General features: G+C 45.3%; 1 protein-coding gene across 1 annotated transcript; it reads left to right on the forward strand.

Moving 5' to 3' along the window:
* The first annotated feature begins 73,178 nt into the window (after positions 1-73,178).
* On the forward strand, positions 73,179-74,108 carry LOC144769911 (olfactory receptor 8G1-like). Its single transcript, XM_078654107.1, has one exon. The coding sequence runs from the start codon at positions 73,179-73,181 to the stop codon at positions 74,106-74,108; it is 930 nt and encodes a 309-aa protein (XP_078510233.1).
* Positions 74,109-144,179: the final 70,071 nt, after the last annotated feature.

The raw sequence follows: 144,179 nt of genomic DNA on the forward strand, positions 1-144,179 counted from the left end.
GACAACCACAGGTGCAACTAGTACAAGCGCAAGTACATGCGCAAGGAGAGGCGCAAGTAGAGGCGCAAAGAGAGGCGCATGGAGAGGCGCGAGGAGAGGCAAATGGAGAGGCGCAACTAGAGGCGCATGGAGCGGCACAACTGCCCACAATGCTTGTTCCTCCAGAAGTAGGGGCACATCAGGAAATCGAAATTCAAGCGGAGGTATCATCCGAGGAAGCCACTCCTCCTGATGATGATCGATTGTCTTCCAGATCCCCAGCAAGAAAAAGGTCAAGGAAGGCTACTACAAGTTCTTCTTCAAGCCCCCTTCCTTCTGATGATCTTGATGTTGATTGGAACCCACCAATGCAGTCTGAGAGTGAGGCACGCCATGAGCCGACAAAGGTAGCTAAGCCTAAAAGGAAGGTTCCCACAAGGCTTTCACTTATGGGTGATACTGATGACCACGAACAAGAAGTGTATTCTGCTGCTGATGAACAGTCTGACGACGACCCAGTCATCACAGTTGTCACTCCAACCCCAGCGGGCATGCAGCAGACAGACATTTTGACCCTATCCCGAATTGCTGCTGAGCGGGATGTGGGCGGCGTGGCACTGGTACCACCACCAACACAGGTAACCACTACACCAACACGACCTATAGCTGCCATATTTTCTCTTCAGAAGGGCCGGCAGGGACCGCAATCCAGCTCGACCTCCGTTACCTCAAGTAGTGGTGCTGTAATTGTAAGTGCACAACAGTTTCAAATTTGGCCACGCCCATCCTCTACTTCATCTGGCATTGAAAGTAACACCTCCACCACCACCACCAGAAATCTCAACTCCTCAGTTTGGGCCTACTTTAGTGTTAGCAAAATGGCAGAAAACCTACCGCCTGATTCATCAAGCTAAATTGCACTCGCAAAGGGCAAGATTCTCAGAATCCTGCCTTTTGCGAGTGCAATTTTTGCATTTGGGATTCATCATCCCAAATGCAAAATTCGCTATTTAAGAATTCGCACATTTGCGAAGAATTGAATTTAAGGAATCTCTATTTGAGATTCCTTAAATGTAATTCATGGAGCATTTTAAAATTGCGAAAATGAAATTTTGGGCCGCTATTTACCGAGAGGTCAGACCTCTCGGTAAATAGCAAAACTTAGAAAAATGCTTTTAAAAGCATTTTTCTAAGTTGCATGTTGCACACACACATGTCCTTTGGACATGTGTGTGCGCAACACCTGTTTCAATTTGCATTTAAGGGGTGCTACAGGGTGTCCTTTGGACACCCCTGGCACCCTTTAAATCGCTATCTTATTTGCGATTAGCTAATTGCTAATCGCAAATAAGGAATGCGTAGGAATCGCTATTTATTTAGCAATTCCTACATGAATACCGTTTTGCGAGTCCTTAATAGCGATTCGCTATGAATCGCTATTAGGGGCTCGCAAAACGGCCCGTTGATGAATAAGGCTGAAAGTCATTAGTTTGATTTGTAAAGCTGTAGTTAGTCGGGGTAAGCTTGGTACCAACTATGGTACCGGAGGCCAGAGAGGTCATCTCCAAAAACACCACACTATCCCTTGGGAGGCGCACCTAAGTAAGATCCGGGAAACCAAAAGTACAAGAAATCCAAATGTATTCATTGATATTGCATCTGATGATGACGAGGGGCTGATCATGCAGGGGGGAGGTGAAGAAGCGACAGACATTTTTTCTGGTACACACAGTACCCCTGGCAGCAGCACTGCAGTGGTAGCGCCCACACCCTCTACCCCAGCAACATCTATGAGGCACACTAAGAGTCTGGGAGAGACACCAATGTGAAAAAGTACATCAATGAGCCTAACTGGCTTGAAGAAGCCTGGATCATCATCATCACGTAAACCGGTCCAGACCACCATTAAAAGCATGTTTTGGTCGGAGGCGCCATTTGAACGCAACCACCCAATGGCACATCTTTATAATGCAATGCTGGCTAAAATGTTAGCGCTGGATCTTCTCCCTTTTTCTTTCGTGGAAGGGGTGGGTTTTCTACAATTTGTGGCAACAGTCTGCCCTAAATGGAAGGTTCCTAGCCAGAGTTGAGGTTCCAGCACTACATCAAGATGTGCTGGAGGTGATTGGGGCAGCTTTGCAGAAGAGTGCTGTTCACACTATCCACCTGACAACAGACATGTGGACCAGTTGCCAAGCCCTTGATTAAATGTGCATCACTGCACACTGGGTCTCTTTTGCAGGGGTTAGAGAGAAGATAGCTGCAGGTGTTGGCAGTGTCACAATTTTTCAAGCTACTCGCAAGCATGCAACAGTAGCCATGTTTGCCATGGAGAAATCTCATACTGCATTAAACATTTTGGAGGAGTTTAACAGTAAAGTCTTTCAATTGCTGCATCCAAGAAACCGCATGATTGATATGATATGATATAAAGGGTTTTGTAGCGCGCTCTATTACTAAAATAGTATCCTGGCGCGGAAGGTGAGACAGATTCAGAGGACAAAAAGAAATTAGGAGAGTTAAAGAATGATGTTAAACAGATGAGTTTTCAGCCCCTTCTTATTTTATTTTATTTAAAATTTTATATAGCGCACAGTTACCCTCGGGCATCCCGGCGCTTGTCCAAACGCCAACAGTTATTCGGACAGACCATCACGGCCTTTTTAAAGGCCGTGATTGTCGAAGCAGCTCTGAGATGGAACAAGAGAGCATTCCAAACCCTAGAGGCCTTGACCGAAATATACTGGCCGCCTAGTCGGGAGAGCTTAAATCTGGGAACCCTCAATTGGTGCTGATTGGCCGAGCGAAGGCATCGATTGGGAATGTACAGGGCAAACGTTTTCCTCAGGTAAACAGGGCCGATCAAATGGACCGCACGAAAGGCAAGGACAAGAATGTTAAACATAATTCGATGGGCAACCGGAAGCCAATGAAGGGTGCGGAGACAGGAACGGACACTAGATCTCATAGGGTGATTAAACAGCAACCTTGCGGCCGCGTTTTGGATGGCCTGGAGACGTTGGATCAAGAAAGCTGGAAGACCACAGAACAGTCCGTTCGCATAGTCGAGCCTGGAAAGTATTAAGGCTCGCAAAACCGTCTCTTTAGCCTCCCTCGGAAGGAGGGGAAAGAACCTACTGAGGGCTTTGAGAGTGGCAAAACAGACCCCCGTAAGTTTTTTAATGTGGTCTTCAAAACTTAAGGTCGTTTCCAAACCAAACTCCAAGGTTTTTTGCTGGGCGCCCGATGGATTTTGGGCAAGGCAGGTCGCGAGGCCATAAAAGATCATTAAATTTATCTGGAAAGGAGCCATAGAAGATCACCTTAGACTTGTCTTCATTACACTTGAGCTGAGCAAGAGCTAGCCAGCGGAAGGCAGATAAGAGGCAAAGTTGGACCGCCGACGCGTCCAAATTGTCCTTGGGCCATGTAAACAAAAGTTGGGTGCCGTCGGCGATGCCATAATTTTGGCCCCCAATTGTTCTGCCAAATAAATCAGAGGGGTCAGATAAACATTAAAAAGCAGGGGGCTCAGCGTAGACCCCTGGGGGACTCCTGTAGTGAGTTTCTTGGGGAGGGAAGCAAAAGGAGGCATCCAGACCTGTTGTGTCCTATTATCCAAAAAGGACATCAGCCAGTCTAGTGCAGAGCCTGTGATACCAACGGCCGCTAGTCTAGTGAGGAGTAATGTATGGGGTACCGTGTCGAAGGCGGCAGAGAGATCCAATAAAATCAGAGCTGCTCTGCCACCTCCGTCCAGGCACTCCCGAATAGCGTCCAACACTTCAACTAGCGCCGTTTCGGTACTGTAGGCGGCCCGGAATCCTGATTGAGCGGGATGCAATGCTTGAGAGGATTCAATAAAATTATTCAGTTGCTTAAAAGCGATCTTCTCGCAAACTTTTGCTACGGCAGGCAATAACGAAATGAGACGATAATTAGAAGGTACAGCTGGATCAAGCCCAGTCTTTTTTGGAAGCAGCAGCAATTTGGCTTGCTTTCAACCGGATGGGACAGTGGCAGAAGAAAAAGAAAGATTAATAATCTGGGTAATCTCCTTGCTTACTGTTTCAGCTACCTCCCGAGGACCTTGGCATGGTAGGGATCGGAGGGAGACCCTGACTTCAAGGCCACGAGGACTGCAGTAATCCCGGACACGGTCGGGGGGGAGAAGAAAGCAAACTGCTCAGTTGACTTCGGCATAGCAGTGGGGAGGGGAACAGGAGAAGACTGAAAGCCGTCGCAGACGGTGCGTAGGTCTTCTTGGATTTTAGCAATTTTGTCGATAAAAAAAGAAGAAAGCTCTTCATACCACTGCTCAGATAAGGGCAGTGTAGGTTGCTCGGCACATGGTGATAGGAAGCTTTTTACAATCGAAAAAATGTCCTTACTATTGTTGTTAGCATTTGCGATTCTCCCTGCGTAGTAGCTGCTCTTAGCAGATCTAATGGCAGCATAGTAGTTTCTTTGCGCCGCACGCAGGTCGCTCTTAGCTGTAGGTTGGTAGGATTGTCTCCACACCCGTTCGAGCTTCTTACATCCCAGTATCTGTTCCCGTAGGGTGTGGGTGAACCATGGTTTGGAGGGAATAGACCGCATCCTACGGATACAACCTTTATTGATGGATGCAGCAGACCCAAGCTCCACCCAGGTATTGAAGGTGCTAACCACTGCTTCAATCTCAATCTGCGGGGGCAGTTTTGGGCGGGTTAGGGACAGAGATTCGGCCAAAGTGACTAAATTAATTTTCTGTGAATGGGTGAGTGAGGGGCCGCTCTCCTTTGCAGCATCCAAGGACCAGGAGAACCTAACCAGCTTATGATCAGACCAAATCACACTCTCAGGACTTGCCATATCAATATCAAAGTTAGAGCAGACTAAGTCGAGAAGATGGCCACCATCATGGGTTGAGGAAGCAACCCATTGTTTAAGGTGGGCCATAGAGAGGGCTTCTCCGAAATGGATGGCCTCAGTGGAGTCTAAGACATCAATGTGTATATTAAAATCTCCAAGAAGGAGATACCTTGAATATCTCAGGGCACAGGGAGTAATGACCTCCTCAAGAGCCCCAACAAAGTTCCAAACATGACCCGGAGGTCGGTAAATCAGTGTGCCTCCTACTGAAAAATGTGGATTAAACATAAACGAGAAATGGAGCACTTCCGCATCCCCAAGATTATCCTGGGGCTCGCAGGCGAAGACCCATTCATCCCAGTAGATCGCGGCAATGCCGCCCCCTCTGCCGAGCGGGCGGTCTGCCCTCGTGATTTGAAAGCCACGGGGAATGGCTAACTCCACCACCGGGGCACATGAGGCATTTAACCAGGTTTCTGTAATAAATAAAAGATGGAGCTGCTTCTCTGCCAAAAGCTCGAAGATATCGGCAGCATGCTTGACCATAGACCTGGCGTTAATTAAGCCCGCTCTGATCAGCATGGGGTCGATACTGGGTCGAACCTGGCAACTTAATGTGGGATGGAAGCAGAAGTTACAAGCAGTGCACTCCTGGGATGAGCTATCAGCCACCTCCCAGGGGTTATCTCTCCCACAGGGCATGACATTCAGAGCAGTAAGGTCATCGCGCGAGTACTTACGACAGGTAAGGTGAAGTTTCCTGTTAGTACTGACAGGGGGACTGGCACTGAGCATGGCTGATGGTGGCTATATCAGAGTGCCGTGTTTGGCGCACTGTATTAACCTAGTTGTTAAAGATTTCCTGAAAAAAGAAAACAAAATCAGCACGTTACTGACCACCCTCCGAAGAATCTGCACACATTATAGCCATTCTTTTAAGGCCCCGAAGCATCTGAGGAACTTGCAACGTGAACTTAGACTGCCAGTCAGAGGACTCATCCAGGAGGTGGTAACACGTTGGAACTCAACCTTCTACATGCTTGAGCGTCTGTCTGAGCTGTGCTTCGTAATCAATGACTATGCATTTGCACTGGGTTCTACTATGAAAGACATGAGGCTAGAGTTGGAGGAGTGGAAGCTAGTTAAAAGCCTGACAGACATGCTTTGTCCTTTTGAGGTCTTCACGCGTGAAGTCAGCAGGGAGGACTGTACTTTGGGCAAAGCTATCCCATTGTTGCGCATGCTAGAGCACCAACTGAAGGCAGTGTCTTCAACGTTCAAAGATGATACTGACAAGCAAGACGCATATCAGTTGGCGGAGAGCATATTAACCCGCCTAGTTGGCAATGAAAGGCTTAAAAAAATACATACAGAACAACATTACATTTGTGCCACTATTCTGGATCCACGGTACAAAAAGGCAATGGCCAGCAAAAGCATTCATTCCTTTTAATGAAGCAGATGTTTCAAAGTACAAACATTGGCTAGCTCTATCAGCCACTCGGTTAAAAAAAGACCGGCAGAAAATTGAAGGAAGCGGCAGAAGTACTGCTGAATCAGCAGGCCATCCGGCGTCAAGGTTTACTTCTCTGACCGAAGGCAGTCACTTTCCTTCACAGCCGTTACCGACACCAGCAACCGTATCATCATCCTCACCTGCACCAGGCCCAGCCATAATATTGTCGGAAGGGGATTGGCTAACTCATCAAGGGTTTGCTCGTTCCAGCATTGATGCAAAGGCCACAGATTGAAGCAAAGTGGAGCACCCCTGGAGAACCTTGAGTGGATGGTGCAAGCCTATCTGGATGACCCAACAAAGGTCTTCTTAAATCAGAACCCTTTGCTGTATTGGTTTGGGAAAAAGGGTCAATGGCCACTGATCACAAACCTGGCTCTAAATTATTTGTCTTGCCCACTCACAAGCGTGCCTTCTGAATGTGTTTTCAGTGCTGCTGGTGCTATTGTAACTTCAAAAAGGACCCGCCTCTTGCCCAAAAATGTGTAGAGGTTAACAATGATCACGATGAATCAGCAATTCATACCACCAGATTACAAAATACGTGAATTCACGCAGGAAGAAGAGGACACCGACTTAGGTGACGGATGTTCTTCTCTGTTAGCTGACCTACTTCCGTCTCAATTCACAGAGTTTGAGAACAAGCTCTACTTCTCTGACACCGAGGCCTGAAAATGACTTCCTTTTTTTTCATCCTTATTCACTTTTATTCCTGTGTGTCTTTTTTTGTTTTGCAACTTTTACCACAACAAAACTCTAATCACCGAATCACAACAAATCCATCAGCAGCACTGTGTTCATACTATTATTTCCTTATTGATTTGAAAGTGTCACTGTCTGCATTCCTGAGGTTCACAAGTTCACAACTCAGTCATGCTCCTCTATCCTCCTCCTCCAGACTCCCCCTATTCATTTCCCTCAAGGCAGATGGCTGAATTATGCAGAATCAAGATACTTTGGCTTCGTAGACGAGTCCCCTCAAGTGGGACTGGAATTACTGACTACATGCTGATTGCTGACAGTTATTTCTGAAATTGACAGGAGAGGGTGCCCTGTGGCCCTTTAAAAACAAGATGCGGACAAAAAGTGGAACAGGTAATGAAATTGAGAAGATGGCATGGCATGCAGTGGACAGCAATGGCTGTCTGGCTCTGATGAAAGCAATTGTTGTTTGTTTGTAGTGCATGAAATGAATCATATGTCTTCTATTATTATTTAATCTTTTACACACTAAATGTAACTCAAGTCTACTCTGCTTTTTTTTTACCTTGTTTAATTCAAATTGTACTTCAACTGCAGAGGCCACTACGTTGCATTTTCCAATATGCAAAAATATCCTTGGACTCACTTTTTGCCAATATACCATGATGATGATGAGTGTTGATGATCAAAGTTAAATATTATATCTTTTTTCTTTACAGTCACTCACTGGGATGGATGGAAGGATCATCATCGTCGGTTTACGGAAGAACTATGGCCAATTTGTGAGTGGCAAACAGGTAAACCAGTCAACAACAACTACTACAGCAGAACTACATGTCTGTCTAGTCGTGGTATGGAGTGGTCGAGCCAGTGTAGTGTTGTTATGCAAGAGTCCAGACAGAAAGAAAAATACTGTTAACACTACTCTTTAACATTAACACAAAATAATTCAACAGAAAGTTGTCTCACAGTAACACTAGCAACTTGCAAGCACAGTATAACATTTTGGCATGTATCTTTCCGCCGTCTTTGTAGGCATGTAACATTAGTGGGAGTTTCAGGAATTCTACTAGCAGCACTATGGACTCACCACATTGTCAAAGAGTCAGAGAGTACACCAGTCTTCTTCTTTTTTTTCTCTTCTTTTGCGAAAGAAATTACTTGTACGTGAACTTGTGGTAGGCGGCATAATGCCAGCTCAGTCAGCTTGCACCCAAGAAAAACTGACACAAGCCATGATGATGCAGACTTGCATTACTTTAAGCAGTACATGCAGTTGGGGGTAGGGAAGCTCTTACTTTTCTATAGGGGTGGCACTGGCCATACTCGGTTACATCAAGGACTACTGCTCAATGTAATTTATATTTCGCACTGCCCCCCGGGACTTCACTACTACAAAAGAAAAATGAAGATTATTCATTTCTGATCATATATCCAGCTGATCACATGATCTTTGCTTATATGATGGATGACTTTAGGTGCTTTGTTTTGATAGATTGAGTGAACAACAGCGATAGTCCACCCATGATTGACACAGCAGAAAGAAAATTATTAACATAGGGAGTGAGTGTGATGCCCATAATTGCCGGAGGAGGGGACTTGACTTCATATAATGTGAACTATACAATACATACACAATATATGCTGTGCTTGCAAATTAAACTACTGTATTGTTAGTCAAGGGAGTATTTCTGAACAATCACAACTTCTAGTATTTGGATTTCCTCTGCTTTGCTACTCTGGCACGGACATGCTGTTCAAAGTAACACTCTTCATCCACTGAGCGTCTGCTCTACATACACCTCTGCTATCTATGAGGAAGAAGATACCATCCAGGCTTCCAAAGTAAACGTCTATCATTCTTCTTAATTTCTCAACTGTGCCAACTTTACTTTTTATCAGGAACCAACTAAAACCCTTTTTATTTTATTTGGTAAACCACCGTCTTAACTTGCATTTGAGTTTCACCCAAATGATATATTGCAATGCACACATGTGCAATGTTCAATGTGCAATGTGCAACATGCATGTACAAGATGGCCGCAGGGAAGGAGCTGCTGAGAGGAACTCCGGTCCGGGATCACAGAAAGTGAAAATCCCTCACGGATCGTCTACAGCAGCCCCCCCCCCCTGTTGAAAGCCACACAGATCCTTCCCTGTCTTACCTGCTACACATTAAGGGGAAACCAGCGGCGGAGCGGAATCGTCCTGAGAAGCTTCATCGGAAGAAACGGGAGCAGTGACCGGAGCGCACTCGAGAAAGGAAGCGCACTGAGCCAGCCCGAGATGAGGTCAGCAGTCCTGCAAAAGACACCGTCAGATGATCTGGGTTCCTGACACCTCGCTGTCGCGGATGAGCTACGGTTCGAGCGGTGACGACAAAGGAGCTCTGCATCGAGGTGAGAGCCCATAGTTGCCTGCATCTGCAATGGCCGCCTAAGCCCCTTTAAATATAGACTGGCAGCTCGCGCCATAGTCATGGTCAGCCTCCGCTCTAAGCCAGCTGACAGCGCCCAGCAGCCTGGGGCAATTGAATGCAGATCTCCGCTCAGATTGACTGCCTCGACGAACGACGGTCTATTCTGAGCACCACAAAATTAATTCAAAACGCATGTCCCCAAAATGGCCACCATACAGGACAATAAGGAAATACAATCCACTCGCAAAGTCCAAATATAGGTCGAAAATCCATCATTAAGAAAGGGGGGCGTGGCTTGGATGGCAAGGAGGCAGGAGACCTAAGTCCGGAGCTCCCGACCCCCAAGTTTAACGAGCGGCGCGCATCATAGTCCAACGTGAGAGAAACGGAGCCAAAAGCAAAGGAGGTGTGAGGGAACCAAACCGGCACCCCATGAGAAGCTCTGCGACTAAAAAGAACCAAGAACGAGGTGACGGCGGGGAGAAGACGAACGGCCAGGGGGAGAGAGGAACGATCCCAAGATGGCGGCGTGAGTCAGAAGACCGGGAAGACAGCAAGCCGCGCAAGCGACAGGCAGATCCACCCAGAACGCAATACCCGGTCCGCCCCGGCACCCCCCCCCGTCTCAGGAAGGAGGGAGAGAGAGGCAGCCACGGCGAGCTACCGGAGCGGGCGGCACAACCACGGGACGCAGCGACCAAGCAAGTGAGTACCGGTTCAGCGAACAGCGCAAGCAGGTCAGCGCAACGAACGAGCGGGCCGTTTCTCTCACAGACTCACAATTTCTGACGAAGGCCAAAGAGGGCAGTCATTACACGCAGCCCGGGAAGCGGCAGCTGCAACGGCAGCAGGGAAGACAACAACAAGGCAGCCATCTTTGTAGAGGGGGAGTAAGCACGGGGCGGCCATCTTGCTAAAGCTAAAGCACCTCACAGCGGAACACCCCTGGCGATAGACAGCCCGACAAACAGTGCGAGCAGGTCAGAGCGGCAAACTCGCTATTTCCGATGGCAGCGGAGAACTAAGGGGTAACCAGTTACGCACACCACAGGTGGCGGCAGCAGTGAAGACATCGACAAAGCGGCCATCTTTGTAGAGGAGGAGAAGCACGGAGCGGCCATCTTGCTGTAGCATCCCGCAGCGGAACAGCGGCCAAAGCAGGCAGACGGAGGCAGCAGCAAGGAGCAGGGCGCAAGCTCGCGGGGCAGCACAGGCAAACCGTGAGTTTCAGACAATATCGTCGTGGAGCGGCTGTTAAGAGGGCGACCATCCATGCACAGAGGGGGGGATACATGTAGGCCAACAACGACGAGAGGCCGTCTCTGCGAAAGGGTAAGAGACACAGAGAGGCTAGCTTGCTGCAGCAGCTGGTCGAAGCAGTAAGAGGCAGACGGAGGACCAGCGCAGTGACAAGGCAAGAGCGGCGACCCCTCTAGCGGAAAAAAAAGGCGCAACAAGGCGCAAAACACGGAAACTAGAAAGTGGCAGACACAGGCTGTGGGCTCCACAACAACAACAACAGCGGCCATCTTAAGACATCTTAAGACAGAAGAGAAGCTCCAGGTGGCCATCCTGAGGAGCAGCAAGCGGCGTAGTGAGAAACAAGCACAGGCAGACAACGGCGAGTTGCGGAGCGGAAACAGTGAGGGGTACCACCAGAGCAAAGCACAGCGCAGGAGGCTGGCGGAGCATAGGACTAAAACCAGAGTGGTCAAGTGGCCACCTAGGTTCAGAGACGACCCCATAACGTCGATAAGCACCCAGAGGGACAAAGAGGGAAAAAGAGGAGACAAAGCTGCAAAAAGACAGCAGCCAACAGAAGGGAGGCCCAAGTTCAATCAGGCCAAAAGAGGGACCGAAGCCATGGCAGGCAGGGACGGGAAACAAGGGGCTAACGACTTGAAGAAAAGCAAGAATGAGACACCGCCCTCTCCGGGCAAAGAGCGCAACAACCATGGGGATGGCACAATAACGCTGGACATGCTCCTGAAGAAAATAACAGAAGGGAACGAGCTGGCAAAAGCCACGAAAAAAACAGTAGACAGCATTCAGATGGAGCTAATAGCAATCAGAGCCGAGCAAAGCAGAGCCAATGGCAGAATTGACGAGGCAGAGAAGCGAATAGGCATGCTGGAAGACAACGCAAACATAACACATAAGGACATGGGGCTTGTGATAAAGAGAACAACGGCACTACAAAAGGCCATGGCGGAGCAAGAGGACAGGAGCCGCAAGGGGAACATAAGACTCCTGGGAGTGCCCGAAGAGGAAGAAGATACACCGGGAGCATGCGCCCTGATGCTGGAGGCCTTAATACCTAAAATAACGGGACTCACCTTCGACAAACCGCTGGAGATCACCAAAGCGTACCGCATACCGGCCAGGAAGCAAATGAACAGCAACGCCCCCAGACCCATAATATGCAAACCACTAAGAGAAAATCAAACAGAGGCGATATTTGCGGTAGCCAGGAAAGGCCGTCCGATGATGATAAACGGAAGCAAAGTAACCATCACCCAAGACTTCTCCAAACTAACAGTCAAGGTGAGGAAAGGCTTCCTAGCCCAAAGGGAACATCTGCGAAAAAAGAACATTGCATTCACATTTGCAGGTCCATCCAAGATGAAAGTGACAGATAAGCACGGAAGCAGAATCTTCGATGACCCCAACGACCTACACCGATACCTACAAGGTCCGGAACCAGAAGAGATGGAACTACCGAGCCCTGGGGCAAAGAGAAGGGCATCCTCTGACGAAACACACGAAGGAGGCGAATAAGAAGGAATGTTTGAAGTAGCACGCATGTGCAACCAAGCTCCGACACTCGGAACCTAACAATCTGCCTCAGACAACCATATACAAGAACAACCGCAGCCACCGAGACTCTGATCACAACGAACATTAGGCTTGGAGTAACAAGCATGCGCAACGATGCATGGACACTCTGACATTGACAACAACAACCTACCTCAACAACAACAACATCCTACCTCAGACAGTCACAAAACGAGATAGACCACAGCCACCGAGACACGAACAATATGCCGCGAGCATTCGCACAGCAAGAACAACCATACCTACCTCAGCAAAGCCACCGCGTCCACGGGAAGAACAGGCAAGACACCGACGACCATATCCTTTTTCTTTTAAGCAACCGCGAGGGCGGAGGGTCGGCTAACACTAAAGACTCAGGAAGAACTTGGGGGGGGAGGGAGTGTGAGGACCCTTGCTGTCGCACACCCGGTTTACTACTGATGGGGGGGAGGGGGGAGGGGGGAGGGGGTCGGGCTAGGGGGGGGAGTGAAGACGGCGGACAAGACAGTACATGGCAGAGCCGCCGTTTGTGTTATGAACAAAGGACCTAGAATGTTGCCTTTCTCCACAGGCACCCTATACTTTTTCTATCTCTCTATTCCCATCCAACGCCCCGGGGGGGGCCGCAGAACGCAAAGCACAAGCGATGCAACCAAACCACCATGACAGACCCAACAAGAACGGGCCTGTCCACTGACCTGAAGATAGTGTCCATGAACGTTAAAGGACTGAACCACCCGGTCAAACGAAGGAAAATCCTGGACTACTTGTCCAAACTAAAGGGAGATGTATACATGCTCCAAGAGACCAAGCTCTCAAAAGATGAGGCGAAACTACTCAAAGCTAGATGGATAGGGGAGGTACTCTGCTCGCCGGCAAAAGGGAAGAAAAGAGGAGTCATAACCATCCTGAGCAAGAAGGCCAACCTAACAACACTAGCAGTGGACACTGACGAAGATGGCCGCATGCTCATAGCAAGCGTCCAGAGAGGAAGCGACACAATCCACATGGTCAATATCTATGGTCCTAACTCGGAAGACAAGCAATTCTGGCAGGGAGTGGACAGCAAACTATCAGACCTCCCCCAGGACGACCTCCTGATCACAGCTGGGGACATGAACAAGACAATGGACCAGGCAACAGACAGACACCCAAACAGACCAAGCCATAACTCCAACAATAACAACAACACCCTGAAAGACCTATGCGCTAAACAACAACTGGCAGACCCGTGGAGGCTCCAACACCCGACAGCGCGAGAGTACACTTTCTACTCACACCCACATAACTCCTACAGCAGGATTGACTACATACTGATGTCCAACACACACACGCACCTCATAGAGGAAACGGAGATAGCCCCAATCACCGTCTCGGACCACGCCCACATAACACTCACTCTAAGTGGGAAACACAACGAAACCCCAACGAGGAGGTGGAGGCTGAACGATGACATCCTCCAGAACGGAGAGAACGTCAAAGAAATTGAAGCCACAATCAAAGAATACCTCGGACACAACGACAATGGCGAAGTAGGGAAAGACACCGTATGGGACGCCCTCAAAGCGACACTAAGGGGGAAACTGATAAACATCAAAGCCAGGATGAACAGAGGAAGAAACAAGAAAATCCTTGAGCTCGAGGAGGAAATAACAGCACTGGAGAGAGGTCACTGCGCAAACATAACGGACAAAAACACGCTCACCCTGCTCACAAAAAGGAAATACGAGCTGAACAAGATCCTAAGCGAAAGAGCGGGTTCCTGGCTGACGAAGTTCAAGTCAGTCAACCTATGCGCAGCAAACAAAGCAGGGAAGCAGCTGGCGTCCTACTTAAAGGCAAAACAAAGGCAACACACGATAGCAGCAATAACTGATCGCACGAACACATCCCAAACAACGAACAAAGGAATACTAGAGGTCTTCAGACAATTCTACCAAGAACTGTACACTGAAGATCAAACCCTAAGCAAAGATGCAGGACGAGATCTACTCAGTAAAACCAATCTGCCGAAACTAAAGGAGACGGAGAGGGAGTCGCTCGAAGCCGACATATCGGAAGAAGAGATTGAGGCAGCCATATGCCAACTGAAACGGAACAAAGCGCCAGGACCGGATGGCTACTCTGCAACATTCTACAAAACCTTCAGCGAACACATTAAGACACTGATGGCACAAACATATTCCACATGCATCCAGAACGGGAAGATGACGGAGTCCATGTGCGAAGCCAACATCACCATAATTCCCAAGGAGGGGAAAGACCCACAATATCCCCAGAACTACAGACCAATATCGCTAATAAACGTCGACTGCAAGATCTACGCAAAGGTCTTAGCCAACAGACTAAACAGGATCCTGCCAAACATCATCCATACCTCACAAGTGGGATACATAAAAAACAGATTGTCGCAGGACAACACAAGGCTACTGTGCCACCTGATCAACCACACAGCAAGTAGCAACGAACAGGCGGTCATGATAGCGCTGGATGCGGAGAAAGCCTTCGACAGAGTTTCGTGGCCCTTCCTGGGTAATTGCATGGGAGCCTTTGGCCTAGGCGGGAAGTACACGGCAATGGTCATGGCCCTCTACAACAAACCGAAAGCAAAAATAGTGGTAAACGGGAGCGCATCCGAAACGCTCACGCTGGGCAGAGGCACCAGACAAGGATGCCCCCTCTCCCCCGGACTCTTCCTGCTCGCTCTAGAACCCCTGCTAGCCAGAATCAGGGACAACACAGAGATAACGGGCGTAAAGCTCAAGAAGAAGACCGTCAAACTAGCGGCATACGCCGACGACATCCTAATCACAACAGCAAACCCCTCCACGTCAATAAAAGCTCTGATGGCCACAATAGGTGAATACGCAGAAGCCTCAGGCTACAAACTCAATAAGGAGAAATCGGAGTGTAAGCCAATGAATGTCCACACCACAAGAGAAGTCCTAGGCGAATCCGGCCTGGCATGGCAGACGAAACCACTGAAATATCTAGGGCTCCACTTTGGGAGAGACCTCACGTCAACGCTGCAACACAACAAAGACCTCACGCTGAAGAAGATAAAAGAGAGGCTGGAGTTATGGTCACCAAAGTACATCAGCTGGTGGGGACGCATTGAAACGATCAAAATGATGATAACACCGGTAATAAACTACACGCTAACAATGCTACCACTCCCAATGACAGAGATATTCCACAAAAAACTGGACCAACTCATAAATATCTTTCTATGGAAAAACAAGAAACCAAGGATAAGCCTACAAAAACTAAGACTGTCAAGAGACCTCGGAGGCCTTAACCTGGCGAACTTCAAGACATACCAGACGGCATGTCTGGCGAGACAGGGTATCACTTGGGTAGATGCCACACAAACGTACATGCCAGTATGGCTAGAGGTCGAGCAGGACATCCTGGGAGGGCTCAAGCCAATAGCACTCCTAACCGCGAACCGGCACCCACTGAAAGCCAGCGCCATACTAAAACACACGAGAGACGCCCTGCTGAAAGTGGACAGGCACATGGCGCAGAAACTGAAAGGCACAGCATGGGAATCCATCTGGTTCAACACTAAAGTGACCTACCAGGGAGCGACATTGCATAACGACACGTGGATTGGGAAAGGCATCAGCACACCCAGCCAAACGGAGACCAGGCAAAGACCGCTGACGTTCCAGAACCTACAGCAGCTACATGACCTCCCGAACCAAGAGTTCTATAACTTCCTAAAAATTAAGACAGCAATAACAAAGGCCAACCTAGGCGGAGGAGAGCCGGGAATCATCAAGTACCTGCAGCTCCTCAACCCAACAGGTCACCAAACGGCAAAGATCTATAAGCTCCTGAGCCCATCCAAGCTGGCGCAGAACAAAAAAGCTACTAACACATGGGAGACGCTCCTGGGCAGGCAACTGAATGAAACGGAGCGAGCAAAAATGTGGAGCTCAGCGACAACAAACAAAATTACCCCACAGCTAGCGCAAACAAAATATTGGCTACTCCACAGCGCCTACTGGACGCCATCCAAACTCCACAAGGTCGGCATCGCAGACTCAGACAAATGCTGGAACTGCCAGAAAGAGGAAGGCACCCTCGAACACCTCATCTTCACCTGCGTGAAAGTCAAGAAGTTCTGGGCACAAATCAACACTTTCTTGAACGATATGCTCAAAACAGATCTGGAAATCAGCTTCGTCAGCCTGGCGACTGAGCACCTAACAGCGAACCTAAAAAGTAGAGAAGAGAGAGAACTCCTAGACCTACTCCTCACAGCAGCCCTTAAAATAATCCTAACGAACTGGAAAAACACAGCCAAAGCAAACTTCAAAACATGGATCAACTGGGTCACCTTCCTGAGAGGAGCCGACAACATTACAGGCACTTTCTCAAAAGAACATAAAGCCAAGCTGCACATGTGGGACCCGCTCGACGAGCTCCTGAGGAAGACCCAATAAAGGACAATAAAGGACAATAACGTGCGCACCCCCCCCCCCTCTCCTCTCCTCTTCTTCTTTCTTTTCTCCTCCAGTGGAGGGAGAACAATCGCGCTGCCACGAACGGACTGTCATAGTTGTACCATTGTACTCAGACCTGTATGTATATATTTTTGTACGACCTTCTTTTGTATGCCAATAAAAAAAATTAAAAAAAATTCTAAATAAAAAAAAAAAAAAAAAAAAAAAAAGAAAATCCATCATTAAAATTCCTCATTAAATCTACTGCCGCCACTCCGCAGCTTGGGGCAACAGACTGTCGACTGACCTGTTCTAACATAGACTGATACTCTCAATGCTGCCAAACTTTACTACACACCTGTCCCCACCCCAAAATGGCCACCTACTAGATCAGTGAGGTCAATCTGATCGAGTCCAGAGTCGTGAAAAGCCAACCCTCGCCATTTCAGCTGCCAGCAGTCTGGGGCAAACAAGCGCAGCTCACCTGCCAGACTGACTCGCCTGTACAAAGGCTGTCAATTTCGAGCAATGCTAAGTTCAAGCAATATGCCTGTCCCGAAAATGGCCGCCAAAGAGGACACCGGGGAGAAGCTACCTACAACACTTCGATCTAAGGCTGAATGCCAACCCTCAGCAGGACTCATGGGACTATGATATTTAATTTCCCAACAGCTATTAACTAATAGAGTCCCAAACCAAGAATAGCCAGCAACAATCAGAGGCTGGTGCAACAACTGAATGTGACGTGTGCTCGTTCTGCATAGACAGCAAAAGGGTCTTATGCAGCGAACAATTAGCAAGCAACAGAGTTGCGTGCATCAAATTAATCTGTTACGCTTCCCTTCAGCATAGACAGCAACAAAGGACCAAACAAGCGATCACACAGTACTGCCCAATACCAAGTCTAAATCAGCTCTTTACAAACACACACCCCCGTATTACTCTCCCCTCTCCTACGAGAGAATCCCCTCTTTAGAGACAACCCCTCTCCCACCTCAAGTAGCAATCCCCCTCCTCATCTCTCTTCCCCCCAGCCGAACCAGAACGTATTCCCCTCTCGTCAACAGCACTCCTTCCCATCTCCCTCCAGTTTAAACTCGACCCCCAAAATGCCACCGAACACGCATCCTGCTGCCACCCTGCTAACTACAAACCTTCTAACTCCCCATGGTCCAAACTCTTTTGCAATCACCTTCCCCCCAAATCTCACTAGTAAAGCAAAGAAAATGTTCAAACACAGACTTCTCAGACAACATCCCGAGACTCTATTCGCTGACACCTACCACTGCATCTCTAGAGGGCAGATCAAAATGGACCTTATTTTCACACAGACTGGCCGGACTTCTGGCACTCCACTCTAAACACACATCTTAATATCTGCAAAACTACCACCACTCCCTTGAGTTGCAAATTGACGACTTCCCTCCCGAATCTCCAGTCAAAAAGCGGATATATCGCCATCTCTATTTTCACGAATGTCACAGTCCTAATCCAGGCCAAAAACGCTCACCTAGAGAGCTTCGATTCAATCATTCTTCCACTAAAAGAAGCCTCCTTGTCCTCACCAGGTCTCGGATTCACCCCAGCCTTTCTCTCAGATAAGCAACCACGACAGGAGTCGATTCAGATCCCCTCTGCAGCTGCCCAGACATCCACCTCGGCTTCATCACAAGGCTCCCTGCGCAACTCCATTCTTCCTTTCTCCGCTCAGTACCAGGTCATTAGACAGCATCCAACCAGAGTCCCCCACTGTAACTCTTCCCCTCTTCCTTCCACTTACCCTCCGTCATCCAGACTACCTGGACACCCAGGCTCCTCCTCACCTACTCTGCTGTCTCCTATGATGGAATTCCATCCTCCAGCTCAGCCCACCCTCATCCCCCCGCCCCTGATTATCTCGGGATCTGGCTCCATTCTCGAGACAGCATTCCCATTGAGTAGACTGCTTGCCCATCCATGCCCCTCCTCCCCTCCTCTACCAACCCCCAATGGGGATCATCACCTTCCAGCTCAGCCCACCAACCCCCCTCCGTCCTCTCGTCACCTGGGTCTCATCACATGCCTTGAGGCAGCATTCTCCTCCCCATTTACTCCTACTACAGATTATCTAGGCAGCCCTCTTAATAATAATCTTCCTGAACAGGACTCTCGTCCCTCTTTAAACCACCCTGACCCACCCTCAGTCAGCAAGGACATTATGGCCTCTGACACCCTTCTTCACCCCTTGATCCCTCCTCCCTTAGTCCCTTCCCCCCCCACCCAATACCACTCCGGATTCAGACACCCAGCGACTCTTCATAGACAGCAGGCCGCAGCACCTCTCCTTACTTGAAACTCAGCTGGAAATACTGGTTCGAGGCCTGAGTGAAATTCTATCCTCCCTAACCCTTACCCGAAAGCCCTCACATTCACCCTCAGAGCAAGCCGATCTCACCCATCCAAGCATAGATAAGACAACACTCCACTCCGAGCCACAAGCCCCACCCAGACCCAAAGTCAGTTCCCCTAGAGTAAAGAGAAGATCAGCTCCTTGGACACACTCTCTAGAACACCCTCCTCACTCTCCTCACAGATAATGATTCTCCCTGAGGCACCGCTAGACCTTCTGCTGAACTCGTCCCCAAAATCGACGGTCCAAGTATTCACGGGCTTCAGAAGCAAACACCCTTCCCCGAGAGCACCCAGACCCCCGTCCCACCTTGCCCTCCTTCCTAAAGCCCAACCGAACGAACACAGAGAAGAATCCCCCATCAACTGCATGCTCATAAACTGCAGATCAGCCTCTAAACATACATCCGAACTTTCAGAAGCCATTCTCTCCCATGACATACAGATAGCATTCATAACAGAAACCTGGCTCAACAACCTCTCCTACCCTATCATGCACATGTTAGTTCCCCCTGGTTTCACGATGACAACAAGGATAGGCTAGGGAACAGAGGAGGGGGCATAGCAATCATCCACAAGAACAACATCACCATCACGGAAATCTCCTCTTGCGCTTACAGCTCTTTTAAATGCCTCTCAGTCAACATCAAAACTCAGGATTCCAGACCCACACTCTGCCACCTTTTCTATCATCCCCCGGCAATTCTTCAGAATTCACGGTTCACCTTTCATACTTGATTGCCCACTGCGCACTAGGCAACTCTAACAACATAATCCTGGGCGACCTCAACCTAAGGTGGAATGAAACCAAGAACCCACTCATTCAAACCTTAAACAACCTACTCCTAGCGAACAATCTGACTCAACATTGCTTAGATGAAACTCACCACAAAGGAGCCATCCTTGACGCCATTATTGATGAAAGCAAGACTATCACCATCGATCACATCCTCCCAGTCGACTGGACCGACCATCACTTAGTCCTCTTTCACATCAACCTTTCAATCCTGGACAAAACAATTCTAAAACGAGACACTCCCAAACGGGTTAGGAACACAGCTCAAATTCCACGAGCGGCCCTAGAAGAAAGAATCAGTCTGCTGCTCCCCTCTGCCACTGACCACCTCTCAACCAACGATATCACCTCTCTCTACAACACTAATTTGACACTTACCCTTGACCAAATTGTTCCCATTAATCTAAAGAAAGCTAGGAATATTCCCTCTAGAACATGGTTCACCTCTGACATCAACGATGAAAGAAGACTTTTAAGAGCCGCAGAAAGAACATGGAGGAATGATCCCTCAACACTCCACCGTGATCAACTCCAAGCAGTCCACAGGATGTACAAAAATCATATCAAGAATAAAAAGTCAGCTTTCTTCTGCTCTGCATTAGATAACGCAAAATACAGGCCTAAAGATCTTTTCAACATCATCAAGAATCAGACCTCCAAACCAATACCCCCCTTAACTCAAGCATCCAAAGCTCGGTGCGACAGCTTCGCAACCTGCTTTAACGACAAAATCGTCAAGATAGACCTAGCATTGGCATTAACCCCCTCCTCCCTCAATGAGATAAATACGCCCAAAACCCATGTCAACGCTTCCATGAAATCTCCACAACAGTGGTCATCATTCACTCCCATCCAGGCAGCAGAGATAGTCAATCTAACCTCCAAAGCCAAGCCCTCAGCACACGCCCTGGACCAGCTACCGCCTCTTCTGACCAAAGAACTAAAGCGAGTCCTAGCTCCAATATGGTGCAAGATCATCAATAGCTCTTTGAGCTCTGGATCTGTTCCAGACTGCCTCAATGTAGGGCAAGTCACACCACTATTAAAGAAGCCAGGTCCAGACACAAAAGATCTAAACAATTACAGACCGGTGTCGAACCTTCCTTTTTTGGCTAAAATCATGGAAAGATGTGTTCTCCCTCAGCTAACCCTTCACCTTGAAAACATCAAACTTCTAGATCCCCACCAATCGGGATTCAGAAAGGGATGCAGCACTGAATCTGCAATCCTCAACGTCATAGACGCCCTACGCAAATCACTCGACTCAGATCAATGCTGCCTTCTCATCCTCCTAGACCTATCGGCTGCATTCGATACAGTCAACCATAATCTACTGCTAAGGGTCCTTCAAGAAAGAGCTGGTCTACAAGAGATAGTCCTTCAATGGTTCTCCTCCTTTCTTCACAACCGATCACAGAGAATAAAAATCAAAAGCTTCGAATCCGACCTCCACCCGCTCATCAGAGGTGTTCCTCAAGGGTCTGTACTCTCCCAACAACTCTTCAACATCTATATCGAACACCTCACCTCTCTACTTAGACAATCCAACATCCCCTTTCACCTATATGCGGACAACACGCAGCTGTATCTGGAAACAACCTCAATTGAGGACATCCAGAGACTAAACAACACGCTCAAGGAGGTTCAAGCCTGGCTCCCATCCAATCACTTGAAACTGAACCAAGATAAAACAGAAATACTACTTATTTCCAACAAAGATGATAACCCTCAAATCATAGAATGGCTCAAAGCCATCGATGCCCTCAATGGTAACCTCTCCCTAGCAGACTCTGTGAAATTTCAAGGGATCCCCTAGACCCAAAACTCGACATGAAGAAACACATCTCAAGATCTGCTAAAAGTGCATTTCTCAACCTTAAGCTACTATACAAAATAAAACACTTCCTCTGACCCAAGGACCTTCAACAAGCCACCCAGGCTCTAGTCCTCTCCAGAATAGACTATGGAATTGCGACCTTGACAGGGACAGCAAAATCCCACCTTGCCCCCTTTAAGACGAAACTCAAAGCAGCATCTAGAATGGTCACCAGAATTAAGAAATTTGAGCACATCTCTCCAGCCCTCAAAGAACTCAGATGGCTCCCAGTGGAGCTACGAGCCAGTTTCAGAACAACCTGCATCACGCACAAAGCCCCGCATACAGGTAAACCAGAATACCTGTCCGCCAAACTCAACAGGGCAGGCCAGTCCAGAAACCTCAGGAGCTCTAGCTCTCTACTGCTCATCCTGGACAAATCTCGCAAGCACAGTACTACAGCCAAATCTTTTGCTGGAAACGCTCCCAAAATCTGGAACTCCATTCCTCCCCACATCAGAATAATCTCCTCATTTTCAAAATTCAAGAGGCTCCTCAAAGACTTCTTCCTCGACCGCACTTGAGGGATCTGAGAGACCCTGGACTGCCCCATATTCTGTCACTCCAGCTTTACCAAAATTCCGAGTCTGACAACAAGGTCGCAGACCAAGATATATTCTGGATACAAACATTTTATCAACAGACTCTGTATGTTTGATTTTCAGTCTGCTCACTATTTTATTTGCTGTATATGTTGTGAAGCGCTCTGATACCCTTTGGTCCAGCTAGCGCTATATAAAACAACTAAAATAAAAATAAATAAATAAACACCACACATGCATTTTCTGATTCACCCACACAGGCAGTCATCTTTTCTTTCTCCTCCAACCATCTTTGCTTCAAGCAGCCATGCATCTGATTCCTTCCTATCAGCCACCTGTGCCTGCATTCAAAAACACGTATCATTCTTTACAGTCATAAATGTTATGCCTCGCTCGTCCTTCCTTTCACCCTTCTTTCCCTGTTCGTTCATCACATCCCTCAATTTCATCTGATATGACTTGGCTTCACGATAAAAGTTTCCCAGCTGAGTTGAAGTCAAATAGAGGGGTCCATTGCTTACTCGAGAACTATCGCCGCTAATGCTATTGCTAAGTCAAAGGTGACTGTCTTCTCCGTGATTGGCAAAAATGTAGTTCTAAATTAGTAACTGTTCTTAACAGTACAGTGTACTTGTACTAGTGTACTGTCTACTGTACAGTACATCATACACTCCTTTGTGAGCCTACTCTAAAATGTCAATCAGTAAGGAGTATAATAACTTACCACCGTCCGCCACTGCTGAGCCATCCCCCACAGCTCCTCCTGGTGGCACTTGTGGCGCCGCCGCATCAGCCTCTGGAGTAGTGGATGCCTCTGCGCTGCTGGGTCCAACACTGGTGGTAGGAGGTGCCGCATCAGATGTTGTGATGACGCCTAGAAAAAACATGTAATATTTTTAGATGCCATACACCACCCCCTATTTCGTCTCGTAATGGAAGAAAAAAATGTTAATAAATAACCAATTTTTCATTATGGGGAATGAAAAAAAGTGACGATTTTGGGGAGGGTGTTAACCATTAGCCATTGCATGCTACACTTTTTGGCACAACAGATGAATGCTTGCTTTTTAACGTGCACCATTTTTCTAATTACAGACAGAAGATTCCATTGCCCTTCTGCCAACAAGAGCTTTTCAATTCGCCACCTACTCCTCTTCACCACCAGTACTTGAAAGTCAAACATGGTGAGGGCTCCCGCACAGTTATTCTAAGATTTAGATGTGTTAAGTTGAAGTATATTGATTCTAGGGAAGGGTGTTTAAACTTTAACAACATCTATCACCACTGCTCGCTCGGAATACTGCGCTACTAAAAATAAAGAATTTTTTTTTTATTTCTTATTTGAAAATAAAACCTTAAAACTAAAAAACACTGTGTGGTTTTTGTTCACGAGTGAGTGAGTGGGAGGGTTTGCACTACTGCACTTTGCAGGCATGCTTCCGTGACTCTGATAGATCGGGACTCGGCGATAGTCTTCTTCTGTTCTTCTGGGTCGTATAATCATTGGTCAGACACACTGGATAGTCGGTCAGGGGATTGGGGGTTCAACTTCTATTCGGACTGAGGTATGTGGAAAGTCAAACTGCACCTATCATCAACAATGTCCTATTTCTTTTGTCCATACTTCTGTATGTGCAGAATAGTCCCTGAAACACTAGCGGTATGGTATGTGCTCCTATCATATCAAAAAAGCCAACTACTAGCTTATTCTTGGTGGACACATTGACATTTTGTTGTTGGAAATTGTCAAACCACTTACATTGAGAAAACTGGAATGGACAGCAAGGCCAACCCTGAGGACTGCACTCAGTGCCTAGAGCTATTGCTGGATCAGAGTTTTGTTTAACACCGTTTGACGACTGGGCAAGCTTAGCTACCTACACAGACCGAATCATAATTAGGGCTCCCGGTTTTCCGTTTAAACGGATTTTTACATATAAATACAGACAGAAAACAAGTTTTCTTTTATCTGTATTTATATGTAAAAACGGGAAAATACTAGTACTTTGTGTCATTGGCCTCAAAGGATTCACACCTCCAACCATCTGCTGTCTCCCCCTCCTTCGAGGCGTCAGCCCAGGCTGAGACAGCTCCAGGGCACACACACAGCCTCACCCGAGTACTTCATAGGTCTTTGAAAGACCGTTTACTTGTTAATGAGGCTTTATTGTTCTTTCACACCTCAGTCCCTGCCTCTTCACTCTGATGATTGCACTGAAGGCCGCTCGGCTAGCTGCGGGCACCCCAGCTGGGCCTGCTTCGAGGCCGCATTTACTCCTCTACATGAGCACACAAGGATTGTTTCTCTCGGCTGCACCTTCGTTTGTTCTTGCATTGTGCCATGTGGATTGTGCGTGTTTGCACTCTGCATAGCGCTCAATGCAGCAGTGTTCTTCTAACCACTGTAAATAATAGGTTATTTTTACTCAGTCCAGGATCTATTCACGTCTGTGGGGGGGGGGGCAGCCACACTGACCTGCAGGTCACACCAGAGGTCAGCAGAGGGTGCTGCGCCTTGAAGACTTGAAGATAACATTTGAAGCGCCAGCATCTTTGTGAATCCAGCAAAATGTTTGTACTGGATCCCTCTGGAAAATGTCAGCATTATTTCTGGGTCTGGGGGTGTCTCCCCAGCAGGTTTATGTTTTAAACTAGCATGTCCACCACTGAATACCCGTTTTTTCGGTCTGACTAGAGATCCCACTAGCAGTAAGCCATGTCTCGTGATGGCAAAGAAATATACACAGAGGGGCTCTTCCTGTTGACTTCAGCCCTTAACGTCTTGTGTATTTTTGAATTGGTGAGGCAGATTCAAAAAGTAGATTTTGTACACGATTGCTCCACAGAGCTGCCTTCACGCAAACGCAGCCCCTGGTGTTGGTTCATATTTACAGCAGTAACAACTATGGCAGTGACAAAATCTCTTTTCCTTGCTCCAACCGATATGGATAACCAAAGCAGCTGCTGTGTGGCAGCTGTTGCGCCTCTGGTCACTGCCGTTGTCCCTACAGTGGTCGCAGCTCTGGCATCTTCTGTATTTCCTGCTCTTGTAATAGAAACATCTTATTTGCAAAGTTCTTCTTCTTATTTACCACAAGGTGTTAGGTGTCCCTGTCTTCTGGTTTTTGGGGCGGGTGGCTATGGTCCGCGACGTGGCCTGTCATTGGCAGGTCAGGTGAAGGGTCATGAAGGCCACAAGATATTTCCTCACCAGATTCCCACCAGGAATGCGGGGGATTAAGAGAAGTTTTCGAGATAGGATTTTAAAAAAATGAGAAACAAACAAAGAGCTTTATTGTGCGTGGGCTGAGAAAGGAGACAAGAGGCAAGTCGGTTTAAACACCACAATGAAATGGATCCAAAAAAAGAAGAAACACTTTTGCTGCAAATGTCTTTGTCTGACATTTTTCTACTCGACAACGCAGCCTCAGGAGGAAAAAAAAAAGGTTTTAAAATACAAAGAATAAATACATAAATAAATAAAGCAAGACAGAGTAGTCGCAAAGTGGCCAGATTGGTTTCATTTACACTGAAACACATTACAGGCACCTTACAGATTTTGCCAGTGAAGCGCTCCTTTTTTTTCCTTGTTGTTAGCTTTTCAAGCAAAAACACGCATTGATTTCTGAAAATGATGATGGTAAAAGCTTTAAGTTGTATTCCCTATAAGTGTTTGCTTTTTTCCAGTATGTTGTTACTTTTTTTCAGGCAGCATATTACTGTAGTCTAGTGCATAATTTTAATTGAATTACTTCCTGGTGTTTAAAGCGGGGCACAATTGGGTTGCAGCTGAAGGCAGTGTGAGTTTCTCTCAGTGGGGCAGTATGGTGTTCAGTGGGGGAGTGGATGTGTCACTCTGCCAAAGACAGAAACTGCAAGGCTCTGATACAAATGGCTTGTGATAGCTCTTTTAAGCATATTTGGGACATTCAGCAAATGGAAAAGTTTTCAGATGAATGTATAGTGTTGACCAATAACAACCAAGCGCATCTGTGCATTGTCAATTTAAATAAATGTGGAAACATACTAGCTGTATCGTTGTCTTTTGCTTGTGGCAAAAATAAATGTGGATAAATACAGAAAAAATGCCCAAAAAATAAATATGGATAAATACAGACGGAAATGGAAAAAAATAAATACCATAAAACCGGGAGCCCTAATCATAATACTAGTAGATAGTAATAGCACAGAGAGTGATAGTAGAGGCAGGATAAGAATGTAGAAACAGTCTACAAGAAGATCAAAGACTATTTAAAAAAAAAAATTAGGAAACAGTTGGAATGAATAGGTGCTGTAACAGTTAGGGAAGTATAATTATTAATATTAATATTAACATTACAACAGAACAACTTACTGGGGCCATCAGAAGAGACCTCGGAGGACTGATCCTGCCCACCTTGTTCCACCGGCGTCGCTGTCGTCCTCTTGCCCCTGAGAGTTGCTGCTGATCATGAAATAAACAGAAACATGGATGATTGTGTTTTTGAAATATTTGATTTCTTTGAACAAAGTCTAAAATTATCTTGGGGAAACAAATTACCAACAATTGCACTACATGTATTGACCTATCTGATCTGGTCAACTAGGAGGATAGTACAGTATTGCTGGATTTACAGACCGTCTACTTGGAAAGTTATGGAAATCGCTAACTAAACCAACAACAAAAAGGTTCTACTATGACTGCCAGCACTCAGCAGCACACGTGACAGACACAGTCCGTCATCATGATTGCAGCCCACTGAAAAATGTCCTACTACTAATAACAAGTCATAATATACTCAACCTATCAATCCACCACTATCTCTTCTTCTTAGTGGCAGCAGGAGTACAAAGGAAGGACTAGACTTGAGTCTGTAGTCTCTCTAGCATTACGCAGTTCTGTAAAGTACTAATATCATACATAATCAGACCAAATGAGCACAAAGTTGCAAACAAGTAAGCATAGTAGCAATGCCACTGAGCAGGCGAGCACCAGGCTGCAATCACAGAAGCTATAAACATTAATTTACCTGCAATGTAATCGAATCGGCAGAATTCTTGCTCTTCGCGGAAAAACATATATTAGCAATATAATAACACAGAGCAGAAGAAAACAAAGTAGTTATTAAATAGCTACTCACCAAGCCCAGGGATCTCCACGCCTAGCAGGTCGAGCAGGTCCTGCTCCCGGTCAAGGAGGTCCGCCCACCGGTGCGTAGCCTGATGGTAGGTGCGCCGGACCCCGACTCCCTAAACATGGCCTGGCACACCTTATCCCAGAGCTGGGGAAGCTCCAGGAGGCCATACCCTGCACCGCGCCTGCCACCTGCTGCGATTGTATTGGGGATGCGGCGCTGAACATAAAAGATAAGTGCGGCCATCTCCACGGTGCTGAAAATCTCCCGGGCCAATACATCCTACCCCTTTATTCGGCCGCAAGGGAGCAGGGTACCGGGTGCGGGACCCTTCCCCCTGTTCTTCCCTGCTCTCTTTGCCATGGTCCTGGACAGGAATGGAAATAATAAAAAGAGAATAGGGAAAAAGTAAATATAAGAAAAGAGTTAAAGAAGTAGTTTTAAAGTAACCAATAGAAGAAAAAAACACAAAATATAGATGTAGAAAAAGAGAGGGATAGATAATGAGTAAAAAAGATTAAAAAAAGTTCAAAGAAACAAAGGATTGCAAAGATTAGGGGAGGATTGAAAAAGCATGCCCAGAACCATAGCAATGAATGAAAAACAAGATGGCCACGCCCATTGAGGACCGCGTGGGTAAGTTTGCGTGATATTTCCCCCGCGAGCACGAAAAAACGCATGTGACCATGTAATCGCGCCCCGCACACAATGCAAGCATGCAACTAGCGCCCGGAAACGGAAATACGCAACGCGAACAAGATGGCCACGTGGGTAACTTCGCGGTCGGCCCTCGAACACGCAAAGCGCCCCGCGAACACGCAAAAAAAAAAATCACAAATTTGCGGATTATGTGGAATGCAAATTCGCTTTCGCATGAATTTGCATACCGCAAATTCGCAAATTTTGCCCATACTTAGTTACACCGCACATAAAGCTGGGTCAGAAGCCAGAGACCCAACATACATGGAGCCTTTACCATACACCCCGCCAACTGGCGCGTTCACTGACATAGTGCGCTTCAACCGGCGGTATCGCTTCTGGTGGGGACCGAGAACACCGATTTATTAAGAAGCACTGATTGGATGTCCTACGGCCTTCTATCTACCCCTCAGTGAACTGCTACTCCGACTATTACAAGACAGTGCTGGGGCTTGCCTGGTCCTTGGGGGCCCCGGTTCTCGTGCAGTCGATCTCCTGACTGGGCTGTGGATGGAGAGCTAGACATTGACAACCCGGCCCGCCAGACATAGACCTCACTTTCTCCCGGCCACTAGGAGCCACCTGGAAAACTGACAGGCCGGCGGTGGACAACCCTATTCTCCGTGCAGGCGGTGGCCTTTACAGGTGTGCTCCCCTCAACAGCGGCGCCAATAGCCTCAGATATACTGCTAATGGCTAACAACAGAGGCTCAAAGACTCAAGTTAAGAAACAACTGACTAAGTTTGCCTTGACTAAGCAAGGGGCAGAAAACAACATGGTGTCTGGCGATGATCACAGGGCTTCACAACCACGCCCCCCAGCTAAAACCCCTACTCTGGAGGACGTGATGGAGGCCATAGCAGGAGTGCGGTCGTCCTTGGTAACACGCATTGACTCAGTGAACATCGAAGTCACCCTCATCAGAGCTGACTTTAAGAAAATGGACTCTTGAGTTAAAGAAATTGAGACTACTATGGCGGCCCTAGTGTCCGACACCTCCAGCCTTCAGGACCAAGTTGCGCAACTACAGAGCCAACAAAAACAAATGGAAGAGGTCCTGGATGACTACGAAGGAAGGGCTTGAAGGAACAATGTTCGTATCCTCGGCGTGCCAGAGCGCATGGAGGGGCCTGCGATGGACCTCGTTGTGGAAGACCTAATCCTCAACAAACTTCAACCTAAACGGCTATTGACCTATTTCTCCATCGAGCAGGCTCACTGGGTCCCCGGGGGATGCCCCAAACCTGGAGCTCCTCCACGCCTCATAATCGCTCGAGTGTTTAATTTTCGGGACAGGGATGTCATCTTACAGACAGCTAGAGCCGGACCTCCGGTGGAACTCTATAACGCAAATGTCACATTCTTCCCAGATTTCACAGTTAAAGTCCAAGCACAATGACAGAACTTCACAGCAGTCAGAAAAGCCCTTTGTGACAAAAACATCAAGTACTCCATGCTGTTCCCGGGCAAACTGTGGGTAGAATACGACGGCGAAACCTGTTTTTTCCTTTCCCCGGAGGAGGCCTGGGACTGGGTGGAGGGATGACGCAGAGTTGGGAAACAGTCGGATGGAGGACACAGTAGCGGTCGGTGGGGGGCATCCAGAGGGGGACCAGGATGATGTGAGTTGACTCTGATCAGGTGATCACATTGCCTTTGCCTGATTTTGGTGGGTGGATCTACACTTATTGGATGGACCACCAACATTCCCAAGGTAACGATTCTCTGAGCTCGTACAGACTTTTTTTTTATAATTGAAGTAGACCGCCATAATTTAACACGCGCCTCAAGGTCTTGAAGCCAGCGTATAATGTAATGACGGATTGCACTGTATTGAATAATGTTTAATTAGTCTTTACAACATTATGTTGAAGGGCGGAAGAGGGAGGTGGCTAGCCGAACACCTCACATCTGGGAGGAAGGGCGAAAGGCACTCTGACTTGATGGGGAGTTGATAGTTTAGATTCCACTGGCAGGGGGGCGGGGAGGGTGGTTCAGGAGGGGGGGTAGTTGGGAGTTGGGTTGTTATGTTTTCTTTGCCCAGAACACACATGTAGGAAGATCTTTACTGGTCCACATGGCCATACAGCAATGCAGGATGATAGATGGGTGGATTGCTATAGTGCAGTTCCCGCCATCACTCTGGCCATGTGCCATTTCACACCATTAACTTCACTGTCTATGCCATTGTCAACACAGCAGGGCTCCGCGGTTGTTTCCTCTAATCACTAGCCATGGCAAATTCTAAAGGTGTTAAATTGTCCATCCTAACCTAGAATGTGAATGGACTGGGCAGCAGAATTAAGAGGGCATTGTCTTACAATTTCTCAAGCGTCATTCGCCAGACCTGGCCTTGCTACAAGATACCCACCTGGTGGGCAATAGCTGCAAAGTTCTCCACCGGTGGGGATACAAACTGATGGCCCATGCGGGGTTCACTTCTGGTTCTAGAGGTGCTGGTATCCTTGTCAGTAAAAACCTGGCTCTGACGCCTACCTGTGTCTGGGCTGGCCCCCAGGGACGATTCACATTCCTGGAGGCGACCTGGGAGGGCAAGCAACTGAACTTCGTTTCAGCCTATCTCCCGCCGACATTAGGTAAAATAGCACTACAAGACCTAGGCAAAATAATTATTGACCTCCCCCCAGGCACTCTTAAACTGGGGGGAGACTTCAATATGATAATGGACGACACACTAGACAGGTGCTCCCCAAAACCGCTCTCCAGGTGTAATACCTCCTTAGCAGATTTCACAAAGGCCTTGGGATTCATAGATATAGGGAGATCACTAAATCCCAATAAATCCTACTTCACTCACTATTCCAACGCTCAAAATAGCATGCCCCTCATCTCTTTAAGTTCTCCGCAGACACTGGGCATTTCCGACATCCTCAAGGACTCTCACGGGGCATCTCTGATCATTCTCCCCTAGGGATTGAACTCACTTTCTACCAGCTCTTAGCCGAGGCCCTATAATTATAAACCTATGGCTTCTCACAATTCCCGATATCAAGGAAGACCTTCTAGAACAAACAGAATACTACTTTACGGAAAATATTGGATCCGTAGAATCGGCAAACACCATTTGGGAGGCCAATAAGGCAACAATTAAGGGTCACACCCTAGCTTTGAAAATGGGGTATCTTCGAAAACAGAGCGAAAAGCTGACCCAGATGGAAAGCGACCTCCTCCAGCTTGAGACGGCGCATAACGCCTCTCCCACTGATGCCACGGCCCCGAACCCCCGAAACAAGCAGTCGGAGTATAACGCCCTCACGTGAGAAAAAGCCCAAGCCCGGCTGCTACAGACACGCCGCAAAGTATACGAACTTGGAGAAAGGGCAGGTAAGATGCTAGCATGGATAGAAAGACGAGTTCAGGAGGCAAGATGGGTTCCTGAAATACTACTAGACTTTGGAAGGCAGTTGACAGATCCTCAAGATGTAGCGGGGGCATTTGCTGATCAACTGGAGATTGTACATACCTCTAAGACTACCTACTCCTCCAGGGACTCTCGTCAGCTCTTGGAGGAAATGAATTTACCTACACTATCCGATACTGACAGAGATGCCCCAGATGCAGATATAACTGCAGAAGAAGTCTGCAAGACTGTCTTTGCTATCCACTCAGGGAAAGCAATGAACCCCATTGAATTCCCTAATGACGAAAGTAGAGAGAAGGGCATTCTTCCCTTAGACCAATGATTTGCCTCCATAGTCATTCACAAACCAGGCAAACCAGGGGCGTATCGTGGTTCGTACAGACCTATCTCTTTGATAAGTTCAGAGGCCAAAGTGTTCGTCAAACTTCTGGCCCATAACGGTACTCCCATCTCTGGTTCATGCTGACCAATCGCGGTTTATACCGGGGCGGAACACTGCCCTCAAAATATTCAACGGGTCCACAATGTCCTAGGTAGGCAGCCCTATCTGCAAGAAGATGTGGTATTCCTGTCCTTAGACGCCACTATTGCGTTCGACTCGATAGAGTGGCCCTTTCTTTTTGAGGTCTCAGCGAGGTTTGGCTTTGGCCCACGCTTTCGAGAATGGGTGGCTATGCTCTCTACAGACTTGTTGGCCCACCTTAGGGTGAATAATCGCACTTCCCGTACATTTGCCCTGCAGAGAGGAACAAGGCAAGGTTGTCCCCTGTCCCCCTTATTATTTGTGTTGACCCTTGAACCACTAGCTCATTGGATACGGCGAGATAAATCTATCAGAGGATTGAAATGGAGCGTAGAAGTAGAAGACAAAATATTGCTCTACGCAGATGATATGCTTATATATCTGGCATCCCCCCGGGCCTCCATTAACAGTTTACTTAATGTTTTCACTAACTGGCAAATATGCAGGATACACGTCAACTGGTCCAAATCGGTACTGAATGTACTACACGCTCCCCACCTCGTTTGCCCCGAGGGCACACAATAGAACTAGCCACAACAGGTTTTCAATATCTGGGCGTTTTTATTACCCCCGATCCCAAAGTGTTCTATGAACGTAATCTTCTGAGCCCCCTTAAACAGCTACAGGAAGATGTGAGACATTGGAAGTCGCTGCCCCTGTCCCTCTTGGGTATTTCAGCTCTTTTGAAAATGCTAGCATTGCCCCGATTTTTATACGCGCTCCAAAACTGCTCATTTGCTGTAGATGATAACTATTTCACCACCATAGAGGGGGAACTCCGCATCTTGCTATGGGATGGGAGGGCACCCCGAATTGCTCTACAGAAGCTTACTAAGGGGTGGTATGACGGCGGTATTGCCCTTCTAGACCTACGCCTCTATTAATATGCCTCGCAATTGGTAGCAGTCAACTACTGGATCTATGGGTCCCCGACAAACCCGGCATTCCACCTAGAAAAGTACCAAACCAGATGAGAGGGATATTTGGGGGCCCTCTACAGTAAGGCGTGTAAGGGCCGATACCTGGGACCTATGTCACAAATAGTAGATATATGGCATAAGGCGAACAAACGCCTGGGTTGGCTGAACACACTCGCAAAAGCTACACCACTGTGGTCATCGCAAACATTGGGGTCCCTCTGTTTCCAAGCAGGATTTGATAGATGAGACACCATCGGGATCTCTACTATAGGAGACTTGGTCAACAAAGGGAAGATCCTCACCTTCAAGGAGTTACAAACTAAATACGCTCTTGCACAAGGAGAGGTTTTCTGATACTTACAGGTCCGACACACCATCCTCACAAATATCCCGATTTCCCCTCCCTGCCAGACACTTCCCCCATAGAAGATCGATTACTCACCGAACCACTCTTGACTAAAGCAATCTCGTGCACTTATCGTAAACTCTGCAATAACTTACCAGACTCCTTTCAGGCACTTCGGGACTGATGGTACACAGACCTGGGGTTAATAGAAGATGAGGACTGGCAAACAGCACTAATGTCCCCCAGGGAGATGGCTATAAACCACCGCTTTCGCCTTATACAACTAAAAATACCCCATCAGTCCTACATCTCTGGAGTACTCCTGGCCAGGATAGGCAGTCGAAGTGATCCTCTATGGCTCAGGGGATGCGGCTATAATAGCACCTTCCACCAAATCCTTTGGGAATTTCCCTGCATACGCCCTTTATTGGATAAGACTACAAAGAAAATGATCAACACATTGGGTAAACACATTCAGTTAACACGGCCAAGGGGGATTTTGAACATATGGGACCCTACTGACTTGACAGAGGTGGAACAACAATGAGTAGCACTAGGATACCCATTGGTGAAAAGAATCATAGTGAGACATTGGGGATCCAATCGATTGCCGCTAATAATAGGGTGGGTAGCTGAGATGGACAGTTGCGGAGAAGGAGGTTTACAAACACAGAGGCTGCCCTAAAAAGTGGGATAAAAAATGGGGAGGTTGGAATGGCTACAGAGGGAAAATCTGTACCTCTACAACAGCAGATATGGCAATGCGGCGGACTGATCATGGTGACCCCTTACATCCTTAGTAACTGTAATAACAACTGACATAACAATGTACTGTATAACATTTGATTCAGAAAGTGATAATGTAATGTTGATTCTGTGCTTTATGTTTAATACAATTTTACCCCAAAAAAGTTTGCTAGAAAAACTATCACAGGATTCAGATGATCTCTCAAATGCAGAAACCCATGATCCTTTGAACAATATTAGAAGCCCATTATCTACTACAATTACTGGCCTGTGATTTCATCCAGAAGTTACTTAGTAAGATTTCATTGGATACACTTTGCCTTTAAATATGCTTACCTAAAAACCTAACCCATTCTGCCACTTTAAAAAGAGTGGCTGACAAGGCTGCACATGAAATTATGGCACTTTCTTCTGTGTAATACAATTGCAGTTAGGAACTTGACTGCGCAATATCCACATGTTGGACAGCATGCACTGACAGGGTATTTGGAGCTGATACTTTTGGTTATGTTACACCTGACGTGCAAAGACAATACTTACGGTGGAAATAAACCACCACCAAGGTGTGGCTTCACATCCTGTTGATCACACAGGAACATGCAAGGCAGTTACAGCAAAGGTGAAGAACATACAGACAGAAGAAGAAAGGACAAACATTTAAAGTAATAGAAAGAGAAATGATAAGTATTGTTTTGCCCCAAATAAGCAAACGTCACGTTATATTCCTGGAAGCTAAGGCAACAAAGATAAAAAGGCATTGCATAGGCAATGCATGTGGAGAAGTGTGGCTCACTGGTTAGAGGAGGCAGACCTGGAAGCAGAGGTCAGCCCGGGACCAGGGTTCAATTCCCGGCTTGGCGGGGTCTTGAGTCCTAAAATGTCGATGGACTCGACAATTCTCGCTCTGGTGCCTACTCGATTCACGGGTTCACACTCTGCGACTCTGGGCAATAGCTTGCTTAATCTCCACAACGGCCCCTCGCGGCGGGATGCCTGGCTTTCACCTTGCGGTTACCCTGCCGGGGTTATCTCACAGGGGAATACCAGGACGGGTTCCCTAAGCAAGCGCTTAGAAACCGCTTGGTGATTTGCGCTATATAAATTCCTGTACATTTACATTTACATTTCCTGTACATTGGGAACTCTGGACTAAGGAACAGCGAAAAGTAGCAAGGACTGACCCAGGTGTAGCTACAGAATGCTGTCAGAGTTCAAGGAATCAGATTGCACTGAATAGTTAGCTCACGCAGCAGGTAACACTGCAAAACAGTGTAGGCTTGGTAAACAAGACTAAAGTACAAAATACTGCAAATTCAAAAAAACTAGGATGTGCTGCAAGACAGTGATGGTTCAGGAAAGAACACTACTCTGAGCAATCAGGAAACAAAACTACACTGCTAGGCAGTGCAGGTTCAGGAAACAGTTTTTTAATAGTCTAAGAATTGGAAACATTGGAAGATCTTAATAAGCAATTGGAAACCTACACTAAAGAAATAAGTGTAAGGAAAATCAGGAAATTTAAAAGAGACACTATTGATTACAAACTCAGAGAGGTTTACAATTGGGTGGATGTCTACGCCCAGAGGAGACAACAGAGAACGAATATTGGACAATTTTCAGATACAGATGCTTCCTCTTCAGATGACACGCAGCAAAGAGATCAACCATCCACAGGACAGGGTAAACAGAGACCTGAAAAAGAAGACCTCTACACATCAGGAAACACCAATGGTAACCGGCCTTTTTTAGAGAGAGGCCAAAAACCACTGGACGAAGCAGGAGGAGAATCTCAATAAACAAAACAGCAACCAGTTGTGAAAGGTACACAAAGTCAGAGACTTTAGTTATCATCATTTCAAAACATCAGTTAACTGACTTTCAAATTACAACTTTACAAAAAAGGATTGTCTTACGTACCGACTTACCATTCTAACATTTTGGAATCGGAAAACAGTTTATACAGATTCATGCGAACATTAAGACTGCAATATTTTTTCACAAACATGGCAGAGGAGAATACACGTCCACAAACCAATACCGTACTAGGATTACGTAACAAAAGTACATTCATCGCTCCAATCAGCAAAAGGTGTTAGGTGCCTTTGAGACAGTGGTACAAAAGGATTTGCGTCACATCTTCAGAGAAACCGAATCTAAATCTTATAACTCTACACAAAAAGAAAGATAAACCTTATCACAAATTGCTTCTAACCCAGAGGATACCAACAACTACATGATATTGATGTTTGATCCCACCAAAGAGTTTCTCCAAATTCTTTCAAAGATTATAGAAGACACAATGGATAAAGGTTCAATAACTAGATAAGACAAGACCTACCTCATTAAAGATAATCCTCCAATACCATATAGATACATGATCCAATAAATTCATAAACATGCCAATAAATCTCCATTCAGAACCACTGTATGTACTGTCAACTCCATACACGAACCCATTGGCAAATATTTGGACAAACATCTCCAGCCTCTGGTACATAGCATGACCACTTACATAAAAGATACCACTGATTTTTTAATAATTTGGAATCAAATAAGACTGAGGTTACCACGGATGCCATTATGTGCACCACTGATGTCAAATCATTATATACCTCCATTCCTCACAACTTGGGTACCTCAGCGGATGAATCATTCCTTATAAACTTCGAAAAAGATGAGCATCTGAAAATCTTCTTGATGGAACAACTTCACTTTACATTATTCCACAGCTACTTCAGATGGATGGATAACTTTTATATTCAATCTTCCGGAACATCTATGGGCAAATGTGCTGCGCCGACGTATGCCGACTTCTTTATGCACAGATTCGAATTGGATCACATATTGAATCAAGAAACATGGACGGAACATCTCATTATATATAAAAGATATATCATTGAGATATTTGTATTATGGAAAGGGTCACAAACAGAGTTATTGAACGTTATTGAAACCCTTAACAAGGTAGATGAAAGAATCAAATTTACTTCATCGATAAGTACAGAACAGATCACTTTTCTGAATACATGTATCATTAACAAAAACAGAAAATTGATTACCAGCATTTACACCAAACCAACTGATCTGAATATTTTTTTACATTTTCACAGTTTCTATCAACCATCTTTAAAAAACATCTTCCAAACTCTCAGCTACCTCAATTAAAAAGGATTTCATCCAATGATGACTTTTATACTGAAAGCATGGTTACTTGCATAAAACAATTCAAAGAAAGAAGTTACCCAGATCCCATACTTCAAGACGTGATTGCTAATGCCAAAGAAAATACAAGGGAAAGTTTAGTAAAAAGTACTAACCGAAAAGAAAACTGTAACAGAATGGTAGTTGTGTCCAGATGTTCAACTCTCAGCCATCAAATAAAAAAAACTGTATTAAAATATTGGCCCATGTTGAGTACGGAACCTGACTTCAAAGGCATTTTTGAGTTGCAACCAAGATTCGGTTACTTGAGGACAAAAAACCTGAAACAGATCCTTAATAAACGGATTGACACATGAGAAAAAAATTCAAAGGTACACTATATTGTCTTAACTGTGGGAATTGCAATCCCATCATTAAAGGTGACACAGTACGACATCCTAATGGAGGAACCTTAATGAAATTAAGGGTGACAGCCACATGCAACAGTCACAATGTGATTTACATGTTAAAATTACCATGTGGCTTAGCTTATGTGAGTAAAACCGAGCACAAAATCAGAGTGCTCCTCAATGAACATAAGAGCAACACACGTTGTAAAAATCTTACATCCACGGTTGCTGCGCAGTTACATTCAATGAATCACAATGTCAGTCAACTTACATTCTTAACCCCATCGCTGCTACCGACGTTCAGCGGACGTCGCGTGCACAACCCCGGTAGTGCTGCGCACATCCGTTGAACGTTGCGGCCCTGCCCGTGAATTAGAACGTTCAGCACTAGCGCGGAACGTTCAGGGCAGGCAAGGGGTTAATTCTTGAACAGGTCCTGATTCAGCAGGGATGTGACAACACCCAATTTCTACCTCAAAGAGAGAAGCACTGGATAATTTTTTTTGACACTCTTACTCCAAAAGGATTAAATAAATGTGTGGAATTTAGTTGCTTTTTGTGAATTAGCATCTGCTTATATTTTCAGATTGAACATACTTGGATATTTATATGTGTCCAGACACTTTCGTTAAGATATATGGTCATGTCATATTAGATTAAGATTTTATTTTTCTTCCGAAATCGGTGCTCCATTATTTGATATATGCTCAATGATTTAGACCGCATTCGTTTCTGGGAGCTTCGCTCCATGGTTTATACATGTATGATTGTTTTGAGATATTGTGTTTTGCATAATCATTAAGGTTTCATTTACTTCCCATGATCATTTTCATCCTTTAAGGGAATTATCTTGTTCAATTTACTATTTGACAATTTTTTATCAGTGCTTCACGCCTTCACTGACAATATGTGAGTTTGTATATCGATGTTTGACTTGATGTAACTTCACTGGTTCGCATCAACGATATCTTTCTTTCATTTCTATTGCTGTAGAAGGTTGTGACTTTGTATGCTAATGTATGATAATGGTGAAAGTTATCTTCTTTCAGTAACATGTTTTTGTTTTTATACACGTTCGTATTTAGGAAAAATGTGGTAATGGGTTGCACATGTATTGTACATACACTCCGTATATTTATTGATTGTTTATTTCTATCGCACTCGTAGTGTGTGATTACTTGTTGCACTTCCGGGTCTTTGGTTCTTTAAATCATACACTTGTTTTCCGCTAATCACATTCACGCACAGGGATTGGCTGCCCACCCCAAACTTAGGGGCAGATTTGCAAGCCCCTTGCGCCACTTTTGCATCACTTTTAACATGGGAAAAGTGACACAAAAGTGGCGTAAGGGGCTTGTAAATCTGCTCCTTAATGTTTAAATGGGTAAGCGTTGCTTGCTCGACTTTTTTCCCTATTTATTTGACCACATGTTAAAAGAGGTCTAATGTTTTCTTTATGAGTTCACTAATTTCCAGTTTTATCACATTTAGGATTAGCCATTTGATGCAGTATCAAGTAAGTGTGGTTTATACACCGACTCTATGCAGTTGGGGCACTGGTATTGTACCACGTTTACACTCTTTCAAATTAGTCACTTTATTTTCTTGTGCACCTTCTTGAGTATCCTATTTTTTTTAAACTCTGGTTCTGATTGTGTATATGTCTCATTTAGGATGAGTCATTTCATTTTCTTTGGCACTGTCTTGTGCACCTTCTTGAGCACCCTATTTTTTGAAAACTCTGGGTCCAATCGCATATATGGCTTGTACGTAAATTTTCAGCTCACAATATGGTTTCGGATACTCACAGTCTTCACGATTGAGGCACCTTGTCACTACTGTTTGCATCTCGCACTTTCACCATTGTTAACCGTCAGACTATTTCAATGCTCACCATCTTTTTGCTGAAGGCGCTATCATTCATCACTCGTTCTAAAATCAGGCAAATGTTCTGTTTTCTCTTCATGTCCCCACACAGATTTCAGGATGGATTATCATTTTCTTGTATTCGAAGATATGACAATTTATTTTATTGTTTGGTACTCATGCCATCATATGTACTGAACCCAGACTTTTCTATATTGCAGAATTTAGCCCCTGATTAAGGGCAACTGCCCGAAATGCATTGGGCATATGTAAAATTCAGCCTATGTTTCAAAAAAAGACAAAACATTGTTATGGGTGAATAGCGAATGAAATTACCAAGAACATTTAATGGATCTCAATAAATTTCACTGAATACAATATCAAAAAGTGGTTAATTCAAGTACTATTTTATTTTGAGTGCAAGTTGGAGACACACTGTGAGGTCAGTGCTTTTAATCAGTTCTTCTACTGTCAGTCGAACACCATCAACGATTTCTACTGTGATTTCACTGCCCTGGTGAAGCTACCTTGCACCAGCATCCACGGTATTGAGACACAGACCTATGCATTTGGATCTACTTTTGGGCTGGCGTCATTAATTTTTGTCATCACATCTTACATAAAGATCATCTCAGGAATCCTGAAGATGAAGTTTACAGAGGGAAGGAGCAGGCATGCCCCACATGGGTCTTCCTCCTCTCTGTGGTTCCTTAATTCTTTGGCTCTGTTTGTCCTACATACATGAGAAATTTTTCAAATATAAGAGAACAAGATCTGGTCTTTGCTGTACACCGCTCTTCCTACGTTGTGCAACCCTATCATATACAGTCTTAAAAACACAGGGCCTTGTTTATCAAGGGTTATGTCACTTTTACACCATTTTGCGTTGAAAAGCAATTTACCAAGCCACACAAGGCGCCGCCTTTGCATGGAACCGAGTGGCTCTATAAATCTGGTGTAATGCAATGCAGATAGTTTATTTGCATTACTCTACCCTGGGAAGGCATTCCATGGAAATTGCCTGGTTTGTCCAACGCAAGACCCATGTATTTCGATGCATTCCCAGATTTACCATTCCTGGTAGACCTGGAAATGCACAAAAATGCTACGCCTTCCAATGGGAGGCTTGAAGAGGAGAAATAAATGTATTTCTCCTTTTACTTCCTCTTTCTATGTCTGCTGCACATAGAAAGAGGAATGTACCTCAGGGGATTGTTTTTGTGCAGGAAGATGCCCCTTCCTGAAAATAAAACATCCTGCTTGCAATGCAGAGACCTTTGCATGATGGTGCTAAGGTGCCCGAGTTGGCGCAAGGCAGTACATTGTGCACCAGGTTTGGTCAAAGGCAGGAATGTGCCATATTGTGATAAATGCAGCACATTATTGCCCTTTCCCCGTTACACAGCACAGCAAGGTGACTTGCTGCGCTGCATTACATGTTACTAAACATGGCCGATATGGATTAAAAATGCTCTGAGGAAGAATACTGAAAGAGTATAGACAACAGAACCGTAAAAACTATTTTCCTGATGACAATATTTTGGTCATGATTGGTCTAGCTGGAATAGCCAGAGGTACATTTTACAATAAGCCTCAATATATTTGGGGGGGCATGGGTTAACAATTTATTATTTATTTTATTTTTTGCATTTGTATGGCGCTCAGCTACCCAACAAGGGTTTCCCGGCGCCGTGATGCTGCAATGTTCCTAGTCAAAGTTAGTTTAATAATTTTATGGCTAGGGCCTTAAAGGAGCATATGTGAGAGTGTGGTACCTCCAACAGTACCCCAGATACCATAGATGATGAATATTTAGAACTTCAAAACTAGCTTGAAGAGCAGCTCTTAAGGCCAAGATGTTAGTCATAGAAAAAGAAAGGATTGAGATAAGCCTAGGACCCATCTCTGGTGAAAGCAAAAACTTAAGTAGGGAGAAGAATGAAACTTTTGACCCTAAATCCCCAAAGAGATTGTCCTAAAATATGTAGAAGATGATCAAAACACCAAGTGGTTCACAGCCTTTGAGAGGGCTTGAAGAATGGGGATGCGTAGCCAAAACATTGAGGTTCTCTACTTTGGGAGCTGTTCTCAGGCAAGTGCAGGGAGAGAGTCCTTACACTTAGTGAGACAGATGCTGATCCAATGAGCACATGAAGGAGACCTTGATTGAGGGCATTCAACTCAACATTGAAGAATATAGTATTACGTTCAGGGAGACTCAGAAAACCTTGAGTCAGACCTAGGATGATTTGGGGGATTTTTCATTCAAGACGCTAAATGGCTGGTTAAGGGGTAACAAGGTGCAAGACTATGAAGAGACCTTCAATTTGATTACAAAGGAGAACATATTAGCAAACTGTACATCAGAATGCTACATCAGCATTATGGAGAAGTGTGGCTCACTGGTTAGAGGTGGCAGACCCTGAAGCAGAGGTCAGGCCCGGGACCAGGATTCAAGACCCGACGCGGCAGGATCTTGGGCAGAGTGTCCGTGGACTCGATAATTCTCGCTTAGGTGCCTACTCTAATCATGGGTCCCACTCTGCAACTCTGGGCAATAGCTTGCTTAATCTCCACAACGGCCCCAACAACGCTGGGATGCTTGGCCTCACCTTGGGGGTGCCCAGGAGTGGGCACTTCACAGGGAAAGCCAGGATGGGTTCCACAGCGGTATGCGTACCAGCGCTTTGAGACCCCCTGGGGGTGATATGCGCGCTATACAAATACAAATAATAATATTAATGTAGACACATTCATTTTTAGTCACAACGAGCTGGATATAAAAGCTAATGAATGGGCCAGGACTAGGATTTCCAAGAAGCATCAGCTGGGAGAGTCCAAGAAAGGGGGGCTAGACCCACAGAAGGAAAATTAAGGAGATTGTAAAGCCTCCAAAGAAACTATTTCTGATAGACAGGCCACTAACAAAAGTGGATGGTGCATCCCACATCTAGTGCTAACCAGAGCAGTGGGAACCCTAAGCTAAGAGAGTTCATAGACAGTAGACCCTGCTTTGATTGTGAGCAGGTTGAGCACTACAGAGGGGACTTAGCTTGTCCCAATAAAAAAGTGAACCCTTGGGGTGCCAGTATAGCCTTTGAGGAGGACTTCTCAGATGAGGACATCCTTTTAGCATTTGACGGGGAAGGAGGTCCAAAAGGTGAGTTGGCGATGCAAGAGGGAAGCAGGCACTTCTATCACCTCAAACTGAATGGAATCCCAATTACTGCCCAGAGGGATACTTCTGCCTGTCATGCCATTATGCATGACATGTTGGTATCCCCAGATCATACGAGTAAGGGATGTCCCAGGTGATGTTACTGTTTGGGCTGTGGCTTTAGAATCCCTAGAGGTAACTGGGTTCCGTAGTTGGTAAAGAGTGCTAGTCAGTCGTAGCCTATTCTTGGAAGTGACCTCCCAGTGGCTGGTTGGAGCCCAAAAGGGGTACTGGTCCAGTGCCAGTCATCTCCCAAGGACTCTGATATGCTGAACATACAGTTAGTAAAAGTAGGCCCCAGAAAAAAGGCAAAAGGAAGAAGTGTAGGAATAATGGGCAACTTTCCAGAGAAGATCCAGTGTACCAAGGAGATTCTGCTCCAGTAAGAAGGAACTCCAAAGTTGGCACTAGTGAAGCCTTAACTGCCCCCAGAAAAAGTCCTAGCTAGTCAGACAACTGTTCAACAGAAGATTGTGGCTCCTCAGCTAACAGAAGACAAAGTGGAAGGCAGGGGTTTGCTCCAAGGTGTAGTATCCCTTCACTCCAAAACAGCAGAATGTCTCTCTGAACCCAAAGAAACCTATTTGCCCATCCACCTGTCAGTGGTGAGCTAAAGGTATGGTTCTGGATGTAGACAGCTGTCAGTAGCCTTTGTTGGGTGTAGGCCTTTATGGATGCACTGTCTTTGGCACAGTGGGTTGACCCAAGTCAAGTAGTAGGTTTGGCACTACTGACCCTGCTGGTCATGTTGGGGTTACTCCTGCTCTGGGCAACCACTTCGGTTAAGCTGGGGGTTGCCTTGGCTACCTCAAACCCTAAGTAAAGAGAAATGATTAAACCAGTCAACTCCAGTTTAACATGGGTTCATTACTGTTGGGATGGTCAGCTGCCCAGAAGCAGTGACCTGGACAGGAGAATGTGAAGCAGAGTAGGCCCTACAACTATGCAGTCTGTTTCCTTACTCCTTTCCTTGCCTGACAGATTAGGAAGACTCTTCCAGGTTGTTGCTGAGTCTCCTGGGCCGTCTCTGGGTGGAGGGATAGGGGGGAATAAAAAACTGGGTTTTTGTTGTTTTGTCCCTCCATTTTTCTGCTCCTTTTTAGTAACTGGATGCTTGTTTTTGACTGACAATGCACCCAGGCCTGCTAAACAGACCTCAGTGCCAGTGCTCCTTCCTTAAAACAAGGTGATGTTTAATTGTAACCCGATTGGCATGGGCTTTAGTGACCCTGTCAGTCCCTTTTAATTGGTACACCAGGAACCTAGGGAATGGGTACTAAAGAGGGTCCCAAAGAGCTGCACCATATCTATATGCTACCCTTAGATATCCACACACAAAATTCACACGAACTAACATTTAAGGCTGCGAGACATGGTGCAAACCCTGAGTGAAAAAATTAGTGCAAACATGCTGGGTGCCACGCCAAAGTCACTGCATTTATTATACATAAGTCACCACTATAGTAGGGCTTTGAGCCCTGAGGCAGGATGCATTATATGGTATGTAAATACATATCTTCATGATCCGATATGCCCCTTTAATATCTAGTTCTATTGCTGGATATTACACGTGAGCAGGGAAGCCACCTTAAGGTATGTACTGGGCACTTGTCAAAATGAGTTTCCCAGCTACATGATACTTTTACTGAAACATATGGTGTTTGGTATTAAATACCTTGTATTACTAAACCCAAACTGATCCAGTAATGGATTTATTAATACATGTACCCAGAGGGCACCTTAGAAGTGCCCCCTTAACCCTACTAGTCCTCTACTGTGCTGGCTGAAAGGTCCTGTCCAGACTGCCTCTGACCCCCTAGGAGGCAACAACCCCACTCTTAGAGGTCAGAATCAATGTCTTCTCTGTCAGGAGGTGTTTACAACTCCTCCAGCAGGAAGGCTAGTAAATCATCATATCAAGACAGCGAGCTTCAAAAAGCCCTCTGCCTTTGAAATGCGAGCCTGGCTTCCCCCATACCTGGAGAATACCACGCCCTGCTAGTAGGCACATTTGGCACCAGGACAGGTGGGAAATGTGCAGGAGGCGTGATGCACCCCCTGGCTAGTCACACTCCTTATGTGGGCTACTTGAGGAGAACAAGAAATTGTGGCATTCACCACCTTGGTTGTGGTGAAATTAGGAACTCTGTGAAAGGGTGATGCCCACTCCCAACATAAAGAAGTTATCTAGGGGGTGTAGTAAATTGAATTGAGTATTTAGGTGATTCTCTGACACCAAAAATGTTGATTTGTCTGCCTAAAGAAGAAAGAAGGACAAAGAAGAGACCACAACATATGAGCAGCGACTGACTTAGTGCCATCCCTGCCAGCCTGTTGTCCCTGACAATTGCAAGGACTTGGCTCATCCTGAAAGTTGTGAAAGTTGTGTCACCTACCAAAAACTGTGGAAGAGTGACCCGCAACTTTACCTGGCTAGCAAAATGTGCCTTAGATCAGAGGAGCTGCTTACCTGCAGTTTGCAGGCACCAAAGGACTGAAATGAGAGCCTCTGCCAGAGCAACACCCCGGATGAAACAGCACTGCACAGGAGCCCCCGGGCCCGAATTGCTGTGAACAGACAGGGCCACTGAGGCATAAAGACCCTCAAGAGCTGAGCTCCTTTTTGGATTCCACCACACTGGCACCACATTACTCACCTGCAGACTGTCTTGATGGACAGCAGGAACCACAAGAGTCTTGGACTGTGAAAACCCGATTGTTGAGCCCAACAGCCTGAGGAAAAGTGGACCAACAGTGCCAATGGGTTTCTGAGACCTGCAAGAGAGTTTGGCCTGAACGGTCCTCCAATCCTCACCCACAGCCTCTTTTGCAGGGCCTACCTACAACTGCGAGTGCCTCCTACAGTGCCGCCCTGCTGGAGAAACCCCCACTGCAACTCAGCCTACCGGCCTGAGTTCCAGTGGTCTCTCTACGTGCCCGAGCATCTCAAGACTTAGCCCCTTGGGTTCAACCAGACTAGTTTCCCAGGCCCTGCTTATAGCCTCTTTGTGACCAGACCATTTTCCATTGACTTAGATTGGGCACCCAATGCTGAATTACACCTCTGCACCCGGATGTCCCTGAGATGCCTGCAGTGACCTATTGGTGCTGCCTTGGACCTTGCACCATACTTACCTTAAGTCCTGAAGAACATTCCTGTAAAGTACCCGTATGCAGTTTATGTTTCTTTCCCATACGCTAACATTACTCCTTCAAAAGATACAAGTGCCAGTGCACTTCTGTACACTAAAAAACTGTGATCTCACCCAATGCAAGTGTATTTCTTTATGCTTCCAAAACAGGGATATCTCGAGGCAAAGTAATTTCCCCATTATGAAGTTGTTGTTGTTGTTAAAAATATATATAAAATGTGTTATTTCTCAAAATTGGTGTGGATCTCCTTTTTGAATGTGTCCCTCAGTTATTGACTATGTGTACAACAAGTGTCTAACACTCCTTGAAAAGCCTAAGGCTGCTCGACCACACTACCACTAAAAGCAGCACCTTGGGATTTTTAAAACAAGCCTTGTCCACTCATAAGGAATACCTGAACTCTCTACAGAACATACCTCTTCTTGGTATATTGTATAAAGAACCAGCTTCCCACATTACCACAATCTTTCCCTAAATTATTTTCTCAACAACTTTTTCCATCATTTCAGTTGTGTTGTGTTGTGCAAGTCACTCTTTTAGTTAATGACCTAAAACATTTAGAAATACTGTCTTTTCCTTTGGGTTTTGTGACTTTTTTTTGAGAATCTTGTTACCTTCCAAACACTTTTCATGTTTCACTGATTCCCCTTTTTTTCCTGTGGTTTGTCAGCTTTGACAATTAGCCAGCTGCTTTTTATTTGTTTATCATTAAGATAGTAGTTTCAGAGAACCAACTTTCTGAAGTCTCCCACAAATAACCCATTGCTTTTGCTGGTACTCCAGTCACCGAGCCACACTGTGATTGGTCACCTCTCTGTTCTTTAAAGCCTGAAGCTTTTTGTCATTAAAGTTTGAGACTTAGTGGCCATTTAGACCTTCCTTGTCTATCTACGCCCTACCACAGTTGTGCCCCTGATCATGTGCCTAATGTTGATTAATTGATTCTGCATCATCTATTGAAGAACTATACTTGGTGGCGGCTGCACACTGCACCACAGATCCTCACAGCCACCTACCTTTCTTTACACCTACTCCCAGAAGCAGTTGACACATACTTACCCCCTCCTTATGAGTGGCACGGAGTTTGGTGCAATTTTTATCACACCTGATAAATAACAATACCTTGGAGGTGCAATAATGTCTCCATTTGCAAGTTTCTTCCAAATAATGGGGAATACCATGAAGACTTTTAGTGCTTTTCTCACCAAAATCCACATAGCTCAGAGAGTAAGAGGTGTTTGTTTCCCTAAAGGACTGGCCTGGGTCATTCCGCTGGACTCTTTTTCTGCACTCCATCTAATTTTGATGTGAATGGTGAGGAGTTCCCACATGTATTGGAATGTACCAGCTCCTTGTCATGAGGGGTGTAGACTCCTCTGCAGACAGCAGTGGTCATTGTCACAATTTCCACATTCATTTCCCTCCAATCTGCTGAGTGAGGTGCACCTCATTAGACAATATTGCCCTTTTTGTCCACTTTAGTAAAGACTCATGTTTTCAAATTGTAAATACTTTTTAATGATCAGTTAACTTTTAATGACTTCGTCTCTGCACCTGTGCAGTTTCAGTGCTGTGTTCATCTTTGCGAATCATGTCCCAAGGGACCGTGTGGTGATGGGAACCAGCTTATATCAGGCTGCCTGTGAAGAAGCAACATAGGAAGCCTCTTCAGGAAGGTGAACCGTCCACACACCTGTACCTGCCTCATTTACTGCATGTCCAGCTCCTCTGTCTCCCTGGGTGTATCTGAGGTTGTTTCCCACTCCTCTGGGGCTGCAGGACATGAAATCCACTGAAGTCAGTCCGTGGACACCGCTGCCAACATCTGTCTTCAAAGACCGCGGCTCTGAGACCCCGTTCATTGCACTTGTGACCCCCGCTGTGAAAAAAACCCTGCTTTCTTCTTCTTTCCAAGGTGAGTAGCCCCGCTTACAGTACATAATGCAGGATTACACGGAACTCATTCACATAGTCAGTGGCAAAGAATAAAATGTGTGCCTAGAAGCCGGAGCCTCGTCAGGTCCCAAACCCCAGAAGCGCAGCCGGAAATAAAGAATTGACTGTCAGCAAAGTTCAGATGCAATCTCCCTTGTTTAATCCATTTGTTATCCAATTTAATTTATACTTTTTTCATGCTTTTCGTTTTTGCACAATAAATTCCAAGGTGCCGCTCAGGCTTTTCATCAAAACACATGGAGATTGGCTGTTCTTCATAATTCCAAGTGATAAATGTCAAACCCAATGCATTTCGGACACACTGCCCTTCCTCAGGGGTCCCTGTGAGACAAAACAACGACACGAGCATCAAACCCAGCTTCAAACATACTGCTTGTATATAGCTTAAAACTGCAGTAGTATCATCTGAACCCCACCACCTGCAGTCAGTGAATGGATGGCCACCAACACATGCAGGAATTAAAAAATAAACTACGATCAAAAATAAAGCTACAAGATTTACACAACATCAACAACAGGAAGTTGAAACTAATCATCAAATTTAATAGTGTACCTTCATATTTACGTAGGACATTAAGTAAACGTACCCTGTACAATATATGAATGAAAATGAATTAAACAAGGAAGATTTCATCTGAAGTTTGTTGACTCTCACTTGACGTTTGACAACTGGAAATCTGGGGCCTCACTTATGAGGCTGTGCGTCACTTTTACGCCGCCGGTGCGTCACTTTTTGTGACGCATCAGTGGCGTAAAAAATGCACCTTGTTGCATCATATTTACAAAGTGATGCATCTAGGTAGATGCATCACTTTGTAAACCCCTGCACCACATTATACCTGCGCCAGGTATAATGTATGCAAGGGGGGCGTATTGACGCAAGAGAGGGTCGTAGAAGTGGCACAGTGAAAACTATGAGATTTCACTGTGTCACTTTTAGGACATGGTTGCGTCAAAATCTTGCGCCTGCCTCACAGCAGGCGTAAGACTGACGCAGTCCCTTTCACTAGGGGCTGGCCTCATGTGAAAGGACGCATTGCTGGAGTTGCGTCACTTTTGTGACACACTCCAGCAATGCGTCACTTTTGTGCTTACAGATACGTCAGAAATACTGACGTATCTGTAACTCATACATTTAATATGACGCATCAGGTATGTCGCAAGGAGTGTGCACTGAGAAGTGACGCATCACTGCTTTCACGCAGCGATGAGTCATTTCTCATAAATGAGACCCCTGGGTTTGGGGACCTGACGAGGCTCCAGCTTCTATGCACACATTTACGCGCATGGACAGAACACGCCCTAACTACGCCCTCGAGCATCATAAAATAGTGTTTAGGACTTTGCAATGAACATGATTTACATACTACTGCCTTTTTTTAAAGAGCAAAATTTGACATGTACCAGTGTTGGACACCCCTGACGTACACCCCCCGCGAAGGACAGTTGTGTCTCTTGTGCCAGTTCTTTGTCCCAAGGCTGGAGATCCCACCTCCACCCACTGCCTGCTGACCAGGACTGCATAGTTCACACCCCATCACACGTCCTGACCTATGCCTCAACCACGATAATAATACCAGACACAGCCTGCCTCAGCAGTGAGCGTTGAAAGTTACTACTGCTGTTTAATCATGCTAAGAATGTGTGTTGATGAGGCAAGAGTCACCCTCCGGTGGAATGGAATGATGTCAGGCTGCAGCATCTCTGCAGCATGTAACTGCAGTGTTAGCCAAACACAGTGCATGTGTTAATTCCCTCAGGAGAAAACATATAATGCTGTGCTTACAACATCTGTGTTAACCTCGTAGTACATGCCTGCACTTACAGCTGTGCTACAACAAAGTGAATGTGTTCATTACATGAGGAGAAAACATGTAATGCTGTGCTTACAACATCTGTAATAATCAAGTATTACATGCCAGCACTTACAGATGTACTCGAACAAAGTGCATGTGTTAATTCCCTCAGCAGAAAGCATTTAATCTTACAACATACGTAATAACCAATGTATATTATGGAGAAACCTCGCCCAGTTTGCCCTTCATCCTTTTATTGCTCTTTATTTCACTGTATTTCACATAAACACAGGTAACCGTAGAAAAACCTGTTTCCCTACCAAGCTTTACTCAGGTGCACAAATGTAATGATTTCCAAGATCAAATCCCTTTTGCATGTGCTCGACCTGCGTGTGATATTTTGCCCTAAGGGTGAATGCTGCATGGGAGCACATCTGCTTGTGGTTGGGGGTGGCCATTCCAGGACAGGAGGCCCTGGAGAATGTCTGCACACTCACAAACACATTTGAGTTTACAGTTATTAACAAACTGTTTTGCATCCATTTTCAAGCTGTCAACACTTGGCGATTTACTCCTCTCAAACTGAGAAGTCTTTTTTCCTAAGGGGTGAATAGGCAAAGGTGCAATGTTTAAAAAACATTTACAAATCCATTATGGTTCTTTTTTAAATTACACATGTACATGTGATTGCGGTTTCGGGTAGATGAAGATTTTCAGAACTAGCCCTGACATTTTTGGAAAATTCCAAATAAAATTAAGTTTTCGCCCAAGCATAGGAATAAACCTTGATTTATTAATTTTGCACCATTTCCTCCTCGTGCCAGAAACTGAATATATGTGCAGAGGTAGCGTTCCAATAATTCAATGTGTCTTATAAAGCATGTTGAATATGTGTAAGGCTGCCCGGGTTGTTGTCTTGTACTGTATACAAGGCCCATCTCACTCAGGGTTCTGTAATCGGGCACTAACTCGACCCCCGAAACACCCCCCCCCAACACTCTCATGTCGTAAGAGAGAAGGGTCGGTAATACATTAAGGCTCTGATTACAAGTTGTGTGGAGTGAGGGAGTTTCCATAGTGAGCTATAATTTACCCGCTTGAGTGAATACCTCCTGTTCTGAGTCTTCAGCTAGGAATTGAGGCATAACCACCAGAGTCAGTACATACGCTTAATTTGGTATGTTTTTACCTTTTATCCCCCGGCCTTTTCTCCCAATTAATGTCAGTGGAAAACAGCGGGAGTGAAAATGATCAGACTTCTGAGTAAGTACAGACTTCTGTTTACACAGGAATAAGAAATTAGCCAAGAATGAGGTGCAAAATGCTTACTGTGAAGTGCTGTGCCCCCCCTTGAAAGTAGAACACTCTCAGAGGCATAGCTAGAGCTTGTGGCACCCGGGGCTATCCTTCAGATTGCCGCCCCTCTGGGGGGGGTGCAGGGGAAAAAGGACAGCGAGCACCTGAAAGAGGTCCAAGAGACACGTATTATCGCCGCTAATAGTTACCTCGATCATGCAAGTTACATGAATATATATGACACGGCCCAGGGCTAGACAGCCTCCATCCCCAAAACAGTGCCGCCTAGGATGGACCGCCCCCACCTAGCTGCGGCGATAAAGGAATAGCAGAAGGAAACCCAAAACTTATATCAGTTCTACCTATCCTGTTTGTGACATCTCACTCATAACATCACAGCTTGTGCAGGACCCTTGTCCCCTGTCCCCCATCCATGACCTCACTAATGTCTGCAGACCGGTCCACCACACTGGGTATGACCACGATTGCCCTGGCAGCACCTTAAGGATACTACAGGAGACTCCAATGCACCTGATCACTAGACTAACTTGAGTTCTGCAGTTGGGGCAGTACCAGGCCGGATGAGGGGGAAGAGGGTTGGGAGGGGCAGTAAGTTAAAAACAAAGCTGGAAGGACAAAATATATTTATTCTGTCCCAATTTTCGATTGTCTTCACCTTAAGGTACCAGCATATAAAATAAAGGCACACTGTATGTTTAAAGATAAATCCAAGTTAAAGTAATCGGTAGGAAATGCATTTGTTTGCATTATGATATTTAATTGATTAATTCAGTTACTACAGATGAGTGTAACCAGACAGTAAAGGAATAGATTCCTGGTGGTGGGTAAGGAGTGGTGGTTAACGACGTCTGTATTTAAAGTGCTACGATGTCTCAGCCTATGACTTAAAGCACAATGAATATGCAACTCATTATTTTAACACAGTATAACATGTTTTTGAAGTGTCACATTTTGCATTGGAATGTCTTTCACAAGTCTGCATCAATGGAAATGTCACATTAGCAATGCGAATACTTGACAGCTATACTATTAACCACCTGCACTACCTCACACAATTGAAACCTGCCACTAGATGAAACTCCCATCTCTCTCTAGCAGGTAAATGAATCACCAGAGTTTACTTGACACTGTGTGTTGCCCGAAAACTGCTCAATATACAGGGAACATTGTAGTACTTTTAACACCTCTGTAATGATACAAAACTCCGATTCCGAAACAAAAGTTCCGTTACTGAAGAGAAGAGTATTTTGAAGTGCAGGCCTATTTAAAACACTGCCCCTGTTACTGTGCCGGTTTGTCACTGTGTCCAAGGCCAGAGCCTGCAACCCACTCCCTCTACACATAACAGTGAAAGCACCATAGCTGCCAAGGTTTCAGACGGCTATGTGATGTGTGACGTTTCATAATTTCAGTGAAATTATGAGTGACGTTTCAATGACAATGAGTGACATCCTTCACGAGAGTAACAGTGAGTAATGAAAACAAAGGAAACACGATGGGGTTGAATAAAAAAATGCAACATAAATGAGTAAAAATGTTTTTTCCAAAAGCTAACTTGACTTCAACCGTAATAAAAATCATTAACCCCGAGCGGTCCGCACCCACCCCTCCCCCAGTTAGGGAACCTCTATCTGCCCAAGACACATATCACACCATGACCCCCACATGCTGTCAGAGCTACACTAGGCTCTATTGACTTAAGTGACACATTGTGGCTCAGAAACCCCCAGCGGCCTAACATGATTTTAGTGCGGCTGCATGTGGAGTGGCACGTCTCGTGAAAAGGAGGGATTCAACAGACACAGGCTGTGATTGACTGCAAAACTACATCTTGTAACAGAGCAGGCAGCTGAAGATAATCATGACTGCGCACTAGGCGCTGCTAGTTTAAAAGGCAAGCACATCTTTAATTTTATGAGAAACTAGCAGTGTGAGAGATACCATTACTTCACGCTATGCACTGACTCGAGACGTGCGGCAAGTTGAAGGGCTTTCAAGTTACCCGGCTTGAAAAGGTGCAGCACGAAACCTACGAAACAAGGCTGTAGATTGGCTTGTTAAATTTAAAAGGTTTCACCCGGAAAATATCCATGATATTTTGATGGTACGTAAAGTGGGGTGGTTGGGTCATTTTCCAAAGAACATCAGTGGAGACTGTGTGGTCATCAATTTTAGGCGCCCCCAGCAAGTCAGGTGGATTCTGGAATCAATGGAAGAACCCCAAGGTGAAAAAACGCTCATTAGCGTACTTCCCCTGGGTTACTTCTGTAAATCTAGGTACGTAGGGGCACCAAGACACCAGCTTTCCTTTACCCCCTTAGAGAACAGATTTGAGGGTCTCAACATTCTAAAGGAGGTAGATTGACTAACTACATTAAACACCTTTATACCTTCCCCGATTAATACTACTATAATACGGCATTTTATAGAGCGCGAACAGCTACCTCACACGGAGGTGTCCAGGCGCTAGAAGAACAGGCATGACCACAAGGAGCAGAATTAAGCGCCTAGCGCGGTTGGGTGAAGAGCCAGGTCTTCAGCATCTGCTTAAAGCAGGACTCGGAGGGGGCCTGCTGAAGCGCTGGGGGCAGGGTGTTCCATAGTGCCGCCACATTGGCCGAGAAAGATCGTACTCCCAGCCGAGCCCTTTTTGCTCGGAGTTTGCATTGGGCAAAGTGTCTCAACCATCGTCCTCTCTGCAAGTGTTAAAAGACCAGGGGAGGACCGATAAAGTCTGTGGGGATGGCACACCAAGAACTAGTAACAGCTTTGCCGACGTATCACTAATCAGTGATAGCAAACATACAAAAATGGGGGTAGGCATAACGCTATCCGGCATCGGGTCCTCTACCACCCAAGTTGGCCAAATTGATTTGATTTCACCAAAACCAAGTGGGAACCTTGAAATTAAACTGATGTCCTGGAATATTGCAGGTTTATCTAGGAACCTTCGGGACAACATCTGCTGTAATTATCTCGATGAATATGATATAATATTCTTACAGGAGACCTGGTCTCTGGACATTCCACATAGGTTTGGATACAAAACCTTTTGTTGTGAAGCCGTACCTTCTGTAAGAGGCAGGGCTTCTGGGGGCTTGGAGATCTGGATAAAAACCACGTTGGAATACAAAGTTACTCCGCTTTCTATTTTATCCCAAGATCTGCTAGGTGTAAAAATAAGAGAAAGAGATAGTCCACCTAATAAATGTATACAATAGGTCTAGCCCACTAAACAAAGAGTCTAGGGTGATTGACCAACTTGACTCCTTTCTTAATACACTAGGTCCTAATTTACAAATTATTATAGGTGGGGACTTCAATTGCAAATACGAGCCACTATCGGGCCTAGATGGTCTATTTGATGAGCAAGACAAGGCAAACAATATCCCCGCCCTAGACAGCAATGGTAAAATGCACAGTTGCGGCAACCCAAATTTTACAACTAACTGTAGGCCACGATTTAAGGGCTTGCAATGGTTGCTTCCAATCTGATAGACCAACGGCCCCTACTTTCTGTAGAGGAAATGCCAAATCTCACATAGACTTTATATTGGTCTCTATGAGTTTGTGGCACTTAATTGTTGACTTTAAGGTTGTGTTTAGGACTGAGAGTGACCACTTACCGTTACAACTAATTTTGGATTCTCAGCCCTTTATAATTGATACAGCTAAAGAAGTAGTGCCCAAGAGGAATGATGGCGAACTCCAGATAAGCAATAATAGGCGTGCATTAAAATGGCCGTATATCTTAGCCAAGGAAGCCACTATGACGAGTATTTATAACTTCTTTGCTGACAAAGTTGCAATATACCAGGATCTTCCCTTAGGTGATCATGGAGTATTAGACATGCACCACCAATTGGTCGATGCTCTAACTCCCCTATTGAGTAAAATCTATGAGAAGGAGGATAGATCCCACAGCACCAACATAGAACTTGGTAACCCATGCTACAACAAAGAGTGCCGCGTAGCTAAGTCTCTCTTGATCCAGGCAGTAAAAACAAAGAATAAAAAGGGAATCAGAGATGCCAGACAAGCTTACAAAAAATTCTTTTTCACTCAAAAAAAGTTTGGGATGAGGAAATCTGGGCTGATCTACTCACGGCAGCCAAAATGAGGGATCAAGGCACCTTTTGGAGCTTAATATCCAAAGGGAATAAGTCGGGTAGATCTTGCAAGGCCATCTTCCTAGATGAAAAAACATGGAGAGATCACTTTTCTAAGTTGTACTCCTCAAGTAATGAGGGGTTCCCCATAGCAGAACAGGAGGCTGCAATAGTACCAAGGACAGCTAACCTATATTTTAGTTTAGATGAGACTGTTCTGGCGATACAGGCCACCAAAGCAGGGAAAGCCCCAGGACCTGACAAGATTCCTGGTGATTTATTCAAGCACGATATAGAAGTTTGGGGACCGTATATTAATTTTTTATGCAACTCCATAGTAGCAGGTACTCCAATTCCGGAGTCCTGGAAGGGGGCAGAAATCATAAATTTTTTTTAAAAAGGGGATCATTATGACCCAGCAAATTATCGCCCAATTAGTTTAATCGATCTTATCCAAAAAGTGTATGCCAGACACATTTTAAATAGGTTCTCAGAGTGGATGGAAGATTCCCAGGTACTATCCAAATACCAGGCAGGGTTCAGAGTAAAAGTCAGCACAATAGACCAGGTCTTTAGATTCACATGCATTGTTTGGAAATACATCAACATAAGGAAGGGCAGTCTGTATGTTGCTTTCATGGACTTGAGGGCCGCGTTCGACCTTGTCCCTCGCACACTTCTATGGGAAACATTAGCAAATATAGGGGTCCCTGGTGAACTACTTACAGAAATAATCAGACTCCACACAGGAAATTACGCCAAAGTAAGATGGGGGAAGGGAGGGGAGGTAACACAGGCCATACTGGTGAGATGGGGCGTAGGCCAAGGCTGCGTGTTGGCACCCACGCTCTTCTCACTTTATGTTAATGATATTCCCACGTATTTGGGGAACTGTGTACACGACTCCCCAAAACTTGGGGGTGAATCGATTCCAGCATTACTCTTTGCTGATGACACCATCCTCATCTCACAGACCCCAAAGGGACTCCAAAACTTGGTGAATTCTTTCTATAGTTACTGTATGGACAAAGGATTGGAAATTAATTCATCGAAAACGAAGTACATGTCCATAAACCCTCAAAAAACCTTTAGGAAAAATCTGGCCCTAAACAATCAAAAACTAGAACTTGTGGGGATCTTTAATTATTTGGATATCATGCTGGATAGCAAGCTATCCTGGAAGGGGCAGCTTGAAAAGAGCAGGATCGTCTTTCGTCATAATTCAATGCCGGTTCTGAAAATACAAAGTGGCAGTCAATCTAAGGCCATCACTCCAGCACTGGAAGTATTTAAAGCAAAGGCCAAATCAGCCGGACTTTATGGGGCTGAGATTGGGGGGCCATCCTGTAAAAAGAACTTTGAACGGGATGAAAACAATTTTATACGGAGACTGTTAAAAATTCCGTCCAGAACCCCTTTAGTTCCTGTGTTTTTGGATGTTGCCATTAAACGTACAGACCATCAAGCTATTCTAAGGCCCCTACTGTACTGGATCAAGATATGGACCACCCCTGAGTTGGTTAACTATAGACGAGGCCTGATAGAAATCATGCAGTTCGATGGGCATAAAAACATTGCCTGGCTAAATCATATTTCCCTCTGGTCAAATAGACTAGGGTTATCTCATTATTGGGATGAGCCCTTGAGTCTGACACCCTCTTGTAAAAAGTTTTTAAAGTCTGCATTTTGGTCTTACATCGGCAACTCATTACTACATAGCTCATCTACTGGCTCATTAACCCAGAAGTTTTTAACCCTTAAAGATACTGCTTCCTTTGAACCTTTTAAGGATGAGATTGGACCACCGATAGCAAAAACTTTATTCTTGCAGTTTAGATACAGGGTCCTACAGTTAAATGCAAACACATCCAGGTGGGGGGGAAACACGGGCACTGACCTATGTATTTCTTGTACGCAGAAGGCGAAGGAGGATGACGTCCATCTACTCTTCTTTTGCCCGTCATACAAGATGTAAAGAAGCCGAACGTATACTGAGGACAAATACCACACAGGTGGTGGTGTTTTGTACATCTAGGTTCTTATATAACGTTTTTTTGATCAGAAAAAAGGCTGGGCTAAAATTATAGTGCAATTGAACTGTTTTATTAATTCTTGCTCTGTATATACTAATTGTTGTGTAATATGTTTTAATCACTGGCTTTTAGATACATTTTTATTATATTTATAAAAGTAGCTCGTATGTTTTAGGGCATCATTTACTAAGCTGATAAATTGTATACTGCTTCTGCCCCACATTTTTGTAACTGGCCTATGGAGATAATAGTATGTCATGTTTTACTTTGTGCTTTTATGGCTAAAGATAGCCGAAATAAAGTTGAAACGAATGAACGAGTTTAAAAGGCAAGCACATCTTTAATTTTATGAGAAACTAGCAGAGTGAGAGATACCATTACTTCACGCTATGCACTGACTCGAGATGTGCGGCAAGTTGAAGGGCTTTCAAGTGACCCGGCTTGAAAAGGTGCAGCACGTGCTACCTCGCAATGTCTGACATGGTTCACAGTAGTTCATGTAAAAGTAGAACCTGGCTGTATAACTCAGACAGGCAGCACTGGATGAAGTTAAACAATATGTCCCACAACCTGTCTCTGTCTCCACTTCTATTTAATTTGTATCTGCGCCCCTTACTTTACTCTTTGAAAAATTATAAGGTCACTATTTTTAATTACGCAGACGACCTGCAACTGGTGTTTCCTCTGAATTCCTTTGATGCCGTGTCGGAATTTCAACAGGTCATGTGCCACATCCAGAGATGGATGAATCTAAACCACTTGAAACTTAACCCAGGCAAGACAGAGTTGGTCCTGCCTGGGAAAAGTGAAATTAGCTGGGGGCCTCACTTTTGGCCTCCTGACCTGGGTGCCCCTCCGACTAAATCTAACACTGTCAAGAGTCTAGGGGTTACTCTTAGCAACGATTTATCTCTTAAAGCCCAGATTGGAACGGTTGTATCCTCTAGTTTTTTCCAAATGCGGACCATTATGAAAATTTCTCATTTGTTGACCCACTCTGCCCTCATTCAAGCAGTCGTTGCCCTAGTCTGGTCCCGCCTAGATTATTCTAACAGTCTGTACCTAGGACTCCCAGCTGGGCAACTGAAAAGATTACAGTATGTCCAAAATCAGGCAGCTAGGCTTATCTATAATTTACCCAAATGGCAATCTATAAGGTCAGGACTAGCCAACCTTCACTGGTTACCAATATGTCAGAGAGATATATTTAAAACCGGTTGCATTATATTCAAGGCTTTACAAGGGAAAGGCCCCAAATTTATGATCAACCTGGTGTCTAAATATACCCCTTCATGCAATCTTAGATCTGCTCACAAAGATCTGTTAACTATCCCCTTAGTTAGGAGGAAGCGTCAAGGTGGTAGCTCGTTTCAGTTCTTGGCCGCCTCTTTGTGGAACTCTCTGCCTTCCTCCTTGAGACAAAGCGATAGCCTCCTCAACTTTAGACACACCTTTAAGACCTGGCTTTTCAGACAGGCATATCCTTAGATTAGTTTTCTGACTCTCATGTTGTTGTGCTTTTGTGTTGCAGTTCCCAAAAGTTTCGATAGCGCCATGAAGCCCACGGGCGTACGTGCGCTGTATAAATTAAATTTAACATAACATAACCTAACAACCCTCTGGATGCGATGTTCACTCCCGACATACCCTACACATACCCTACACAATGTGCTAAATTAAACAGCGATTTCCTTGGACACATACCTCACAAAACTACAAGGCCATGTAAAATAGAACAGAATATAATGCATTGCATTTAATATGGAGTAGACAGGACTTTATATCCCAGAATGCATCTTGCATCTCTCATAGCGCGTAAATATGTTCAGAAGCCTGGGTTAGCATTATACACAAGACAGGAAATGACAAGTCATAACCTGACACCAAATTCTACATGACGTGTGAACTCTCCTTTTCTTTGAGCCACATCATTATTACACCTCCTCTGGCTGTTAGGGACTGTCCAACTAAGCTCTTTTTCTGAAGTTGTGTATGGAAAGGTGGAGGCCTCAGACGGACACAAAATACAGGGAAGCTTCAGGAGGCTTGATAATCCTCCTAACATGGCCACTAAAGGGGTGCAGAGGGAGAGAAAGGGCGAGGTCTAGCTGCGGGGGCTTGGGGGAATTCCAGTGGCTCGAGACGGCCACACTTCAGTCAGACTCTGTGCTTTATGTCCAAGCGGCTTCACACAATGGAGGGACCAGTGGAGAGGTAAACTGAGTCCTAGTGAAAATCACTAGTAAATGTGTGTGGAAAGTGGGGGTGATGAAAGCTCCAAGCCATGGTGTGGAATAAATATGTTCTAGACTAGAGCAAGGAGACTTCTTTCAAGTCATGAGAATAATAATTTCCGAAACAAGCATCCCCTACCTGGGTCCACCATGTTCAAGGGCAGCTCCACGCATCACCAACGCACCCTGGCTCTGTGTCCTTCGGCACCGGTGGTCACCGAGTGCATCAGGTGGGTGGTGGTCGGTCTCCCACGCCAGGCAAGCAGCCCCAGTCCAGCCAGAGAGACCGAAGGGATCTGATGCCCACACTCCGCTGGGAATGCAGCATGGCCGAGTGCCTAAGGTACCCAATGAGATGGACCACAGCTAATCAAACAGGTGACCCGGGTGCTGGCCTCGCCCTCTGGCCTGCCAGGCGACAAGCACAGGCCAGGGCAGGACTTTCTGCTTGTTTTTGCCAACACCCTGGGCAGCGCTGCCATAGCTGCCAAGGTTTCAGATTACGATGCGAGACATTTTCAGAATTTCAGTGGAATTATAAGTGACATTTCAATGTCTATGAGTGACACTTTCTCAAGAGCAAAAATTAGCAATGAAGGTGAGGGAGACATTTAAATAACACCTATTTGAGCAACCATAAACTCTTATGATCATTTTAAAACTGCAGCAAAGCATCAGAAATGGAGGAGCTTGACATCAGGGGTTTAACTAAGTTGGCTGAAAGAAGGGGGGTCTCTTAAAGGGGCATGCATGGCTTATGTAATTAAGGGTATGGCTTAAACACAAACTATATTCCTCCACTGGCAGCACTTTGTAGGAAGAATTACTTCTAAAACTATTTTATTGACAGCTTATATAACACTCCACAACTGAGCAGGAAATGTACATGGTGCAATCACAACAGAATGCCTCATTTTCAAGAAATGCTTAGAAATTCTTGCAGTGTTCCGGTGGCAAAAAGTTACCTCTTAACTACCACGGTCTTCAACTCTTCCTTATGAAAATGAGAGAATGAATGAACATGTCTAGTTCACAGGATTTTTAAAGTGATTACTATCTACCCCATTTTACTCAGCTGGGACACGTACGGATGCCACCAGCTGGAAACAAGAGTGCTGCCCCTCTAACAAAAATCCCTTTTGACATTAAAAAACAATTTACTGCCAAGACAGAAAAACAGGGGGAGGGGGGATTTTTTATAGGGCTCAGTCTATTACTGTACTAGCCAACAAAAAGTTACCAATCAGAGGGGTCAGGTGACATTTCTCTCACTCGCTCGAGGTGTTCAGTACTTATCACCCGCTTAGATCAGACCTTAGTTAGTTTTAAAATATGTGCTAATGTAGAGGTGCAGAATTAAAACTGTGTACTTTTAAAAAACATGAAACACTATCCAGGGTATAGCGTGGAAAAGCAAAGCATATTGTTTATTTCTCATTTTAATCACTTGACTATTGTGACAATAGTAGCCGTATTTATGTCAAAAGGGTAATTTAATTAAATGACACAAAGTGTCCAACCTCAGCCCGAGAGTGCCGCAGACTCATATCAAAAAGTCGAGAAGTGGTTTGTTACTTAGTATAGTGACTGTTCCACAGTTGGTATGCTGCAAGCAACAATATCACCTCAAGTAAACCACGAGAGTGAGGCTGAAGCGAGTGCCTTTCCATTGTATTTGGGAAAGACACGCTATGTCAAAGCAGTTTTGGCTGAAATGCTTCCATATCTGAAACCACATTTTAAGGACAGATTGGAACACTTTTAGGGGTATATTATCAAGGGGTTTATCTCCGCTTTTTTGGCTTTAAAAGCCAAGAAAGCGGAGATAATATTATCTCCCTATTACCAAGCTGTCGCTAACACCAGTTAGTGACAGCTAATAGGAGATAGCGACCATCTTGGGCCCCGCTTTGCATGTCAGTGATATTTATCACTAATGACATGCAAAGTGGGCGTGCCAAGATGTTAGCGACTGGAAACAGTCGCTAACATCGCTATCTCCTATTACCAACTTTTGGAGATATTCGCGCTAAGCGCGAATATCTCCAAAAGCTAACACCTGCCCTGAGCAGTTCTTCACCATGTTATCCAATGGGAGGTGGATAACATGGCTAAGAGCATTTGCTCGATAATGCATGAATATCGCTGACTTTTCAGCGATATTCATGCATTGCGGCCGTTTTTTATCGCATTTGCGATAAACCTTGCTAATAGCAAGGTTTATCTGCGATAAAAATCGCCGATGTGCGGCGATAATTTTTGTCTCTAAACAAGTTAGAGACAAAAATTATCGCTAGTTGTTGGTAATATACCCCTTAGTTTCTAAATGCCAGAGTGCTTTCGTAAAACAGAAAGAACCATATGCTGGGGGTGTGGATATGTGCAATGTAATGCAGCGTTTCAAGCGATATGGCTAAAAATGGGGCCACGGGAAGTATTTCCTTACTGTGATATGCAGCCGAAAATGCGAACTGCAACTGCCATTTTAGAATTATCAAAACCATGTTTGTAGAGCAATACAAATCTGGTTGTACATAACTCAGTACGATAGCACCACTCAAAAGTAATTATTTGAAATTAACCTGCAGAGCCTTCGAAACGCCACAATGAAGCAGGCTCGAGCGAGTTTGAGGAACTCGGGAGCTTCTGTAGTTAAGCAACGCGCATGGGAACTCTGGCCCAAGTCAAGTTGGGGTCAGGAGAGGTGCTGCTCAAGGACTCCTGCTCTGACTTGCGGTGCTGCTGCGCCTGCGCGGAAGAACAGCATGATTGTAACTGAAGTACAAGCATTCTGGAGCAGCGCTTGCAAAACGGCGGCCGTGCGGCACTGGCCCATTGCGGCGGCCTTTATAATTTATTTGAGGACACTGACTGACAGAAGTCAATGTCCCCAAATACATTATAAAGGCCGCCACAACGGGCCTGTGCCGCGTGGTCGCCGCCCTCAAAACAGTGCCGCCTGGGGCGGACCGCCACCCTAGCTATGCCAGTGAACACTACATCAGATGACTAAAGTAGGAGAACAAGAAATGAAGTCATTGAAAGTGACTTGGAGTGCGTTGTGCCAGGAAGGTGTTCACTATTGAAGGAATACAACATTGAGACTGTTCCCAGCTCAGGAGTTACCGAGGGTGTCATAGCCAGCTTGCCAGTGGCAGTCAGAAACAGCTCACCAGTGGCAGTCAGAAACAGCTCACCAGTGGAAGTAAGAGACAGCTCACCAGTGGCAGTCAGAGACAGCTCACCAGTGGCAGTCAGAGACAACAGGACAGTGGCAGTCAGAGACAGCAGGACAGGGGCAGTCAGATACAGCACTGGCAGTCAGAGACAGCTCACCAGTGGCAGTCAGAGACAACAGGACAGTGGCAGTCAGAGACAGCAGTGGCAGTCAGAGACAGTTCTTCAGTGGTACGGGTATGCTCAGACGTGAGTCCCGTGCTCTCCATGTCACTGGAATCCAGCTATCCTGGCTGATGAGGGCTGAAAGCCCGAAACCGGTCCTAGGATGCTTGTTTCCAGTCCAGGGAGGACCCGGCTTGGCAGTTCGGGCTGGACTGTTCCCATGGGGCAAAGGGTCAAGACTGATTTGCATATGCCTGGGTTCAAACTGGAAAGGCATGGTGAGCAAAAAAACGATGGATTTAGGCCCAGATCTCTGTACTGGGGTGAATGTATGACATTGTTCTGCATTCTGTCCATCAACAAAGCATGCCCGATTGACTGAGTGAAATAGATATCTATTGTTTCCACGACTATGAAGATACGTTTTTACTCTTGGGGAAACAAAGTTGTCATGTTTATGCAGTTATCAGAAACGAATCCCTTCTTGTATATGCAAGAACGTTTCTAGTGACCTCTGAGCTAGCTGGCACTCACAATTAAGTTTAGTATACTCGATAGAGACATACTGACATCAGTCCTATGTCAAATCTATAGTGTATAATATTCCAATGCACCGAGCCTATTGGCAATATAGGAACTACACTACATGGCACCCAACGTTTGGTAAGGCACTAATTTAATGCTAGATACTGGAGTAACTCAGTCGTGGTTTTTTCAGAGACCCCTTTTTTCCTTAATTCTCCATTATGTGCCTGGAGTGGGTAAAAGTATAATATACGCCATAGCTGAGTAGGACAACAATCCTGTGTATTCGTTTTTGGTTTGTTCAACGTTGAAGGATACAGTGTTCCAAAATATTTGGCACCTTATCTTTGTTTCCTTGATACTTGCTTTGCAAACTTTCAGTCAACAAAAAAGCCAACGAAGATAATCCTGGGGCCAGTGGAGCAGCGGCTGATCCAGCCGTTACAGATTTAAACTATTCAGGTTTCCAGGAAACCAACGAGGATGCTATATGCATTCCTCTAAATTTAACTAAAGCCATCACTATAAAACTTATAAAACTTGGCCTCACATCAAGAGGTGGTAGGATAGTTTTTGTGATAGAGGCACATGAATATCACCAGACAGAGGTATTCTATTAATGGATAGTCTTCCCTGAAGCGAATCCAATAACACATATGTTTCACTTCTACAAAGAAGATGATCCACCAGGGGAATACATTCCTTTCAAGGATATTGAAATTCCACTGACATACCAGGAGCATGCGCTCTGGTTTAAAGGCGCCCTAAAACATTTAAATCACATTACCAGGCTCGGTCCATCAGGTAGACCAGGAGCAACATGGTCAGCTTTAACTAGCTACATACCTGACCCTGACATTGAAGCAATGTCGGACGAATAGTTACTTAGTAATATACAAAACTTAATAGAATTATACATTCTACATACTAAAAACATTCCTATCTTTTTAAAAAGAAGTGGGAAAACACTAAAAACAAACTTCTAAAGAGAAGCGTTCTCATTCCAGAGGTAGGTTGCCTCATAAGGAGCCCTCTGAAAGGAGGTATAACCTCAGGAACATGGATAATTTGAGAAAACCTGATAGATATCAAGATACTGATACTCGTTCCTTTCGTACCTTTCAGACTTCGTCACAGAAATCCGAAAGTAGAGGACGGGCAGAAAACAAGGAAGAACGCGTGAAGTCTGAAGACAATAAACACGTTCAGAAAAGCAAGAAACCTCAATTCACCAAAAAGAAAGTAGCAGGTCTAAAAATCAGACATGCCTAGGATCTTGAGGGCACAACTCAAGAACGGGGAATGGGCTCAGCCAATGTTGGATAGCGCAACAGAAGTCACCTTAGCTCGCAAGAACTTGAAGGATCATCTGGAGACAGTGGACTTGAATTAATTCATTCAAGTTGAAACCGCAGACACCAGGGTTAGTTTTCCACATAAGTTATATGAAATAACACCCTGGATGGAGGGAGACAAACCAAGAAAAGTGAGAACACTTTAATGGGAACGGCTTTCTAAGGGTTATGACATTCTTCTCGTTGAACAAGACTGGTCACCAGAATTTGTCAGGGAGTGCCCACATGGCGAAGACATCATTATGCCATTCTTCTCCAACCATATTCCAATTCATTTAAAATATACATAAGCAAGGAAATGGGCAGTCTCCCAAGCTCCAGCATTATACACAAATCATGTAGGATGGGATACGGATTCCCCTCACCATAAAATCCAATAAGAAAAATTAACCAACTGCACAAAGGCAGTATCCGGTTAAGCAAGAATCTAAAAAACAGGTCAGGGAGATCTTAGATCAACTTGAATATCAGAGGGTGATTGAAACATGCACCTCGTCCATGAACAATCCTTTGTTTCCTGTCTCCAAACCACACAATACATATCGTCTAGTTTTGGATTACAGACATTTAAACTCTCGTTGCAAAACTTTTGCAGTACAAAATGCACACAGTGCAGCATTAATGAATAACATTGTGTGTAAAAAGTACAAAACAACATTAGATATTTCTAATGGTTTCTTCTGTCGAAACATTGCTCCAGAAAGTTGGCTTTCTCAATCATGAGGACACAGCATCACTTCTGTCCTCTCCCTCAGGGATTTAAGAATAGTCCTGGGTTATTTTCAGCAAGGGTAACTGAGTTACTACAAACATATGATGATGAGGCATTGTCATATGTAGATGATATCTATCTGACAGACGATGACTTGGACAGGCACTTGAACAGGGTGAACACCATTATATTGGGCTTTGCCTCAGGATGGTACAAATTAAATTTTAGGAAATCAAGAATTGCCCACCACAACGTCCTTTTTCTAGGATATGAGTTATCAAGTGAAGGCAAAAGCCTGGCAGCCAACTTTTTAGAAAACTGTGCGCTGCTACAACCTCTAAAAACGCTGAAAAACTTACAGTCAATTCTGGGTTTCCTGAACTTCGGAAGAACATACATTCTAAATTACGCAGAAAGGGTTAAACCTCTCTACGAATTAATCAAACCTGATTTTAAAACGGTTAATTGGACACAAAAACACACAGAAATTGTGCGTTCACTCCAAACAGACATGTTAGCAACTAAACATTTGCAAACACGCGTGAACGTACACAACTTAGTGTTCCGAATCATTCCAGGACAATGCAGATTCACGTACTTAACTTTTAACGAAGGTGAAAAAGTATCCATAGCTTACAAATCACACTTGTACACACAAGCTGAAATGACAGAAAAAATGCTGACAGCTGTTCAAACTGCTGTAGCAAAAGAGAGAGCCCTCCCGTAGGGTAATCGCATTATGGTCGTTACACCTGTACCTGCTTCAGAGGCAGTGACGGAAGCGAGCATTCCAAATGCTAAAGCTTTACATCCAAGATGGATACAATGGGTTAATTTTCTTGCTGCAACAGATGTTGAATACCTGTTCGACCTGTATTTGAAAACACAAGAATTTCTACAATATGAACAAGAATGTCCTCTGCCTACTGAAATTTTGCCTTTAGAGCAGTATGAATATATAATTTATACTGAGCGATCGGCTCAACCCGCTACAGGGGGTAAACAAGCCTATAGTGCGGCATGTGCGATCGTTAAAGGTCTTTGGCGTGTTGGCAAATTCCGACCAATGGTAACTAAAACGCAATTTCTAGGAGATTGTACAGCTCAGCGAGCTGAACTAAAAGCATTCAAGATATCACTTGAAAATACGGACCGTGAATTCCCCACACTCATAGTGTGCGACTCGTATTATTGTGTCCAATCTTACAATGAATACTTGCAAAACTGGCTTCAGAACGGTTACAAAGATGCAAAAGGAGGCACAATCGAGCATAAAATGCTTTCGGAACAAGTAGTTCAGTTATGACAAGGACTACAAAACACTCACGTGATACATACGCTGAGTCATCACTCGTTCAAAAACGATAATAGACGACAAAAAAATGCTAGCTGTCAATGCTTCAAGCAACGACAGTGGCAAAAAACATTACCGAAAGAGTTTCCACTCAAATACTCATATGTATAACTGAGGCAAACAATGTTCCTTTTGCTCGAATCCCTGGAGTGGGGGATAGAGTAATTCCAAAACATGGAACATAGATTAGGACTAATCCTAGCAGCATATAAAGGATTTGCCTCTGCACATGCAGGTGTTTCCGCCACAGTGTCATTATTATTATTAAAACAGAGATACTGGTGGCCACGCATGAGGAAAAAAAACAGAAACTATGTTTTGGAATGTGAAATATGCCAAAAGATGAAAATCTCTACTGTGAAATGTCCTGCGCAGATGCCCCATTAGCTTGCATTTACCTGAACCACTGCGGTTCCTTACAGAGGGATGGCAACTATAAATATATCATGTCTCAGTGGATTTGTGTCCAAGGTTCATTTGGATGTAGCCTCAGCGCTCGACTGACGCTCAAACTGTTATAAAAGATTTGTGAGTCTTTATCGGCACATACGCATGCGGCACGCTACATTCTGACCAGGGTCCTGCATTTAGCTCTTGAGCTTACAAGGAGGCCATGGCCAATCTGGGCGTCACATTGCAGTACTCTAGTCTATTCCATCCTGAAGGAAATTCGGTTGTGGTGTGAAAACACCGGGACATAAAGCAATCTATAACAGCTAGGGTTTTAGGTTCAGGTGACGGGTGGGTCAAACATCTAATAAGTGTCCAACGTAGTCTTAACAACTTGCCAAGAAGTACTCTAGGGGTTATCACTCCATATGAGGTCCTTTTTGGGAATAGGATGCTGGTTGCAGGTCTTGATTATCAGATATCAGTGGTGGACCAAAAATCATTTGATATCAAAGATCGTTTGGCTGTTTTACAGGACTTAAAAGAAATAAGAAAGAAACAAAGTAACGTGATCCTGAAACCCACCACCACTGAGGAGAAAACAACCATCCCACCAAGGCCTGTCTGGATCCCAAAGCTTGGTGATCTTGTCAGAGACAAGATTGCGGACAAGAAGGAATTTGAGCCTTCTTACAGAAAAACAGTACCTGTCCTAGCAATCCACAGATCAAGAACAGTATTACTGCTGACCCGTGCTGGTAAAAAGGAGAACAGGTTTGTGTCTATCGACTTGATCAAACCACATCATGTGGCCGATAATAAGCAGTAGGCCAAGTGGACTCCGCAATGTAGCAGACGCCTAGCTCTGGCTACTATCCAAGAGGTTCAAACTGAGAGACTCATCACCTTTGAAGAATCTGCTGTGCGAAATGAAGGACTAAGCAACAAAGCCATGGAACTTGTACCTCTTGAAACCCAAACAACAGTTCGTCAAGAAACGCCTGTGGTTCCAGCGATTTCAACAAATCCTGATGCAATTCCAACAATTGACAGAACTGCCTCTGGCTATTTCATTAACTTTGATACATTTTCCGAGGATCCCAGCGAGCCTGAAACAACGCCAGTAAAGAGAACTTTGAAAGAACAAGTAACAGACCTTTTTCATCACCTGGAAAAGACTTATCTGGTTTCACCATGGATTAAACTTTGGATTGTGTAGGGTGTAATTTTTCTTCTGCTTTGGTTGACTCTGGTAAGAACTCTGGTAATGCTGATCAATGGAAGATATGTCAAAAGGGACACAGCAAGTAAGAACATCAACTTACTCCTGAAACCACACAAATCATCCCATCGTGAACAAAGAGACTTGTCATCAGTGAATATCACAGCCGTCCCTATACCTGGTGGTATAGCTTGGGACAAAACAGATTATATTTACCAAAAGAGAGGGGGGGACCAAGGAGCTAATTAAGGTCCAGTGTCCGCGCTCCTTATATTAATATTTAATCAAAAGGAGGACAAAGTTCCTATGCCAGGGTGCAAAAAGTCACCCATGCATCAGGGAGCAAAAAGTCACCCATACAGTGAAGGAGTAGAAGAAAAAGAAAATTAAGTAAATCCTGGGTATAGAGGACCCATAACCAGGAGAGGAAAAGTCAATCTACATCCTCTGCTGCCCTCACACACTCCGAAGGGTGTCATGCTTCATAATCGGGCGTTTGCTCCTCGTAGGGCCGGAGCTGCAATTCCCTATGGGTCCACCGAATGGTCACTTTGTCAGAGATCTTTTTGAGGATTGCCGGATTGTGCATGCGGGTGTGTGGGAAGTGGGTCAAAAGGAGGGTAATAACAATTCGTACAAGTGCTGTAGAATAAAATTCATGCAAGGGTAAGCGTGCAGCGATTAGATTCAAAAGTATACCCTTGGCAGTCAATACTGCTAAAAATTATTGACCCAAAAGGCCTACTTTGCCTAGGTGTCAATGATCAAGGCCAACATGTTTCGCGCTTCCGTCGCCCAAAAGGTCATTAGCGCTTCGTCAGGACCATCATGTTAAAAAAATGTGAAGTGCACGTGAAACAGTGAGTGTAAATATGACCCTCTTATCTCAATCAGGGCGGGGCAGAAACCTGTATACCCTCATTGTGGTTACAGCTGCTAAGTGGAAGCCGCTCCTGAATGATACCACAAAAAGACAATGAAAATGGGGATGGAGGAGCCACATAGGGGAGGAAGCACACCGAATGCCTAAAAACCACATGCACAGTCTACCTAGTTCTTAAAAGGACAACCGGCCCCAGGAACCCCTAATCCCCAAATCACCATGACACCGCGCCACCTCCGGCCCGTGGCAAGACTTGAGCAGCGGCCACCCATGCCTCCGACAGCAGAATTAAGGCTCCTACCCACGCTGCCGAGCCCATCCGCACCTACTGCTCTCACCAGACCACGCAGCATCCGGGCGGGTGGCTAACCTCTCTGCCAAAGTTGGCACACAAGGCCTCCTCCAAGAAAACCCGCATCCCACCATTCCCAAGATGTGCAACATTTGGACATCACGGGGTGCAGCGCAGTAGCAATGTTCACCCGAAACCTGTAACCCTATGCTCCTTTTCGTTTTGGAAACCAGATCAGGAGGCTGCAAGTTGGGCATAGTTTGAGGGTAAGGGGCAACACAGGGGCAACAAACAAAATTTCTGCTGCTACCCCAGGGATTAGCAGCCGGGGAGGGGGCCTTTCCCCCCCTCCGAGGCCTGTGGATGGTTGCAGTCCCAGGTGAGGGGGAGCCTTGCGGCGCCTGCAGCTCTCTCCCCCAACATGACATGGGGCCTACACGGGCTAAGCCCTGACTGGGCAATCCCCGTGGCAGTGCCAGTGGAGAAGGGGGTGGAATCCTTGCCCTCCCAAACCCACGCAATATTCAGCTTGAGCAGTACAGAGTCCGGACTTGACACTGCTGAAAATAGAATAGCGGAGGGGATCCTGGTTGCTCTGCAATGACCCTGCAGGGGACACTGCTCCATATGCCCCGGGAGCTGACTTACCCACCCCCCAGGTGGACTGCAGCCAAGGCGATGGCCGGGCCCAGCAGCCCTGCCAAAGGGGAATGGGGGGTGTGGTGTTGGGCACTCACCGCAGTCAGCTAATGCGATTCCTGGGGCACGCCAAACGGTGTCAAGGCAGCATAACAAGAGGGCGACCAGTGGGCTGGAGAGGTATAAGTACCTCTCCTCCGCCCCTCCTGCCCAGAAGTGACAAGGGCATGGCGGACTCTTGAGGGTTCCAAACACTAGGAGTCTGACTCGTATGCTATCCTTTGGCACTAAGGGGGTCGCACTCTTAGGAGGGCCGCCTTCGTGGGCCCGGGGCAGCCCTGCATTGTCGCGTCTACTCATCGTGGTCTTAGGAGGCGGTGGTGGCTCCAGTTAAATTGTCTGCTTTACTTACTGCTCTGCTCAAAAGAGTTGGAAAAGTAGATTTTCCACTTTGAATTGCAATAGAAATCCTGGAAACACAATGCCTACCTGTAAATGTCCAAATTATTTTCTAGTTATAAGAAACGTGTCCACTTACATTTTCATTTAGGCAACAATTCTTTGCAGATGACATGGGGGCACTAAAATAATGACCCCTTAAGTGATTATCAGACCAAACCCCACATCTGTATTCAAATAGAGATGAGAAATAAAATCTCTATCTTTGTAGATGTGTTTCTGAGCCATAATAGATCTAACTAAAAAATTGAAGGTTTGTGGTGAAGTGTTTAGTCAAATATTGTTAGTGATTTACAGTCATACTCAAGTTACCTACCGTTATATATTAGGGGGAAATCAAAGGTAAATAAAGAGACATGTGGATGTTGGTGCCGAAAGTACCAAGATCCGCACATTAAGCCCCTTTCGGCAGTAACCATAAATGAAAAAATACTATTTATTGCACCTGATGAACTCACATTCATTAAGCTATAGAAATAAATTGGGTGACATAAATATCACTCTCCTCCAGGCCAGCCTGATTCGAGGCATTGATAGTTACCGCAATGCATTTTGAAAATATTAGAAAAATTCATCGTCAATTAAAGTGCCCTTTGGAGACTTGCTAAGATCGGAGTCTCTTCTGCCTGGTTTGTAGATGCTGCATCTTCTTTTTGGATTACAAATGGGGGTGGGGTCGCACACTACTCACACACCGGCGGTGTCGCCCCTAAGGACTCTGGTCAATGTAGTAAAGTGTTTGCGATGCATCATCTTTCGATCTTTTGCTATCTTCGCTGTCTTCGCCATCCCTGGACATGTGTTTCGGGGTATTACCCCTCATCAGCAGGGATAGGCCGTGTACTGGGGTTGCCGATGGCTGCCAATATCTGCCAGGTATAGTACCACTCAGGCGCGTAGGTGCGGGATCCCAGGCTCGTCAGCCCACTGCTCACGGGAGCTTTAAAGTTACAAATGGGGGTGGGGTCGCACACTACTCACACACCGGCGGTGTCGCCCCTAAGGACTCTGGTCAATGTAGTAAAGTGTTTGCGATGCCTATCCCTGCTGATGAGGGGTAATACCCCGAAACACGTGTCCAGGGATGGCGAAGACAGCGAAGATAGCAGAAGATCAAAAGATGATGCATCGCGAACACTTTACTACATTGACCAGAGTCCTTAGGGGCGACACCGCCGGTGTGTGAGTAGTGTGCGACCCCACCCCCATTTGTATCTTCTTTTTGGAACTTTCAATATTATGAAAAATAAAATCTCTATCTGTATAGTCGTGTTTCTGAGCCGAAAAGATCTAACTAAAAAATTGAAGGTTTGTGGTGGAATGTTTCATCAATCAATCAATCAATCAATCAATCAAATATTGTTAGTGATTAACAGTCATAGTCAAGTTACCTGTCGTCATATATTAGGGGGAAATGAAAGGTAAATAAAGAGACATGTGGATGTTGGTGCAGAAAGTACCAAGATCTGCACATTAAGCCCCTTTCGGCAGCAACCATAAATGAAAAGATACTATTTATCGTCAAAAGTGTCCTGTGGAGGCTTGCTAAAATCGGAGTCTCTTCAGCCTGGTTTGTAGAAGCTGCATCTTCTTTTTGGAACTTTCAATATTATGTTTGATAGTAAGTTAATCTTGAGATAATTTGGAAAAGCAAAACCCAGAGAAAAACAAATTAATGGCTGAAACTAGGTACCTTTTTATATTATGTAGCATGTATTGAATGCTTTCCTTCGTGGAACTTTGCTATCTCATCCATATCGAATCCTTTGAGAGAAGAGGGACAGCAGTCCAGCTTCTAGCAATAAATATCAGCCAATCTGTTGGATCTGCTTTATTTGCACCTTATACCATTATTGCTTTCCATTTGTGGACCACACTGATTCACAAGCCATCCTGTCTCAGCAGGGAGGATAGATTTGACCTCCACACTCCAAGCATCCCTGGCCGATTGTTTGAAATAGATTGGATAGAGATGACCCTTTCATCATCAGGTATGTACTGTGTCTCAATCTCCAAAACAAAACCCCGAAAATAGAGGAGACAAAGAGTCAGACAGCCCAGATACAATCCATGAGAAAGAAGTTCAAAAATCAATAAAACAAAATCTCACTTGAAACAAAACTAAATAAATAAAAGGAAACACGGAGATGTAGAGTCAGTGATGAAACAAAATAAGGTCAGAAGAAGGTGAAGAAATACCACAGAGAGTAGTATTCTTTCCCAGAACAAGCACCACCTAGTGGGTATAATTCATGTTATATGTCTACCTTCTTTTCATGTGATAATCTTGTGGTGGAGTTTTTACTAATAGAAATATACAAATTATACTCTCTCCAAATCTACATTTTGTGGATATATTTCTATGATAGAATACCTTATTTTAAAGATTATACAGCAGTTTAGAACATTTATTCCATGAAAATCTAAGCTGAGATAACAAATTTATGCATACATATTCTGCAATTAATAGTTGCTCTATCTCCGAAAGACGAATGATAACACCCCACTAAGATTATTGTGCAACAGAAAATATTTGTTGGTAACATGTTTGAAGGAAACCAATATATGTTGAACATTGAGATTAGGAGGTTTTCAGAAGACCAAAAACAGAAACTTAAAAGTCAAACCAGCTAGTCAAAATTGTATTCACATTGCTGGTGTTCTTTATTTCAGCCTGTCTTCAAATTGCAATTAATCTGGACAGATGGAAGGAGAAAATCTTACTTCAAAGGAACAGTTCCTGATTATAGGGTTTACGGATCTTCCACTGCTGCAAGTTCCCCTTTTTATTGCATTTTTAACAATTTACGTGATGACTTTGATTGGAAACCTTCTTATTGTCTCCATAGTATACTCCAACTCACACCTGCACACCCCAATGTATTTGTTCCTTATAAATGTTGCCTTTATTGACATCACTAACATCTCAGTAACTTTCCCACATATGCTGATACACTTCTTTCAGACAGGCACAATCATTTCTCTCACCAAATGTCTGCTGCAGATATATCTCTTTCTTTTCTTGTTGGGTACAGAATTTCTTATCCTCACAGTTATGGCCTATGATAGGTATGGGGCCATCTGTTATCCCTTACATTACATGAGCATCATGAACAAAAACATGTGCATACAGCTGGCCACTGGAAGTTGGCTTGGTGGTATCTTGGTCCCACTTCCGCACATCACACTGATCTCTAGGCTCTCCTACTGTCAATCCCACACCATCAACCACTTCTTCTGTGATTTCACGGCCCTGATGAAGCTTTCTTGCACCAGTATCCACGTTATTGAGACACTGAACTATGTTATTGGATCTATTTTTGCACTGGCACCCTTTATTATTGTTTTCACATCATATGTCAAGATCATTTCATCAATACTGAACATGAAGTCGACAGAGGGGAGGCGAAAGACATTTTCAACCTGTGGTTCTCATCTCACTGTGGTTATTTTATTCTTTGGGTCTGTTTGTTCCACATACATGAGACCAGCATCAAAAGTTTCAATAAAAGAAAACAAGATTTTGGCTTTATACTACACGGCTGTTCCTCCACTGTGCAACCCCATCATATACACCCTGAAAAACGAAGGCTTTGCAAAGGGCTTCAGGAAGACAACAAGCAATATTGACTAAAGGACCAAAGCAACCCACAACTTTAAGGTCGAAATGTAACTGCAAACTGTGGATGGAGTCATGCCCAACAGAAAACCTTAATACTAATTGCTGGGAGTTTGGGTGACCCTTTATAACAACACATATCATGCACATAAATCCGGAGTAGCCAGGTGTAGCTGCTCTTGCCTCTCTTTCCCTTTGTTACCCTTTGCTCTGCTGTTACTACCCCTGGTCTCATGAGCCAAATGGGCAGTTGTATACAAAAGTAAACAGGGTTGACTGGGTCTTGTTTACTTTCTGTAGTTCCACCTCCATGTTTTTCCTCTAATAATTCAGCAGCATGTGAGAGTGTGGCTGAGGAACAATGCTGAGAGATCACCAGCAGTCCAAGAGTGTGTGACATTGCTTTGGATACTTTAGTACACATATGGCTTCTGGTACTCCGATGACATTGCCCTATATCTGAGAGAGCCCCTGCATAGTCTATCTGGAGTCATAAAGCGATTGTGCAATTTTGAGCTGCTCCCGGTTTGAAAGTAAATTAGGTAAAATCTTATCTGTTCCCAATCTTTCCAATGTTTGAAACAGCTGACCCACTACATATAGATTACTCTTTTAATTGGGAGCCCAATACCTTTAGGCATTTAGGGGGTACAAATCCATCACAGACATGAACAACTAGAAATGGGAAACTTTAGTAAAAGATAATCTGGCATTCTTTTGGATCAGGCTTCCCCTTTAGTCCATTATATGGGTGGCCATAGCTAAAATGTTAGTTTTGCCATAATCCCTGTTCAACTTTCTGGCCATCTCTGTTGTCTTGAAAACGTGCTCTTTATGGAGATAACCAGCCTTCGCACACACTTAATTTGGGCAACCAGGAGAAAAAAACTGGCTATACCTAAAATGCTGAGGCTCCTAAATGGATATGGAGTGCCTAATTTGAAGGTGTTCTGCTGTGCAGCGTAGGTATTGTAACCAATCAAATGGAATTTGGAAGCAGAGAATCAGGAATGTTTAAAGATCAGAGCCATTCTGGGTGACGGGGGAGTTGAGGGGGTACAAGTTGAGAAGATTAACCAATTGAACAGATATACCACAGCCATTCATGTGGCATTGTTGGCATAAGTATGCACCATTGTAATGTTTACAGGGCTACAAAAAACTGGTGCACACTACATTAAGAAACCATGGACAAAAGCTGGGATTCAAGTTGTGGGCTGCTTTTAACAAGGTGACTTTCTGTGTAACTTTAAGAATGTAAGGGATGGAACTGGTTGTTGGAAATTGGGTTACTGATTGAGGGGGCTGAATCCCTGCTCACGTAGCAAGAACACTCTCTATCAGTGTGAGCCATACGTAAACCCCAAATTAACCTGTGACCAACCCTCAGCTAGCTTGGCTCACAAGCAGCCAGACATAATTTAGAGGCAATGTGTAAAGTATTTAAAACGCACTCCAAACAGTAATAAAGTGAAAACACAACACATGAAAAACACCAATTTAGAGTAATATTTGATCTATTATTTGGACATCAAGGCAACAAAAATCTAATTAGTAGGATAGGAGATAAGCAATTTTTAAGATTTAAGCATAGATATTATCCAGAAGCACAAATGCCAAATGTGGTTATCTGGTCATGCTGATTTGGGACAAAGTTAAAGGATCAGGCCAAATCTGGTGGGGTGAGCACTGGATTCAGGGATCAAGCTAGGCCAGCTGAACAAAGTACCTTAAACCCTGGTTGCGGAGTGTTGCATGTTCCTGTATCAAGGATGTGTCACACATCAGCGTGGAGTCCTGCTTCGTTGTTGAGGATGTCATAAAGGAGCGGCTTGCAATGTAAAGTCCTTCATCAAGAATGTGTCGCACACCAATGGTTGTGAAGAAGCTGTGAGTCTGCGATGCAGAACCCTGCATCATTGTCGGGGTGGGTGTCGACGAGGGGCTTGCGATGGGAAGTCCTGCATCAAGGATGCATTGCACATCAGTCGTTCCGAACAAGCTGTGGGGCTGCGATGCAGAGACCGGCTTAATTGTCGAACATGCCATTGACACGGGGCTTACATTGAGGAACCCTGATTTGAGGATGCATTGCACAGAGATGGTTCCGAGAAGGCTTTGGGCTAGGATGCAAGGTGTGGCATTGAGGGTGTAGCGTGCTGTGGCAGTTCTGGTGCGGCATCGAGGAGAGTTGTCATGTTATATCTGATCTGCTTACAGGACCACAGAGTGTCAGAGCACCTTTAGGCCCACTTTAATTTTAGCACTTCAAACAGTGATGAAGTGAAAACAGAACACCAGGAAAATCCAACACCTATACAAATAAATAGTGTAAAATGTATTCAATTATGAAACTAAAACAACAAAAATCCAATCAGTAGATTATATATTTGAGTGTGCCTACTGGGGTTGTCTGGCTATGCTTGACCGGTAGAAAGTCACAAGTTCAGGGTGAGCACAATGACGCATGTGTCGGAGAAAGGGACCAAGTTAGGCCCGCTGAACAGGGACCCATAAATCATGGTTGCAGAGCATATCAAAATCCCACTTTGAGGATGCATCACACATTATCTGTTCCAAAGAAGCTGTGGGACTGCGATGTGATGTTTTGCATCATAGTCGAGGATGGCATCAATGGGGGCTTGTTATGCAAAGCCTTGCGTTGATGATGTGTTGTGCGGCTGCTATTCTGAGAAGCTGCATGCTGCAATGTAATGTTCAGCATCGTCAGTGAGGATAAAGTCGACAGCGGCTTACAATGTGCTGTCCAGCATGTGGAATGCATCACACAGTGGTGCATTTGAGGAGCTGTGGCCTGTGATGTTATGTCCTGCGTCTGATGTGGAGCTGCTAGGAGATATGTCGTACTTCATCAGTTCTTCTCAAAAGATCACATCTGGGCTGGAAGAGCATCTTAAGGCTCACATCCAAAGTTCAAAGACCGTGGTGGCAGCACTTGGGAGGTAGACAGAGTCCAGGTGCAGGGTTCAGAGTAATTGGAACCTGTGCTCTCCTTGACTCTTTGATCAGGAGGTCAGCCAACTAGCTGTTAGAGTCGCTTTGGTGGCCCAGGGTTCAAGGAGCAGGTCCCGTCCTTTTTACTCGGGCAGCATGCAGCAGAGTAACAGACCTTCTTGCAAGACAGCGCAGCAGCCCTGAGTCTTCTACACCTCCAGAAGCATGCTGAAGAGTTGGGTCTTAGGGTCCACTATTCATACCTGGGTTCTGGAGGCTTCCACCCTCAGAGATGTTTGGAATTTCCTGCCTCACTTCTCTGGCCCCAGCATGTCAGGGGACACAAAAAACTAGTGTCACCATCCTGTGTGAGTGTGCTGGGCTGAACCTTTGTGATGTGGTAGTGTGATAGGTTGCAGTTCCTACACCTCATCAAGTCAGAGATGGCCTATCCAGCCAACACATTTTCTCCTTTGCTCACTGCCGGGGAACAATACACAAAGATGAAGTGCCAGCTACGCCTAGTCACGTGACCCAGGATACAGGCTGCAGGTACCAAATAGTGGAGACAAGAAAATGGCAACTTTATAAAAGTAGCATTTTTAGGATGGTGACACAAAATCTGATTTTTCCATTTAAGAGTGTTATAAATTACAATTCTTAAGACATGAAACAAGCCCCAGGCGTAAAACTCCACTCTGTTTGTGGAATTCAGGCACTCTACAGAGGAACGCGGAGTTCCTGAATCCTGCATTCTGGGCACGAAGCAGAGTTTTTTTTCCGTTCACGCCCTTGAATTTTATTTTGGCACTCAATTGCGGGGACCAGGATACTCTTGAGACTCACTCGCACTACTTCCGGCTACGATGGTACAAATCTAATGGCACTCGCAAATGGAGTGCTCAAGAAGCTTTTGTGCTCAAGGTGCAGCTGAGAGACTTTTGGAGTGGATGTTTTGGTGTGAGAAGCCTTTTTTTTTACTCTTTCTTTCAAACAGGAAGGAAGTGCCCCAGAGACTCCAACTTCCTTTTCCTGTCCAGCAGGCTCCTACCAGTGCTTTGGTCCTGGTCACTTTTTATTGGCATTTGGAGCTGGAAGTATCACTCTCCTTGTCTACTGCATATATACGATTGGATTTAAGGGCTTTGTATTTGAGATTTCACAAGTAAGTTGAAAAATAGGTGTTTAATTGTGTTGTTTGTTTGTTTGGGGGCGTGCTTCGGGATTTTCTGTACTTTAATTTGGTTTTTAAAATTCAGCGTGGTGGGTGGCCTGCAGTGTTAGTAGGGGCCTAATTATATTTTTGCATGTAATTGTTCTTCCTTTGTAAAGGAAACATGTTGCACAGCTCAGTACATTTTTCTCATGTGTTTTAATAAGTTTGCTAACTTTATGTAATTCACTATGTGGCCTAGTCTGCCAATTGGAATTGCAGCCAGTATTCTCAGTACTAGTCATGATTGCAACTGTTTCTGTGGTGTCTTTTGAAATGATATTAATGACTTGATGAGTCGTAATCGCACTCAAGGTTGAATGATGTTGCTATATGTTTTCTTGTGTGGGTGGTGCTTTCAAAGTACAGCCGGCTGTGCTCTGGGCGTGACTATAATTCAAAATGCAAAAAAAAAACAGTTGATGGACAGAATGTAGAACAATGTCATACATTCACCCCAGTACAAGGATCTGGGCCTAAATCCATCATTTTTGTGCACTCCACACCACCCTGGGTTAGACACTGGCTATATGAAAATCAGCTCTGACCCTGTGCCTCAAGGGAACAGTCCAGTCCGAACTACCAAGCCATGTCTTTCCCAGACCGGAATCAAGCATCCAAGGACCGGTTTCTGGCTATCAGCCTTCATCAGCCTGGATAGCTTGACTCCAGTGGTGTGGAGAGCCTGGGACTCACGTCTGAGCATACCCAGCACACTCGGGGTGAAAATTGCAAAAAACACAGTTGATGGACAGAATGTAGAACAATGTCATACATTCACCCCAGTACAAGGATCTGGGCCTAAATCCATCGTTTTTTTGCACTCCACACCACCCTGGGTTAGACACTGGCTATATGCAAATCAGCTCTGACCCTGTGCCTCATGGGAACAGTCCAGTCCGAACTACCAAGCCATGTCTTTCCCAGACCGGAATCAAGCATCCAAGGACCGGTTTCTGGCTATCAGCCTTCATCAGCCTGGATAGCTTGACTCCAGTGGTGTGGAGAGCCTGGGACTCACGTCTGAGCATACCCAGCACTCTCGGGGTGAAAATTGCAAAAAACACAGTTGATGGACAGAATGTAGAACAATGTCATACATTCACCCCAGTACAAGGATCTGGGCCTAAATCCATCGTTTTTTTGCACTCCACACCACCCTGGGTTAGACACTGGCTATATGCAAATCAGCTCTGACCCTGTGCCTCATGGGAACAGTCCAGTCCGAACTACCAAGCCATGTCTTTCCCAGACCGGAATCAAGCATCCAAGGACCGGTTTCTGGCTATCAGCCTTCATCAGCCTGGATAGCTTGACTCCAGTGGTGTGGAGAGCCTGGGACTCACGTCTGAGCATACCCAGCACACTCGGGGTGAAAATTGCAAAAAACACAGTTGATGGACAGAATGTAGAACAATGTCATACATTCACCCCAGTACAAGGATCTGGGCCTAAATCCATCGTTTTTTTGCACTCCACACCACCCTGGGTTAGACACTGGCTATATGAAAATCAGCTCTGACCCTGTGCCTCATGGGAACAGTCCAGTCCGAACTACCAAGCCATGTCTTTCCCAGACCGGAATCAAGCATCCAAGGACCGGTTTCTGGCTATCAGCCTTCATCAGCCTGGATAGCTTGACTCCAGTGGTGTGGAGAGCCTGGGACTCACGTCTGAGCATCCCCAGCACACTCGGGGTGAAAATTGCAAAAAACACAGTTGATGGACAGAATGTAGAACAATGTCATACATTCACCCCAGTACAAGGATCTGGGCCTAAATCCATCGTTTTTGTGCACTCCACACCACCCTGGGTTAGACACTGGCTATATGAAAATCAGCTCTGACCCTGTGCCTCAAGGGAACAGTCCAGTCCGAACTACCAAGCCATGTCTTTCCCAGACGGGAATCAAGCATCCAAGGACCGGTTTCTGGCTATCAGCCTTCATCAGCCTGGATAGCTTGACTCCAGTGGTGTGGAGAGCCTGGGACTCACGTCTGAGCATCCCCAGCCCACTCGGGGTGAAATTGCAAAAAAAAAAACAGTTGATGGACAGAATGTAGAACAATGTCATACATTCACCCCAATACATGGATCTGGGCCTAAATCCATCGTTTTTGTGCACTCCACACCACCCTGGGTTAGACACTGGCTATATGAAAATCAGCTCTGACCCTGTGCCTCAAGGGAACAGTCCAGTCCGAACTACCAAGCCATGTCTTTCCCAGACCGGAATCAAGCATCCAAGGACCGGTTTCTGGCTATCAGCCTTCATCAGCCTGGATAGCTTGACTCCAGTGGTGTGGAGAGCCTGGGACTCACGTCTGAGCATCCCCAGCCCACTCGGGGTGAAATTGCAAAAAAAAACAGTTGATGGACAGAATGTAGAACAATGTCATACATTCACCCCAGTACAAGGATCTGGGCCTAAATCCATCATTTTTGTGCACTCCACACCACCCTGGGTTAGACACTGGCTATATGAAAATCAGCTCTGACCCTGTGCCTCAAGGGAACAGTCCAGTCCGAACTACCAAGCCATGTCTTTCCCAGACCGGAATCAAGCATCCAAGGACCGGTTTCTGGCTATCAGCCTTCATCAGCCTGGATAGCTTGACTCCAGTGGTGTGGAGAGCCTGGGACTCACGTCTGAGCATCCCCAGCCCACTCGGGGTGAAATTGCAAAAAAAAAAAAAAAAAAAACAGTTGATGGACAGAATGTAGAACAATGTCATACATTCACCCCAGTACAAGGATCTGGGCCTAAATCCATCGTTTTTGTGCACTCCACACCACCCTGGGTTAGACACTGGCTATATGAAAATCAGCTCTGACCCTGTGCCTCAAGGGAACAGTCCAGTCCGAACTACCAAGCCATGTCTAACCCAGGGTGGTGTGGAGTGCAAAAAAACGATGGATTTAGGCCCAGATCCTTGTACTGGGGTGAATGTATGACATTGTTCTACATTCTGTCCATCAACTGTGTTTTTTGCAATTTTCACCCCAAGTGTGCTGGGTATGCTCAGACGTGAGTCCCAGGCTCTCCACACCACTGGAGTCAAGCTATCCAGGCTGATGAAGGCTGATAGCCAGAAACCGGTCCTTGGATGCTTGATTCCGGTCTGGGAAAGACATGGCTTGGTAGTTCGGACTGGACTGTTCCCATGAGGCACAGGGTCAGAGCTGATTTGCATATAGCCAGTGTCTAACCCAGGGTGGTGTGGAGTGCAAAAAACGATGGATTTAGGCCCAGATCCTTGTACTGGGGTGAATGTATGACATTGTTCTACATTCTGTCCATCAACTGTGTTTTTTGCAATTTTCACCCCGAGTGTGCTGGGTATGCTCAGACGTGAGTCCCAGGCTCTCCACACCACTGGAGTCAAGCTATCCAGGCTGATGAAGGCTGATAGCCAGAAACCGGTCCTTGGATGCTTGATTCCGGTCTGGGAAAGACATGGCTTGGTAGTTCGGACTGGACTGTTCCCATGAGGCACAGGGTCAGAGCTGATTTGCATATAGCCAGTGTCTAACCCAGGGTGGTGTGGAGTGCAAAAAAACGATGTATTTAGGCCCAGATCCTTGTACTGGGGTGAATGTATGACATTGTTCTACATTCTGTCCATCAACTGTGTTTTTTGCAATTTTCACCCCGAGTGTGCTGGGTATGCTCAGACGTGAGTCCCAGGCTCTCCACACCACTGGAGTCAAGCTATCCAGGCTGATGAAGTCTGATAGCCAGAAACCGGTCCTTGGATGCTTGATTCCGGTCTGGGAAAGACATGGCTTGGTAGTTCGGACTGGACTGTTCCCATGAGGCACAGGGTCAGAGCTGATTTGCATATAGCCAGTGTCTAACCCAGGGTGGTGTGGAGTGCAAAAAAACGATGGATTTAGGCCCAGATCCTTGTACTGGGGTGAATGTATGACATTGTTCTACATTCTGTCCATCAACTGTGTTTTTTGCAATTTTCACCCCGAGTGTGCTGGGTATGCTCAGATGTGAGTCCCAGGCTCTCCACACCACTGGAGTCAAGCTATCCAGGCTGATGAAGGCTGATAGCCAGAAACCGGTCCTTGGATGCTTGATTCCGGTCTGGGAAAGACATGGCTTGGTAGTTCGGACTGGACTGTTCCCATGAGGCACAGGGTCAGAGCTGATTTGCATATAGCCAGTGTCTAACCCAGGGTGGTGTGGAGTGCAAAAAAACGATGGATTTAGGCCCAGATCCTTGTACTGGGGTGAATGTATGACATTGTTCTACATTCTGTCCATCAACTGTGTTTTTTGCAATTTTCACCCCGAGTGTGCTGGGTATGCTCAGACGTGAGTCCCAGGCTCTCCACACCACTGGAGTCAAGCTATCCAGGCTGATGAAGGCTGATAGCCAGAAACCGGTCCTTGGATGCTTGATTCCGGTCTGGGAAAGACATGGCTTGGTAGTTCGGACTGGACTGTTCCCATGAGGCACAGGGTCAGAGCTGATTTGCATATAGCCAGTGTCTAACCCAGGGTGGTGTGGAGTGCAAAAAAACGATGGATTTAGGCCCAGATCCTTGTACTGGGGTGAATGTATGACATTGTTCTACATTCTGTCCATCAACTGTGTTTTTTTATAATTCAAAATGCGGCACTTCCCTCAGGAGTGACATCCCTTCGATGCACATGAAACTCAATTATTCATCTCATTCATTCAATAACGTTTGCTCAATGGTATTTTCAATGCTTGATTCTGTTTTATTTAATTTTTTCTTTGATGCGCGTTATTCCTTCATAAAGCTTTCAAAGCATTCATCGCGATTGTGCCCAATGCATTTCGGGCATGTGCCCTTCATCAGGGGACTTTTTATCCTGTGAAATTATACAAGAGTGACATAGGTTCAATTAACAAGCTAGGCGCTATAGTTCTGATTACATGTCTTCGCATCATTCTCATAGTTAAATAACATGCACAAGGGGGATTAGGAGGACAGTGCTCTGAGTAACCTGCATTCTCCACATAACCTGTGGATTCCGGTGCGCTCCAGAGTTGGGGCGAATGTCACACGGGTGTTTTGACGATATTAACTAGTGCTCATGAGTGCTTACATGCAGTTGGGGTGTGATGAGTATTCGCGTTTATTCGCGAATAAACGGCCGGTCGGAAAACCGTGTTTACTATGTGCGTTACTGGTGCCGTTAACGGGACGCATTCCCTGTACAATGATTTAGTGAGTAGCAAAGCTGAGTGTGGCATGCTGTTGTCACCGTGGGTGCTTATAAAGAAATATGACCTGTGACAGATGCTTCGTATAACACGTGTTTCTTCAATTCTCAATCAATGTTAAAATCTGAGGTTGAAAAGATGTAACTGCATTAGTCTGTGCTGGTACTCTACTGCTGGTGTGCTTAGTTAACCAAAATTCCTTTGAGTAATGGCTTACCGTTCTGTGCGCTGAATGTAAGTTTGTTCGTTTTCAAATTCCGATCGTGGTGTTTACCGGTGTACGAGTGACTCCCTCTATATTACAGGTGATGATTGTTGCCTGACAATCATGTGACTAGTGTCGACGAAAGCCTCCTACTGATTGGAGATTCCTAGGCAACATAAACGCTAGTTCGACGCGTTTTTTTCACCAACTGTGTTGTGTACCTCTCGGTCTTGCTGTTCTCACAACTTGATGTATGCGTGTGCGAGTCACTTCTACTTATGACTGGTTACTGTAATAAAATTACATACTGCTGGAGATGCAAATGACAGTAAAAATGTAAAATACATATAAAGAACTGTGTAAATGAAAAAAATAAATACAAATAAAAAAATAAAAGGACAATGTTCACAGGTGCAATGCACTTGATATCTGTTTGCATATATGGCATAATACATTTTGTTAACAACCATATTTCTGGCTGCTGTGTTCCAATGGTAATAGCAGTTTAAAGGTAACAGCTGTATTCTAGCCGTTCACTGAGTCCCTTGGGCTGTACCGCGGACAAGCGATGTATCCAATGTAATTCGCGTCTTAACAGATGTTGTGTGTTGTCTCTTCCAGGCAATGTGGTCACCATTTCTAAGATACAAAACCTGAGTTGACTGGGATTGTGGTTGAGTTCATTAAAGTGTACAGCAACTGTTGACTTGGCTGCTTTCATGCGTATGTTGCTTTTATGCTCAACGAGTCTTGTTTTAATCTTTCTTGCAGTTTGCCCCATGTATGAGAGGCCACGTGGACATTTCAACATATATACTAGGTTGGTACTGTCACATGTCCCATTGACTCTGAGTTTGATTCTTGTTCCTTGTGACGGGTGATTAATTTCGTTGCCTTTAATAATCGCGTTACAGTTCCCGCAGTTATGACACGGTAATGTTCCTCTGAACTCTTTCGCCGGCAATGACGTTTTTTGTTTCAGTAATTCTTTTATGTTTTTTGTTCTTTCGTATGCGAAAATTGGATTGCTTGTGAATAGTCCTTTAAAATCATCTTCCATAGAAAGTAACGGCCAATGTTTGAGTATGACTCTTTTTATGTGGTGACTTCTGGTGGAATATTTCGAGACAAATACTGTCCTTCTTTCTTCCTCCTTGGCTGTGGGTATTAAAAGTTGGTTCCTGTTTAAATCATGCACTCTGTCGGCCGCCTGTATCAGCGTATTCTCAGGGTATCCTCGATCCTTGAATCTTTTCATGGTTAATGTTTTCTGTTGTTGGAACATGTTTTCCGATGATGCTATGCATTTGATACGGAGCAATTGTGAGAATGGCAAGTGTCTTTGCAGGGATGGTTGGTGATAAGTTTGAAAATGGAGTAGATTGTTCCTATCTGTAGATTTTTAGCATACGCAGGTTTGTATGGTACCTTGTACATTGGTCACCAAAACATCCAGAAACGGTAGTTGGGTTTCACTGTGGTTGTGGGTGAATTGTATTCGTTCATTCACTTGATTAAGTTTTTGGATCACTGTCTGGAGGTCTGTGATTGATCCCCTCCACAGGATGAAAATGTCATTGATGTACCTCTTTTATAAGATGAGATTGTCTTTCCATATTTGTTGACTCATGATATGATCAGTTTCGAATTGGTTCATAAAGATATTGGCGTACGCCGGCGCTGCACAGTTTTCCATGGACGTTCCTGAGCATTGGGCATAAAATTCATCTTCCCATTGGAAATAGCTGTGAAACAGCGTGAAATGCATAAGCTCCATGAGTAGCACTTTCAAATTCTCATCCTTGTCACTGTTGATCAGAATTGTTTCAATGGCTGTAAGACCTAAATTGTGCGGGATAGAGGTATATAGCGATTTGACGTCGATTGTACACATGATCATGTTGACTGTGAATGATGGTTTGTGTTCTTCCAGAATGTTAAGAAAATGGGTGGTACCCTTGATGTACGTCGGAATCTTTTGGACTAATGGTTGCAAATGTTTATCTATGAATTTTCCCACTGGTTCATGAATGGAATTGACTGTTGAAACTATTGGGCGAAACAGAGGAATGGTGGGATGTTTGTGTATTTTTGGGATCATGTAGATGTAAGGAATGGATGGATTTGATTTTATTAGGAATTCATTATCCTTGTTGGTAAGGGTACCATTATCAATTGCTGCGTCAATGATTTTGATGAGAATTTTTGTAAATTCTTTGGTTGGATCGCTCCTCATTTTCATATAAGTGTCTTTGTCGTTCACATGTTCTATAACGTTGTTTCTGTAAAAGTCGGTGTCCATGATTATGAGCGCTCCGCCCTCCTCTGCTTGTCTTGTTGTGATGCCATTATTATCTGATAGAGTTTGTATGGCTTGCCTTTCATTTTGCGTCATATTTGTGGCTTTGGTCCTCTGAGATCTGAAGATCTTGGCTATGTCTTTACTTACTACATTTTCGAAGGCGTCAAGTACTTTATGGCTGACAGGAGGTGTGTACTTGCTGGGATTTCTCAGTCCCATAAGGGTATCAGGCTTGTTGTCTTCATTGATGGCTGGTTTGTCTATGATGTTGGTAAAGAAATGTCTAAGTCGCAAACTACTCAAAAATTTGTATACGCAGACTTGCGTCTCAAGAATGTTAGAATGGTATGTTGGGACAAACGAGGTCCCCTTTTGTAGTGTTTTAGTCTGAAACTTCGTAATGGTATGTTTCAAAATGTTGATTATCAGGTTTTCTGACTCCCTGTGTTCTGTGCCACCGAGTCCGTGGAGGGTCTTGCCCTTCCGTCTGCTCTTGCCCCTCCTGGTTCTTCCTGGGGTCCCCGACCTTTCTCTAAAAAAGGAATCGTTGATGGTTGTCTGCGGTTACTCTCAGTGCTTCTGTCTTCTTGAACTGATCTTTCGTTTCTTCTGTCTTCTTGTGCTGGTCTTTCATTTCTTCTATCTTCTTGTGTGGATCTTCCATTTCTTTGGTATACTGGGCCTCTCTTGGTTTGTTGTGAGTCATCTGATGAAGTTTCATCTGTCGATTTGTATGCTGAGGGTCTCTGTTGGCGTTGTCGTGCAAAAATGTCTGCCCAATTGTATACTTCGCCTGTTCGATAGTCTGTGGTGTCCCTCTTGAACTTTCGAAGTTTGCGGTCATTAATTTCTTTGGTATATGTGTCCAATTGTATATTGATGTCTTTAAAAGCCTTGTCCCATTCATCCTTCGTCATCATCGTGTTTAATTCATCTTTTAATTGTAGTGCTTCTTTGTTGAGATCTTCTATGAGTTTTGCCAACTCTTCAATTATTAATAATATGAGGTCCAAAGAGCACTTGTTGAGTATGGCAAACCATTTTTCAGTGAATCTTGCATTGTTCTTGCATAGTGTGGACTTGAGCGATATCCTGAGGCCATGAGGGATACGTTGAACCTTATGGTACTTTTTTAACGTACTGGCGTGTAATTTTTGATTGATGATTCTTTTCGACAATTGTTTAATATTAGCTTGTGTAGAGCCGGTGCTAGCGCTAGGACCTTCATCATCTTGTATTAGTGCATAGATTAGTTGTGAATCTGCCTCAGTGAATGCCAAAGTGTCTACTCTTTAGTTGATCGTGTGTGAAATATCTTCAAACTGCATGTTTTTTGCCTTTGTTTGTTTTTGGTGCTGATTCGACTGTAGTAAACATGGGCTGAAAATTCGTTCCGCTTGCGGAATTTGCGGATTTTCCGCAATTTCGCGATCCACAAATCTCGCGAAATTGCGGTAAAATCCGCAAATCAGCGGGGACGAATTTTCAGCCAAGCACTTACAGGGTTACAGCAGCAGGTGCAAAAGTTGAAGCTAATTTTTTGTAACCTTTTACAAAAGGGTTACAAAGAAATTAACTTCAACTTGGGTACCTGCTGCTGTAAGCCTGTAAGTGCTTCCTGGCGCGTCGTTGCCTACTTGCAACTATTCTCTGACCCTTGAAGCTGGGTCAGAGAAAAGTTACAAGTAGGCAATGAGGCGCCTGTCACGAAAATTAAACCTCAACAGGAAGCACTGAGCTATTGGTCTTGTAAATGACAATTTTTTTTATTTATGTGTTGGTTTTGAAAATAGCTAAATTAATAGCTTTGTCATTTACAATGCCAATAGTTATAACTTTCGCAAATGTGACACCTATTGCATTTGCAATGCAACAAGTTTTGTATTTACGTGACTTAGATGTATTGATATTCCAAATTGCAATGGCTTTTATTTTTTTTAAATAATTAATACTTAAATAAAAGTGATTTTAATTTATAATGGCTATAGCTTAAACTTTTGTAAATAACTTTTGTGAAGATTATGTTCAGTGTCTTTTATTGTGACGAAAATCCAAGAACAGAAGTGAAATATTAACATCTTTTTGTGACATTTGTAATAAAGCTTGAAACATTGAGAGAACATATTTGAACCAGTTGTTGTTGAATGGTTGCACAGATTGATGCTGGGGTAGCGCTGAGTGGTGCTGTGGTGGTGCTGAGTGGTGCTGTGGTGATGCTGAGTGGTGCTGTGGAGGTGCTGAGTGATACTGGGATGATGCTGAGTGATGCTGGGGTGGTGCTGAGTGGTGCTGTGGTGGTGCTAAGTGATGCTGCGGTGGTGCTGAGTGGTGCTGTGGTGGTGCTGAGTGATAATGTGCTGGTGCTGAGTGATGCTGTGGTGGTGTTGAGTGATGGTGTGGTGGCGCTGAGTGGTGCTGTGGTGGTGCTGATTGGTGCTGTGGTGGTGCTGAGTGATGCTGTGGTGGTGCTGAGTGGTGCTGTGGTGGTGGTGAGTGATAATGTGGTGGCGCTGAGTGATGCTGTTTTGGCGCCGAGTAATGGTGTGGTGGCGCTGAGTGTTGCTGTGGTGGTGCTGAGTGGTGCTGTGGTGGTGCTGAGTGATGCTGTGGTGGTGGTGACTGGTGCTGTGGTGGTGCTGAGTGATGCTGTGGTGGTGCTGAGTGATGCTGTGGTGGTGCTGAGTGGTGCTGTGGTGGTGCTGAGTGATAAAGTGGTGGTGCTGAGTGATGCTATGGTGGTGCTGAGTGATGCTGTGGTGGCACTGAGTGGTGCTGTGTTGGTGCTGAGTGGTGCTGTGGTGGTGCTGAGTGATGCTGTGGTGGTGCTGAGTGATGCTGTGGTGGTGCTGAGTGATAATGTGGTGGTGCTGAGTGATAATGTGGTGGTGCTGAGTGATGCTGGCGTAGTGCTGAGTGATGATGTGGTGATGCAGAGGGCAGAAAGGCACAAAAAGCAGTCTAACAAAGGGCAGAAGGGCAGAAAAACAAGGGAAAAACGAGTCTAACAGAGGGCAGAAGGGCACAAAAAAGCAGTCTAACAGAGGACAGAAGGGCAGAAAAACAAGGGAAAAATTAATCTAACAGGGGGCAGAAGGGCACAAAAAAGGAGTCGAACAGGGGGCAGAAAGGCACAAAAACGAGTCTAACAGAGGGCAGAAGGGCACAAAAACAAGTCTAACAGAGGGCAGAAGGGCACAAAAACAAGGGAATAACAGAGGGCAGAAGGGCACAAAAAATGAGTCTAACAGAGGGCAGAAGGGCAGAAAAACAAGGGAAAAATTAGTCTAACAGAGGGCAGAAGGGCACAAAAAACGAGTCTAACAGGGGGCAGAAGGGCAGAAAAACAAGGGAAAAAAGAGTCTAACATAGGGCAGAAGGGCAGAAAAACAAGGGAAAAATGAGTCTAACAGAGGGCAGAAGGGCACAAAAAATAATTCTAACAGGGGGCAGAATGAATCCCGCCCTGCGTGTTTGTCCACGAAGATGCCACCTTTTTGTGCAATACCTCTACTCAACTGGAGTACTTTCTACTGTCTAATCAGTGAGCGCTCCCTCATTGGCTAAATGTATAGGGCAGATTTACAATAACTGGCGCATCCCCAGGGATGCGCCAGTTATTGTGCGACGCAGCTCCGCCACCCATGGTGCGCCGCATTTACAATGCGGCACACCATGTGGCAAAAACAGCACAGATGCGTCACGCATCTGTGTCATAAAAGCAGCACATTGCTGGAGTTGCGTCGCAAGCACGACGCAGCTCCAGCAATGCTCTGGGGGGCCCTATGTCCCCAATGCTGCGTCAAGCCTTGCGCCTGCTTCAAGCAGGCGCAGGGTTTTGATGTAGCATTGGCCTAAAAGTGACTGAGTGAAATCTTGTAAGTTTCACTCAGCCACTTTTAGGAAGCGTTCCTGCGCAGGAACACCCTCCCCTGTGCAGGAATGCCTCCTGATGGCGCAGGGCTTCACAACGTGACGCATCTCTCAGATGCGTCACGTTGTTAATACCCAGCACCATGGTGAATCTTTTGTGCTGCCGCTGCGTCACAAAAGTGACGCAACTGTGGCTCAAAAGAGGCGCAAGCGGCTTGTAAATCTGCCCCATAGTGCTTTTACTACACTGTAGCTGCGTAAAGGGTCAGAAGATGTGTCTCCAGTGACCATGTATGCATGAGCCTGTGTTACAGGCACACATGGTCACCGGAGACACATCTTCTGGCCCTTTACGCAGCTGCAGTGTAGTAAAAGCACTATACATTTACCCAATGAGGGAGCACTTACTGGATTAGCCAGTAGAAAGTACTCCAGGGCAAATCGCAAAAAAATCCGTGGATTTTTTTGCAATTTTGCGGGGAAATCCGCTAATTTGCGGAACGCGAATTTGCAAATTTCGCCCATGCTTAGACTGTAGCACAGGTAAGGACTCTGTATAGTAATGACTTGATGAGTCGTAATCGCACTCAAGGTTGAATGATGTTGCTATATGTTTTCTTGTGTGGGTGGTGCTTTCGAAGTACAGCCCACTGTGCTGGCACTTCCCTCAGGAGTGACGTCCCTTCAATGCACACGACACTCAATTATTCATCTCATTCATTCAATAACGTTTCCTCAATGGTATTTTCAATGCTTGATTCTGTTTAATTTAATTTTTTCTTTGATGCGCGTTATTCCTTCATAAAGCTTTCAAAGCATTCATCACGATTGTGCCCAATGCATTTCGGGCATGTGCCCTTCATCAGGGGACTTTTTATCCTGTGAAATCATACAAGAGTGACATGGGTTCAATTAACTAGCTAGGCGCTATAGTTCTGATTACATGTCTTCACATCATTGTCATAGTTAAATTAACATGCACAAGGGGGATTAGGAGGACAGTGCTCTGACTAACCTGCATTCTCCACTTAACCTGTGCATTCCGGTGCGCTCCAGAGTTGGGGCGAATGTCACACAGGTGTTTTGATGATATTAACTAGTGCTCATGAGTGCTTACATGCAGTTGGGGTATGATGAGTATTCGCGTTTATGCGCGAATAAACGGCCGGTCGGAAAAACGTGTTTACTATGTGCGTTACTGGTGCCGTTAACGGGACGCATTTCAGCTTGTGAAGCTAAGAGTCACTGCTAAATGAAAGCTTCAAGATGGCTCCAAAGAACGGTGCTGCCAAAAAAGTTGCCTGTGGGTAGGAGAAGAAGCAGATTTCTACCACTGGTGTGCCGACCAGAACCTTTTTCAGAGAACTGGTGCCTGCATAACCGGCCCCCGATGAGCAAGCTGAGAGCAGTACTTCTGTATCAACAGCACCACCCCCAACGTAAGCCCAGGACCATGGTGGTCAGAAAGGGAGCCACTGCAATCATCTTGACGCCTACAACTAGTGATGTTGAATTGGATTTATCCCTTTCTCAAAGTAGTACACAATTGTTTCCAGAAACAGAGCATTGCGGACAGCAACCACAGTCACAGCAGGCAATTGTACATTTGCCTGAAGTTGGAGCAGAACAGGAGGTTGAGCTTCTTTTAGAATAAAAGGCTCCCAGAGCTCCAGCAAGGAAAAGGAAGGGTACTACTCCACCAATTTCTCCACGCACCACTTCCGATGGTGATGATGGGGACATGGAGTGGACCCCTGCAGAGTCCAGGAGAATACAGGAGAGGCAATGGAAAAGAAAAGTTACAGAAAGAATTAAGATTATGGAAGACGATGATGAGGAGGATGATGACGACAAGGCAGTCATGGTGGAAGGTGACATAGAGGAGTCTGACATTGCTATTTAACTGTTCCAGGGGTTTTAGCACAGGTAGCACAACCACCACCTCCCATATTTGCAAAGCCCCAGCTGAGACCTGCACCAACCCCTACCTCAGGAGAAGCAGAGAGCCAATCGATAACACGCCCACCTACCTCCAGTTCTTTTTCAGGCATTAGCAGTGGCACAGTAAAAGAGTACTCCTCTCCAGTTTGGGACATTTTTATACAGTTAGAAAAGAGGGGGAGCACATTGCAGTCTGCACCATTTTCCATACAAATGTTCGCCGAGGTAAACCTGGTACACATTATGGTACGGGAGGCCAAATGACCCATATGAAAAAACACCAAACTATCAATTGGGGTAGAACCTTAAATAATTGCTGAACCTGGTTGTGGTGGTGAAGAGAGCTAGGGAACATCAGCTACAAGTCCAATCATGGTGCAAGATAATAATGAGGAAGAAGAGGGTGACATCTTCATGCAATGCAGCCATGTCCCCAGCAGTGCACCAGCAGATTCACACACCTCTGCGACTTCACATAGGCACAAGATTTGGAGTAAGAAGAAGACCCCATGGCATACAGTGACTGCCCAACCATGACGCACATTGAGTCTACCACCACTATCTACTTCTCGAAAGATGTCAATGTCAGTGGCCCCAGAAAAGAAGAAAATCCAGGCTACTATTACAGGCATGTTTAGGCAGGAGAAGCCATAATAGCGGACCCACCCAAATGCATGTCTGTACAATGGGAAGCTGCCAAAAATGCTATAGCTGAAACTCATCCCTTTTTATTTTGTGGAAGGAGTCGGATTCTTAGATATCATGGCAGCCATCTGCCCAAAAAGGATGATACGAAGTCAGACCTATTTGACAGATTTGCTGTTCCAGTGCTGTATCAAAGTCTTGTTTAATCAATCAATCAATCAATCAGGAGTTGGTAAAGGGCAGCTATTCATCTGCAAGGGTCTCAAGGCGCTGGGAGAGTGGCTCCATTGAGTGCTGGGGACATCCGAAGAACAAGGCCTTGAAGTCTTCCGTGAACAGGAGCAGAGTAGGAGGGAAAGGTCATTCCAGACCTTGGCTGCAAGGTAAGAGAAGGACTTTCTTCCATTTCTGGTCTTGTAGATGCGTAGGATGATGGCCAGAGAGAGGTCAGCAGATCAGAGGTGTCTCTTGAGTGCATGGAAGGAGAGACAGTTGTTAAGGTACGCTGGTCCGATGTTGTGGAGGGCCTTTTATGTGTGGGTGAGGAGTTTAAGGGTTATTATTCCTTCAATGAGGAGCCAGTGGATATCTCGGAGGTCTTGGGTGATGTGGTTGAGACAGAGGTTGTCTGGGATCAGTCTGGCCAGTCTGGAGTTTGCGTAGTAGTTTCTAATGATCTGGCGTAGAGAGCTTTGCCATAGTCTAGTCTGCTACTGATGAGGGCGTGCGTGAACATTTTGCTAGATTCTGATAGGATCCATCGGAAAGTTTTTCAGAGTATGAGAGGGTGTTGAAGCAGTCCGAGGATACGGCAATGAGCTGGTGGTCCATTGTGAGAGATTAGTCCAGTATTATGCTGAGGTTTTGTGCATGGTCTGTCGGGTCTGTCAGTGTGGGCGGGGGGTTTCTGAGGGTGGGAGACCACCAGGTGTCATCCCATGCAGATGGGATGGAGCCAAGGATGAGGACTTCTGCTTTCTCAGAGTTGAGTTTCAGCCAGCTCTTCTTCATCCAGATAGCAACGGTTGTCATCCCTTCTTGGAAGTTGTGCTTGGTGATGTTGGGTTCTTAGGTTAGGGAGAAGATGAGCTGGACTTGTTCACACCATCGACCTGATGACAGACATGTGGACCCATTGTCAGCCAACAGATTACATGTGCATGACTGCACACCGGATCTCTTTTGCGGGGGTAAAGCAAAAGATATCTGCAGGTCTTAGCCCTAAAGAAAGATTTAAGAGCATTCAACGGCATGAAACAGTGGCCATGTTTGCAATGAGAAATCGCATATACCTGTAAACATCTTAGAGGAATTTAACTGAAAGGTGTATGAATGGGTGTGACCCAGAGATGATAGAATTGGATTTTCTGCCACAGACACTGGACAGTAACATATTTAAGGCCATGTCAGACGGAGGCTATTTCAGGGTCCTGTGCTTGGCCCATTACATCAACCTGGTGAAAAAAGTACTTAGTGAGCAACATTTGACCACCTGTAAAATAATCTGTGCTCTTTTCAGCCATTCGTTTGAAGTATAGAAGCAGTTGCAGATTATTCTGTGTAATAGTAAAGCACCAGTTAAAGACCTGATACAGGAGGTGTCAACACATTGGAAATCGCCCTATTACATGTTGCAATGTCTTTTTCAGCAGTAAAGACAGATTAATGTCTATGTCATTCAAATGGGAGGGGATGCAGTTGGTAAAGCTATGACCATGGATACGGACAAATGGGACCTTGTCAATGCCTGACACAGTTGCAACTCACTTTTGAGGTTATCACATGGAAACTAAGCAAGCAGGGCAGTACGATGGGCCAAGCTATCCCATTGTTGCATCTCCTACATGACCAGGGTCTTAAAGGTTCTGCCCCAGACGTGTGAATGAAAACGCAGAAGCACATGTCTTGGTTGAGACCATAATCCTTTGCTTGTCTCGCAATACAAGGCTGCAACATGACATCATCGTGTCCAAAGAGTGCATCCGTTCCACACTACTTGATCAATGGTACACAAAATTTCTGCCCTCTTTCATTCCTTTTTCTGAAAGCGATGTTTTAAAATACAGGAGGTGGATTGTAGAGTAAGCTGGTGACGTGGAAGAAGAAGTGCTGGAACTTTGAGGCCCACACCGCATTTCTGGGGTGCCGCCGTCAACTCTCAGAAAGGGCAGTCTTGTCTCACAGCAGCCAATATTACAATCAATCAAAGCACAAGCAAAAACAGCAACAGAAGAATCAGACCCAACCATTGCATTTTATTGGTTTCAATTGGCAGGGCTCTAAGTGAGTGCAGAGGCAATGGCAAAACAGGTTGAGTAAGTGGCAGCACAAAAGACCATCTACGGGATGTTCCAGAAGTATTTGGATGATCCAAAAGAGGTCTTAGTGGATCAAAATCCATTTATGTATTGGTATGGGAAGATGCAGCAATGGACAGAGCTCAGCAGGCTGGTAATAAAGTATCTAGCTTGTCCTGCCACCAGTGTGTCTGCTGAGCGTGTGTTCAGTACAGTTGATGCAATTACAGTGAGAAGGACCAGACACTCACCTCAAAACATGGAGAGATTGAATCAACATTTTATACAACACAATTACACCATTCTTGAAATAGCACAGGAGGAGGGTGATTGGTCCGGAATTTAATCAAATGTGTTAGCTGATCAACTTCTGAGTGAACCACCTGAGTCTGAAGATCAAGTCTACTTCCTAGACTAAGTATGCCACTGATCCTATAGAACGTTTTAATTATTTCATTTTGAAATTCTATTTCCACAGAAGAAATTTTTTTTGGGGAAACTTTCTTATTTTTGTATCAGATTCATGGTGCCCCACAATTTTTGTTATTCATATATATTGCTGGATTTCAGCTGGACCAGGGTACATTGAAGAAGCCTCCACAATTCCTTCATGACATTGGATACAATTCCTGCACTCATCGCAAGCCTATTGCCTATCCCTTTTTGCATCACTTAGTGCTAGAAGATCTGAACCAGAAGATTGTTGATTTACAAGACTGCCTGTTAATGCCAAATTCCAATGTGTTGTCTGCATGAAAGACGAATGCCTTATACCTAAACTTCCCATTCTTGGATTGGAAGAGGTAACTGTAAATATTGCAGCAGTGAGTGAGTGATTGTGTGAGTGACAATGATGATTTATGATTCATGTGGTGGCAGACAGTGAGGGAGTATGTTGAATTGTAATGTGGGAACTTGCCTGAGATATTAAATTGCAATGTTTGGGGCCCGAGTTATGGGTTATAATTTTTTCCCTGGAAGATATAGGCCTATACAAACTTACTTAGTGAAAATGTATTTACATGTATGGTCCACTCCTATGTCCCTTCTATTTTTTTCATTATCTATGATGGCTACCCAGACAATCGTTTGATTTACAAGACTGCCAAATTCCAATTAGTTGCTTGCATCAAAGTGGAGCTAGTGTACCTGCCACCTTGTTTGGATTTGAACAGGTAACCTTTGCACTAATAAGGGCTCAGATTATTGAGTGACTATGAGTTATCATAGTTTTGAGCCTCAACCCGCTTTGTATTATACTTCACTCGGCGGTGGGCGCCATCTTGAGTGAGGAAGGCGAGGTCAGCGCTCAAGTCGGGCCGGCCTCCCGCCCTCCCACTGTATTTAGACGCGCCCTGCCCAGCGCTCCCCGCCCAACAGTAGCTCTCCCTAGCGAGGGGAACTGGGGCTGCGAGCTGCTGAGGAGACAGGAGAAATCACGAGCTTGTGCGCACTGCTTTTAGCCTTCTTAAAACATAATTTGGAGCGCTTTTAATCGTTTTTACATTTTCGCCGCATTTGCATTCTGGGGGCTGTTATAGCAAGGGGAATTGAGTAGACAGGCACTCTGACACTCTACACACCTTAACTTCCTTTATTTGAGCCTCAACCCGCTTTGTATTATACTTCACTCGGCGGTGGGCGCCATCTTGAGTGAGGAAGGCGAGGTCAGCGCTCAAGTCGGGCCGGCCTCCCGCCCTCCCACTGTATTTAGACGCGCCCTGCCCAGCGCTCCCCGCCCTACAGTAGATCTCCCTAGCGAGGGGAACTGGGGCTGCGAGCTGCTGAGGAGACAGGAGAAATCACGAGCTTATGCGCACTGCTTTTAGCCTTCTTAAAACATAATTTGGAGCGCTTTTAATCGTTTTTACATTTTCGCCGCATTTGCATTCTGGGGGCTGTTATAGCAAGGGGAATTGAGTAGACAGGCACTCTGACACTCTACACACCTTAACTTCCTTTATTTGAGCCTCAACCCGCTTTGTATTATACTTCACTCGGCGGTGGGCGCCATCTTGAGTGAGGAAGGCGAGGTCAGCGCTCAAGTCGGGCCGGCCTCCCACCCTCCTCCTCCCTATATCATGTGTCCTCCACCCAGACGGCGCAGCGGGCTGGCGCAGCGGGCGCGCCGGAAGCGCGCCGAAGTCGAGCCAAAGTCAAGCCCGTCTGCGCCCGTCCGCGGTCGGACGGGGCGCGGGGCCACCACCCATGACACCCCACCTACAACCACCATTAGGTATGACAGACAGGAATTGCTTGCCCTCCAACCTGACACGTCAGCAGGCTGCAAACACTCTATGCATGCCCTGTCGTTAAATAAATGTACCTTATGTACTTATTTTCCTGTCAGTCATGTCCCAGCCACCAACACGGGTCACACCATCAAAGCAGCCTTGCTTAACTGCAGATCCTTACGTAAGCACCGCATAGAAATTTTTCATTTACTGGAGGACCAGAACCTTAACATCTTATTCCTGACGGAAACTTGGTTGGATGACCACTCTGATCCGGATATTATTCAGGCCCTTCCCCCCGGATACACCCTATCCAGACTGGATAGGAAAGACGGCAGAGGCGGTGGCATTGCCATCGCAACGAAAGCCCCTCTAATATGCACCATATCTCCCATCCTAGTGGACCATAGTGAAGCAGGTTCCTTCACGATTAACACCAGCCCTAATCACTCTATATCGGGCATCCTGATATACCGACCCCCTGGTAGGCTATTTGACTTCACTGCCACCCTTATGGAAGCCATTACCCACCTAGCACTAAGGAAATCTCGCTTATTAGTGCTAGGAGATCTCAATGCACATTTTGAAGACCCCTTAAATACTGACGCCACCAACATCCAAGCTGAGCTAATCTCGGTACAGCTGGAATTAAAAAATAAGGAACCGTCACATCAACTAGGACACCTATTAGACCGGTGTTCGGCAACTGGAAGGGAGTTCATACCTCAGTTCCTCAACCTATACCTTGGTCGGATCATTACATCATCCCCATAACAATTCAACTAGATAGAACCGAACACTATCGTCTACAATCTCTACGCTATAAACGCAGGAAATGGAAGAACTTCTCAATTGAATCTTTCACTAAAATTATCCAGGACGAAGGTCTTCCTAGAGGGGATGATTGCGAGTCAGCTAATAAGCATATACATAGCTTTGTCACCAAGGCCCTTGACATCACTGCCCCAATTCGCACCACGACCAACGCCAGGAGAACAAAAAAAGCTGCTCCCTGGTTCAGTCAAGAACTTCAAACCATGAAGACGGCCTGTAAAAAGCATGAAAGAGCATGGCGTCAAGATTTTTGTCCAGTAATTAAGGCCCAGTATAAAACAGCGCAAAGACTATATAACAAAGCTATACGCCTGGCTAAGGCAGCTCACTACCACACCCGCATTATGGAAGCAGGAAACTCCTCTAAGGAACTCTACCTAATATACAAAGAAATATCCATAGTGGACACGAATCCCCCCTCCCAAAACGATTCTGTGGAAACTTGTAACAAAATTGCCCAGTATTTCTCAGGAAAGATCGCGAATATATATGCCTGCTTTTCCACTAATATAAAACCAGCGATCGAATTCATTGAAAATGACAATCTCATTAGTACCTCAGAGTGCCTAGGATCTTTCCACGTTCCTCCCCTTGAAGCACTGGCTAAAATGTGCAAGAACATCAAATCAGGATCTCCTCGAGACCCTGCGCCCCTCAAAATTCTAGCTGAAGCCTTCCCTGTACTGGAACCCCACTTTAGACACTTGCTGCAAGTCTCCTTCTCCACGGCTTGCTTGCCTATGGAATGGAAACAGGCTGTAATGCTACCAATTAAAAAAAAGCCGAACTTGGGCCAAGACATATTGGAAAATCTTCGCCCAATATCTTTGCTACCTTATCTTGCAAAGCTAGCTGAGAAAATTGCCAATGCCCAACTCATGGATCATCTAGAAACACACCATAACTTTCATAGATCTCAATCGGGTTTTAGACCCAATTTTTCCACAGAGACAGCTCTCCTGAGGGCTACTGAGACCCTTCGGGAAGGAGCAGATGAGGGCAAGACCATGGCTCTCATCATGCTGGATCTCAGTGCCGCGTTTGACACTGTAGCGCATTCCATCCTGCTACAGTGTTTAAACAGAGCGGGAGTCACTAATAAGGCACTGGGATGGCTGAAGGCCTTTTTGATCAACAGGAGCTTTCAAGTCCAAAGAGGGACTTTTCTCTCTGACAGTGTGATGCTTGAACAGGGGGTACCTCAGGGCTCTGCCCTGAGTCCCACCCTGTTCAATTTGTACATGGCTCCCCTGGCAGAAGTGGTGCAATCGTTCGGCGTGGAGCTTGTCTCCTACGCCGACGACACGCAACTTCTTATATCACTATCACAAGCCCCTTCTCTAGAAGCAGATAATTTCAAGGCTTGTATGAGTAAGCTGGCCACTTGGATGACAGAGCACTGTCTAAAACTAAATGGCACGAAAACGGAGGTTATTATAATTGGGGGCAATGAGGCAAAATGGACAAAAGAATGGTGGCCCAACTGTTTGGGTCCTCTGCCTACGCCTAACCGGGAAGCAAAAAATCTAGGTGTCTGGATAGACAATAAGTTGTCTTTCGATAGCCACATCAAGAAAACAGTTGGCAAATGTTTTGGAGTAATGAAAACGCTCAACCGCACCCTTGACTTGCTGCCTCTAAACTCCAGACGCACCATGACGCAGGCACTGATCACATCCCGCATTGATTACGGGAATGTGCTGCTCCTGGGCACAACTGCCAAAAACATTAATAGATTACAGGTTCTGCAAAACTCTGCAGCACGCCTGGTACTAAGGCTGCCTCGGAGAGCTCCTTCTCGATCCTCTTTAATATCCCTCCATTGGCTACCCATTAGTAAGAGGATTGTCTTCAAAGCTCTACTATGGTGCCATAGGATAATCCACCAAAAAGCGCCGGCTTATATGTCAGATCTGGCATCCCTGTATGAACCGAACAGATCTCTCAGATCGAAGGGAATGGGCCTGCTCAGAACACCTCGCCCCAAAAAAGCCAGAATGGGAGGCAGATCCTTCCGTTCTATGGCAGCCAGGCACTGGAACCTCCTTCCCACGGAAATCAGGCTAGAGACAAATGAGGCCTCTTTTAGAAAGCGGCTAAAGACCCATCTATTTATTGCATAATGTCACTCCTCTCTCTCCTCAGAATATGCTCTCTCTACAGCGCGGGGACACGCCGGGAGGCGTCACCAGGCGCTCTATAAACCCCTTTAAACTAAACTAAAACTAAATCATCATTGAGGTTGGTGACAGTGAGGGAGGCCGTGTTGAGATGATTATTGATTTGCAATGATTGGGGCATGAGTGATTGGCGTTCATTTTGTTTAACTGTAGGCTATTGGCCCTTTCACACTTAGCTAGATTTAACTGCAGGGTCCTCTCCTTTTTTTCTGTTTCCTCAGAGACCGGAACAGTCAATTTAGTAAACAAATGAAAACCTATATAAAGTACTGCAAATCTGTTTCTCTAGAAGTTCTTCAACAGCAGTGCACTACACGTGTATCTTGATCAGGTTATGATGATGCCTGGTCTGGGAAAGAGTTACTCTGAGTCAGGACTCAGGAGGTAGATGGACAAACTCAGGGAGGGAGCTGCAAGACTACCTTTCATCAACAGCTATAAGCAAGATGTTATCAACTTTAGGTCAAAGGTAAACCAAGGGTCTGAGGCCTAGTACTCACCTATGTAGAATGGAGAAAGGTACGTTTGTGAAATGCTGTGGTGTGTGTGTATGAGTGTGTATTGGACTTGTGGCAAAAGTAAAACTCATAGGGCTAGATGTAGATAGCTAAATACTGGTCTGTAACGGACGAAAATCGGGTCTGTAACGGACGAAAATCGGTAATTATCCCATTACCGACCGGTATTTAGCCTTTTCTAATGTAGGAGGAAGGTTTTAAGGATCTGGTAATTTACTGATTCCTTATTTTAAGGAATGAGTAAAACACCGAATCATTATTTTAAGGAATCAGTAAATTACTGAATCCTTAAAAGCTATGTTGGAGGCTCTCAAGTGAGTACATGTTAGCTTTAAGGATTCATTATTTACCACCAACTACAGGTTGGTGGTAAATACCGAATACCTTACATAAAGCATTTTTTTGTGCTTTTTTCTCAGTGCCATGTCGCAGACATACATGCCTTAGGGCATGTATGTCTGCCACATGTGCACACATGCACGATTCAGGGTTGCGACAGGGTGTCAATGTGATACCCGGCAACCCTTGAATATGCTCCCCAAATTACCGATTCAGTATTTACCGAATCGGTAATAGTGAATGGCTTTCCATTCATTCCAATGGACCTCCAGGCCCATAGGAATGAATGGGAAGGTGATTCCTTATTACCGGATCCGTATTACTGATTCGGTAATAAGGAATATTACCAGATCGGTAAATGTTACCGATTTATTACCTACATCACATTTACCGATTCTTAAATACTGAATCGGTAAAATTTGATATTTAAGAATCGGTAAATTGTGATTATCTACATCTAAGTCTTCCTCTTTTCTTTTGCTCTGCCTCTGAGTCTTCTTGATAAACTCCCCATGAAGCTTGCCTTCTTTCTGTCCTTTTCCTTGGCTCTTAAAATATAGTGTCTCTTTTACAATCTGTAGTCCTTCTAGTCTTCTGCATGAATTAAAGGCAAAAGCTGAGCTCAACAACACTCCTGCCTATATACCGGACTAGTTCAGGCAGGCACCCAAGAGTAGTCATTTACGAGGAGAATGAATATGCACCACCTAATTTTGCAATACAGTATCATTTTTCTATGAACAATCATATTTGGAGAACTGGCTGGGTGGGTTTACCCCCAAACTAGAAGACAGAAAATGTAGATATCTGATAACTTGGGTCTCTGGGACCCATATTTTAGATATAGAATGAATAACATCAGTTTTCAGCATCATCATTCAGGACTTGTGTTACATAACCAAAAATGTGTAACCTAAGCTTGTCCACTCCAGTCCATTTTTTATAACTCAAGGACTTTGTAAATAATTCTACTACCTCCCCATTAGCCAAAACCTACTAGTATTGCTATTTGTTGTATTTTAGCACTATCAGGAATTCTTGCTGCGATATCATGTAGTACTGAGGTGTCAATTCTTTGTAAAGCTTTGATAAAATATAACCCGCTAACTCAGTATTTTTATTTCCATTTAGTTGCCTATGATGGACAATCAATTATTCATATTAATCCTACAGTTGGGGCTCACCTGGGTGGAACTGGAAGTGGGACTTCTCTTGTGAAGTTGTGATGGCTTCCCTGTTATTGCTTCATCTATATACAGGAAAGACAAGTAGTATGGAGTGAAGTGAACTAGTTAACTTAGTCAGTAAGTACATAACAGCTATTATTGTTGATTTGGGTGGATGTAGACAATATAGGTCATGTCAGCACTCCCCCTAATGGTCAAGATTGTCAGAGAAGTATAACTCTATAACTACGTGCTACACTCTTCTTACAAGCACATGAACAGGCTGTGTAAAAGCTGAAGGCAGCAGTGCAAAGTAAAAGAAACTACTTCAGGCATACATTTAGATTAACTAAAATTGCCTGGACGTTTTGTCAGTATGGGAGGGAGTGGCGGCAGTTGATGGGAGCTGGTGGCGGTGCCAAGGATGAAATGGCCTGGAGAGCGGGGAGACCAGCTGCACTGGTGCCCATATGAGAGGTGTCTGTTTCCTCCTCCTCTTCCGAGACCACAAGCCACTCTCTTGCTCGATGCACTCCAGCCTCTGCCACTGCAATAGGTCGCTATCTCCTGTCTGATTGGTGGTCCGGTTGGACCAGCAGGAGCAGCTCGATTGAAAAAAACATCAAAGACAAATTGTAGATAATGCTCTGTGCACACAATTGTTTTAAATTACTGGGTGGCACAGTAGCAGTACATACCTGGTACCCTACGGACAATTGGAATTTGATGTGATTATGACTAGGAGAGTCACAAGGCCAATTTTACATTTTACCCACAAATGCCTTGCAGAAAAAGCACTGACCTTATTGCAGAAAAGTATTAAAAGTCTTAAAAGGCAGAATAACACCAGATAAAAAACAAACTGTGAGTTGATTATGGTTCCTCCTAAAGGCTTTTCTAGTAAGTATGAACTGACAGTTTGAGTTAAAAAATTAATGACCTCTCATTAATGAGTATGGCATTATGCACTATGGAGTACAAGTTGTGTGTTGTGCTGAAATAATGGAGCCACGCTCATTGCTAGCCAGTGTCTCAGGTAGTTTGCTACCGTCTGCAGCCATGGCAGCTGGAGTTGAAAATTATATATTTTTAATTCCAATAGCCCTATATTTCTCCAAATGCAATTCCCTTTCTACCATGACTCTAAAGAGGCAGAGGAATTAATAAATAAGATACTCCATCACAAACTTCACGTATGAAATGCAGATATTAATATTATCCTCTCTGTAGGCGTTGGGGAAAATGATGGACTGCACTACAGACCAAAAAAACAGGCTATAATGATTGTATTTGGCACAATCGTCACTGTGTATCCCGTGTGTGAAACTTGTCTGTGCAGTAGCCAAGGAAAGGAAACTTGACCTACTTGGTATTGCACAGAGGGGCCACTACACTGATCATCGATTCAACAGCTTTGGCTTATCCAATCTCTGAACAAGTCGAAAGGGAAAAATCAGAACGGGTGTAAAATAAATGTATTATGGGAAACCATGAAATATATTCTTGAATCACTTCATATGGTAATAAAATGAAATGGGGCGCAGGCCAGGAATGGATTTTCAAAATTTTCGGTTGACCGGGATAGAAGTATTTAGGAAAAAATAAAGCAGTGAAATTCTAAGAGGTGACTGAGTGGGTGTATGGAAACAACACACCATGTGTGTTTGGTTTGGAAATGCTTTGGAAATATTGTAAATGCCCCATTAACAAAAGCAGATGCACATTGCACAGCCAACACTGCAGTCACAAATTGACCCATACTGCACTTCGGTCATAGATGGCAAAAAAATGCCATTGGCTGGGGTGGTGATAAATGATGGGTGGGATACATCTGGTTCACTTAACAAATACAAAATACCTCCCCTTTGAACCATAGCTTTGATAACCCTACAGAAACAAAGTAAGCAAAGTAGGTGAGCAGCATGCTCCTCATGAGAAGTACTGCTCTCCTTATTCTTCCAAACAATCCAAATATGTATTCCTATTTTCTTTCTAATCCGCCCATTGCCACTATGATTAAGGTTTACCTTCCCTCATCCAGTCGTTCACCAAAACCTCTGATCCATTATCTAGCCATTGCATCATCCACCCTTTCTTCTTACCAACCTTTCTTTCACACACACACACCCTTTCACTCATATAACATTTCCTTTCTTTTAACCCTCCATTCTTTCATGTTTCCCTCAAGCCATCAACACTCATCATGTGATATTTTAGTGAGTTCAGGTGCAGATAGAAGAAGCCATGATAACTCAACAACCACTGCAACTGGTAAAGCTGGGGGAGGGGGTCACGGTCACGTGGTAACGACGCCCTGGTATTTGCTAGTGAATATAGTAATTGCACGATAAAATGTGACTTACCTGTGTCCATCCCTGCTGCTGCTTCTCCCCCTCCAACTAAATTGTCTCCTTCTGTAGCGGCACTGGAGCCAGCATCACTGGTGTTCTGTGTGGATGGAATAAAACATTATAAATATTTTAGATGTCTGATATGCACCCCAAATACAACTGCTATACATCACTACAGTTTGGTTAGCACTGCAGTATCTTCTAACAAAAATATCCCTCTGGGCATTTTGATTGGTTCAGAAAGTTAGACAAGCCAGGGGTAGAATAATGACAAATGATAGACACATGGTGTTGGTTGGCAAATGCAATGGGAGTGGGATGTCATACTTTTTCCAGCCATGCTGCACCGTCATGGGGAACTGCTGGCATGCTGTATAATGAGACAGCAGCACACTACATTGAAGTGGGTGGTTCATGATGACCATGGCCACTCCCTTATGAACTCAACTGTTAGAGCATGAGCAGGAAAAAGATAGCCTTCTCTCAACAAACAAACATGGTGAATATTATTTGTAATACTAGCTTCCTTGGGCCTACAATCTTAATGCCAGACAGTAGAGTACCAAAATGTGTTATTCTTAATCTTACAGTACCACACAATATATAGGAGAGAGGGAAAGATTGCCAACAAAGCAGAAGATAAGGAAACTAGAGTCTAGAGTAGGGAACAGAAAAAGTCAGCTACCAAAAACAGAAACCATATAATATAACAAAAAAAGATTATACAGGGATAACAGGAATTAAACAACAAGCATTTGCAATGCAACCATTCTCACCTTTAGGACCTTATACGTATTTAGCCATGCTGCACATTGTCCTGGGTGCTGAAACATCTACTGTACTTTAACATGGAAGCTTTGACAATAATAAGCACATTATCATACTGCTTTTAGGCTGATACAATTCTTTCAGCCATCTAGCCCTACATTTTGACAACGCAATCTGTTCGCTCGCCTGCAGCGCTCACTATGCCTGACACCTGTACCTTGCAAAAGGCACAACAGTTTGGCAGATGCCGTTCAAGGTAGCAGAGGATCTGTCACTGTTATAGTTGTGTTGAATTCAGGGGCATAGGTATGATCAGTGCAGCATGTGCAATGGCACTGGGGCCCAGGGGTAAGATGCGCTCACAGCACACTAAATATGACAAACAATTATATTTTAGTGATCACTATCCACTAATATTGACTCTGACGGTCCCAACCGATGAGCTAACTATGTCATAAAGAGTAACACCTCAGTCCCATTCTAAAAACAAGGGGTTAATAAGGAAATGGTCCACTATTAACCCAGACCTCGTTTCAGAAGAGATAATAAAGTGCAATCTTGGTCAATTTCTGGAGTGCCTGGAAGTAAAATTAAATATCCCAGTCATGATTAAATCATACAAGGCTATAAACGAGGCAATTAGGGAATTTTTAACCAAGAGTCAGCGAGATGGGAAACAAAAAAATAAAAGATGGTTCAATAGAGAATGATCCCACATTCATAATAAATTCATTACAACTTTAAAAACTACACCACGTGTTAAGGAGACAGTTCAGCAGGCTCGCATAGACTATAGGAGTGCTCTTGAGCACCATAAGATGGAGATCAGGAAAGATGCATGGGGTACAGAGCAAAGACTCCAGACTCTTCAGGCAGACGGTTAATGAGGAATATTTCCGTGACACACACATAGTATTATTGATGTAACTATTATGCTAGAAACATGGGTGAAACATTTTACTGACCTTTATGGTAACAGCATCGAATTAACTAGTGGCTATGACACTGAATATGATGCATCTCCTCTGAAGCCGCCGGTCCTAGACGAAGTAGATAGGGCACTTTGCCAGACTGTGAAGAACAAGGCACCCGGGCCTGATGGGGTACCTGAGGATTTATTTCTAGCAGACACAACCTTGTGGTTACCAGTGCTAACAAATATATTAGGCTGCTATGCGGCTTTGGGTCCACCAGATTCTTGGAGATCGGTAATAGTAGTGCCCATATATAAAAAGGGAGACAGATCAGACCCTAAATGCTATCGACCATTCTCCCTAATTGATTGTTCTTATAAAATAATGGGCCAAATAATATTGGAGAGATTGGAGGTCTGGATGGCAGAACATGGGACATTTTCTAATATTCAGTATGGATTTAGAAAGGGTCTGGGCACTGTTGAACAGTGCCTCAATCTGCACTTGGTCATCGGCAAATACACCATGGCGAAGCCAGGGACCATCTACCTTGGGTTTATGGACCTGACCTCTGCCTTTAACTGGGTGCAGAGGGGGAGACTCTGGGAAAAAATGTTGCTTATGGGCATCGATCCATCCATTGTCCATTACCTAGCAGCAATGCACCAAGGAGTCATAGGGAGAGTACATTATGGAGCAGCTGGTGAGTTGTCGCCTCCAATAAAGTTGGATTGTGGCGTCCGCCAGGGATGAGTACTTTCTCCATGTTTACTCTGCTTATGTATAAATGAATTAGATAGTGAGATCAGAACTGGTAATATAAATGCACCAACAGTAGGTTACAGGTCTCTACAGGCCCTATAATACACTGATTACTGGGTTTTAATGTCGAGGACTGGGGTGAGATTACAAAGGCTTTTAACTACGTTTAATGAATTTGTGAGTGACCTTGGCCTAAAAACCAATGTTGCAAAATCACATGTAATGGTAATAGGTAAATCTCCAACAAAAACAAACTTTTTATATAAATAATCAAATATTGTCTCAGGTACCAACTTTTTCTTACTTACGCATACATTTTAATACAAAACATTCATGGCCACATCTAGTGGATGCAAGGATTGGTAACTTTATTAAAAACGCAGAGGTCATCTTCAGATTCACAAAGAAATTAGGCTCCCGTCCAATTAAAGTCATAATAGACATCTACAAAGCCGGACATATGCCGTCGCTCTGTATGGAGCAGGAGTCTGGGGCTTCACTAATATTCTGGGGCTTCAGAGAGCAGAAAATATATTGTTAAAACGCACATTGACATTACCTCAAAGTACTCCTGTCATTATGTGCCACAACGAATTAGATGTAACAACGTTGAATTTTCATACGCAACTAGCTCCTCTGAAGCACTGCAATAACATATGGACCAAGGAGGAACCTCTCCTGAATCGCGATATCATTTTCGATTGCTTGAAATTAGATTTTGTAAAAAAGATTCCCTGGCTATCTTATATTCAAGAACAATTAGGGAAACTGGGTATGGAGAATTGTTTCAGCACCCCCGGTGACATTTCTGCAATCCCAAAAAACAATATGAAAAGGGATTTTCTTCTTTATTTGAAGCATGTAAGAGACGGTAAAGAGATGGCAAAAAAGGGTTGTAGAGCACTCATTATTAGTCAGCACCCCAAAAAGTGAACCGTACCTCTCTTTCCATTTCATTCAGATTAAAATGTTTTATTTTATCAGATTCATGATGGGTATTGCTCATCTCCTGGTGTCGTACCCATGTGATGTATACTGCGATACTACACTAGAATTGTGCCCATGTGATTCTTTTTCTGCACAGAGCACTTTACATTTCATGTTTTTGGGGAAATTATGGGCCAGATGTAGGTAGCCCAATACCGGTCGGTAACGGCCGAAAATCGGTATTTTCGGTTGTTACCGACCGGTATTGAGCATTTGGGATGTAGGAGACCGAAAATCCTCCGATTCGGTAAATTTACAGAATCAGTAAAGTTACCGATTCGGTAAACATTCCAAAACGGAAAAATGACCGAATCTGTAAATTTACCGAATCGCAACGGTTTGCGAATCGGTAAATTTACCGAATCGGTAAATCTACCGATTCGGTAAAATACCGATTCGGTAAATAAGAAGTGGTAAAATTGAATATTGAGATGTAGGTAAGCTCTTAAATACCTAATTTGCTTGAAATTCGGTATTTAAGAGTCGGTATTTACCATGGATTGAAAACAGGTGGTAACCAGGTGCAGCCTATAAAAAAGGACCCAAAATGCAATTCTTTTTGCACAATGGCGACATTTTATGTCATTGCAAGATGGCTACGGCTACAGGAGGAAGGAGAGAGGGAATGGCAGAGACAGGAGCAGGTCTACAGACAGAGGATCACCTTGTTCATGCTCACAGAGGCATAGATACTCCAGAGGTACAGGTTGGCCCCAGACACCATCTTGGACCTCATCAGGGCCCTCCAACCACTGTTGGAGCACACTACCCCAAGGGCACACGCTATTCCACCCCTCGTGCAGGTGCTGTGCAGCCTACACCTGCTTGCGTCTGGGAGCTAACAGAGTGTGGTTGCTGCGGTAGGTGGGGTGACCCAGAGCAGCCTGTCATGCTTTTTCCACAAATTCCTTGACGCCATGTTACAGAGGATGGACCATTATATATCTTTTCCTGCAACCCATGCTGAACTGGTCCAAACAAAATCTGACTTTTACCAGGTGGCGCGTTTCCCCAATATCATTGGCTGCATTGATGGCACGCACATTCCCATTTGTCCCCCTGCTGCCACCGAATATATATACAGGAATAGGAAGTCCACCCACACCATCAATGTGCAGGTGATCTGCAATGCCAATTGCGCCATCACTGACCTTGTGGCAAAATTTCCTGGGAGTACCCACAACTCCTTTATATTTCAAAACAGCGGTACCTATGCACGGCTGACAGGAGGGGAATTTGGTGAAGGATACCTCCTAGGTAAGACACAGTGTGCGACCCCTTTAACACCTATTGCAGTAAGAAGTACATGTATGCATGTGAGTAATGTATTCCCATTTCCTTTTAGGAGACAGTGCATATGCCCTCCGCTCCTACATACTCACCCCCTACCTCAACCCCTCAACACCCAGTCAAAGGAGATATAACCGGGCCCACAAGAGCACAAGAAATGTTGTGGAGCGTACCTTTGGTATCTGAAAAAGCAGGTTCAGGTGCTTGCACAAGAGTGGAGGTGCCCGGCAGTATACCCCCATCACCTGCTGAAAGATCATTGCTGCCTGTGCTATGTTGCACAACCTTGCTGTGAAGAAGTGTACTGAGGTGGAGTTGTCAGACTATGAGGATCATGATGATGAGATTGCTGTGCCTGAAACACAACCTGCTGGAGTGTCAACACCAAGTGATGGCAGATACAGATGTGAGGAGATTATACGCAACTATTTCTGAGTAAGTAATGAGACACAGACAGGTTGTGTATGGGACCAACGTATTTTAATGTTGCCACAACGTTAAAGCACTTAAGTGCAACAAAATTAACATTATAAACGTGGGGACTGTATGTCCCGGGTTACCTCACCCATGACCGGTAATGTCACTTGCGCCCGCGCTTTCCTGAGCCACTAGGATGTTGTTCGCTTTGTTCAGCATGCCCTGCAGCCTCAGCTGGGCGCCTGCTACTCCTCCGTGTCTCCGCAACAGCACTAGCTATGCTGCTCCGGCTACTAGTGTCATCAGCCTCTGCCACGTCCAGGGCAGGATTCTGTGCTGTGTTGGAAATCAACATTGACTCTAGTGCACACGTTATTCTGGCAATGCCCCTGGTGACCTCTGCTGTATTCTGTGTCAAAGCCTCCTGCATATTTATGCCCCTCCTGCATAGCAGGGATGTGGCAGTGGCCAAGCGATTGATGGCCGTATTGTGGGCACGGGCATCCCTGCGCCTTGTGTGTGACAGACTGTCTAGTTTGGAGCATAGCTGTGTAATTGAGTTGCTCATCTGCTGCATCCCTGCTGCAATGTCCGTATTTGTTTTTGCGACCTCTTTATTTGCCTCCACAATGTCTCTCATGCATATCCCCATGTCTCCTATTTGCACATTCAGGGCTCTGAATTGGCGTTGGCAGGCTTGGATGGATTTGCCCTGAATCCTATGAATGCGCACCATGCTCCCCTCCAGCCCACGGAACACAGTGCCCTCACCACATCCACCTGCACTGCTGGCTGGGTGGGAATGGAGAAGTGTGGCTCAATGGTTAGAGCGGCAGACCCTGATGCAGAGGTCTAGCCCGGGACCAGGGTTCAATTCCCCGCCTCGGCGGGTCTTGGGCTCAAAATTCCACGGACCTGATCATTCTCGCCTCGGTGCCTATTTCAATCATGGAGTCCCACTCTGCAACTCTGGGCAATAGCTTGCTTAATCTCCACAACGGCCCCCACAACGCTAAGGATGCCTGGCCTCCACCTTGGGGGTGCCCAGGAGTGGACACCTCACAGGGAAAGCCAGGATGGGTTCCACAGCAGTATTCGTACAAGCGCCTTGAGACCCTTGCGGGTGAGTAGTGCGCTATACAAGTATCAATTTACATATCAATTTACATTTGGGTCTGCGTTGTCTTCTGCGAGCTGGGACTGTCTCATTTGTGGACTGCAGTGCTGCTGAACTCACATCTACGGTGACTTGAGCCTCCCCCTCACCCTCTGCTGCCTCCATTACTGGTAGTGGGGCCACGACACGCCTCCTGGCTGGTGGGGTTGCAGGAGTGGACTGGAGCAGTGATGGTGAAGTTTCTGGTGAGAATACCAAGGGAGGGGATTGTGAAAGCTGTGGGGAGTGCAGCAACTCTGGGGTCTGTACAGTGTAATCTTCATGGGAGATGCCAGTCGTGTCACCTTCCTCCTGCGAGGCTTGCACTTGGCTTGGACCTGCTTCCTCACTCTCCTCCCTCGCTGGTGCAGTCCCTTCTGTGTCAGTGGGTCGACTGCCTGATTTAGCCCCTAGGTATAAATAAGCGTATATCAACTGAGTGCTACTGTGTCACAGTCACTACAATAAATGCTTTACACATTTCACTTTCATTTATCTGCATTACTTTCACATTGCTCCTGTGTAGTGATAGCAGTACTGGACTGGGGTTTGTTTGTCCACAAAGGGTAAAGGGAAGCAGGTTGGTATGGGGTGTAATGCAGCACATGCGTCTTACCTTTTTTTGTTGCAGCTCTGGCTGAGCTGTCCACATCTCCCAGTCCGCAGATGCTGTCTGCCACAATGGTTGAGGCCACCAACTCCTCCAGGTCAGTCAGGGGGGGCGCTGGGTTCCTGCCTCCTCCGGTTAAGCCAGCCTGCTTGGGGAGTTCAGCCATTTTTTTCTTGGTGAGGCTCCTAAGGTCATAGAATCTTTTTTTGAGATCCTCAGTATTCCTGGGTGTGACTCCCATAGCATTCACTTTTTCAACTATTGCCAGCCTGATTTTTCTTTTGCCAGACTCGAGAACAGTGAGGGAGTGCCTGCCAAAAAGTTTCTTGTGCACATTCACTACCTCCTCCACAAGTACCTGCAGCTCCATGCTGCTGAACATTTTTTTTCCTCTTTCTTTCTGCCTTCTGGCTTTCTCTGCTGCTTGCCATTTTTCAGTTGGTAAAGTTTAAAAAAAACTCTCCCTGCTGCTCCGTGTCTCTGCTCAGCTCTGACTGCCTCTCCATAACCTTCTAATTAGTTGCAGCTGCCTGGGTAGCCACTTCCTGGTAGGGAGGGGGAGGGTGGTAGCACCTGATTGGCTGTTTTCTTAAGTTTCACTTTTGCTTGCTTTCCGATTCGGAATTTACCGAATCGGTATTTACCGATTCGGTATTTCCCATTCCTTCCTATGGGCCTTTTGGCCAATAGGAATGAATGGGAAATACCGATTCGGTAAATACAGAATCGGTAAATACCGAATTGGTATATTCCGAAAGTCCGAATCCGAATTTTACCGAATCGGTAAAAAATACCGATTTTTTATCTACATCTCATTTACCGATTCATGAATACCGAATCGGTAAAATTCGGTATTTAAGAATCGGTAAATGAGATTTACCTACATCTGGCCCCAAATTCTGGCCCAAGATGAACTTTTTTAAAACCATTACTGAGATTCTAAAATATTAGAAAGTGCCAATCTGCGCTATGTCACTTTCTTCTTTTAAACAATGAATTTACCTGCCTAATGATTTAAAGGTATATTTCCTCTGCCGCTCGACTTTGTAAAATTCTTAAAAAAGGATTCCAGTGTTTTGATTTTGTCAAAGATGAATTTTATTATGTATAATCATGTAATTCAAATGTTTTTATTGCTCTTTTGTAGCTAAATTAGCCGAATACAGATCTTTGACTGACTGACTGACAAACATTTACTAGCTAACCAGAGTACATGAGGCATGTCTTCCTGTTTGCACTGGTACCCAAGAACCTTTACAACACAGCATATGTCCAGGGGTGCAGTAATACAGAACCAAGTCACAGGAGGAATACAGCGCAGACTGGGGCACGTAAAGTGGGGCATGGTCAAATAGCAGGTACAAAACAAATATTTTGCTAACTACTTTGGCACCCTTGGTCAAATCTGCACAACGGGTGACAGGAATTTATAGGTCTCGTTTTCTGTTGCCATGTCAGGTTATGGCCAGATCAGGGATTCCAGTTTGAATGCGAATGTGAATACAATGAATAAATGGGGAGGGTCAAAAAAGCTTTGATATGCCAATATGTTTGGCACCATTTGACACATCTGCAAAGAGGTAGAGCTCCTAAAATTGATAATTACTTGGAAACTTCATGGTCAGTTTGGGACTGGGAGGTCGGCTGCCAGCAGCATCTGTCAGTTGTGCACGACCAAAGGATCGTTGCAGCAAGCGAAGAGGTTTTGTGGCGGGCCTGGCCTTTTCCACTAATAGGATTTCTTCAGTTTCCATTAGTTCACATCAGACCGAGTATCTTTTTTGTTGTGAGGAACGTCTATCACTGAAATGCATTTACTGTGACATTGCAAATAAATTATTCAGGATCACGGGAATGCATGCTGGCTTTCTTGGCTGCAATTGCAGAGCAAGAAAAAATATTTGAAACATTTTAACAAAAGTGATTGGACCTTTTCCTAATGCTGGTTGTACCCCTGTACGTTCTGAGGGGGTCCTTGTGGGCATGGGCAGGACCCACGCTGCCACGGCAACTTGTCTGCCGGAATACTGTAATGTATAACTATATATTTTACCTTATAACGTTTACGTGTACAGGGATTTGTGTATTAAAAAAAATGAACACCATGAATCTTCAGTCGTAGATCCTGTGCCTTTTTAGTAAAGAATGCGGTTGGTATCTCGCGTTCCAGTTAAATATCGGAAGATAGATATATAAATCAAAACAAAAAAAAACAACAAGGAATGTAGCAGCCACACATATGTGGTATATACAGCACGATTTGGTCTCCTCTTTGTCTATCAATGTTGAGGACAGCTATCTTGTTTCAGTTAGAAACTCAAAAGCATTTTCGTAAATCTCTGCACCCCTCCAAACCGCTCAAAGTGCCTCCAGCGATCCACTTCTCAGATCCGGGCATCGGAAGGCTTCAGTTATGTTTTCTTTAATTTACGCTACTTGCAATATCATAGCGCCCCTTCAATATTTAGTTTTGATGCCTATCGAAAAAAAAATGAATTGTTAATGAGGGATACATTATTTTTCACCCTGTAGACATTAGAGTCCATTTTGTCATGTGTTTAACGTGTTTACTATTTACGTGCACACAGACTAAATGTTGTGAAATAGACATTTACCAAGTAATCACCCTTATTTCTGCCAGATTTCTTTTTTTTTTTTGCATCAAGAGCCCATTTTAGGATGAACTGAGGGCTCGGTGAAAGATAAACGAAACGCGTGCTTTTCGTAATCAATTAAGAGTGGTAAGAGTTAGAGGAAAAGAGGGTGACGCCTTTCAATATCAGAGGGTTCAAACAGCATGTAAAAGACATCCTTGTAATATCACGTTAGATGCCTGCCAGATGAGAGACTGTTATGTCCATCTCAGTATGGTCATTGATCTGCGTGTATTTCCCTAATTCCTGGGAACCACTTTTAGCGCAGATGTGAGGCGCCGGGTACCACAGGGCCCTGCTGGCCCGCCCTGAACTGCAAAACCAACTTTGAAAGGGAAGCGAATGCCACCGCTCCACATTGGAAATCATGGCAGGCTCTTTCAATTCTCGTAACAACACGCGTGGTGTAAGATGGAAAGCGCTGCCCCTCTGTATTCACAGATGGGTATTATTCTGTCCAGTCAGATGTCAGTGCCAAATATAGCTTCCCCCTTTCTGAAAGTGGTCCTTGAGTTTACTGCTGTAGTTTATGCTCCCACACTTCAATCCATAGCACGGAAAAACAGAGCAGGCAATTATTCTCAAACCTTGTATTTCTTTGAAGATTGAGACTGACCCATGAGTATGCTGTGATAAATTGGGTTGCTGCTTGATTGGGGTGTGATCCCTGGTCTTGCAACAGCTGCAACCTCTGGCATGGTTGACCACAAAAAGTCACTAAATTAACCTGTGATCACCCCTTGGCACAAAAAGTTGTCAGGCTTAACCAGGCAGCTTATCCAGTCGACCCCAGCCAGTCGGTGTGGGAGCTCCGGTGGGGCAGCCCAGTCGACCCCAGCCAGCCGGCGTGGGAGCTCCGGGCTGTTCCCCCAGTCGACCCCAGCCGGCCGCGGCGGCCTCTGGAGCGGGTGATCTGATCATCTCACCACCGCGGTTGGATTCCTTCCCTCTCCCGTCCTTTGAAGAATTTTGTAAAACGGCTTGTTCGGTGTCATCTGGATCTCCGCTCGATCCACTGCCCCCCAAATTTTGGAAAACTTTTCAGGAAGAACTGTTCCCGCCTTTGTTTTCAATTTGTCGCCAATCTCTGGAATCGGCTTCTGTCCCAGGCTGCTGGAAACTAGCAGTGGTGTCGCCTCTGCTAAAAAAGCCAACCCTGGATCCAGCTGTCCTTTCCAACTACAGGCCGATTTCCTTGCTTCCCTTTCCAATCAAGATCTTGGAGAAATGGGTAACTCGCTCTCTCTCCGGCTATCTGGAACATATTGGGTGGTTCGATGAGGCCCAGTTTGGCTTCCGACCTGGTCACGGGACGGAGACCGCACTTGTGACCGTGTTGGATAACCTGCGTTCGCGTGTCGACAGTGGTCGGGCAGCCTTTTTGGTGCTGCTCGACATGTCGGCCGCGTTCGACACGGTCTGCCATCGGACCCTGGTTCAGAGGCTGGAAGAGTGCGGGATTTGCGAGGGGGCCAGAGACTGGCTGATGTCTTACCTCGAGGGCAGGCAACAGCTGGTGTCACTTCCGCCTTTCAGCTCGGAGCCAAGGAAAATTGGACAGGGGGTGCCACAGGGCTCGGCCATCAGCCCGCTACTGTTTAACCTGTACCTCCGTCCACTTGTCCAGCTAATAAAATCTTTTGGGGTCTCGGCATTTAATTATGCCGACGACACTCAGCTGGTGTTTTCCTTGGAAGGAAGCAATGCTATCTCGCTGAACACCTTCCATCGCTGCATGGCAGCTACAGCGGACTGGCTTCAAGCAAATTCTTTGCAATTTAATAGCTCGAAGACGGAGGTGCTCCACTGTTCCACTGATCGGATCCCGCGGGCTTTACCTACCGACTTCTGGCCCAGCACTTTTTCCGAACCGGTGTCGGCATCGGAGTCAGCCCGTAATTTGGGGGTCATGTTCGGCCCTAATTTACAACTTGACCTACATGTTAACAAAACCACGGGAACATGTATGATGCTGCTCCGTATGCTCCGCAGAGTCTTGCCTCTGCTTCCTGTTCGATCCAGGCCGGAGGTAGTCCGTGGGACTATTTTAAGTCGGCTGGATTACTGTAACGGCCTCCTTTTGGGTGCCCCAAAAAATCTGATTGGGAAACTGCAGAGGGTGCAGAATATGGCTGCTAAACTGGCCCTTTCACGTCCCAGATCCAGCTCCTCTACTCTGGCGCTTCGTGACTTGCACTGGCTCCCGGTAGAACTACGGGTCCAATTCAAAGCGGCCTGTTTGGTATTCAGAGCGGTTCACCTCTTAGGCCCCCTTCCACTACAAAACATGTTTTCATGGTACTCTGCCCCACGGCTTCTGCGGTCGTCATCGGCTCACCTTCTGGTGGTGCCCAGGTTTCAAAGAGTGAGGATGGGCGGCCGCTCATTTAGAGTGGCGGCAGCTAAATTGTGGAATTCTCTCCCACTCACTCTTAGGAGCTGCAAGGACTATCTCCCATTCAGGAAAGCTTTAAAAACTCATCTCTTTCCTAAGTAATGGCTGCGCGTCTGCTCTAGTCTTGTGCGATGGGTTCTCTGATCAAAGCGCCAGGATGCCCTCTGGGTGACAGGTCTGCGCTATAAAAGTATGCGAAATAAATAAATAAATAAATAAATTAACTTAGATGGAGAGTGTATAATATGAATGCATCAAACAAACAGTAACAAAGCAAAAACACAACACAAGAAAAATGCCACACCAAATTTGAATAATGGAGTAAAACTTAGTAAATAGTTTGACACCAAAATTCTATTATTAGATTCACAGTTATGAATTTTTAGTTTTTAGTAAAACTAATGCCCTAAAGGTCAAATAACCAACAGTGCACATGCATTTGTGCAGGTCAATGTCAAAGCCAACTGCGATAGAGCGTGGATCGGATAAAAGAAGTGGATTGGGCCTATTCAGTGCTTACCTTCGAACTTAGAAGACATCTTAAGAAAATTGTTCATATAAGGTAAAGTTCAGCAAGGCAAGGCTGCAGGCGGGGTCAGAGTAGGAAGCATCGTCATCAAGGAGCCTTCTTGTCAAAGCCAAGGTGGAGATTTCAAAATTCAGGCTTAGTCTCTTTTTTGAAAGTTGAAAATATTCAGCGGGACTCGGCAGATGTCTATAGCTGAGGACAGATCCAGATGCTCGGATACCCCTTTGGCACAAAACCACTGAACCGGATTTTCTGTGGAATCAAGAGTATTGTGGAAGCAGCCGCGAAGTCAGGCAGACCGGCGATGCACCTGGGGCAGATTGACGAGCTGGTTGGTCCTGGTCTTCCCTAATTTCTCAAAGAGTTTTTAACAAAAATGTTTATGTCCTCAGTTTGGGATTTCGGCTATTTGGGCACCTTTAGTACCACAACCAAGGGTCCAGGACTGGTGGGACACCACTTGGAATTCAAACTCACTCAGGCTGAGTCCAGGTCCGGGTTCATGATGGTGGGAGCCTTTTATGTCACTGTGACTATGAACAGGAGGGCAGAAAACTAGCCCTTGGAGTCACTCTGGTAGTCCTAGGTTTCCGGGTACAGCAAGGCAGTCTTGCAGAGTGAACAGCAGGTCACAGAAGCAGGCACTCCTCTCTGAATCCTTCCACATGTTCAGAAAGTAAACTCAAGAGTGGGTATGAGGGTTGTATTTGTATTCCAAGTGCCTTCTTTGAGGTGGGAGACGTTTCTAAAGGTTTCTTTTGTGAAGTGCTTGGAATTTCCTCACTCCCTTGGATCAAAGCTGACTGCAGTGACAATGTGGAGGTTATAAGCCCTTTGAGTATAATCTATTCATTTGCAAGATCGGCTGTGCCCAGGTCTATCCAGTCAGCAATTGGCCAAATCAGGCACACCTAATCCCTCTCTTGTGGGACTGTCTGAGAGGAATTCACAAAGTCTTACTGTCATTACACTCTGTCCTGTAACCCCGCAGAGGTTTCAGGCACAAAATGGCTAAGGACAGGAAAATACCAACTTTCTAAAAGTGTAATTTTCAAAATTGTAATGTAGAATCAGGCTTTACCATTAAAGAGAAATTTTCATTACAATTTCAGATACTAAACATGAAATGCTCATCAATCCTCAATCAAAATTAGCACTTATTACATTTAATAAGACAACCCAATGTTATCCTGTGGGATCGACAGGCTTTCCAATAGTGAAAAAGAAATGTAGGAGTTTTTCAATACTAGGGCATGTAAAACTTTAAAGTACATGTCCAACCTTCTGATTACAATGCAATCTGCCCTATGGGATACCTGGGGGCTGTCTTAGGGTTAACATTTATGTCATAAATGTGGAGTTTAAGGCTTGACAAGGCGGTTAGCTTGCCAAGTCGAATTTTCAGTTTAAAACTGGATTCATGCTGCAATAGCAGGCCCTCGCCATGTTTTAAGGAGCTACTTCAGTGCTTAAGTAGAGGACACAAAACGTGTTGTAGGCCCACAAGTAATGATTTAATTCACAGGCCCTGGGTCTATGGTATACCACACTATAAGGGACTTACATGTAAATTAAATATTACCATCTGGTGAAAATCAATTAAACTATGTTTAAGTGAGAGAGCATGTGCACTTTTGAATTGGTTAGCAGTGTTAAAGTACATAGAGTCCTAAGGCCAACATAAACAAATTCAGCAAAAAAGTGGAGGGTAAATGCAAAAGGTTTGGGGAGTGTCTCTGCAAAGAGGGCCAAGTCAACCATATGCTGTCCTGTTTTAAGTTAAAACGTTAAATACCTACCTGCTAAAACCCCATGTTATGTTATGTTAAATCTGCTTCTATAGCGCATGGCTACCCCAGCAACGGGGCGTCCCAGCGCTTGTGAACATACCAGAGGGCACAGCAGCACAACAGCAAAGGAAAATTAGATCGAGGAAAACAACCAAGTTTTAATCTGTTTGCGAAAAAGCAAATGGCTAGAGGTGGACAGAACTCCTAAAGAGATAGAGTTCCAGAGTTTCGGGGCCAGATACCTGAAGGAGCGGCCACCAGCTCTACTCTTCCGGATCTTAATTGTACGGGCAAGAAATAAGTCCGCCGAACGGAGGGCACGCGTAGGAACGTAGAGGGAGCATAGTTCCTGCAAGATCTGGGGGCCAACACCTTGCATCATTTTATGAGTTAAACATAGGGTTTTAAACTGGATGCGTTGTTTGGTCGGCAACCAGTGAAGACGGCGGAAAATAGGTGAGGTATGACAGGTTTTTGGTAGTGCACACAGGATACGAGCAGCAGCATTTTGGGCTCTCTGTAGCCTATTTATCACTGTCAGATTAGACCCAAGCAAAAGAGCATTACAGTAGTCTAGATGGGATAAGACTAGAGCCTGGACTATAATCTGCCGAGTATGTGGCTCAAAGAAACCCGGAATGGGCTCAAGAGAGCGTAGGCGGCCATAGCAGGTACCAGCCACTCTCTTGGCCTGGGTTTCCAGCGAGAGTGAGTCGTCCAACATAACGCCCACGTTTTTAACCGTCTCCTTAGGGGTGTGGGTAGGTCCTAGTGTAGGGGGCCACCAGTGTTTATCCCATTTCTGTGATTCCTTGCCTATGAGAAGTATCTCAGTTTTAAATGAATTTAACTGGAGATAGTTCTGCGACAACCAGTTTGCAATAGCCATAATATCTTCCTGGAATTTAGTTTGGTCAGCCTCAATATTTTTAGAAAAGGTGAAGATGAGTTGTGTATCGTCCGCATATGATATTAATTTAATTTTGCGTTCCCGGGCCAACATGGCCAGGGGGCGGACATACACATTAAACAATGTGGGGCTAAGCGCAGAGCCCTGCGGGACCCCACATTCCAGGGGGTGCCTGTTGGATGAGTACGGCGGGGCGTGTACCTGGAATGAACGGTCTGATAGGAATGACGCAAACCAGTCCAGGGCGCTCTCCCTGACCCCGATCTCCCTCAGTCTCTCAAGCAAGATCCTGTGGGAGACCGTGTCAAAGGCCGCACTCAAATCCAGCAGAACCAGGGCAGATGTTTCACCCTGGTCCTGCACCTCCCTCAGATGTTCCGTAACGGCCAATAATGCAGACTCCGTGCTATGGTTAGCACGGAATCCGTTTTGAGACTCATCCAAGATTCCATTGGACTCCAAATAGGTGTTCAAAATAGAGTTCACATGGGCCTCCATCACCTTAGTAAGATAAGGGAGTAGGGAGATAGGTCTGAAGCTATCCGATCTGGCAGGATCCAGAGAGGGTTTTTTTAGAAAAGGAACAACTTTAGCATGTTGCCAATATGTGGGGATGACAGCTGACTGAAGCAAGTTGTTAATTAAAGCCTGCCCCTCCCGCAAGATGGCATCCTGGAAAGCTCTGAACAGTTCAGGTTTAACGAGATCTTCCGGGGAACCAGACTTCACTTTTTTTGTCAGGAATTCCATCTCTCTCTGTTCAATTGGTGGAAAAAATTGTAGTGAGTAGATGGGGTCATTAGGGCCTGTGATGGAACTAGAATTCATATTAAAGTCATCCGGATTCAAGGAGTTGTAAATTCCTTTGACTTTGTCAATAAAGAAGTATGCTAACTCTTCACAGTGTGGGTCAGACACCATCAAGTTGCTAGAGCATTCCAGAGCCTTAGTCAGGTCTTTTACTAAAGAGAAAATGGTTTTGGGGCGATCGGTGCTGGAAATAATAAGATCAGTATAATATTTGGCTTTAGAGGTTTTTATAAGTTTATGACAGGCTTTTGTAGCTGTTCTAAAATTTATTTTAGCCAGGGGGTCATATGATCGCCTCCAGAGGCGCTCCAGGAGCTTGCATTGCTTTTTTTTCATTGCTGGCGCCTCGGAGTACCACGGATAGGACTGCACACGCTTAGGCCTTGACCAGTTCATCGGGATGAGGTGATCAAGTGAGTCTTTTATCCACTTCCTGTAAGCTACATCGGCCTCCTCCAAGTTGCTAGACCAAATTGGACGGGTGGTTTTAAGTCTGTCTTCAAACTTGACGTTGTCCAGTTTATTCCAAGGGCGCTTCCACAACCTGGGGGGAGGCTTTTCCCTACAGCTGATTGGAATTTTAAGCGAAAAATGGACTGAAAAATGATCAGTCTAGCTGAGAGGGCTAGGGATGGAAACAGAGACTTCCTGGATGTTCGAGAACACCGGATCTAATAGATGGCCAGCCTGATGCGACGGCCCAATGACTAGCTGATTGAGCTGGCAGGCCTCCAAGTCTCCTAAAAACTTCAGTATAGTGGGAGAATCGCGACACTCAAGATGGAGGTTGAGGTCGCCCAATATACTGAAGTTTGCTGATTGTAGGGCCAGCACAGAGATGGTCGAGATCAGTGACTCCTGAAAAGCCCCAGCTGACCCTGGGGGGCGATATATCAAAAGCCCCGTGAAGGTAAAAGTATCAGAAATCCGTATCCTGAATATCGCGCTTTCACAACTAATAATGCTTATAGCACTGAGGGTGCAGGAGTAAACACTTTTAAAAATCACTGCTATACCACCCCCTTTACCCTTGGGTCTATTCTGTGAGCATATACGATAGCCTGGGGGGAGAGCCAGGGCAGAAATGTCCAGAGTGTCATCATTTAGCCACGTTTCTGTCAGAAATAAAAGGTCGGGGGAATGATCTGAAAGAAACTCGCAAACATCTGCATGGTGCTTCACTAATGATCTACAGTTTAGACTCACCACGCTTAAGTTTGTGGAGGTCTTAGCCCCAGGGGCTACTGATACTGGTAGCTGACTGTATTGTGTGGTCTTGAGCCCGCATTGGTTAAATGGTGCACACGGGGAGCCCGGGTGCCACAAATGAGCCGTGCAGGCGGCTTGTCTCCCAATGGCAATCAGCTCCTCACGGGCATATGGGGCCATTCGGTAACCTAAAGGCCAGGGATCTGGGCGACTGGCGACGGACTAGCGCAGACGGGCGCAGACGGGCTCGCCTTTGGCGACCCGCCGGCTACCCGCCGCGCGCGTCCGCTGCGCGGGAGATTGTGGGTCTGCCTAAAAAGGCACCGGTCCCGCCTCTGGCGGAAGTGTTACACCCTCGGGGGCCGGGCCAAAGGTCAGGGACGCCCTCCACGCAAGCGGCACAAGCTGTGGTGGACCGGGGCGGCGACCTGATAGAGAGCGAAGAAGGTGCACACAGGTATGCTTTGCACAGATTCAAATAAAGAAGTTTTCTTTTTTTTAAAAACAGAGACACAAATCAATAAATCAACAAAGTGGTTTTAAAATGAAGAACACAGCGCTGCTGCGGCGCATAGCATCTCAGGCGCGTCCGCTGCACGGGAGATTGTGGGTCTGCCTAAAAAGGCACCGGTCCCGCCTCTGGCGGAAGTGTTACGCCCTCGGGGGCCGGGCCAAAGGTTAGGGACGCCCTCCACGCAAGCGGCACAAGCCGTGGTAGACCGGGGCGGCGACCTGATAGAGAGCAAAGAAGGTGCACACAGGTATGCTTTGCACAGATTCAAATAACGAAGTTTCCTTTTTTAAAAAAACAGAAACACAAATCAATAAATCAACAAAGTGGTTTTAAAATGAAGAACACAGCGCTGCTGCGGCGCCTAGCATATCAGGCGCGTCCGCTGCGCGGGAGATTGTGGGTCTGCCTAAAAAGGCACCGGTCCCGCCCCTGGCAGAAGTGTTACGCCCTCGGGGGCCAAGCCAAAGGTCAGGGACGCCCTCCACGCAAGCGGCACAAGCCGTGGTGGACCGGGGCGGCGACCTGATAGAGAGCGAAGAAGGTGCACACAGGTATGCTTTGCACAGATTCAAATAACGAAGTTTTCTTTTTAAAAAAAACAGAGACACAAATCAATAAATCAACAAAGTGGTTTTAAAATGAAGAACACAGCGCTGCTGCGGCGCCTAGCATCTCAGGCGCGTCCGCTGCGCGGGAGATTGTGGATCTGCCTAAAAAGGCACAGGTCCCGCCTCTGGCGGAAGTGTTACGCCCTCGAGGGCCGGGCCAAAGGTCAGGGACGCCCTCCACGCAAGCAGCACAAGCCGTGGTGGACCGGGGCGGCGACCTGATAGAGAGCGAAGAAGGTGCACACAGGTATGCTTTGCACAGATTCAAATAACGAAGTTTTCTTTTTTTTTAAAACAGAGACACAAATCAATAAATCAACAAAGTGGTTTTAAAATGAAGAACACAGCGCTGCTGCGGCGCCTAGCATCTCAGGCGCGTCCATGGAAATGGAAACAGCCCTCATCAGTGTTAACAGATAAACACCTGCATAATCACAAACTATAATGCCATTCAAAAAAGGAAAGTGAGGTAGAATGAGTCATTTTCATATATTTCTGAACAAAATGTCCTAACCATTTTTCCCATTTCAGGGAAGGTTGGTTTTGGTCTATTAAAAATTGGAGGTGGTGGGTTTCCACAAGTAAAAAGAAATTAACTGTTGTATATGTTTTTTAATGAAATGAATTAGACAATTGTGCACAAAACCAGTAATCACAGAGGAGTTGTTGGTGAAATTAACACTTAATAAATAAAGAAATAAATATGGCCTTTAAAATGCACGTCTGTAGTTTGAAATGCAAGGTGTGTTCATCACTGATAAATGAAGCATGTCTTTAGTACATGGAAAAAGGTTTGTGTATCATGTGGTGAGTGCTCACTACAAATTTACATAAGATGTTGACTTTCAGCAACTACTCCTAAGGTGTGTGTGTCACCATTGTGAATGCTCACTACAAACTTACATAAGATGTTGACTTCCAGCAATTAATCCTAAAGTTTGTGTATCACGTGGTGAATGCTCGCTAGACAAACTTACATAAGATGTTGACTTCCAGCAATTACTCCTAAGGTTTGTGTATCACATGGTGAGTGCTCGATACAAACTTACATAAGATGTTGACTTCCAGCAACTACTCCTAAGGTTTGTGTATCACGTGGTGAGTGCTCGCTACAAACTTACATAAGATGTTGACTTGCAGCAACTAATCCTAAGGTTTGTGTATCACATGGTGAGAGCTCACTACAAACTTACGTAAGATGTTGACTTCCAGCAACTACTCCCTAGGTTTGTGTATTACATGGTGAATGCTCGCAACAAACCTACATAAGATGTTGACTTCCAGCAACTACTCCTAAGGGTTGTGCATCACGTGGTGAGTAAGTATGGGCGAAATTTGCGAATTCGTGGTCCGCGAATTAGCGCGAAAGCGAACTGGCAATCTGCAAAATCCGCGAATTCGTGGGAATTTGCTAATTTTTTTGTGTGTGTTCGCGAGGGTTTTTGCCAGTTTGCAAGGGTTTTTTACAAGTACGGGAATGCGAACTTACTTGTGTGGTCGCAACGGTTGTGACCATGCTGTTTCTACATGTCCAGCCTGTTTGCGACCCTGTGGTTCATCGCGGCCACCCTCTGGTTCACCCCTGTCACCCTCTGGTTCACCCCTGCCACCCTCTGGTTCATCACAGCTTTCTCTGGTTCATCACTACCACCCTCCGGTTCATCACTGCCACCCTCTGGTTCACCACTGCCACCCTCTGGTTCATCACTGCCACCCTCTGGTTCACCACTGCCACTCTCTGGTTCATCACTGCCACCCTCTGGTTCATCACTGCCACCCTCTGGTTCACCACTGCCACCCTCTGGTTCATCACTGTTAGCATCTGGTTCATCACTGCCACCCTCTGGTTTGTCACTGCCACCCTCTGGATCATCACTGCCCCCCTCTGGTTCATCACTGCCACCCTCTGGTTCATCACAACACCCTCTGGTTCATCACTTCCACCCTCTGGTTCATCACTGCCACCCTCTGGTTCATTACTGCCACCCTCTGGTTTGCCACTGCCACCCTCTGGATCATCACTGTCCCCCTCTGGTTCATCACTGCCACCCTCTGGTTCATCACAGCACCCTCTGGTTCACCAGTGCCACCCTCTGGTTCATCACTGCCACCCTCTGGTTCACCACTGCCACCCTCTGGTTCATCACTGTCACCATCTGGTTCATCACTGCTATACTCTGGTTCATCACAACACCCTCTGGTTCACCACTGCCGCCCTCTGATTCATCACTGCCACCCTCTGGTTCATTACTGCCACCCTCTGGTTCGCCACTGCCACCCTCTGGTTCATCACTGCCACCCTCTGGTTCATCACTGTCACCCTCTTGTTTGCCACTGCCACCATCTGGATCATCACTGTCCCCCTCTGGTTCATCAATGCCATCCTCTGGTTCATCACAGCACCCTCTGGTTCACCACTGCCACCCTCTGGTTCATCCCTGCCACCCTCTGGTTCATCATTGCCACCCTCTGGTTCAGCACTGCCACCCTCTGGTTCATCACAGCACCCTCTGGTTCACCACTGTAGATTATGGGGGAAAAGCACACCTGCCGAGCCTCAGGTGAGATGAATTAATTTGGGGCTGGTGAATGTGTCACTGAATTTGAGCTTCAAGTCTGGCACCTGCTTCCTTAGCTGTAAGTGCTTCCTGTTGCAGTTTAATTTTTTTTACAGGAGCATTGTGCCATACTTGTAACTATTCTCTGACCCTGCTTTGAGGGTCATAGCAGGGTCAGAGAATAGTTGCAAGTAGGCAACTGAACTCTGGAGGGGCCCATCAGGAAGCACTACAGGGAATGGTTACAAATTAGCTTGAACTTTTGCACCTGCCAAGTGCTTTCAGTTTTGCAAAACTTGTTTTTCTGCAATTTCACCAGATTTGCCGGTCGGCGAAATCGAACTCACAATCCGCCAAATCGTGCAAATTAGTGGTTTTTTTTGGGGGGGATTTTTTGCGTCTTTGCGCGCCGCTTGCAGCGCAACGACCGCAAAGTTATCCATGCGGTCGTACATGGGCGCGGCCATCTTGTGCGCGCTGCGTATTTCTGGTTCCGGGCGCTATTGGCAATCTCGCATTGTGTGCAGCGCGCTATTACGAGTTCGCGTGTGTTTTTGCTTGCTCATGGGGAAAATATCGCACAAACTTACCCACGCGATCCTCTATGGGCGTGGCCATCTTGTTTTTCTTTCATTGCTATGGTTTTTGGGCATGCTACCTTTCTATCTATCTTACATCTCTGTTAATGTTTTTCTGAACTTTGTTTTGCTTTTTTTTGCTTATTATCTGTCTCTACAATTTTCTACATCTATATTTTGTGTTTTTTTTAACTTTTTGTTACTTTATTACCTACTTTATTTCTTTCACTCTCTCTCTTATTTTTTTTCACACCTATTCTTCTTTCCTTCTTCTTGTGCCCAGGACCATGGCTAAGGGAGCCGACAAGGGGAAGGGCCCAGCTTCCTTGCAGGCGTTTGACGGGGGAGGAAGTCCAGGACATGAGATCTTCTCTGAGGTGGAGGTGGCCGCCTTGATGGTTTATGTTCAAGTCCACCTCCCTAAGACCGTGGCAGCAGGTGGGCGGATTGCTTCCGGTTACGAGCATCGCCAGCTGTGGGAGAAGGTGTGCCGCCGCATGCGTAAGGAGTCTGGCTATTTAATAACTACTTTTTTTCTTCTGCTCTGTTATATTGCTAATCTATTTTTTTCCTGAAGAGTACGAATGCTGCTGATTCGATTACATTGCAGGTAAATTAATCTTTAAATTGCTTCTGTCATTGCAGGTGCTCACCTGGTTATTGGCGTTGCTACTATGCTTACTTGTAGTCCTTCTTTGTACTCCTGCTGCTGCCACTTTGAAGAGATAGTGGTGGATTGATACGTTGAGTATATTATTTATTACTTGTTATAGGACATTTGTTAGTGGTCTGCAATCATGATGACGGACTGTGTCTGTCACGCGAGGTCTCGTGCTGCTGAGTGATTGCAGTCATAGTAGAACCTTTTTGTTGTTGGTGTAGTTAGTGAATTACATAACTTGCCTATTAGACAGTCTGCGAATCCTGCAATACTGTACTACTATCCTCCTAGTTGACCAGATCAGATGCAATTGTTGTTAATTTGTTTCCCCGACATAATTTTAGATTGTGTTCAAATAAATCAAATATTTCCAAAAATACAATCATCCATGTTGTGTTTCTTTATTTCATGTTCACCAGCAACTCCCAGGGGCAAGGCGCTGGCGGCGACTGAGACTCCAGTGGAAGAAGGTGGACAGGATCAGTCCCTCACAGGCTGTTCTGCTGGACCCAGTAAGTTGTTCTATTGTTAATCTAATACTTATACTTCCCTAACTTTTACAGCTCCTATACATTACAAACTGTTTCCTAATAATTCTATGTTTTACAAAATAGTCTTTGATCTTCTTCTAATATAGACTACTTTCTACATTCTTATCCTGCCTCTACCATCACTCTCTGTGCTACTACTATTTACGATTATGAGTCTGTCTGTGTAGGTAGCTAAGCTTGCCCAGTCGGCAAACGGTGTGAAACAAAACTCTGATCCAGCAATAGCTCTAGGCACTGAGTGCAGTCCTCTGGGTTGCCCATGCTGTCTATTTCAGGTTCTTAATGTAAGTGCTTTGACAATTTCCAACAACAAAATGTCATAGTTTACACCAAGTAAAAGGTAGCAGTTGCCTTTTTGATTTGAGAGGAGCACATCCCATACCGCCAGTGTTTTAAGGACTATTCTGCACACAAAGAAGTATGGACAAGAGAAATAGGACATTGTTGATGATAGGTGCAGTTCGACTTTCGACATAGCTCAGTCCGAACAGAAGTTGAACCCCCAATCCCTGACCGACTATCTAGTGTGTCTGACCAATGATTTTATGACCCAGAAGAACAGAAGAAGTCTACCGCTGAGTCCCGGCCTATCTGAATCACTGAAACATGACTGCCAAGTGCAGTAGTTCAAACCCTTCCGCTCACCCACTCGTGAACAAAAACCACACAGTGTTTGTTAGTTTTAAAGTTTTATTTTCAATTAAGAAATGAAAACATTATTTCTTTATTTTTAATAGCGTAGTATTCGGAGCGAGCAATGGTGATGGATGAAGATGACGTTAAAGTTTAAACAACATTCCCATGAATGAAATTAGTATGACTCAAACTTAATAATAGTCAACAGACACATGAAATTATTAGAATAATAGTGCGGGAGCCCCCACTTTCTTTAAAGTACTTAAAGTACTGCTGGTGATGACTTGCTAGTAGTTGGTGAATCGTCTGGCAGAAGGGCAATGGAATCTTCTTTCTGTAATGAGAAAAACGGTACACGTTAAGCAGGCATTCATCAGTTGTCAGAAGAAGTGTAGCATTTAATGGAATAAGCACATAAGAGGTTAACACTTCCTCCACAAAACCGTTACTTTTTTTCAATCCCAGTAATAAAAAATGTGTTATGTAACATTTTCTTCCATTATGAGACAAAATAGGGGGTTGTGTATGGCATCTGAAAATATGACATGTTTTTCCTAGACGTCACAACATCTGATGCGGCACAGATGACCACCAGTGCTGGGGCCAGCAGTGCTGAGGGGTCCACTCTGGATGCGGCGGCGCCAACAGGAGGAGCTGGGGGGAAGACTCAGCGGCGGCGGACGGTGGTGAGTTATTATACTCCTTACTCATTGAAATGTTTTTGAGTAGGCTCGCAAAGGAGTGTATGATGTACTGTACAGTAGTACACAGTACACTAGTATAAGTAGACTGTACTGTTAAGAACAGTTACTAATTTAGAACTACTTTTTGGGCTATCACGGAGAAGACAGTAAACCTTGACTTGTAATGGCATTAGCAGCGGTACTTCTCGGGTAACCAATGGCCCCCTCTATTTCACTTCAACTGAGCTGGCAAATTTTTATTGTGAAGCCAAGTCATATCAGATGTAGTTTAGGGATGTGAAGTACGAAAAGTTAAAGAATGTTGAAATGAAGGACGAGCGAGTCTTAATATTTATGACTGTAAAGAATGGTTTTGTTGAATGCAATTCAAGATAAGAAGACGGCGGTTTCCAAAATATAATGAAACCGTTGTTGGTTGTTGACAAAAATTAATTTTGGTACATTTGAGACATTAAGAAGAATCATAGACATACTTTGGAAGCCTGGATGTTATCTTCTTTATCCTCATCGATAGCAGAGGTGTATGATGTAGTAGAGCAGACGCTGAGTGGATGAAGTATGGCCAGTGGCAGTGCCACCCCTATAGAAAAGTAAGACATTCCTATCCCCACCTGCATGTACTGCTTAAAGTACTGCGAGTCTGCATCATCATGGCCTGTGTCTGTATTTCTTGGGTGTAAGCTGAGTGAGCTGCCATTATGGCGGCTACCACAAGTTCACATACCAGTAATTTCTTTTGCAAAACAAGAGAAAAAAAGTAAAAAAGGGCTTTTTTTAGTACTCTCTGACTATGTATGTAGTAGTGAGTCCACCCATAGTGCTGCTAGTGGAATTTCTGAAACTCCCAGTAATGTCACAGGCCTACAAAGACGGCTGAAAGATACATGCTAAAATGTGATACTGTGTTTGCTACTTGCTGGTGTTACTGAGTGTCAACTTTCCGTTGAATTATTTTGACTTTATGTTAAAGACTATTGGCTACAGTATTTTTCTTTCTTTATTCACAGATGCTACTCCAAAAAAGCTCACCCGCAAGGAGATGGCTGTCCAGGCCAGGGCCCGTAAGCTGGAGGTTATTTGTGCCAAGTATCGGCGGTTGTGGGCTCGGGAGCATGAGGAGACATCAACCAGTACATCCTCCTCCACTGCCCCCGGGTCCACCAGCCAAAAGCCTCCAGCCAAACGGAGCCGTGGCCTGACAGCCTCCCGCCGCCACCGCACAGCAGCAACAAATCTAGCGCCCCCCCCAGATCCTGGATGGTTCGTGTGTGCCGGCTACATACAAGAGTGAACTACCTGGAGCGGTTGGGCGAAAAACATCAGCGCCAGCTCCGGGACCTCCGCAAAGAGCTGCGGGACGTGCAGCACTAGCTGTCACAACTATGCCACCGGAGGAAGTGACTGTCCCTTGCCCCTTTTTTAAAGACTGTTGGGGGGGTGGGAATTGGGTGTTTGGAAAGGGGACTTTTGGACATTGGTTGGGTTAGGGAGGGTGGGTGAGTTGGGGTAATTAAATTTATTTTTGTGCTGACAACAACATGAATATATATTACTTAATAATTAATTTTCTTACTAAAACACAGTATACGCGTTCATATATTATTTTGTGTGGGGGTTGGCGGTGGTTACTGGACGTTTGTTTTCTTCAAAATTACCAGCATGAATGAAACATCTAGTCCTGAAATGTACCAAAATGCAAGTAACCGAGTTAGTCAATTCAGTAGCCCTACTACTGTACTTTACTAGTAGTACTGTCAGTCTCTGCTCTCCTCCCAACTTAGTCCTAGCCCATAATTCTACTACCTCTCCAATATGCTTATCTTACCTGTGATTTGTGTTTGAGAATCAGGGTAGCCCCAGGGCTGCCTGCATTGCAAATGGTGATTAAGGTTGGTTGTTGACTTGAATCCTCGACGGATGCAATATCATTGTTGTGCTGGTAGCAGTAGTGGTACACTGGCAGTATCACCATATGAAAAAAAAGGAAATGAAACATTGAGTGGCCTGAGCGTAGCATTAGAAACAGTACAATAGATAGTACGGTAGAGTACAGTGTCCTAAATTGTAGCCTAAGCAGTGCTAAATTAATGTAAATATAAGTAGTAGTTGCGTGGAGTTTGACTGCTATAAGAAATTAAGGCAAAGGACACGTCATCAACGTAACGTAAGCATTAAGCATTTGATTGTTCAAGTCGTGTAGGAGGAGGATGTTCTTATCAATCCACGATGGCGCACATGAACTTCTGATTGTAATGATTTTGGTTGCTTTGACCTTATCCTCCCCAGCAAGTGTGTGGAATTTATTGTTGTTGTCAGTCACACCACAATGAAATACCACACATCCCGGGGAAGAGGGTTAGGGTTTGAAAATTGGATGGGAATGGGGTTTTTTGGGAAAGTTTGGTAGAGAGAAAAAAAAACACAGCATGGACAGTCAAACAACAAATGAAGAGAAACAAATCTTTGGATTTGTAGATATTGATAAATCTTTAAAGGGACATAAAGTAAGTGCACTACTGCATGCCAGAAGTTGTTTACTAAATGGATGGTTAGGTTACTGAAAAGTAGTACTACTACTTATTGCAACTTACTAGTAACTACGAAGAAACAAGTTGACAGTACAGGGCTGCAGTCATTACGCAATTTCACTTGCCTCTCTGCCCTCAGAGAGAATAAACACTTAGAACATTAAATTACTGTTAAACATAGCAAAGACGTATCAAATAGCTGGAGGGACGAATTTGAAGCAGAGATCAAACAAACGCACAGAGTCACACTCGTAGAAGTAAGTTCAAGTTCACAAGAATATCATTTAAAAGATAAGGAGAATTTTGGATACTGTAACTGTTTTTTGTAGTTGTCCCGTTGAATTTGTGAAGTTGCTGCATCCAGCCAAACCTCTTATTCGCGTTACTCCTTCATTCCATCGGATGCTCCGTCGATCAATTTTGGTGACCAGACACACTGTCCACTGCCTGCCTGATGCGGAATTGCGGATCGCTAATTGTAAGCCTAAGTAGTACATCGATGGCACAGGGTAAAAGCCTGCCTGTAATTGTTGGTGGAAAAACCCAACAGTAAGTGATAAATACACCTCGGAGAGAAAAAATATATAAGGTACGCTGTGTAGTGCAAAAATTACACTTTCAGAGATGACAATCCCCAAAATCTATAACACCCCACATTACCGTCCCAAAAACGTGCAGAATACTGCTGCTACATCGCAGAGGCCTAATTTAAAATCATTCCAAAACGCACTCAGAAAGTATGCCCAAAACCCCCCTTTCCCACTATGGATTTTCTTCAAACCACTTGCAATCAAAATTTGGCATTCCCACGAGTGCTCTAAGACCCCAGAACCCAGTTGCAAAAATCTAGAACACCCCCAAACACATGCCATACTGCTAACCCTAACGAGCCCAAAGTTAAAAATAGTGCCAAAACGCTTTTCACCTCCGATTTTCTCCAAACCTCTTTTATCCGGTATTAGACCTTCCCAGCAATGCCCCCAGACCCGTCAACCCAGGCGGAAACAAATTTAACACCCCCAAACAGCCAAAAAGCAAAACCGCAAAAAGTGACACTTAGAAAAATGTAGGCCTCATTTCGAAATCACTCCGTGCGCGCTCTGCAGCTAGGCCCTAAATCCCCTATGCCACCATGGATTTTCTCCAAACCACTTGCAATCAAAACTATCCATAGCCAGCGTTGCTCCAAGATCCCCTAACCCCCCAAACACTAGGAACCCCCCCCCAAGCAGGCCCCCGAAAACACGAAAGTGAGGGAAAACTATGGAAAGTGAAAAACTTTTTCACCATGGATTTTCTCCAAAACACTTTTATCCGGCATTAGACCTTCTCAGCAATGCCCCCAGACCCCTGCAGCCACCCGCAAAAAAGCAGAACACCCCCAAACAGGCAAAAAGCAAAAATGGGCCTACCTTCAATTTAGTCCAAATACGCTCTGCAGCTAGGCCCTAACTCCCCTTTTCTACCATGGATTTTCTGAAAAACAAATGCAATCAAAATTAGACTGTGCCAGCAGTGCTCCCAGACCCCAACACCCACTCCCAATAACCTAGAAGCCCCCCAAACAGCACCCCAAAAACAGGCAAGTGAGCAAAAACTGAAACACTTTTTTACCATGGATTTGGTCCAAAACACTTGATTCCGATATTAGACCTTCCGAGCTATGCCCCCAGACCCCTGCAGCCACCCACTAAAAAGCAGAACACTCCTAAAACGGCAAAAAGCAAAAATGCAAAAACTCATACTTAGAAAATGTTCATCCAACCAGTCAACATCGGTCCAAACGCGCTCTGCAGCTAGGCCCTAACTCCTTTTTCCCACCATGGATTTTCTTTAAATCCCTTGCAGTCAAAATTATGCTATCCCAGCAGTGCTCCCAGACCCCCAGACCCTCCCCCACAAATCTTGAACACCCCCAAACAGCCCCCCCACAAACATGCAATACTGGTATATTCAAAACATGGCAAATTGCGCTGTTCACAAAACATTGCTGTTTTCAGCACTTCCATTACTTTGATCCTCTTGAAACTTACCTGGACAGTCACTTGTTCCAGCGATTCACAAGAATCTCAGCAAGGCAGAACAAAATCGAACCACTGCGCTCTTTGAAGAAGAAGAAGAAGAAGGTCTACGACTAGTTTTCACTTAGTTTTCACCCAAACACACGCGCCCGCAAAACACCCAAAAAGGCCAGAATTCTGCCAAATCTGGACCAAAGAACCCCAAACCCCCCTAAAACCTTGCCAACATCATTATGAACGAGCCTGCATCTGGCCCCGAGCCCTAGAATCAGCGTGAACCATACCAACTTAAACCCAAAAACCCTAGTAAATCGCACTGAACCCTAAACCCTAGATATGCTTTGTCTGTCTGTGTCAAAGAGCCTAGGTATGCTACATCAGGAGGATGCTTCACTCCGTGGTGCCTGCCTTGACCGTCTGCATGGCCCTGCCACAAGCATGGGCCAAAAATCCGTTCCGCTCAAGAATTTGCGATTTTTCGGTAATTCCACGAGATTTGCGAAATACCGAAAAACAGCAAATTTTGCAAACATAACAGATGTTTGGCCCAAGCTTAAGGCAGTGCCATGCAGAGGGTCAAGGCAGGCACCACTGAGTGAAGCAACCTGATGTAGCATACCTAGGCTCTTTGTCAGACAGACAAAGCATATCTAATTGTATGCAGCAAGCCACCTAGCCCCAATTTTACATGAACTGCTGTCTGGAGTGGACTCTGCCTGGCATAACAACAACAGTACACTGCCTCGCCCTCGACCACTACATACCATGAATAGACAGACATGTAGTTCTGCTGTAGTAGTTGTTGAAGACTGGTTTACCTGTTTGCCACTCACGAATTGGCCATAATTCTTCCGTAAACCGACGCTGATGATCCATCCATCCCAGTGAGTGACTGTAAAGAAAAAAGATATATTATTTAATCAATCATCATGGTATATTGGCAAGTGAGTCCGCTCCAAGGACATTTTGCATACTGTGAAATGCAATATAGTGGCCCCTGAATTTGAAGTACAATTTTAATTAAACAAGGTAAAAAAAACAGAGTTGTTGATATGAGTTACAATTACTGTGTAAAAGATTAAATAATAACCAAGACAAGACATATGAATCATCATTTCATGCACAAAAAACAAACAGCATTGGTTTCATCAGAGCCAGACAGCCATTGCTGTCCACTGCATGCCATCTTCTCAATTATTCATTACCTGTTCTACTTTTTGTCCGCATCTTCTTCGGAAAGTGAGGGCCCACAGGGCAGCCTGTCATGTCAATATCAGAAGTAACTCTGTCAGCAATCAGCAAGCATGTAGTCAGTCAGTAATTTCAGTCCCACTTGAGGGGACTCGTAATCCATCCATCTGCCTTGAGGGAAATGGATAGGGGGAGTCTGGAGGAGGAGTATAAAGGAGCATGATTGAGTTGTGAACTTGTGAACCTCAGAAATGCAGACTGCGGCACCTTCAAATCAATAAGGAATATAAGATGAAGACAGAGCTGCTGATGGACTTGTTGTTATTAGGTGATTAGAGTTTTGTTGTGGTAAAAGTTGCAAAACAAAGAAAGACATACAGGAATAAAAGTGAATAAGGACGAAAAAAGGAAGTCATTTTCAGGGCTCGGTGCCAGGGAAGTAGAGCTCGTCCTCAAACTCCATGAATTGAGACGGGAGTAGGTCAGGTAACAGAAAAGAACTTCCGTCACCTAAGTCGGTGTCCTCTTCTTCCTGCATGCATTCACGTACTTTTTAATCTGGTGGTATGAAGTGCTGATTCATCTTGATCAGTGTTAACCTCTCCACATTTTTGGCCGGGAGGCGGGTCCTTTTTGAAGTTACAATGGCACCAGCAGCACTGAAAACACGTTCAGAAGACACACTTGCGAGTGGGCAAGACAAATAGTTTACAGCCAGGTTGGTGATCAGTGGTCATAGAGCCATTTTCCTGTACCAATACAGCAATGGGTTCTTATTAACAAATACCTCTGTTGGGTCATCCAGATAGGCCTGCACCATCGACTCAAGGTTCTCCACGGTTGCTCCACTTTGTGTACCATCTGTGGCCTTTGCAGCAGTGGAACAAGCAAACCCTGAGTTAGCCAATCCGCTTCCGACAATATTATGGCTGGCCTGGTGCACGTGAGGATGATGATACGGTTGCTGCTGGTGTCGTTAACGGCTGTGAGGGAAAGTGACTCCCTTCGCCGACAGATTCAGAAGTGGAACTTGACGCTGGATGGCCTGTTGATTCAGTTGGACTTCTGCCGGCTTCTTGAGTTTTCTGCCGATCTTTTTCGAACCGAATGGCTGACACAGCTAGCCAATGTTTGTACTTTGAAACATCTGCTTCATCAAAAGGAATGAATGCTTTGCTGGCCACTGCCTTTTTGTACCGTGGATCCAGAATAGTGGCCCAAATGTAATGTTGTTCTGTATGTATGTTTTTAAGCCTTTCATTGGCAAGTAGGCGGCTTAATAACCTCTCCGCCAATGGATATGCATCTTGCTTTTCAACATCATCTCTGAACGTTGAAGACACCGCCTTCAGTTGGTGCTCTAGCATGACCAACAATGGGATATCTTTGCCCAAAGAACAGTCCTCCCTGCTGACTTCACACGTGAAGACCTCAAAAGGACGAAGCATGTCTGTCAGGCTTTTAACTAGCTTCCATTCCTCCAACTCTAGCCTCATGTCTTTCATAGTAGAACCTAGTTGAAAGACATACTCATTGATTACCATGCACTGCTCAGACAGACGCTCAAGAATGTAAAAATTTGAGTTCCAAAGTGTTGCCACCTCCTGGATGAGTCCTTTGACTGGCACTTTACGTTCATGTTGAATGCTCCTCAGCTCCTACCGGGCCTTAAAAGAATGGCTGAAATGTGTGCAGATTCTTCGTCAGGTGGTCAGTAACTTCCTGACTGTGTCTTCAGTTTTCAAGAAATCTTGCACAACCAGGTTTATACAGTGTGCCAAACACGGCACTCTGAAATAGTCACCTTGCTGCATGGCCTTAACTATATTACTGCCATTATCCGTGAAAACATAACCAACTATGCAATTTCTTGGTTGCAGCCATACAGAGACCTTACTGTTAAACTCCTCCAAAATGTTTTTTGCAGTATGAGTTTTCTCCATGCCAAACATGGCTAATGTTGCATGTTTCCGAGTAGCTTGAAAAACTGTGTCCAGGTCAACAACTGCACTTGACTTGTCTCTAACCCCTGCCAAAGACCCTGCAAAAGAAACCCAGTGTGCAGTGATGCACATGTAATCAAGGGCTGGGCAACTAGTCCACATGTCTGTTGTCAAGTGGATAGTGTGAACAGCACTCTTCTGCAAAGCTGCCCCAATCACCTCCAGCACATCTTGATGTAGTGCTGGAACCGCAACTCTGGCAAAATAGGACCTGCCAGGAACCTTCCATTTAGGGCAGACTGTTGCCACTAATTCTAGAAACCCCACCCCTTCCACGAAAGAAAAAGGGAGAAGGTTCAGCGCTAGCATTTTAGCCAGCTTTGCGTTATACAGACGTACCGTTGGGTGGTTGCGTTCAAATGGCACCTCCGACCACAACATTCCGCGAATGGTGGGCAGGATCATTTTACGTGATGATGATGATGACGTCTTCTAACCAGTTAGGCCCAGTGATGTAGTTTTTCATATTGGTGTCTCTCCCAAGCTCTTAGTTTGCCTCATACATGTTGCAGGGGTAGAGGGTGTGGGCAACACCACTGCAGTGCTGCTTCCAGGGGTACTGAGTGTACCAGAAAAAATGTTGCTTGATTCTTGACTTCCCCCCCTGCACAGTCAGCCCCTCGTCAGCATCAGATGCAATGTGAATGGATACATTTGGATCAGTTCTACTTTGTTGGGCTTCCTCGATCTTACTTAGGTGCGTATTCCACTGGATAGGGTGGTGTTGTTTGAGATGACCTCTCTGGCTTCCGGTACCAAGCTTACCCCGACTAACGGATACTTTACAAATCAAACAAACGACCATGTTTTCCACCTTTGCGCTAACTGTAAAGAACTCCAAAACTGGGGACTGGTGATGTCTGCTGGTGGTGGAGGTGCTACTTTGACTTTCAATGCCAGATGAAGTGGAGGATGGGCGTGGCTGAATTTGTTTCAGTTGTTCGCTTACGGCACCACTACTTGAGGTCGAGCTGGTTGGAGGTCTATGCCGGCCCTTCTGACTTAAAAAGATGGAAGCTGTAGGACGTGTTGGCGTTGTAGTTAACTGCGTTGGTGGTGATATCAGTGCCACGCCGCCCATTTCCCGCTCAGCAGCCATTCGGGATAGGGTCAAAATGTTTGTCTGCTGAATGCCCGCTGGGGCTGGAGTGACGACTGTGATGACTGCGTCGTCGTCAGACTGTTGTTCATCAGCAGCAGAAGACATCACTTCTTGTTCGTCGTCATCAACCACAAGTCGAAGCCTTGCGGGAGACTTCCTTTTAGGCTTAGCTACCTTTGTCGGCTCCTGGTGTGACTCACTCTCAGACTGCATTGCTGGGTTCCAATCACGATCAAGGTCATCAGAATGAAGGTGGCTTGAAGAAGAACTTGTAGTAGTAGGAGTAGCCCTCCTTGACCTTTTTCTTGCTGGGGATCTGGAAGACAATGGATCATTATCAGGAGGAGTGGCTTCCTCGGATGATACCTCCTCTTGAATATCAATTTCCTGATGTGCCCGTACTTCTGGAGGAAAAAGCGTTGTAGGCAGTTGTGCCGCTCTATGAACCTCTAGTTGCACATCTCCATGCACCTGTCCATGCGCCACTCCTTGCGCCTCTCCTTGCGGCTCTAGTTGCGCCTCTCCTTGCCCATGTACTTGCGCTTGTACTAGTTGCACCTGTGGTTGTCGGCTGTGGTTGTTGAACACTCGTCAGCTGAGATACACCCGGCGTTGATTGGATGGTACTTTCTTGTGATGAGCCAAGACCACTGGCCAATGGTGATTGAACAACCAAAGTTGCTGCAGCAACAGCACTCATGTTCTTGGACCTAACTTGGCGTGGTGGCACTGACCCCAATGAGGCGGAGGTGCTGCTTCCAGCTTGGTCCCCGGCGGACACCGCTGCTTCTGCAGGCCTAGTTTTTTTTCCCCAAAACAGTTGTCGGTGGGCACACCAGTCTCCTTGGTAGGTGGTGCCACTTGCTTCTTCTGCTCCTTCTAACTGGCAGTGGCACTGGCAACTGTTTTCGCTGAGGCTCTATGGTCAACTTTCTTTGGGGCCATCTTCTTGAGATATCAGAACAGCAGGCCGCAGTTGCACGAGTTGCAGAGTTGTCTTGTCTGTGGCCACACGTGACGTCACGTGACGTTGTACTGCACACACCGCTGCAGGACCTCTCCCTGGCACTGGTGGTTCTCTTGTGCACCTAAAAGCAATGGAAGCCAGAAAAACATCAGTTATACACCCCAAAAACTCGTAAAACACTCAAAAAATCACCACAATCCAATGCCATCCATGCCCTCAATTATGTTTAACTTCAAGACACCCCACAGAAAGACTAGGCCCATGCACCACTGAGTACCCCTGGGCATAATGGTTGAAAGCAAGGTAAACTGGGTGCAGGCCTGAGCACACTGCCTGGCTTCAAAATTGCCCCTTGACCCCCACCATATCGCCAGGCCCTGCCTGTCCCAGGCCTCAAAATGGCCCCCACCCACATGGCCAGACCCCAACAACGCCCCAAAATGTAAAAAAAACACTCATAAAATCACCACAATCCAATGCCATCCATGCCCTCAATGATGTTTAAATTCAAGACACCCCACAGCAAGATTAGGCCCATGCACCACTGAGTACCCCTGGGCATAATTGTTGAAAGCAAGGCAAACTGGGTGCAGCCCTGAGCACACTGCCTGGCTTCAAAATGGCCCCTTGCCCCCCATCACATGGCCAGGCCCGGCCTGTCCCAGGCCTCAAAATGGCCCCCACCCACATGGCCAGGCCCCAACAACGCCCCAAAAAGTCGAAAAACATTTTAAAAATCACCACAATCCAATGCCATCCATGCCCTCAATGATGTTTAAATTCAAGACACGCCACAGAAAGACTAGGCCCATGCACCACTGAGTACCCCTGGGCATATTGGTTGAAAGCAAGGCAAACTGGGTGCAGGCCTGAGCACACTGCCTGGCTTCAAAATGGCCCCTTGACTCCCACCACATGGCCAGGCCCTGACTGTCCCAGACCTCAAAATGTCCCCCACCCACATGGCCAGGCCCCAACAACGCCCCAAAAAGTCGAAAAACACTCAAAAAATCACCACAATCCAATGCCATCCATGCCCTCAATGATGTTTAAATTCAAGACACCCCACAGAAAGACTAGGCCCATGCACCACTGAGTACCCCGGGCATAATGGTTGAAAGTAAGGCAAACTGCCTGGGTGCAGTCCTGAGCATACTGCCTGGCTTCAAAATGGCCCCTTGCCCCCCACCACAAGGACAGGCCCTGCCTGTCCCATGCCTCAAAATGGCCCCCACCCACATGGCCAGGCCCCAACTTTGCCCCAAAAAGTCGAAAAACACTCAAAAAATCACCACAATACCACAATACAATGCCATCTATGCCCTCAATGATGTTTAAATTCAAGACACCCCATAGAAAGACTAGGCCCATGCACCACTGAGTACCCCTGTGCATATTGGTTGAAAGCAAGGCAAACTGTGTGCGGGCCTGAGCACACTGCCTGGCTTTAAAATGGCCCCTTGACCCCCACCACATGGCCAGGCCCTGCCTGTCCCAGGCCTCAAAATGGCCCCCACCCACATGGCCAGGCCCCAACAATGATCCAAAAAGTCGAAAAACACTCAAAAAACAACACAATCCAATGCCATCCATGCCCTCAATGATGTTTAAATTCAAGACACCCCACAGAAAGACTAGGCCCATGCACCACTCACTACCCCTGGGCCTACTGGCTAGTGAGGCTTTACAGGCACCCCAAAATTTAAAAAACAAATCTACATATAACAGTGAGCTAAAATTCCATGACATAAATGAGAATTAAGTAAAAAAAAAATCACAGAAACATTTGTATCATGCACCCATGACTAACCCTTGACCTACTGGATACTGTGGCTACCCACAATATATATTTTGTTAAAATTGTGAAAAAACTGTAGTTGCCTCAACTGCAATGCCCGAAACAAACAACACCAACTTACTTGTAAAAACTCAAGTCCAAAAGTGATCCAAACTCCAAAGTCCAAAAATCCTCAAATACAAATATCCAGCAGCAACAAAAAATAATCCTTCCAGCTCCACATCCAAATCAAAAGTGACCAGGACATGGACAAAGCACTGGGAGGAGCCTGTTGGACAGGAACAGGAAGTTGGAGACTCTGGGGCACTTCCTTCCTTCCACCCCAACCCAAAAAATGGACTCCTGCACCAAAAAGTGCAGCCAAATGTTATTCTGATCAAAATCATCATTTTCACAAGGTTTATGCTTCCTGCGGTGGATTTCTTTTGCAATTTCGGGAACGTGAGCTGTGCAAATCTCCCGCCGGAAGTCAGCTGCGCGCCGCATCTACGTGTTCGGCATTGTGTACTCCCGCAATGCGTGATCGCTGGCCTTTATGACGTACTCGCGTTGTCAAACTCTCGCTGTGCAAGATGGCAAGCCGCGATAACGTAATCGCGTTCAAAAAACTCTCGCACGATCATTCAGCAAGATCAAAAATGGCGCAGCACACGCAAACCGGTAGAAAAACAACTCGGCGGACTCAGAATCACGGTAAGTCAACGCCGCGCGCGATAATGTATTTTTCAAGCGCGACCAAGCAAAATAATTCGTAGCTTGCGAATTTGCGGATTTTTGGGCAAATTCGAGCGATTCGCGGAACGCGAAATTGCCAAAAATCCGCAAATTCACCCGCGAAACTGATTTTACGGCCATACTTAGTGGTGAGTGCTCGCTACAAACTTACATAAGATGTTGACTTCCAGCAACTAATCCTAAGGTGTGTGTATCACATGGTGAGTGCTCACTACAAACTTACATGAGATGTTGACTTCCAGCAACTACTCCTAAGGTTTGTGTATCACATGGTGAATGCTCGCTACAAACTTACATAAGATGTTGACTTCCAGCAACTAATCCTAAGGTGTGCGTATCATGTGGTTAATGCTCGCTACAAACTTACATAAGATGTTGACTTCCAGTAACTATTCCTAAGGTGTGACACACCATGGTGAACGCACAGCTGACAACTTACAGTACAGGTGTATGCGCATTACTGCCGTTCGCATAGCTGTTTAAATGCCTCCGACCTGTTTTCGTTTCTAAATCCGGCGTTCATCGTGAAGATATGCACAGACCAATGGCAGCGTATGCACAGTTGCACTCAAGATGGCATTGATGATCATATAGAATGCCAACTATGTCGAGAATGGCATTCTCATATACTGCCCATGAGCAGGATGCCGATAGGAGGGCGGTGACATCAGATCAATTGTTGGGAATTGAACAGCACTTCAGGGCCTTTGTAATGAGGGCTCCGGGGGGTGACATTCACAGAATGTCCACCTTCGGGCAGCTTCGGGCAGTAGCACAGTCCAGGACAGGTAGGTTGTCCTGATTGGTTGGCTACCGGTGCAAGGGCGCTGAGCGTGAATATTCTAAATGCGCAGTTAACTGAAGCCGGGAGCGAGGCAGGCACCACTTCTTGTGGCAGAGTTCCTGAGGTGTTTTATTGAAGCAAAAACAGTAGTGGTAAGCGCATTAGCGCACTGGCAGAAGTGGCGGCTTCTATAAAGGAAGCTTTGCGTATGTTATGTGAATCCGGGAGGGAGGACTTAATACTTTCCGGCATGTTGTTACAAGCTTGGTTGGGGTTAGCATAGCTGCCAAGGTTTCAAATCGCTGTATGTGACATTTTCATAATCTCAGTGTCATTATGAGTGACATTACAACAACTATGAGTGACACTTTGTCACAAGCAAAATTAAGCAATGAAGACCAGGGAAACAAATAAATATTAGAAATGACACCCAATTAAGTAACAAGAAACACTAAGAAGATCTTAGAACTTCTGCAAATCACTTGAAATGGAAGGGCAGGAGATGCCCACTCACAGCCAAAAAGACACACAAATAAAAGAGTAAGTTGCACAGCCTTACTAGTCCTATAATCAATTATCACATAATTTGTGGCACAAACAATGTTTAATTAGGATAAAAACACTTTACCCGCATGCACTTGTAATGGAGCATACAGACTCCTCCTTACAGCAGCTGGTGAGGCGGCGCAGCTGCCCAGTGGGCTGGGGTCACTGGTGACGTTAAGTCCCTCCCGTTCGAATGTGCAGTTATACTGATGCAGCCTATATTTGCTGCACTAACTTCACTTACTAACCATAGTAACGATAGCCTGCCTCATACTAAGTCTCAACTGGCGCTGGTGGGTCTCGGATCGAGTGCAGGCGGTATTTCATATTTCCGCATTATTAACACATTATCGTCGATTTATTACTGGCTGGGGTGGCCACGGCGGTGAGCAGCTGTTGGCAGGCTGTCCCTTCATGGCACCCAACACTGCAGGCCACCTGCACTAGAATGTGGCGGGTTCGAACAGCGAGGTAAGAGGAGCTGCTCCGGAAACGCACTCAGTGACTTCTTGATCCCTGAACGTCAAAGCACAGCCGAAACTTATCTCACCCGCTTTCACTGCAGATGGGCTGAGTGGAGGTCGTCATGTGACCCGGTCGACACGCGGGATCTCCATTTTTAGGTAATTTCCCGTCCGTGGTACACGAGGTGCAAGCGCAGTCTGACTGTATCTTTATTCTGTTGAACTGTGGGCGTGCAGCGTGGGCGGCAGCGTTAGGACGTCCTGGCTTTGTGATAGGTGTGAGTCATGTCCTCAAGGATATAATAAACATGCACGGCACAGTGTCAGGTCAATATTGTTACATTGTGTCACAGCACTAACAGCTAGTGCCGCAGACTCTGAGCCAGCCCCAAGCATGCTGGGAGTAGCGTGGATGGAGCGCTGCCTCTCCAGTTTAATTTCAGTCTTAATGGTGCATGAATACTAGAGCTCCAGCTTTACAGCTGAGGGTGCTCTATTATGCGTGACTTATGTATTTCAGTTTGGTGGTGCGGAGCACCACACTGAACTGCGTTAGTATCACGCCTGATGCGTGATACTTGTCAGGGCTGGGTTAGAGAGGCAATAAAGTAAAGCAGCAAGCAGTGTATAAGCTGCAGTTGCTGCTTGTGTGTCTAGTGAGGGCTCACCAGTTGAAGGCAAAAAAGCTTTGGAAGTTATTTCACACGAGGAAATTTTGAGCCGGCAGGCTCCTCAACCTCTGCCACACCGGGGCTCTTCTCTTCAACAAAAAGAGGGAGGGACAGAGCTTGCATACGCACAGTGCAGAGTTCTGCTCTATATAAGTAAAGGCACCTTATAGGGGCAATGTTAATTAAACAAGCATTTGCAATGCAATCGGTCTCACCTTTGGGACCTTATATGTATTTAGCTATGCAGCACATTAGCCTGGGTGCTGAAACATCTACTGTCTTGAACATGGAAGGAAAGTAAGCACCAAACTACGTGACACGCCAGTACAGGAACACATGGAGAGAAATACTACTTTTGACCTGGAAATGATATAGTCCAAAGCTCTGTGTTTAATATAAAAGCAGGCCCTTTGGAGGTCATATCACTGAAAATACAAGATTTAAAAAATATATTATTGTCTACGGGTGCTAGTGGAAGACAATTTCTTTGGACTGAGAGGATGATTCATCTAAAAGATCCGCAGGCGTGAACTGTGGCTGGATTTACCCCACCCCTAAATACTTGCCTTGCAAAAACAATGTCCTATCACAATATATCCTGATATTCGTACAGGGCAGAGAGCTCGCTGTAGCACTGACCGTAAACATAGGCATCCCTCTGTGTTTTCTTCCCCTCAGTAATAATCCCCTTCATGAATTCTCTGGCCCAGGGCAGCACGACGTGTTTACATACCCTGACTTCTCTCGGTGAACTGTGGATGGCTAACAGTGGCTGCACAATATCTGATTCCCTTCTCCTGCCTGAAGCGGGGAGCTCTAGGGAGCAGGAGAATGCACTGACAGGTTTGGCATCTACTTCCGGCGCGGTGCTTTGAGGCTGAATATGCTGGGCATTAAGCGCTATAACAGCAAATATACGTACTCAACCCTTTGGTATTTCAACTGGGCCGGTGGTAAGGATGATATTACTTATCATTACTACTAGTAATTCCAAATTACGCTACTGA

Source organism: Lissotriton helveticus, chromosome 7 (genome assembly GCF_964261635.1).
Source record: "Lissotriton helveticus chromosome 7, aLisHel1.1, whole genome shotgun sequence".
NCBI classification, from domain to species: Eukaryota; Metazoa; Chordata; class Amphibia; order Caudata; family Salamandridae; genus Lissotriton; species Lissotriton helveticus.

Excerpts from the sequence above, each read along its gene's own strand:
- LOC144769911 (XM_078654107.1), top strand. The coding sequence starts at position 73,179 with ATGGAAGGAGAAAATCTTACTTCAAAGGAACAGTTCCTGATTATAGGG.